This window comes from Phodopus roborovskii, unplaced genomic scaffold (assembly GCF_943737965.1).
Source record: "Phodopus roborovskii unplaced genomic scaffold, PHOROB, whole genome shotgun sequence".
NCBI classification, from domain to species: domain Eukaryota; kingdom Metazoa; phylum Chordata; class Mammalia; order Rodentia; family Cricetidae; genus Phodopus; species Phodopus roborovskii.
Genome location: NW_026126409.1, coordinates 10810225 through 10915667, shown reverse-complemented (window position 1 = coordinate 10915667; position 105443 = coordinate 10810225). Strand labels below are relative to the sequence as shown.

At 47.6% G+C, this 105443-nt stretch overlaps 4 protein-coding genes across 10 annotated transcripts; 2 read left to right on the top strand and 2 right to left on the bottom strand.

Moving 5' to 3' along the window:
• Positions 1-21913: 21913 nt before the first annotated feature.
• On the bottom strand, positions 21914-29314 carry Ing1 (inhibitor of growth family member 1). Of its 2 annotated transcripts, none has more exons than XM_051181988.1 (2): positions 29178-29314; positions 21914-23767 (listed from the first exon to the last, which is right to left on the bottom strand). In XM_051181988.1, the coding sequence occupies exon 2, from the start codon at positions 23619-23621 to the stop codon at positions 23067-23069; it is 555 nt and encodes a 184-aa protein (XP_051037945.1). In that variant the 5' UTR covers positions 23622-23767; positions 29178-29314; the 3' UTR covers positions 21914-23066. The 2 variants fall into 2 exon arrangements, with proteins under 2 accessions (XP_051037945.1, XP_051037944.1); XM_051181987.1 differs by lacking the exon at positions 29178-29314 and adding an exon at positions 28115-28261.
• Positions 29315-33619: 4305 nt separating this feature from the next.
• On the top strand, positions 33620-53864 carry Cars2 (cysteinyl-tRNA synthetase 2, mitochondrial). 3 transcript variants are annotated; one of them, XM_051181985.1, is made up of 15 exons: positions 33620-33813; positions 33991-34041; positions 35587-35704; positions 39230-39301; positions 39802-39907; positions 40685-40768; positions 44052-44181; positions 44780-44913; positions 47430-47497; positions 49120-49186; positions 49564-49702; positions 50224-50347; positions 51487-51585; positions 53220-53426; positions 53682-53864. In XM_051181985.1, the coding sequence occupies exons 1-15, from the start codon at positions 33635-33637 to the stop codon at positions 53751-53753; spliced, it is 1650 nt and encodes a 549-aa protein (XP_051037942.1). In that variant the 5' UTR covers positions 33620-33634; the 3' UTR covers positions 53754-53864. The 3 variants fall into 3 exon arrangements, with proteins under 3 accessions (XP_051037942.1, XP_051037941.1, XP_051037943.1); XM_051181984.1 differs by having other exon boundaries at positions 44049-44181; XM_051181986.1 differs by lacking the exon at positions 39230-39301 and having other exon boundaries at positions 44049-44181.
• Positions 53865-54460: 596 nt separating this feature from the next.
• On the bottom strand, positions 54461-68785 carry Naxd (NAD(P)HX dehydratase). Of its 4 annotated transcripts, none has more exons than XM_051181980.1 (10): positions 68660-68785; positions 64740-64890; positions 63090-63135; positions 62176-62264; positions 60766-60874; positions 57955-58005; positions 57766-57870; positions 56994-57114; positions 55834-55954; positions 54461-54883 (listed from the first exon to the last, which is right to left on the bottom strand). In XM_051181980.1, the coding sequence occupies exons 1-10, from the start codon at positions 68697-68699 to the stop codon at positions 54733-54735; spliced, it is 984 nt and encodes a 327-aa protein (XP_051037937.1). In that variant the 5' UTR covers positions 68700-68785; the 3' UTR covers positions 54461-54732. The 4 variants fall into 4 exon arrangements, with proteins under 4 accessions (XP_051037937.1, XP_051037936.1, XP_051037939.1 ...); XM_051181979.1 differs by having other exon boundaries at positions 68546-68714; XM_051181982.1 differs by lacking the exon at positions 68660-68785 and adding an exon at positions 68288-68364.
• A 10851-nt stretch (positions 68786-79636) lies between these two features.
• On the top strand, positions 79637-104906 carry Rab20 (RAB20, member RAS oncogene family). Its single transcript, XM_051181978.1, has 2 exons — positions 79637-79885; positions 103937-104906. Exons 1-2 carry the CDS (start codon positions 79714-79716, stop codon positions 104461-104463), a joined length of 699 nt encoding a protein of 232 aa, XP_051037935.1. The 5' UTR covers positions 79637-79713; the 3' UTR covers positions 104464-104906.
• The last annotated feature ends 537 nt before the right edge of the window (positions 104907-105443 follow it).

Genomic DNA, 105443 nt, shown 5'->3' with positions numbered 1-105443 from the left:
ATGAAGCCCGCCTGCATCGGCTTTGCCGAGTATAGGCGTCACAGAAGACAGTCAAGTTTTGGAGCCAGCTCAGGACAACTTGTGCTTCACATGTGAAAAAACCCACGTCACCTTGGGTCTAAAGTGCCACCAATCAGCCCCTGCCTGCAAGAAAGAGCCAGCATGTGTCCTGTGTTTTATCATGGGGTGGCTTATTAAGATGTCAAGGAAATACAGCCCTGCATGGAAACCACTCAGGAAGGATGGAAAGAAGAAGAGGTGGGAGGGAAGAGGGGCTGCTATTCTAGAGGAGCCAGAGGTGATGGGCCAGAGGAGCCCCTGGTCAGATTCCTGGGTGGCTGAGAGCACTGAGCTGGGCTTGGGCTCATCTGTGCTACTGGCATCAGCTATGGTTTCTGATGAATCAAATGTCACCTTCCAAAGCTGGGAAAATGGTACCAGTCCACCCATGAGCTGGCTGCCTGACCCCCAGCTGGCAGGTACCCTGGGGAAGTCTCTGGTTGCCCTGCATAGAGCAGTGTTGTTGGAAGGCCTGGACCTGAAATTCCAGTGCCAGTGAGAAGAGAAAACAATCGTAAACTACTGCATTACAGGAGTGAAACCATCTTGCCCGGTGGGTTCCTCTAGGCACAGAGCAGCGCATGACCATGGCTTGCAAAGCTGACCCTGGAGAAGGAGGCACATGAGCTGCCAGAGCATGTTGGGAGATCTATAGCTCACTTCAGCCACAGGTCGCCACATCTGTTTTTACTCAGAAACCAAGTCCTGTTTTTTCCAAGTCTGTTTCAGCACTGAGTTTTCTTTTACTGGCAAACCAGAATGGCGCCTTGTAAATTTGAAGGCAATGCTTTTTGTAACTTATTCCTTCTGAGGACATATTGGACAATGGAAAGCCTGTGTGTCTGCCTCCATGCATGCTACTCTAGTTCCCTGAGGCCTGGACGTGGTTTCCATGCTCCAGGAATAGAGCTCTAAGACCCTGCATTTCCCTTGCTTGGATAAATACCCAAGTGGAGGAAGAGTCCTGTGCACCCGACAGGGACAAAAAGGGAACCAAGACCTGCTCCACACAACTCCCCTCCCCTCTTTTAAGTTACTTTTCTATTGCTGTTATACAACACCATGGCCAAGGCAACTTAGAGAGGAACGTGTTTAATTTGGGCTTGTGGTTGGTTTCAGAGGGATAGAGTTCATGATGGCCTGGAGGAACGATGTGGCAGCAGGAACAGCTGGGAGCTCACATCTTCATCTGTAAGTGGGAGGCAGAGAGAGCAGAATGGCTCAAATCCAACAAGGCCACACCTCTTAATTCTTTGCAAACAGTTCCACCTACGAGGGACCAAATATACAAACACATGAACCTATAGGGAAGGCAACATTCTCACTCAAACCTACACACCCGCTCCCATTCTTTCTTTTCCTTCCTTCCTTCCTTCCTTCCTTCCTTCCTTCCTTCCTTCCTTCCTTCGTTTCTGTGACAAGGTTTTTGCTGTGTATCCTAAGCTGGCCTCACATTCACAGCAATCATGACATGTCACCTCCAGAGTACTAGAATTATAGGTGTACTACCACACCCAAAGGAGAATGCTTGGAACTGAACTTGGGTCCTCTGGAAGAGCAACAGGTGCTCTTAACCACTGAACCATCTTTCCATCCCCTTTAATTACATTTTTACCAACAGTTAGTGGTACTTTTCCATGGAGATGTTTCTGAGCTTTTATTTAGTCAACTTAATCAGTGTCATCAAACTTTCTTCTCTCAACAATTTATCTTTTTGCTTGTTTTTCGAGACAAGATTTTTCTGTGTAACATCCCTGGCTGTCCTGTAACTCACTCTGTAGACCAGGATGTCCTTGAATTCAAAGAGATCCACCTGTCTCTGCCTCCCGAGTGCTGGGTGGGATTCATGGTGTGCACCACCACCACCTGGCTCAATTTATCTTTTTATTACACTGTTCACACATACTCATAACAAAGTTGGGTGTACATTAACTTCTGAGCTGTTGTATACTGTTGGGACTCACTGGGAAGCTGGCCCTGGAAGCAGGGTTGGTCCCCACACTTCAAACTCAAACTCAAACATGTTTATGTCAAGTGTCCTCCAAGGCCCCATGTCTGAAGATGGATTCCCCAACTCCAACAGTTGGTGGGGAGGGATAGCAAAACAGCTTAAGAGTAAAGCAAATGCCTTTGAGAACAGCTGGAAGGTGATTTTTTTCCAATAGAGGATACAATTGTTTATCCTATGATATAAAACCTACAACTACTATGGAACTCAGTGTGGCAGTTCTGCCAGAAGTTGAGAATGGATCTACGTCAAGATACAGCTATACCACACTTGGGCATATTCCCAAAGGACTCTGCGATCTACTGTAGAAATATTTGCTTATCCATGGTCACTGCTGCTCTATTCATAACATCCAGAGATTGGAAACAGCCTATATGTCCATCAAATGATGGATAGGTAATAAAAATGTAGGATGTTTACATAATAGAACATCATTTAGCTGTTAAGTAAAATGGATTATTAATTTTAAAATTAAATGTACAGAGCTACAATCATCTAGACCCAGACAGACAAATATTGCATGCTTTCTCTTACATTTGGAGTTAGCTTTTTAATCTTTAGATATGTGTGTTTCAGTTGGGATAACCAGAGATCAGGAACCAGGGAGAGGGAGGATCTTCCAAGAAAGGGGAATGAGACTATGGGGTTTTAAAAGAATAAAGGGGAACTAGAATGGGAGGGGTGAGTGGGAAGAGGGTGGGAGAGGAAAATAAAGGGTGGAATACAGGGAGGGACAACTAATACTGAAGGCCTTTTGAAAAGTCATGTAGAAACAATGCTGTAGATGCTTCCCTAAATATATAAAAGGTATTTAACTGTAGTTACTATATAATGAGGGAGACAATGCCCCAGCTAGACATCATAAACTACCAACCAAAACACCCAGTACCAGGAATGGGTTATATTTGTTGAGTCATTGGATAAAGGAGTCCCATAGGCCCTCCCTCCAATCACAGATTATTGCCAAGGCTATTGGTTACTCTTCACAACATGATAGTAAGGCCCTACTGCTGAAGACAACACACACATGTGTCATCAAACATAGGGAAGTTGAATGAGTTCCCAACTAGCAGCTTTGCTCCTACTGCTTAGCACTCATAGATACTATCAGAGAAAAACTATCAATTACACCTGGCTATGTACCCTGCAATCTACACCAGTGACCACACTGCAAGATATTCTGGAATAGTAGTGGCATTGATGCTATGGGAGTAACCAACCACTTTCTGATTGCATTTGAGCCCACTCCATGACATGGAACCCATACCTGACACTGTTCAAGTGGCCCAAAAACTGAGAATAGATGGGCCCATGGGCCTTGGGGAGAAACCCACTGCTATTATTCTACTAAAGGAACACAGCAATAAGATAACTATTGATGACATATTTTTATACCCATTGGCCAGTGCCTCAGAGGAACTTTTTCTTGAGGGAGATGGCAATCGTCTTAGGATGACTATTGCTATGGCGAAACACTAATACCAAAAGCAATTTGGAGAGGTGTAACAAGAGTTCTAGTAGGTCTTAACAACAAAAGCCCAGAGTCAGATACAGAGGGAAATGCTGAGGGATCAGAGAGATGAAGAAGCAAAACCACAGCCACCTCACCTACTCAACCTCCCAGCCAAAAAGAGACTGAGATCCTGTCTCCTACCACCATCTCACTTCCTGTCTAGTCTGTACAGACCTGTATGGCAAGCTATTGGCTAGTTCTACCCTCTGATTGGCAGGCAAGCTTTATTTGTACAAACAAGTTATTACCACAGGGAGGAAAGGGTTTTATTTCACTCACAATTCTCTATAACAGCCAGCCATCATCAAAAGCAATGAGGGCAGGAACTCAAGCAGAGCAGGACCCTGGAGGCAGGAGCTGATGCAGAGGCCACAAATGGTGCTGCTTACTGGCTTGCTCCTCGTGGTTTGCTCAGCCTGCTTTGTTATAGAACCCAGTGTAGTTCTTGCCATTTGCTCTAGCTGCTTCACTGGTGGTAGGTCTTAAGTGTGCTTCTTCTTACATTTCCTTCTCCTAGAGCATAGTTGATATTTGCTATGTTTGTATATAGTCTAGTATCAAACCTAAATCTTTTTCTTTAGACTAAAAAGGGAATTATAGTGAGATATCTGCCCTACCTGCACCTGTAGCGCTGACCATGCCCATTTGGGCGTGGCCAAGGTGGGACATGAGGGCAGAGTGGGTTTTAGGTCTGGGGCTGGGACAGGTGGCTCTCTCTTGCTTCCATCTGGTCACAGAGAACCTGGGTGGATCCTTGAAGAGGGAACTTGTAGCAGTCACCTGCTTCTTGTGTAAGTGGCCTCTCCCCAAATAAAGTTCACTTAACCTGTACTGAGTCTAGTGAATCTTGATTCCCAAGAAATAACCCAGGGCCACCAGTCCAGGGATAGGACCACCTACCAGGGGCTGGGCCTGTCCACATCAATCACTAATTAGGAAATTACCCTACAGGCTTACCTATAGCTCAGTCTTTAAGGAGGCATTTTCTCAATTGAGGTTCCCTCCTCGCCGATGATTCTAGCTGGCGTCAAGTTGACATAAAACTTGCCAGCACACCCAGATACCCACAAACTGGTCAATGTGCAGAGAGTGAGAGAGCCCTGAATGGGTTGTCTTCATTAAACTCCTTCCCTCAAGATGGGGTTTTTGAGAAAGAGGAGGAGGAAAGATTGTAAGAGCCACAGGTGATGCCTGAACAGGTTCACATCAGGCAAAATCTCAGCTCTGAGAAAGCCAGGTAGACACAAAGCCCATCTCTACCAGGAGGCTATTTGCAATTGATTCCTGCTGAGAGGGAAAGTCAGTTCCCTTTAATGGAGGGACACACTTTGTGTATCAACACGCTCTAGAGCAGGCCCCACACCCTAGAGTAGTCAGTCAGTGCAAAATAGACCCCATACTTTTGTGTGTGCTTTGTTATTGTTACCATTTGGCATTCTCTGTCTTTTTGTTTTTTGCTTTGTTTTCTTGGGTTTGTTTGTTTGTTTACTTTGTTTTTTGAGGGAGGGGGAAGAATATGAGTTAGATGGGAAGGATCTGGGAGGGTTTGGAGGGATAAGAATATGATCAAAATATATTGTATGAAAAAAATATTAAATATAATATTAAAAATAACAAGAAGCCAGACGTTCAGCCATGGGAATCTCATCCACAGAGAGCTCAGTTAAGGACACCAGCTGTCTGTCTGTCCTGTTTCTGCCTCCTACAGTCAGTTTCTGCCCTTGATGAGCCTCAACTTGATGATGTCATCTGTGGCTGCCATTGCTCCTTGCTCCTTTACTTGGAAGCCTTCCTGAGGGGCCATGCTCACTCTACACTCTCCTGGTCAGGCACTCCACTCCAGCTGTCTGCCTCAGCATGCTCCTCCAGGCCATTCTGCTGGGCATCTGGAAGCCCTGATTTGATGGTGTGACCTTTTGTTTACTCTCAAGTGCTAGGTGCTATGAGGACCCAATTTGCTGTGTTGCTGTCTATCTCTTGCTTCTCCAGCTGCTACTTGCTATTTCTTCTTTTCCCTTTAGCTTGCTATATACTTAATAATCTCCTTCAGATTACTCAGTACAACTGTTGTAGGCTATTGTACACAACAAAGTTCACACAACACACGATGCAACAAGCCAGAATGTCTCTGGAAGTAAGAGTCCCCAAGACCTCATAAGAACCCCAGAGAAGAGCATGGAAGAGCTCTCCCACCCCAGAAGCCTCTCCTCTCATGCCCTCCAGTGTCCAGCACAGCCTAATGAGTGGTGGTGGGCTCTCCTCTGCCCACCTGAAACTCAAGACCACCTCATCAAGTGGCTCTGAACCCTGGACACCATTCCTGTGTCCCTACCATCTTCCAGAGTCTAACGCTAAGGGGTTCCGAACATTCCCAGCCTGAGGAACAGAATGGCAGCTGAGCAGGATAATACCATTACCTTCTAGCCCTGGGGCTGCCCTTCCAGTTGTAGGCTCAAGTCCTGAACTCCACACAGCCTTCTTCATCCCCAACTCACATGTTCTACCTTCATGGAAAGTTTGTGATTCCCTGGGGCTAGTGTGGCTTGGGTTTGCTAAGCTGCTTCTCATCTCTCAAGTGCAGAACTCAGGAACTTAAGCTAAAACCCCATATACTGTTCTCCTGATTTTTATGCCAGCTGCCAGGGATGGAGCCTAAGGCCTTGTACTCACTCAAGCCTCCTGCCATCGAGTTACCACCAGTACACCTGACTTGGATCTCCAGGTGTTGACAGCCTGCAGCTGACACTTAGTGTTTATTGCAAGCTCTCACAAGGAACAAGAAACATGTTCTAAAAATGAAATGCAGTTATGCGCCCTGGATGTGTGTAACCTAGAACATAACCTTCCTCAGAGGGGAAGTTCCTCACTAAATGGATTAACATCATCACTGCCAAGAGATGATGCAGGAAGAATCTAAGACCCACTCCTACCAGAACATGACCCACTGGTTCTCTATTACTAACCATGGGAAAGGTCACTAAATTCCTTCATCAGGAATTTCCTTCAGTGTGTTTTGAACATGCAATGTTTCTTCCTTCCTCATGGTGACACATACAAGCTGCTCACTCTTCCTCTTCTCCACGGAAGACACAAGCTTCAGCCATGCTCTGCTAGGGTCTACCAGGCGCTCCAGCTTGGCCAGGCCCAATCCTGTGCCGAAGCTGTGTGAAGGGAACATCAGATCACTGTATCTAAGTCCTGAGCTCAGGCCTTGTCCCATGCTTCACAGACCGAACCAGAAAGACTCTGGAAAAGCCACTGCCTTCAGACTCCTGCCCCACTCCCCATACTCCACATCTTTCAACTTCTTCCCTCTGAGGGTGACCCCTCCCTATGGACCCTGCATAGCTCAGGCTCCTTGCTGGCTTGGGGCATTTTGAACAGGAAATACTCTCCACACTCTGGGGTCTGACTCTTGAGCAGAGTTGTTGAGGACAGCCCAACAACAGGCAGTAAGCAAACACATAGTGTTTGTACAAAGGAACAAAACATGGTGTATACACACAATGGAATAGAACTCGGTGTATACACACAATGGCATATTATTTGGCTCTCAAAGAGGGAGGCAGTTCCGATACATGCTACAGCTTGAATGAAGTCCAAGGGGAAAGGGCTGCATTCATGTGAAATCCCTAGGGAAGTCACTTTCATAAACATTGGGAAGAGGCTGGAGATGGGGACCAAGCCTCAGCCTGGAGGATGACGATGCTGTAAGCAAGGTGTTAGGTGAGGTAACAATAAAACCCTGTGTATGTGGTCACTGTGACTCCTGATGGTCAGAACTGGTTTGTGGTTGTGCCTGACACTGCAGTTAGATTGAGCAAGTGTGCAGTGATTAGGTTTGAGGTAAAACTCAAAGACCTAATGAAGAATAACCAGCTCTTCCTCCTGCCAGTTTGGTCTCATTGTGCTGACAGCTTTAGCTGGCATCATGGACCAAGAAGAAGCAAGACAAAGACACACAGGAGGGAAATTCCTGCTTTTTCTGCAGATATAAAATTTACACTTAAATAAAAGGCCTTGTTGTGGGGAAATGATGGGAAAAGCAGCTTATTTATTTATTTTCAAAACAGGGTTTCTCTGTGTAGCCCTGGCTGTCCTGAAACTCACTCTGTAGACCAGGGTGGCCTTGATCTCAGAGATCTGTCTGCCTGTGCCTCCCATGTGCTGGGACTAAAGGTGTCCACCACCACCATGTGGCAAAACAAAACAGCTTCTATGTTAGATATATTTCTTCACATTTAAAATAATCTACAAAATGTAAGCTAAGTTGCTAACTTCTAAGAGGTCTTCCCACCCTCCAAGCAGTGGCTGCCCTCAGCTCAAGCACCTACTGGTACCATGGGTCTCAAGAACACTGACAAGTAAGTGCAAATGATGGACAGAGAGACAGACAGACCCAAGTAGCTCCATCCTGAGACCATACTCTTGTTATGCGGGTTTTCCAAAATCAGAGCTGCTTGGGGAAGAGGGGGCAGGGTGCTTCGGGTGATCAGTCCACAGACCCGATAATTAACCCCTGGATGGCTAGCCCCTCAAAAGTTTTTTGCTTGAATTGCCCTTGGCCTCTCTGAGTTAGCAAGATGAAGCAAAAGCCTTCCAGATCTCCCCATAGACACTGGTGGACCAGAAAATGTCACCAGCTGGGCCCCTTCCACTAAAATGACCCTGTCAAAGGTGCAGGGACTTCATCAGGCTCCTCTCTCATCTTTACACAAGCGCAGTCCAGTGTAGGAAGGGCCAGGGACTCCAGCAGGAGCACCACCACTGTGACAGCTGCTGACACTCTTGTACACGTGCCACCAAGTACTTCCTCTTACAAGGACATTGTTGCTCTCACCTGTGTCCCCACAACAGTAGAATAAGCCCTCACTCAGCACTGGAAAACCGCAGCCAGCAGAATTCAGGATTGTAGCATGCTTATGGCCGCAGTGGCTCTCAGGATGTTCCTAGCTCTATACCACCCCTCCACCATCTGAGCCAATCTCAAGTACTTTTGCATCCGACGGAGCATGCTCAGACTTGTGTCCCAGGAGGTCAGATCTGCTGCACTGAATATTTCACTGAAGTCCCCAGATTAGCCTTGAGACAAAGGCCTCAACTTCTGGAAAGAAACACAGATGTTGAACCGGCGGACAGGGGCAGATGCCCTTCATCACTGTTCAGTTGTAGCCAGCCCTGGTGTGGCTCTCCCACTCCTCCCCTACACTTCTGTCTTAGTGCTGAAAACAAAGTTTACTGTCTTTCACTTCAGAAGGAAGAAATCTGAGGGCTTTGCTGGGCGCGGGTTAAGGTGTCAGGCAGGGGTCAATGCCTGGATGTTAGGGAAATCCCCTTTCAGTCCTTCAGTTGCTCCAGGCTCCCGTCTTTCCTTGGTTTCCTAGCTCTTTGATGCATGAGTACTCTGAGTGGATTCTTAACCCATTTTGAAGTTGGAGAAATAACAGCCTTGTCCATGGTGCTTTTTGTGAGGCCTTCTGTTATGCTCTTGGCTCCATCTTGGAGATGGGCACTTCCAGAGAGGCAAGTGCCAAGTAAGGCCCAGGAGTCCACAATGCATCAGGCCTGGGACAGGTAGGACCTTTGTCTGACACTGGAAGGCTTCTTGGGCTCTGCCTCTCAACTTTTCATGTAGGTCACCTTCAAAACTGGTAGAGAACTGGGTGGTGGTGGTACACACCTTTAACCCCAGCACTTGGGAGGCAGAGGCAGTCAGATCTCTGGGTTCAAGGCCAGCCTGGTTTATAGAGTGATTTCCAGGACAGCCAGGGATATACAGAGAAACCCTGTCTTGAAAAACAAAAAACAATGACAAAAAACAAAACAAAACAAAAAATCCTGGCACTTTAGCAGACACCAGAAAAGGTGTCTTTTGCTTGTGGCTATGGTGTGTGTACAACATTCACTCTCTTAGTTTCACTATTAAGACACATTCTCCTTTTTTCCCATAAGTTCTCATATATGGAGAAAGTAGGCTTAAGAGTCCTATTATAGAGCCTTTGTCCTCTATCACCAGGCCTTGGCTAGAGGTGAGTCTGGGACCAATTACGGTGGACTCTCCCCTACACCCTTCCTGGGGAATTCCCTGGGTTGGCCCCTGATCCCCCTGCCCCTGTGTCCTGTCCCCATCGAGAGTGCTCTTAGAGCTCTGATACACCCCCACCCACACCCACCGAGGGCTTGACTTTCCATACAGGACCACCTGTAATTTCCACCTGCCTGATCTCTGACCCCCACCACCAGGCCCCTCCCAGAGATCCGCCTATCTCTGCAGGATCACTCTGAGTTCTTGCCAGCAGGATCCTTGACCCCATCACAGGGACTCTGCTAAAGAGGCCTCAGCTGGAGAGTGCCAGGCACAAGGAACATCCTGAGTCCCAGCCTTGGAGATCTTTGACACCCATCGCCAGGCCCCTGCCTGTGGAGAGACCTCCTAGAGAGCTTGGACCACCCAGAGCTACAAACATTGAACTTCTGACCCATCTAAGCCCACAGGGGAAGTACCATAGAGAGAGGGAGAGACCCCACCAACACCTACTGGAAGAAGCTATGGGAAGACGGCAATACAAGAAAACACCAAACAACAGAAAGACAAGCATGACACCACCAGAATCTAGGCACTCTACACCAACTAGAAGGGAACACAACAACATAGCAGAGGAAGCAGAAGGGAACGACTTAAAAATTACCATCATAAAAATGATAAAGGCCCTCAAAGAAGATGTAAGAAAATCCCTTAAAGAAATGGAAGAAAAAACAAATGAAAAGGTGGAAGAAATGAACAAATTTCTTAAGGAAAGTAAAGAAAGTACAGAAAGCCAAGAAAAAACAATTAAGCAGGTGAGGGAAACGGTTCAAGACTTGAAAGCTGAAATAGAGAAAATAAAGACAACAAAAACAGAAGGAATGCTGGAAATAGAAAAACTGGGCAAAAAATCAGGAACTACAGACAAAGCATAACCAACAGAATTCAAGAGATGGAAGAGAGAATCTCAGGTGCAGAAGATAAACAGAGGAAATAGATTCATCGACCAAAGAAAATTGTAAATCCAACAAATCCTTAACACAAAACATCCAAGAAATGTGGGACACTGTGAAAAGGCCAAACCTAAGAATAATAGGCATAGAGGAAGGTGAGGAAGCCCAGCTCAAAGGTGCAGAAAACATATTCAACAAAATCATCTAGGAAAACTTTCCTAATCTGAAGAAGGACATGCCCATGAGAGTACAAGAAGCATACCGAACCCCAAATAGGCTGGACTAAAGAAAAAAGACCCCTCAACATATAATAATCAAAACACCTAGCATACAGAACAAAGAAAGAATATATTAAGAGCAGTGAAAGAAAAAGGACAGGTAACATATAAAGGCAGACCTATCAAAATTACACCTGACTTCTCCATGGAAACCCTCAAGGCCAGAAGGTCCTAGATAGATGTTCTACAAGTACTAAAAGTCCATGGATGCCAGCCCAGGCTACTACACCCAGCAAAACTCTCAATCACTATAGATGGAGAAAACAAGATATTTAATGACAAAGCTAGATTTTCCCAATACATATCTGCAAATCCAGCCCTACAGAAAGTTTTGGAAGGAAAACTCCAACCCAAGGAAGGTAACTACGCCCACAAAGATGTAAGCAACAGATAATCTCACTACACCAGAAACCAAGGGTAAAGCAGGACAAATATATTCACAATACCACTGCCAACAACAAATCTAAAACAAACAAGCACCAACAATCAATGGTCCTTACTCACCCTCAACATTAATGGTCTTAACTCACCTATGAAAAGACAGAGGCTAACAGAATGGATACAAAGACAGAATCCATCCTTCTGCTGCATACAAGAAACACATGTAAGCTTTAAAGATAGACATTACCTCAGGGTAAAGGGTTGGGAAAAGACCTTCCAATCAAATGGACCCAAGAAGCAAGCAGGTGTGGCTATCCTAATATCTAACAAGTTAGACTTCAAACCAAAATTAATCAAAAGAGATGAAGATGGTCATTTCGTATTCATCGCAGGAGAAATCTATCAACACAAAGTCTCAATTCTGAATCTATGCCCCACATTCATAAAAGAAACGCCATTAAAACTCAAACCTCACACACTTATAGTGGGAGATTTCAACACACCACTCTCAACACTAGACAGGACCACCAATCAGAAACTCAAAAAAGAAAAGAACTAACAGAAGTTATGTCTCAACTGGGGTTAACAGACATCTATAGAACATTCCATCCAAAGACAAAAGAATATACCTTCTTCTCTGCTCCACATGGAACCTTCTCTAAAATCGACCACATACTAGGTGGCATAACAAACCTCAACAGATACAAGAGAATTGGAATAGTCCCCTGTATCTTAACAGACCACCATGCTTTAAAATTGGAAATCAACAACAAGACAAATCACAGAGACCCTACAAACTAATGGAAACTGAACAATGTGCAATTGCACCACACCTAGGTCAAAGAAGAAATAAAGAAAGAAATTAAGGACTTTCTAAAATTTAACAAGAATGAGGACAAAACATGCCTGAACTTATGGGACACCTTGAAAGCAGTGCTACGAGGGAAGTTTGTTGCACTAAGTGCCCATATGAAGAAAACAGAGGATAGTCACATTAGAGAATTAACAGCACAACTGAAAGCCTTAGAACAAAAAGAAGCAAACTCACCCCGGAGGGGCACATGCCAGGAAATAATCAATTTGAGGGCTGAAATCAACAAAATAGAAACCAGGAAAACAATACAAAAAAAAAAAAAAAAAAAAAAAAATCAATGCAACAAAGAGTTTGTTTTTTTGAGAAATCAACAAGATAGACAAACCTTTATCCAAATTAATGAAAAAGCAGGGAGAGAACATACAAATTAACAAAATCAGAAACGAAAAGGGGAACAACGGACACAGAGGAAATCCAGACAATTTTTAGGTCATACTTTGAAAACCTGTATTCCACAAAAATTGAAAATTCAAAGGAGATGGACAAATTTCTGGATAACTATCACTTAGCAAAATTAAGTCAAGAACAGACAAACAACTTAAATAGACCTATAACCCGCAATGAAAAAGAAGCAGTCATCGAAAGCCTTCCAACCAAAAAAAGCCCAGGGCCAGATGGCTTCAGTGCAGAATTCTACCAGAAATTCAAGGAAAAACTAATACCAATACTCCTCAAATTGTTCCACACAATAGAAACAGAAGGTTCATTGCCTTCTGTAGAAAGGCATTGCTTTCTTGTAGAAAGAAAGAGTTTTCTTTCTACAAGGCCACAATAACCTTGGTACTCAAGCCTCACAAAGACACAACTAAGAAAGAAAACTACAGACCAATATCCCTGATGAACATCGATGCAAAAATACTCAATAAAATACTGGCAAACTGAATCCAAGAATACATCAGAGAAATCATCCACCATGACCTAGTAGGCTTCATCCCTGGATTACAGGGATGGTCTAACATACAAAAATCTATCAACGTGATCCACCATATAAACAAACTGAAAAAGAAAAACCAAATGATCATCTCCCTAGATGCTGAAAAAGCCTTTGACAAAATTCAATACCCTTTCATGATACAGGTGTTGGAGATATCAGGGATAACAGGAACATACCTAAACATAATAAGAGCAATATACAGCAAACCAACAGCCAACATCAAACTGAATGGAGAGAAGCTTAAGACAAGGCTGCCCTCCCTCCCCATATCTCTTCAATATTGTACTTGAAGTTCTAGCTAAAACTATAAGACAACAAAAGGAGACCAAGAGGATCCACATTGGAAAGGAAGAAGTCAAACTGTCTCTATTTGCAGATGATATGATAGTTTACATAAGCGACCCAATAAACTCTACCAGGGAATTCCTACAGTTGATAAACACCTTCAGCAAACTAGCAGGATACAAGATAAACTCAAAAAAATCAGTAGCCCTACTTTATTCAGACAACAAAGAGGCTGAGAAAGAAATCAGAGAAACATCACCCTTTACAATAGCTACAAACAACATAAAGTATCTTGGAGTAACACTTACCAAACAAGTAAAAGACCTATATAATAAGAACTTTGTGACTCTAAAGAAAGAAATTAAAGAAGATACCAGAAAATGGAAAGATCTCCCATGCTCTTGGATAGGTAAGATAAATATAGTAAAAATGGCAATCTTGCCAAAAGCAATCTACAGATTCAATGCAATCCCCATTTAAAAACCCACCACAATTCTTTACTGACTTTGAAAGAATAATAATCAACTTTATATGGAAAAACAAAAGACCCAGGATAGCCAAAACAACCCTGTACAATAAAAGAATTTCAGGAGGCATCACCATCCCTGACGTTAAGCTCTACCACAGAGCTATAGTTCCGAAAACAGCCTGGTATTGGCACAAAAACAGACAGGTAGACTAATGAAATCAAATTGAAAATCCTGATATAAACCCACACACCTATGAACACCTGATTTTCAACAAAACAGCTAAAAGAATACAATGGGGCGAGGAAAGCATCTTCAACAAATGGTGCTGGCACAAATGGATGAGGGTGTGTAGAAGACTGCAGATAGACCCATGTCTGTCGCCATGCACAAAACTCACGTCCAAATGGATCAAAGACCTCAACATCAGTCCAGCCACACTGAATCTCTTAGAAGAGAAAGTAGGAGGTACCCTTGAACAATTTGGTATAGGAGACCGCTTCCTGAACATAACTCCAGGAACACAGACAGAGATCAACAATTAATAAATGGGACCTCTTCAAACTTAGAAGCTTCTGTAAGGCAAAGGACACAGTGGACAAGACCAAACGGCAGCCCACAGACTGGGAAAAGATTTTCACCAATCCTACATCTGACAAAGGGCTGATCTCCAAAATATATAAAGAACTCAAGAAACTAGTCAACAAAACACCAAATAACCCTATTAAAAAAATGGGGTACAGAACTAAAGAAAGAATTCTCAATAGAGGAAATCAAAAAGGATGAAAGACACTTAAAAAAGTGCTCAACATCCTTAGCTATCAGGGAAATGCAAATCAAAACAACTTTGAGATACCATCTTACCCCTGCCAGAATGGCTAAAATCAGAAACACCAATGACAACTTATGCTGGAGAGGATGTGGAGAAATGGGAACACTCCTCCACTGCTGGTGGGAGTGCAAACTCATACAGCCATTTTGGAGATCAGTATGGCGGTTCCTCAGGAAAATGGGAATTAGTTTACCACAGGACCCGGCAATCCCCTCTTAGGCATATATCCAAATGATCCACATCCATGCAACAAAGACATCTGTTCAACTATGTTCATAGCAGCATTATTTGTAATAGCAAGAACCTGGAAGCAACCTAGATGCCCCTCAACTGAAGAATAGATAAAGAAGATGTGACACAAGGGAATACTACTCTGCAGAAAAAAATAATGGAATCTTGAAATTCATAGGCAAGTGGATGGCACTTGAAAAAACCATCCTAAATGAGGTAACCCAGTCACAAAAAGAGGAACATAGTATGTACTCACTCATATATGGATTTTAGACCTAGATCAAAGGATCACCAGCCAATATTTCATACCACTAGAGGAACTAGGATACAAGGTGTATTCTAAGAGATTCATATAAAGTCCCTCACAGAACCAGGAAGGGACAAGTCCCCCAGAGCACAGGGGAAGTGGGGGGGGCAGCGAACAGAGAGAGAAGTAGGAGAAAACGAGGGGGAGGAAAGGAAAACACGTGCGACCAGGAAGATTGAGCCCAGTTAGGAATAGAAGACAGGAGAGAGAGAGAGAGAGAGAGAACACATAAAAGAGGGAGCCAATATTGGTTTGAAGATAAAATTGAACACAATGAAAGGTCAAGGGAACTACAAGACTGTCGTCAACTAACAATTAGAGCTTCCATGGAAAGGCTACCATAAATGCCCTTCCCGGATAGTGAGATCAACAACTAACTTATCCATGGAGCCCTCATCTAATGCCTTTTGGAAACAGGAGCAAACACCTATACATAAACACTGAGTTGAACTAGAATCCAGATGCAAAGGGAGAGGACAAGACCAGGTTGCAGAAACACATAGAGACAGCTGACCTGAACAAGGAGGAGCTAATGGGCCCCCAGACTGATACTGAGAATCCAGCATGGAACTGACTCAGGTCCCCCTGAACATGGGTCTCAGCCAGGACTGAGCAGTGTAAGGGACCTCAGACATTGGAACTAGGATGGATTCCTGGTGCACAAAAAGACCTTGCTAACACATCCCCCATGGAGGGATAACTGCCTTAACCTAGAGACAGGAGAGAAGTCCTAGTCCCTACTTCAAATGACTTGATAGATTTACATCACCCCACCTGGATAGCATTGCCCTACTTGTGGAATTGGGGTGGGGGATGGGAGGGGAGGGTGATCAGGGTGCATGTGAGGGGGCAGAGAGAGTAAGAGAGAGGGAAGAAGGGAGGGAGAGGGAACTGGGATCGACATGTAAAATAAATAAATAAATAAATAAATAAATAAATAAATAAATAAATGAGTCCTATTATAGCCAAATGTGGTGGCTCATGACTAGAATCCCAGCAACCAGGAGGCATAGACAACATAGAGGCCAGCCTGGGCTACACAGTAAATTCCAGACTAGCCAGAGCTACAATGAAAGACCCTGTCTCCAGAAAACAAAACAAGACATAATCTGCCAGATTTGCTCTGGCAGGTGGAGTGGCTGCATGTTTGTAATCCTGGCATTTGGAGGTGGAGGCAGAAGGATCCAGAGCTCAAGGTCATCCTTGGCTAGCACCACGGGCTATATGAAACACTACCTCAAAACCAAAACACAACAACCAGGCTGCAACAACAAAACAGGGACATCTTTTTCTTGGTCCTGAGCTGTTGCATACTATGCTTGTCAGCATCTGCTCTTTGTATTTATTTATCTATCAACACTTCTTGAGTCATCTGAGAGTAAGTTGGAGACTTGAAGCCACTCTCCCAGTGCCCATGGCGCACGTGGAGCTGCCCTTAGACCCAGCCTCTACCCAGCAGCACAGGTTGTCCTACTGGCACCCTTTGCACAGGGTGAGACTCTGAGCCAGGCACACAGTGTAATTAACTGTCCTATCCCATTGGTCTCCTGCAAGGCTGGAAAATGGTCAAAGGAGAGGTTTGAACACTGAGCACACCTGGGCTAGGCAGCTCCTGTGCCCCTGCTGCACTCAAAACAATGAATTTCCGCGGCTGCTTAGTCTTTTCCTGAGTTTTAAGACAGCATCAGAGTCCCGAGAGCTTGGAGGTGGTGGGTGTGTGTGTGGCACTCTCCATTATGCTGGTCATAAAGAATGAAGCCGAATTATGAGGGGCCCATGAGCCAATCTGAGGTCTCGGCCAGTGTCAGCCGAGGACAATGTGGGAACATCTTTGACAAGAGGCAAAGTTCATGTTGCCATCATTTTTCTAAAACTTTCCAATCTGACTTGTATAATTGGACAATTTACCCATGCCATAAATGTTTCTGTTCTCCTAGTGTAGTGGCTTCATGTGGTTTAAATTAAGGTACAACTGGGCTACTTCCCAGTTAATTCCATTAACAGATAGCTCATGTGAATAACCAACTTCCCGAGAGTTCCACAAGCCACAGGGAGGTGTTGAGTTACAGAATCAGAGTTCGAAAAAGGAAATTGCCTTGATGGCTTTTAGAATTTCAAAATAATGACTTGAACTTAAATGACTGTTTTTGGCATTCATTCAAATTGTATTTCCTGTACACACAGGTCCTAGGAAATAAAATAAATAAGTCAGCCATAATCCCTGGAAGACAGGGTCTAATGGTGGGAGGTGCTGATAAGATTTCCCTGAAATACAGCAGGCTGGACACCCTGGAAATCGTTCAGATCCACCTGAATACACAAAAATGCTTGTGTTTCAGAAACTCTCTCACCCTATAGTCTGGTAGTCTGGGCTGACTATTATGTTTGAATGAGAATAACTCCCATTGGCTCATATATCTTGATGCTAGGTCCTCAGTTGGTGGAACTGTTTGTGAAGGATTAGGTGTGGCCTTAATTGGAGGAGCAGCATCCCTGGGAGTGGGCTTTAAGGTGTTTGTTTTTTAAAAACTGGCCCCCAGCTTGGTCTACAGAGTGAGTTCCAGGACCACAGTTACACAAACAAATTGTCTGAAAAAACAAAACAAAAGCAAGCAAGCAAGCAAACAAACAAACAAAAAACCATCCCCAATCTCAGTGTCTTTCTTTCTGCCTGGTCTTTGTGGATCAAGTTGTAAGTCCCCAGCTATCACTCCAAAACTGTGCCGTTTGCTCGTCTGCTGCCACACTTCCCACCGTGATGGCCAGGGGCTCGCATTTTAAACTGTAAGCTCCAATAAGCTCTTTCCACAGCAATCGAAATCCTAAGACAGGTATTCATTTTACAAAGCATTAATATCCAATATATATATTAAAGAATTTAATAAATTAAGCACAAGTGAAGCCCCCAACAATCCAATCGATAAATGGAGAAGGGAGCTGAACCCAGTTACGGCACAAGCAGAAGTGGTTCATGACTTTATATTCCAACTCACCCCAGCCAATTCAGCTATCAAGAAATAAACTCCCCAGATGCTGATGAGTGGAGGGGCTGGGTGAAGAGCCCTTATACTCTGTTGGTGGGAGAATAGTTCAGTGTGGCCATTATGAAAGTCAGTTTCTCAACACACTAGAAATAGAGCCATTTTCCAACCCAGCTAGACCACTCCAGGTATCTGCCCTAAGGAATCTCAGCCAACATCTATCAGAGGTGCTGTGTGAGTATACATCCCTTTCCTTTCTGTGTGTGGTTGTTGGGATGGAATGAGTGAGGGACAAACACCTGCCAGGTAACTGCTTCCAGAGCCACACTACAAAGCACTCAAGAAAACCTTAAGTTCTATGTGTCCCCAAGTTTCTTCCATTTCCTCAGTTTAGTGAGAACGCCTAACAGCAACTACTTTATAGGACTGGTCACAACTCCTAGCCAGAGCAATTAACCCAAAAGCAGCACCAAAGCTGACCTCCATACCACCTGGAGCAAGGCAGTAGATGCTACAGAATAAACCCAGACCCCCAACCAGTCAGGTGTGGCCTTGCATGAATCAGTCTCTCACTCAAGACTGAAACCCACTCTCACTAGAAGCTGGTGTGGTATCGCACCCTGTAATCACAGCACTAGAGAAGTGTAGAAAAACTGATCAGGCTTTTGAGGCCAGCCCCAGCTACAGAGAGTTCCAGGTCCATCTCAAAAATTGAGTTCACAGCCAGCCTGGTCTACAGAGGGAGTTCCAGGACAGGCTCCAAAGCTACACAGAAAAACCCTGCCTCAAAAAACCAAAACCAAAAACAAACAAAAACACAAAAGTTGAACCCCAGCAGGACAGTGGTGGTGCATGCCTTTGATTCCAGCAGATGCAGGTGGATCTCTGTTTCGATCCAGAACAAGCCAGGGCTATGGAAAGAAACCCTGCCTCAAAAACAAAACAAAACAAAACAAAAAAACAAAAACAAACTCAAAAGCCCACCAATCTCTCCTTCCACCACGTAGATCTTCAGGAGTGAGCGAGCGAGCCAGGTTGCTGGGCTTGGAGGCAAGTGCCTAAATCTTCTGAGCCATTAGCCCACAGGATTCCTCCCTACCCCTACCTGTGTCAGGGTCTCTCTGTAGCCCTGTCTGGCCTATAACTAACTCACTGAGTAGACCAAACTAGCCTAGACCTCAGAGATCTGCCTGCCTCTGCCTACTGAGTGCTGAGATTAAAAGTGTGTAGCACATCTGACCACAAGGATTTTAATAAAATGCTACTCACCTGTTACTTCTTATGGTAACTTCTTTTACCCAATATTTTAAGTGGGGTAAGATGCTATCCCTATTTTTCTGAACAAAATCATGTAATACCAAACATGAGGCATTAAAAAGGAAAAACTGGACTCACTGCCATACATCCTGTAATCCCAGCAGGATGTGGGTTTAGCACCCTATTGTTAATGAGTTAAAAACTGAATATATTCTACAAACCCCTAGAGGCTATTTTTCCAGGCACAACAGACTACTTCTTTACTCCTCCCACTGTGTAGCTATCTGTCGCCTTCCTGAGTCCCTTCAACAAATTCAAGAGGTTTAGATTGAGCATGCCCCGTGCCTCAGGAAATCAGGCCCAGATCAGGTTTCCAGATGGAAAAACCCAGACCTCATCAACTCTCAAGCTACTTGGCCATGGGGATCCTAAGACTAAAGATGAATGGACAGTAAGTTAAGACAGGAATACAAACTCAGTGAGCTCATCCATTGGGCTGACTACATCAAAGAACTTCAAATTGGAGACTCAACATCACTCTGCCTAATAGAAGGCTGGGGATGGCCACAAACTACCCAACACTTCAGGATTATCAGCTATGAAACTCGACTTCAACTCAGCATCTACTTTCTTCAACATACAAACTGCATGCCAGCGACCAGTCTCAGCATCAGAACAGGCACAGTTCTACTCACACTGGGAAGGAGCCAACGTCCCTGTGGGGAGGGCCCTGTAACTAGGCACCATCCCTTCCTAGCAGTCCTTTGGCCTCTGCTGGCACCAGGCACAAAGTGGTGCAGACAGCCACGCACGAAAAATATCCATACACATGGAAAAACAACATAACCACAATACCAACAAAGGCACTGCATCGTATGGAGACTATCTTGGACCTATCTGAACTGTGTCCACAGTGAGTACAGAATACCTAGAAGTAGCCGTCCCAAGAGATGTGTCCTGCCTGGGTAGCAGAACATATTCCTCCATCTTATGCTGGCAACCCTAGATGCTGACACATCAAGGTGCTCGCCTGTGACTTTCTTACTGCCCACTGGGACTAAGCAGTGATTCAAGCCAGTCAAACACAGTACAAGTTGTCTGAAGTGGTACCATGGGCCACTCAGCATGCCTCACTACATTAGCACACTCTTACTGGAGCAGTCTCCCTTATTTCTCAAAACCACATCAACATGAAGCAGGTGTTGTGAAAGTGAAGAACGTGGAGCAGGAGGTTAAGCAGGGTTAGGAGCGAACCCCAGAAGGACAGATGAGGGCCACACATCCAGGTGCTCTGCTATCTCTCACCTACCTGACTGCAACACAGCATAAAGAAAACATGCCCCTTTCAATCTTAACTTTTCATTACTGGCTTATTTAAAAAAAGAGAAACCCCAAACAATTGTGAATTTTTACCACCACCACCCCAACCCCCCAAGTCAAGGTCTCACTGTGTAGCCCTGGCTGGACTAGAATTTGTTATATAGACCAGGCTAGCCTCAAACTCAGAGATGTCTGCCTGCTGCTCCATCGAATATTTTTTTTAAAGTATTTTTACTCTAGACAGAACATCCAAACATTACTGTTTTTTTTTAAATATTTATTTATTATGTATACAGTACTCTATCTGAATCTACAGGTCAGAAGACGGGAGCAGATCTTATTATAGATGGTTGTGAGCCACCATGTGGTTGCTGGGAATTGAACTCAGGACCTCTGGAATAGCAGTCAATGCTCTTAACCTCTGAGCCATCTCTCCAGCCCCGAATATTTTTTTTTTTTTTTTTTTTTAAAGTGTTCTATGTTTGCCTGCAGAGGCATAGGCTACCACCTATGTGTTTGGTCCTGTGGAAGTCAGAAGGAATTGGTTCCCCTAAGCCATGTGGGTACTGAGAATTAGAACCCAGTTTTCTATAAGAGCAAGTGCCTTCTATTTTTAATTCTCATCATCATTTATTAAACTCTGGTTCAGATTTATTATTTCTTGTTTTTCGCTCTGGTTGTCCTGGAACTCTCTCTGTAGACCAGGCTGGCCTCCAACTCATGGAGATCCACATCTGCCTCTGTCACCTGAGTGCTGGGATTAAAGGTGTGCACCAGCACTGCCCAGCTGATAGATTTATTCTTAAAGGTTCTAATACTCTGCTAGAAAGTAAATACTCAAACCCCAATGTACAAAGAGCCAAAGTTTAAGGCATTATGGGCTTTGACTCAGTGTTCACCAGTACCTCTACAATGGAAAGACAGGAAAGTGTAAGAAAAATTCTCACATCAGTGGTCAGCACACAGCAACCTGATGGACACTACCGACAACAGGAGGCACATCGACTCTACAGTGACCGCTGGGCCCAGAGCTCAAGCAAAGCACACAGCACGTAGGGATGGAGGTCTGGACTCTAGTAAGTGGGTAGTTAAGGACACGTGCCTCTGATGGGTGGTTGATGTCGGCTGTCAGCAGGCAATCTCTGCAAAGAAGTCAGTCTTGGTCCTACGCAAGCAGCCAGACAGCACATAAGGAAATAAGCATGGCTGTGTTCCAATGAGTTTTTATTACAGACACTCAAATCTGAATTTCATAGGACTTTCACGTATCATGAAATGTGATTTTTAAAACCACTGAGAAACACAGAGACCATTCTTAGCTCACAGGCCATACAAAACAGACAGTGGGGCTGGATCGAGTACACAGTCACTCTCTAACCTCTGCTCTAAATACTTTTTGACATTTATTTGCTGGCATGGACATAATGTCTATTTCCTTATTACGTGAGATCAATAATATACAATTTGCTTAAGGCTTTGTCTAAACTGCTGGTGTATAAATTTTTAAGACAAAAAAATTTAAAATGACTTATATGTTAAAATTAAATGCTAAAGAAACAAACTGGCCAAGTTCCATTTATTTCTTGACACAACATCTATACAGCTCACACACGCAGCAGGATGCATACCTTGGCTTCACAACAGCACCAGGCTGCACTTCCGGTTATAATACAGCAGGGGCAAGGTGGCTAGGAAATGTACATTTATACACTTCATATAAGTTAAAGGTGGCTACACTATGACCTAGGGTAGCAAAGGCAAGACTTGGACCCACTGCCTGGACCACTTATGTCTGACCTATTAAAAATGTACCCAGTCATTAAAAATGGCCAGTTGGGGAATAGGCCATGTATAAAATATGTCATGTAAAATTTACCCATTTACCTTTTTAAAAAATAATATTTAGACTTTAAACCTTTGACCAACTTGTCAGTGGATTTACATTATGGTAGCAAGAAGCACACTCGCTGTAGTTCAGCAACCTGGCTAATTTTTTTGTTTTTTTGTTTTTTTTTTTGTAAACCATATCATTTTTGTTAAAACAGCCAAATTAAATCTCTTCTTTATACATCTGTTAGGTTACTTCCAAGTCACTCCCCAACCCCAAAAACCAGTCTGACACTTGCTGACATGTTTAATCCAAACCTATATTTGTAGTTTCTAAAATGCTGATCTGTAGACTCAGTCTGGTTACAGGTACACCATGACGACACAGGCTGTTTCCGCCATCCCAAGGAGGGGATCCATTCCTAACATCCCCTAAAAATACGCATCTATCTGACCATCCTCAGACTTCAGAAAAGGCAGCAACATCATAAATATACCGGCGGGTTTTGTTCTGACTCATAAATGTCCACAAACTACCTGTTGTAAGCCCTTTCTTTCTTCGACTTTTCCAGGGCTTTGTCCATTGTTTTCTCGTTCTCCCCCCGACATTTGGGGCAGTACCACTTGCCCTTTGGTTTATGGTTGAGTCCCACACAAGAAAAGTGGAACCACTCGATGGGGCACTCGTCGTTGTCACAGCCGATCATCTCTCCATAGGAGACCTGATTGCACAGACAGTATGTGGGTTCGTTGGGGTCGATGGGGAGGTCTGCGGGAGAGGCTTCCCTCTCTGCTTTGGCCTTGGAGCGTTTCTTCTTCTTTGAGGTTTTTGCTTTCTTCTCCTTGGGCGTTCCTGAGGTGATGTCATCATGGTCGTGATTATTAGATGCGTTCTCTCGATTTTCATTGTTTCGCTGCCTCCGGGACCGCTTGTTATTCGGCTTGTCTGCCTGAGTGATTGTCTCACTCTTGGACTTGTCCTGGCCGGCCTTGCCACCACCAGTGCTGTCACTGATGTCCTGGTGTGCATCGAAGAGCTCCACATGACTGTCCACCTGCCTGGTGCGGTTCTCCACCAGCTCCACCATCTGACTTACTATCTGGATCTTCTCATCGCCCAGTTCCTGGCTTCGGATCAGGGCCCTCTGGATGCCATGCAGCACCCGCCTCTTCTGGGTGCCATCCGTCTCACGCTTGAACTTCTCATAGTAGTCATCCAATTCTTTCAGGATCTCTACAAACAAAAACATTCTGCATTACACACCACTAGGAACACTGGCAAAGAAACCCAACACCAACTAATAAGCTATCAATTTCTTGCTCACAATTTAAAAAAAAAAAAAAAAAAAAAAAAAAAGCCACAAGTGGCAGGACAGCAATGGCCAAGTTTCCCTGTGTAAAATTCTTGCTATGTTAAGCTATGGTTCCCACTTAACAAAGTTGAGAGGTGATGAATAAAGTTCAAGTTTACATCAAGTGCTTCAGCCTGAACTTCTTCCCTGATCAAGTATAATCTCACAATTTCAAATATCTTTGTATTGCTCTCCACCTTATCTGAGAAAGTCTCACTGAATGTGGAGCAGGGAATGAACCCAGCGATCCTCCTGTCTCCACCTCCCCAGCTGGTATCAAAGGCACTTTCTACCTCAACTCTGGGCATCTGAGATCAGTGTCTGGATGTTCCACAGAAAAGGCCTATAGACGTAGATGGTGAGCCCTACAGTGTAAAGACTGTATTATAATCTGTCCTCTATGGCCGCTCCAGCATGATGCTCTGTAGTACTGAAAACAAGAGAGCTTTGGTCACAAGACAGCCTTGCTTTAAAACAAAAGGGACAGATTTTACTTTGCAACTCACAATACTCCAATCTACTGCTTACAATAATTTAAAGACAACAGTCTCTCTAGTACTTCTGGCTGTCCTGGAACCTAAAGATCTGCCTGCCTCTGTCTCCAAATATTCAATAATACCTAATATTAAATTAAGCCTTCTTAGGAAGGCTAAAAATAAGTCTACATGCTTATAAAATGTTATCTGGCAAATTCAGTTAGACGATTTCCCAAGAAATAAAAACTGTCAAGTTATCTAATAGAAATCAGGGAACCCTGCTCAGTATAGTCCATAATCCCAGGACACTGCAGCAGAAACACAAGTGTGAGGCCTTGGGCTTTCATCTGGACCCTGTCTCAAAAACAGCTTTCCCTCAGCAGACAAGAGTCTCTGGAGACTTGGGTATTTTCATGATTTGACTTTGTGGTAACCCACTGCCACCGGCCAGGAGGGATTTCTGCTTGAGGTGTAATGGGCTTTAAATGAAGTTTGAAGACTGCCCTCATCCACTAGTTGCACACATGGAACCTACAAAGCTGCCAAAGCCTTACACAAATGCCAAGCCCATCTCATCTGTGTATGTGTGCTTATACCCAAGTGTGGTGACACTGTGTCACATTGGTAGAGACCCTTCTCCATGAACATCAAACCAGCCTGATTAAGGTTAATAACAAGAAAGTCAAGTAGGGCGTTGGTAGCGCATGCTTTAACCCCAGCACTCTGGAGGCAGAGGGAGATGGATCTCTGTGAGTTGAGGCCAGCCTGGTCTACAGAGCTAGTTCTAGGACAGCCTCCAAAATACAGAGAAACCCTGTCTCAAAAAAAAAAAAAAAAAAAAAAAGTCAGAGATGGTGGGCATCTGTAAGAGCTGTGTGTGTGTGGGGGGGGGGCTATAAAGTAGCTAGCTTCGCAGAAATGAACAAATAAAATCGTTGGACATTTTAAAAATAAAGTGATTAGAATAGTCTAATTACATACACAGAGAATTCCTAGAGGTATTTCCCTCAAACATAAGTGGGATCAGATTTTTCTTGAGACCCTTTTGCCATCTCTAAGGCAACCACTGGAAACGCTTTAACTAGGACACTTGGGTGGACATGCTGGAAGCCAGAGGAATATCTAGAAAATTACCACCCCCCACCTTACTATCTTCTCTCCTGACAGTAAATCTAGGAACTCAGCCAGAGGTGCCAGGCCAGTGTGGTTTTAACAGGACAGCCAGGACTACATATGCAGACCCTGTCTCAAAACAAAAACAAAAACCCTACAAGACCACAACATAGAGCTGACACTGAATTGTTTCTTGACAGGTAAAGGCTATGCTCAGGGTCTGGAGGTATTCCAGGAAGAACCACACAAGAGACCGCCCCCACAGTAGGATGAGATTCTAAACAGGTAAGTCAACTGATCTGACTTATCAAAGATAAACAAAAGATGCATTTTGGGGCACATATCTTTAATTCTAGAGGTAAAGACAAGCAAATGTACTGAGTTCCAGGTCACCAAATGTTTGTGTTATTTAATCAGGGGTTTTGTTTTGAGGCAATCTCAACCCAGCATGGGGTAATATGCTACACGACGACAGCCAGACAATTCTCAAAGATATTACTGGTATTTTGTAGATCAATTCTATCCATTGCTAAATTAAATTTAAATGACAGCTTCTGTCAGCTGTAGGTGAAGCTTGTGGAGAAAAACCCCATTACAAACTTAGCATGACATTACTGTAGTACCCACACAATAGCAGATTCTTAGTTACCCTAAGCAGAGTATTCAATCAATAAAACCACCGAAAACAACAAACAAGGACAACACCGCAGCTCAGGTTCCAACTGAGGCTGGATCACCATAAGGTACCAGCAAGGACAAAGGTGGTGAATAAATGAGACTGCAGTACCATCTAGCCTGTCCAGTAACTAAAAATCTAATAAGGTGATACTTGAGTTTTTTTAATAAGGCACTGACTGCTTCCAATATAACTGACTGCTATATTTTTTATAACATCTGAAAATAACTCGGGCAACAAATTCCATTTACAACTACCCATCAATCCATAATCCCTTCTTTCTGACGACCCGTCAAAAAGATCGATCTGCAAAGGCAGTTTCTCAGCAAGGGCTTATTCTACAGCCGGTCCGACACACCAGCCCCGGATCGGCAGGGCTCCAGGTAGACAGCGCCCAGACAGCAACCCGCAGTCCCGACGGAGGCTCTCCCCGTTCACTCACGCCTCCCGGAAATGCCAGAAATGGCCAGAGCTGCCCGCACGCCGCCAGCGCAGGGAAGGCCATCGCCTAGGCCTCCCGGGGGCCAGCGCCGCCATGGCCCCGCGGCCGTAAAGTGGCCGCGATCCCGCCAGCCTATGAAGCTCACGGAGCACGCTCCGCCCCGCCCCGGGGCCTCTGTGAATCGACAACGACGGGGGCGGAGACCTGGGAGGCAACCCAATCAAACCGCGGGAACCGCGAGGATGGCCCGCCCCCCGGCAGCGGAAACGGCCAATCCAGGGCCAGAGGACTGGCGACCTGAAGACATTCAAATCAACTCACCCCCTCCCTCCGCCCGGCCCTCTTCCACAGAGAGAATAGCAAGCAGCGGAAACAGAGATCGGAGCGCGTCCCCGAGCAAGGCCCGCCCCCCAGGCTGCCCGCCCCCCAATGACACAGCAGCACACTGATAAGGACATTCCACGGGGGACCGGAAGACCAATCACAGCGCCGCAGAGGCGGGACGTTCCGCAGTATGTTAATGACTCCCCTATAAACCGAGCTGCGAAGCTGTATTTCAGACAGAGCGCGCAGGGGCGCTTTCCCCGGCAGATCCCGGTGTGTGGGCCTGAGCGGCGGCTCTCCACCTCCCCCAACTCTTCCGTTTCCCTGCTGCGCAGTTCTGTAAACAAGAGTAAACTCCGAGCGGCCATGCACTTTCAAAACAAAGCCCCCTGACCTTGCAGCAAAGTTTCCCCAACAACCGACGGTACCCGGCGGGCACGCAGGCTCCACCTCCTTGCCACTCAGTGCAGCCCGGGTCTCCAGGACTGCAGGTCCCTCACCTGCCCCGCTGCTCTCGGGCCGCAGCCCAGCTCGTACCCACAGAACCCAGCACAGTCGTGCACCTGGTCGGCTGCGATCCTCCCTTCCACCCTCTTCCTCCCCCCAAGACACACCACGCCGGCGCCCCTCACGGTCGGCCCGCAACCGTGTCCAGAGCCAAGGGAGGGCCCAGGCGGGCAGGGCCCTGGCGATCGCGCGACCCCGAGTCGGGACTGCCCGGTACTTTATGTAACACTTGGATTCAGGACCGGGCGGGGGGCGGCGACTCTCCGGACCGGCACTCCGGTCCGCAGGAGCCCGGCCCGCAGCCGTCTGCTTCTCCAGCCCGGCGCCCGCGCCCTGCGGCCGCGGCGTCCGTATAGCACTCCACCCCGCGCGGCCGACCGCCCGCCCGCGCCCCCTCCCCGAGGACGCGGCCGAGCCCCGCGCCCCCTCCCCCGCAGCACCGCCTCATCACTTCACTACAAAGAGCGCTTTGGTCGCGCAGCCTTGCAGCCAGCCGTTCGCGCTCCTTCCTCCTCCATGTCCCGGAGCTTGGCATACAAGGACCTCAGCGTATCAAAGGCGCTCCAGACCTTTTGTTCCTAGCCTTGAGAGGACCCTACCGTGGGCTCCGGCTCCAGCAGGACCCGCCAGCCTCGTCTCCGGGACCCAGGGATGGACGCGGCCGCCCCCGCCCATCCATCACCCGCCGTACCTTGGTATTTGGCGTCGATCTCCCGCATCAGCGAGACGTTTCTCTGCAGGTCGAAAGGCAGTGACTCGATGGAGTCCAGGTAATCCTCCACATAGTTCACCAGGTGGATCTGCTCCCCGTTGGCAGGACTCAACATGGTTCACCCCGGAGGTCCCCGGCGACTCGGCGGCTTTCCGCTTCCTCCACCCCCCGCCCCCCTCAAACAGCACTGCAAAATGCAAAGCTCTCGCCCTCCCGCGCCCCCCCGCCACTTCGGCCGGGCCGGCCGGCGGCTACATCTGGCGCCCTCCGCGCCGCCTCCGGGGCCGCGGGGACCCCGGCGCCTGCAGGCGCGGGCCGCGGCTCTGGCGCACGCCCCGCCGGCCGTGCAGGCCCCCTCCCGGGCGGCGGGCGGCGCGGGGGGCCGTGCGTACGAGCGCGCACACACCCAAAGGGGGCCGGCCACCGCCGCCCACCCGCCACCAGCGTGGAGAGCGGAGAGAGCGGGGCCGGCAGCGGGAAGGGCGCGCTCCGCTGCCCGCCTCGCCGCACTTGTCCAACGTGGAAAACCCAAATACCAGTTTCAAACACTTGGGAAACATTCAGCCCCGCGCGCAGCGCGCATGCGCTCCGCCACCCCCCTTCCCGGAGGCGGCCCCGCCCCCACCGCATTCACGCCCCTCACCGTCCCGGGCCGGGGGGCGGCGGGCCGCGAGGCCAGCCCGCGCGAGGGCGTGGCCTGTCACCATCCCATCGCTGGGGGCCGGGGTCGCGGAGGGGACGGCGGCAGGGCCGGCGGGGCGGGGACGGCCGACACGCGAAACTTTACTAGGAGTTTGGCACTCGGTGGCGGACCTACTGGGCGGAGCCGCACGCCGGCCAGGAACGGCGCGGTGGTGGCCTGCTCCACTAATGACACTCCGGGGCCGGACGAGCCTCCAGACCGTGGCTCTCAAGCCCGGGATACACAGAAGGTGGCCACCGTCCTCCAGTCTCACTGCATTCCCCCGCCTCCCCGCACGGCATAAATAAGGCCCCGGACGGAACTGGCAACGGCAGCAGCCAATCCCCTTGCGGTTCTTACCTCTGCGGCCAATCTGGACGGGCAGGAGGTGTGGTGGGGCCGGCAACGCCTCCCGCACGCCTAGTACTAGAGCGCTGGCCTCCGCCAGGAGCACCGAGCGGGCGGGTCCGAGGGAGGCGGAAGTGGGCGCGCATGCGCACGGCCCTGGCGGCCGATGCGGACCCGCGCCCTCCCGATGCGCGGAGGGACCACCACTCCCAGCATTCTCGGCGGCTGCCCGCGCCTGCGCCCTGCGCCCCCGCCGTCCCTTTGTGTCGCCTCTCGGAGCTGAGTTTGGAATGGCCTGGAGACAAAGGGGCCCCCGAGGGGTGCTGTGTCGAGCTCGGAGGTCTGCGGGGGACGGGCTGGCGGGAGCAGCGCCCTGATCTCAGCCCTTCCCCAGCCGCGCCGCAGGCTGCCCGTCTCCGCACCTTACTGAGGACGCTGCGGACACCCTGGTGCAAGCCCTCAGGGTCGCGCAGCCTTCACGTCCCCATCCCGCCCTTCCCCCACAACCCCGGATTTAGGGCTTTCTGAAAAGCCCGGGCAGAACAAGTGGTTGCCTAGGCGACGGGCCCGGCGGTCCCGCCCCCTTCCGGCCTAGGCACCGCCCTGGGGCGGAGCCTGGCCTGTGGTCGCAAAATTCGCGCCTTTGCATGGCTGCGTTCTCCTCTGAGAGTCCTAGGTTCTGTCGCCCCCTGGGCGCCGCTGTGGCTTCGTGAGCGGAGCGCTGATGACTACTCTGCGCCTCGCCTGTTGAAGAGTCGCCGCGGAGCCAGGTCACCTCACTGTCTTCAACCATGCCGGGTTTGCTTGGTCTTGTGTTTCAGACACCGGGATTCATCCTCAGGCAGAACAGGACTCACCTCTTCAGACCTACAAGATGTAGTTTGAAAGGATTTGGAATGCCTCTTGAAACACCGTGACAATCCTAACCCCACTGGACATGTGTGGAAGTACACTTTGCAACCCCTTGACATCTACATTTCAACGTGGTGTATCTGTAACAGTATTGACCGGGGAGGGGTGTGCTCATCGCAGCGATCGGTCGTAGGAATATCACTGCAGCGAGAGACATTCAATTCAGCTGTTTTTCCTAGTTAGATCGTTCACATTGGGACGTAGCTGCCGGGCTGCATCTTGAATCACAGGGCGTGCATTTCAGCGGGCGAACGTTCGCTCGCTTGGATGTCCTGTGGTGGTTTTACTAACAGATCCAACTGTTTTCAGTCCTAGCCAAAAACAGAAGAACGGAGTTTCACTTAATTGGTAGAAGAAAATAATGGCCCACTAGTGTGCACAAAAGGCTAACAATATGGCTTGGAAACACGAGGAATAACGTGTGGAGAGGGTTACAGAATTGAGAATGAAAAGCGAGCCTTTTCCTCAGAGGTCATAGGTGCAGGGTAAAGGAATAATGGCAATTAAGAGACAGGGATTTTTATCTCAGCGTTCGTTGGGCTACGAATATGTATATTCGTATGTATCTAGGTTTAATAAAGATTAGGTATAACTGACCCTTTCCAAAGATAACCCAGCTGGAGTTTGACCTGGTTGTCTTTGAAAGTCACAATACTTTTACTCCATTCTGCTGCTCATTGAGTTCATAGACACACAAACCCAAAGGCATCTTGCTCCACCAGGATGATTTCCACAAGTACCTACCTACCCTGTGCTACTTACAATGTTTTGTGTTTTGAAAGTACTGACTATGTTAATTGGTTTCATTAAGTGGCTTTCTGAGCAAGCTCAGAAGACCAATAGATAAAATGTAGTTAACTGTAATCAAGCATTTAAAGTATACAGTGTGGAAAAACAAAGGCTGGGGAGATGGCTGAGTTAACCTGAGTTCAAACCCTGAATCCACATGGTGGAGAGATTGCTCCCACTCTGAAGAGTTGGTCCTCAGACCTCCAAGTGAGTTTTCTTATCCCTTGTTCCCTCTGTCACATACACACTAAATTAGTAAATGCAAATTTTAAGGATACCTCTTCCTGTAAAACAGAAGCCAGGGAAGCAATGAACATGAGCCCAGAGGGAGAGTCTGGCAAGAGCCTCCTGGAGTCTGGTTGGAGGTGTTCCCTGAGTGAGACTCCTGGGATAAAGGGCACCCTCCTGCTAAATGTCAGTTTCCCTTTCTCACTTCACCTAGCCCAAACTTGGCTCCCATTCCCAGCCCAAGTCTGTGGACATATGCAACTGTTTGATTTTATAAGGAACAAGCCTAGGGCGGTGAGATGGCTCAACCCTAAAAGGTGATTGCCATCAAGCCTGACAACTGAGTTCACTCCCTGTGACCCCTCATGGTAGAAGGAAACGCCCTCAAGCTGTCCTCAGACCTCCTCGCTTTTGCTGTGTCACACACACACATATACACATAAATGTGACTTTTTTAAGGGAGGTGACAAAAGGAACAGGATTCTCTGAGGTATATTCTGATAAATCGTCCTGGTTGTTTTTATTTCACCTTAACTCTGTGTGCTCGTAGAAGTTCATTACACATGGGGACTGTGCATTTAACTGTCAGTAGAGAGTGGGTAATTGTCATTTTCTTTTTTGAGACAGGCTAACATACTTCAGGATGGAGCAGACTGGTCCCAAACTCCTCAGCTTCAGCCTCCTAAGTGCTAGGATCACAGATGTGAGCTGCCAGGCACATCCCACAAACTTTTGAATGACTCTCTAAAGGCTTAACAAACAGCAGAGTTGCTGCCAGCTGAGGTGAAACACATGAGTGACTGCCTTCTAGCAGACAGAAAATACCATTATTGGGTTTGAAACCATGATTTCCTGTGGCCAATCCAAACATGCCAGCTGTCCAAATCATGGGAAGGTTTGGCTCTCAATATTCCTAGATGTGTTTTTTAAATGTCTGCTGTAGCTCTTTGAGTTCTGCATTCCAGCCTTTGGTTTCTGTTTTTGACAGACACATCTCATATCAGAGTAAAGGCTTTCTTTAGCAGGTGTTTTACTCCCTGCACAGGAAGAGTTTTTGAGGGACTTTCTTAGGTCATGCTCTTTGGTGAATTTGCAGTATATGTCAAGGAGGTCAAAAAGAGTTTACAGTTAGTACTCGGGGGGGGGGGGTCCCACATTTGTAATCACCAAACTCAGGGAGGCTGAAGCGGGAGGCATTTGAAGCCAAGTAGGCTAGTGAGATTTACATAGTGACAGCCTGGGCTACTGTGTGAAACCATATCAACAATTGGGGTAGATGGGTGGGTAAAGAGAATTGCACATTGCTATAGAAACGAGAAATGCACACACATGCAATGACATAATGACGTAAAGCAGGGTGCTGCAAGGAAGAATGCTATTCTAGGAGGACTCGGGACATTTGGGGACCATGACTGACTACCATGATGTATATAGAACACTGTCTACATTACAGTGCCAGTTTATTTAACTCCAAGCAGGCAGTGAGCGTCCAGAATCTTCAGGGAACACAAGTACTCCGGAACAACTGCTGAATCATGTGCCTTTCAAGAGAGCAGCAAAAAAGAAAAGAGTGAAACCCACAAGGCCGAAAGAGTTGAGGCTGCTTAGTACTGTAAGGGACTGAGCAAGCAAAGGTGATGTAACTCAGCACAGTTCTCAGGAGATGGTCCATAGAACTTTCTCGTCAGCTTTGATTTGTTTTTAAGGCAGGGTCTCATACTGATGAGACTGGTCTTGAACTCCTCGATGTTCCTGTCCTTCCCCCCCCCCCGCCCCCCATGAAAGCTTTGGTTACAGATGGACGTCACCAGTCTGGCTCTAAAAAGCTTTTAAACGATTTATCCTTATGTGTATGGGTACTTTGTCTGCATGTCTTTTGTGGACTATGTGTGTGCATTGCCTGCTGAGTCATTTCCTGGCGCTGTTCTCTCATCCTAAGCACACAGAACAATGTAAAGTACACACATACTGTGTCTACTGGTGTGCAGACATGTCTGTTTGTGGATGTAGTGTTGGTCTACATGTGCCGAGTGTGGCGAGGTGCAAATTTGCAGACATGCTGTGTGTATGTTGAGGTGCAGTGTGTGTTGAGGCACACATTGGTGATCGACACGATGAGTGCACGCTGGGGTGCATAGTGTTCCTGGAGTAGGAAGTGTGTGTGTTGGAGTGTGGGTTGAGATACAGGTCTTGTGCTCACTTGTGTGCGCACTCACTTGCGGTGCACGCTAGGTCTCAGCAGCAGACACAACGATGCACACCGGGATCAATCTACTCACAAGGACGAGCTGAGAGACCCGCGCTAAAAAGGGGAAGGACCCAGGGGTTCTGTTTCTACAGCCATCACGCCACTCTATTGCAACACATTGCTGGGTTCACCATCTTACTCCAGCCAGGGTGTTCTCTTCCGGGAGTAGGCGGAGCCCTGAAGAGACACAGGCGCGGCTTCTGGATCACTGGGCGGGACCTGGCCTTCGCGGGTGGGCGGGGCCTGGCCTGCGGCTTTTGCCTTCTGCCTGTTCTCAGGGTCTGTCCCGGACATGCTGCGGGCTCCTAGGTCTGGGCCGGGCATTCGGCTGCTCCGGGACGCGGTGGGTCTCGGGCGACGCGGGCGAGCATGGCAGAGACCACAAGGCCAGGACACCGGCGTGCAGGTGCACAACAGCCTCACAGGCAGGAAGGAGCCTTTGATCGTGGCCCGCACGGACGCTGTCTCCTGGTGCGTGCGCCGGCGGGGTGGGGCGTGGCGTGGTGTGAGAGTCTGCAGAGGCAAATCAACCCTGCAACCCGCCAGTGTGATCCTAGAGCAGTCACCTAAACACCATGCGTGTTTGTTATCGAGAGCTTAGGACTCTTCCCCAGATATCTCACGTGGTAAGTCTTAATATGTTCTCAGGTATAGCTGTGGACCGACTGTGTACGACCATGCACACCTTGGCCATGCTTGGTGAGTTTCCTGGATTTGAATTTTGTGACAAAATCAGAGGGTCATTTATTATGGAAAGGGTAAGTTGTTAGCTTGTTTTTTAATCTGCTAAGTGAACTGAGTAATGACAGCATTCTGGGAATTGTGAGACCTGAGAATGTCTAGTCTCGTTAGTAGCTTTTTGAGTTGTATACTCATTGCTCAGGTCTGGACATTCAGAGATTGGTGTGGAGGAATGCAAAGTGACCCATTTGCGAATTAGATATTTCTAAGGTTGGTCCAGGGACCTGAATCCAACCCTGAGGTGTTTTTGCCTGGCCTTGAATGGGTCACTTTCTTGCTAGAGTCCTGGTTCTTATTTTGAGTAGACACCGAAATGACAACAGCTCAGTGTTTGGAATCTTCATGATATATATGAAATTATATGAAGTGCCGCTTAACACAGCACCCAATGTGACTTGTTGTATGTCCTGGGATAGACAGTGGTAACTGTTGCACCACACTGGATGAAGTTCCTTCTGCGATTGTTGACATTCCCCATTTCCTAATATCTTGTTTGTTGTCTTGGACATTTTTACTTGGGTATTTTTAGAACTAAAACACAAGTGTGCAGGGCAGAGAACATCATCAGACGTCATCAAGTGCTTTTTCCTCTTTTGAGAAACAGTGGCTTAGAATACCACAAGTAGGCCAAGGCCAAGCTGGCTGTCCAGTGAGTCTCAAGGATCCACCTGTCTGCCTCCCTTGCACTGGGATAATATGGAGAATCCTAGTTCTAGAACATAAAACTGGTAAACCCTTGTCATTTGACTTTTTGTTGATGTTGTATTATAGGAGTTTTTACACTTTTAGATAGATGCAAACTCACTCAACAACAGCTCTAAACGTCAGACAACAATACCTTATCCCAGGCTAATGTGATTGCTTTGGTTGCTTCTTGAAGGACCCTTGTGGGCCTCCAGGTAGGACCCAGTTTGTAAAGAAGTACACAGTCTGGAAGTTACATAGTGGTGTGTTAAATTATAACATGTTCCTTTTCAAGAATAATGAGGATGGGGCAAAAATGGCTCACTGGATAAAAGCACCCCCTGTACAAGCATGATGACCTGAGTATGATCCCCAAGACTCACATGGTGAAAGGGGAGCACTGAGTCCCACAAACTGTCCACTGACCTCTGTCCACATTCGTGCTGCTGTAGTATGCACAACCACTCTGTATGCACACACACAAACACATCACATACACACCAATAATAATAAATAAAATTGGGGACTGGAGAGGTGACTTAGTGCTTAAGAGTACTTGTAGTTTGTAAAGGAACTAGGTTCAGTTTCCAGCACCCACATGGTGACTCACAACCATTTGTATCTCTAATTTCAGGGGCTCTGACACCCTCTTTTGACCTCCTTAGGCACCAAGTAAACATATGGTGAACATACATACATGCAGGCAAAATACATGTACATGAGCTAAAGCAAGTTAATCAAAAATGAAATAGTTTTAAGTTAAAAATAGAATAACAATGTTGATTCTGTGTCAAAGACAATCCAACAATTTTCTTTCAGCTCATACGTTAGATTTGATATTATCCGAAGGATCCTGACCAATGTGTTTGGATGCAATGTGGTCATGGCGATGAGCATTACAGATGTGGATGATAAAATAATCAGAAGAGCTAATGAGGTGAGCGTGGCAGCTTTATGGTGTTTGGCAACCTGGTGGCTGAGTGGCAGGCCTTTGCTGATTGTATTTTTGAGTATTCCTTTTTTTTTTTTTTTTCAGTTTGTTTATTTTTTATTTGCATTGGTGCAAGGGTGTCAGATCCCAGCAAGGTGTGTGCCAACACCACCTGGTGCATGCAGTGCTATATTATGAAAATCATACTTGGTGTCTCAGTGATCAAGCCAGAGTCACTCTTCTGATTCAGGGCACCAGCTTGCATGACTGGCTTTCTGGGAAGATGGTGGAATGTGCTGAAGGCCTGGCTCAGTGGCTCCCTGTGAAGGAGGGGATAGCTAACTTGCAATGATTCACATGATAAGTTGAGATATGATCTGGAATAGCAACACTAAGGTTTTTGTCACTTGCCCTGTGTAGTTTCTGTTATGGTGAGTGTCCCACTGTGTCATATGACCAGCCAGCTAGGGAATGAAATGTAACCACCTGACTTTGAGAGTAAGGTTTTCTCGAATAGAGTATCAAGGAGGGAGTAGCCCAACTAGATGTTTACACATATTGGAAAAGCTATAGACAATACTTTTCTATATGTATGTGCATATATGTGTTGTGTGTTTACTTTCTCTGGGCTGAACAAGCATTACTATTGGGAATCAGAGCAACTGTGGTCACCCTGTCATGGGACCCTCAGAGATCATTTCTACTACATTTCCCTCCCAGGGGAGGAGGAGGCCCTCATAGCTCAGAGACTGAGTGGGATTCATCGTTGATGGGGCCGGGCTTCACTGTTGCTTAGTTGCCTTTTGGTCACCCATGCTTCTTTTGGGAACCCCATAAACTCACTGGCTTACCATGGACTTGGATGGAATCCTTCCTTTGGTTCATACCTGCTCTGTGTTTCCTTCCATCTCCCCTATAAAAGTCACATGGCACTGTGTGTGTGTGTGAGCGTGCAAGCGTGCGATCTATGGTAGCCTGTGTGTATTATCCTAGGGCAGGCAATTTGGTGAGAATTAAGGTGTCTGTGCTCTTCTTCCTTTGTCCCTTCTTCCTTCCCCTTTCTTCCTGTCCCTGCCTCCCACTCTCTGACCGTCTCTGCTCTACCCTCTTTCCAAGAAAGACTGTAGCAGTTAGACACTGTTGTACTGAACATGAATAAATAGATGATGGAACCTACTACAGAGTCTTGAAATACATATAATAATTAATGGGAATTTGTTTTATGATAAAAAGATGGCATTTCTAAATCAGTAGGGTTGGGGGAGTTGGGTTATTCAGTCAATAGAGTTGACAGTTGGGTAGCCATCTAGAGTTCAAGTTCAAGTCATGTCTCATGGCCAACTTAAAGCAGATCAGAGATGAAATATAAGATGAATGGAGCCACAGATTCCTGGCAAAAATCCCAGGAGGTTTCTGTGACCTCCTTAGGGAAGGGTCTCTCAGTATGTTTCCTAGGGCAAATCCATTTATGTAGAAAGACTCAGAAGTAGAAAAGATGGAAAATATAAACGGAGTTTTCAGTGTTCTGGGAGTGGCCATACTGTGTGAAACCTGAAGAGGAGAAGCTGAAGAGATGACTCAGAAGTTAAGCACGGTGGCTACCCCTCTGGAGGACCATGGTTCAGTTCCCAGCACCCACATGGCAGCTTAAAACTGTCTATAATTCAGTTCCAGGTACTTGACAACCTCTTCTGGCCACCTTGGTATTGCATACATGTGGTACACTGACATGTATGAAGGCAAACATCCATACCCATAAAGAGAGCTAATGAAAGATGAAAGCTATCAGGATCAAAATAAAAATGAATCTCAACAGAAATAGATACATGCAAAAAGAGTACCACAATATGTAAAAACAGTTGCTAAAAATGAGCAGGAGAAAAGTCAATAAAAAATAGGTTTTGGGCATCTAGACATGTGGGGGATGTACTCCAATTTAGTAAGAATTTAAAAAGGTAAAAATTGAGCTGGATGTGGTGGCACATGACTTTAACCCTAGTACCTGGGAGGCAGAAGCAGGCAGTTCTCTGTGAGTTCCAGGACAGCCAGGACTATACAGAGAAAAAACCCTGTCTCTAAAAACAAAGCCATAAAACCAACCAAATAAAAACATACAGCTGAAGGCATTTAGGTAGTGTGTTGACAAGGTCTGAAAGTGTGTTCAGTGCCTTAAAACTGTTCCTGGAGAGGGAATGTGACTGCTGGGCGTGTGGACCCCATGTCTTCAGCAGTGACATCACCGTGTTTGTGTATCTCTACACACTGCATCATCCCAGTGGTCTAAGGAGGTGAGCATTCTGCTTAGTGAAGAAGAGGGCAGTAGACTCCTGGACCACCCTCTGTCTCCCTGAGGTAGTCCTCCATTGTTGTTTTTCCGGGGTGACTCCTGCTTTAAAGCCCTGAGCAGGACATTAGCTACCAGTTCCACACGCACCACTGAGAAACCTCAGAAATTCTTGATGTCTTAGAGCAGAAATGTCTTCTCATGAGAAAGGAGACTTGTTTCCTGAGGTGGGGTGGTGTGCTTTGGGCAGGTCAAGTAGGTTGTGGGTTCTTGTGCATGGTGTGCATGAAGCCTGCTTGTAACGAGTACGAGAATCATATACAGAATGACATCTCCCATCACCTGCTTGTTTTGTTTTGTTTGAAAGGGTGTCACTATATAGTCCTGGTTGAGGTGGAACTCACTATGTAGACTAGGCTAGTCCCAAAAGAGCTCTACCTGCCTCAGCCTACCCAGTGCACTATCCAACACCTACTTCTTTTAAATTTTAAATTTTTTAAAAATGTATTTTTTTGACAGTTTCATATATGCATTTGTGTGTGCATGTTTCTTCCCATTTGATGTTCCCTCATTTATTTTTATAACCCATAAATATGAGCATGCCCCAGCCATGTGGAAAAGTAACTTTCCCTTTTCCAGCAGCCATCAGTTGCCAGGAGCTCTTCACTGGGTGGAGCCTCATTTGCTCCTACCCCATCTGTACTGTGATTATTGACAAGAACTGTGCTTCTGGGCTAGAACATCAGTGTCTCTGCCGGGTCCCAGCCACCTCTGAGAATCCAGCAGTCAGGGTGTATGTGCCCAGATGTTCTGTGTGGCACCCTCCTGAACACTCAGGAGCTCAGCACAGCCCCAGCCTAAGGACATTGGTACCAGTTCCCTGAGTACTGTGTCATGTTACTTCAGACACTTCTCTAAGGCAGGCATTTCTTACCATTTCTTCCTGCTGTAGGTGAGGTGATGGGTGAGATGATGACTGTTGCACTCATTTGCAGAGGGGAGGAGAGTTAGTTTCTTATCATTTGGTAGAAATGGTACCCAGATTCTCTTCATCCCCAGCGGTCAGGGCCCATAAGTCGTTTAACTACTGAGCTTTAGGGTAGATTTAACATTTAAAATCAATGTTCCCTTCTTGGGGCTGAGCCCCAGTGGGGTATGTAGTCATGGACCTGTCTTCAGGGGTGGCCTGGTCTGCTGTGATGGGTCTGCATGCTCAGCTGCTGACATGATTGTCTGACCTTGTGCAGATGAATGTGTCGCCTGCCTCTCTTGCCAGTCTTTTTGAAGAAGAATTTAAACAAGACATGGCAGCCCTGAAGGTAAGCTGTGGTTTGCCCTGCTGTAAAGGGCAGTGGTAGCTGCCCCACATAATCCTGAACAATCCAGTGCTAGTGCCTGAAGACAGGCCTTGTGGTGTCAAGACTGAAGGAAAGGACTCAAATCTAGACCGCCCAAGTACACCCTATGATGGGCTTAGTTTGGGGAGCTGATCCCTGGGGCATCAGGATGAGCTGGATCCTTCTCCTATGGGTCCGAAGGAGCCCATGTGTATGAGTTAGGATGTTGCCAGAACATCCCTGCTTTATCTTATATTCCCAACAGAATCAGGCACATTTCTGGCACCTGGGTCTGGCTGCCCGTCTTCTTCTTCCCCTCCAGTAGTCTTCTGTTGAGAGTAGAAGGGAAACCACACAGGAAAATCCAGTTGGATCACTGGGGCGTCATGACTCAGTATGGCTGCCACTGTGTTGTGCTGAGCCTGCACATGGCCCCCTGAGCTTGGAAATCATCCATGGTGACTGCCGCTGCCTCTTTCTAGGTTCTGCCGCCAACAGTGTACTTAAGAGTCACTGAGAACATCCCGAAGATCATTGCTTTTATTGAAGGCATCATTGCTCATGGCCATGCTTACTCCACAGCCACAGGTAGCACGAAAGTTAAAACTAATGGTTGGGGGACCCTGGTGGAGTTCTGAGATGCAGATCATGCTGGGGCTGATGTGTGCTGACCCTTTGCTGGCTGTGGTGCGGAGCAAATCTGTCCAGTTCATTTTTAAATTTTTTTTGATTTGTATTTACTTGTGTGCATGCACATGGTGTATTGTTGCACATAGAGGCCAGAAAAGGGAGTGAGGTCCCTAGGAGCTGGAGTTACAGGCAATTGTGAGCTGCCCAGTGTGGGTGTTAGGCACTGTGGGTCCTCTACAAGAGCAGCAAGCACTCCTAACTACCCATCCATTCTCTTTTCAGATTTTATTTTATCATTTTTAATTGTGTATCGTGTGTGTGTCAGGGGGGTTGAGACATGAGTGCAGTACACAGGCCAGAGAGGAGCATCGGATCCCTTGGAGCTGGAGTTATAGCCATGTTGTGAGCTGCCTAGTGTGAGTGCTGGTGCTCTATAAGAGCTCTGGGTCCTACAGGAGTAGTCTAACTACCAAGCTCCTCTCCAAGCTCCTCAGGTTCTTGCTTCAGCTTTTTTTTTTACAACCATAGAACACAGGAAGCTAGTCCCGACCTGTACAGATGCTCACTGTATTTTTCAGTTTGGAGTGTGTGTGTTGTGATGTGGTTTACATATGCATGTGTGTACAGTCTTCTGTGCTGATACTGTAGCTGCTTGTTAGTTGTTAGGCTTTCACAGATGTGTCTGCTTCCCTCACATGGGGAAGTGCTGAACTCATAACTGTCTATGTTAAACAGGCAGTGTCTACTTTGATCTGCAAGCTCGAGGGGACAAGTACGGCAAGCTCATCAGTGTGGTTCCCAGTGCACCTGCAGAGCCAGGTGGGTGATGATGGGTGTGCTGAGGGCCTCAGCCTCTGAATGTGGGGTTCTGAGGTTGGATCTGGAGCAGGGGAGACATGGGCTGACTTGAGGGTCATTAGCCCTACCGTGGAGTTAATCCACTTCTATGAATAGACGAGACTAGCAGAAGATGGTTTGAATGCAAGTTCAGCATCCTGTGCCTCTGTCCTGCTCTGTACCCAGCTGCGCTATCTGCTCCCTCTCCTGCTAGAATTTTCTCTGCATGGGACAGCATGCATAGTGTGACCTATGCAGGTCTCTGGCTGCTTTGTGTTCTCGGGGCTTCTATAGAATTTCTCCTGTATTCCTCCCCCACATCTTCTGCCACTTTTCCAAAGAACTGTCCCTGTTTGCTCAGTGGGATTTGCTAGTTGTGTTACATGGCTTCTTACAGATTGGTAATTAATGTACAGGCGTAGTCAAACTCTGAGTGTCTGTGGATAGAGATTTGTGGATAACACATTTGATACCAACCTAATTTAAAATTTTTATTATTTATTTTTGAGACAGAGTTTTTCTGTAGCTCTGGCTATCCTGGGACTTGTTATGTAGATCTGGCTTCAGAGTGAGGTCAAGTACTGGGATTAAAGGTGTGTGTCACCATCCATATCTTAAGTCTAATTTGTTTTTTTTTTTTTTTTTTTTTTTTTTTTTTGAGACAGGGTTTCTCTGTATTGCTTTGGAGCCTGTCCTGGAATTAGCTCTGTAGACCATGCTGGCCTCGACCTCACAGAGACCTGCCTGCCACTGTCTTCCAAGTGCTGGGATTAAAGGCATGCACCACCAATGCCTGGCTTTAAATCTAATTTTTAATAGTCTTGTTTACTTGACTCTCAGAAATGGTTTGTTACTTTTCCCCAGTCCATAGCCTCCTGTTGTGGCCATTCACAGTGGAGCATTCTGGGATTCCCATACCGATGGGGATGGTTTGAGGCAGGCTTGGGTTGTGCCTTCCAGGAAGAGGACTTTGGGAGAGTTGCAAGTTCCTGCAGAAGCAAGCTAGTTTTATTGGCTTGTATTTGGCTTGAGGGACAAGGTCTCGTGTAGCCTAGGCTAACCTGGAACTTGTTGCTCAGCAGAAGGTGCCCTGGAACTCAGGCCCTGCTCTTACTCTCAAGTGTGGCCCAGCTTTTGATTTTATTTCCGCTGGCTTTGTGTTTTTCAGGGCCACTTGAGGTCCACAGTTCAACAGAGTGAAGGTACAGAATTCTCATTGGACCTCTTCCCCTGCACAGCCCCTATGCCCCTTCCCCCAGAGCAGTCTGAGGCATCAGTGCCTCCATCACCTTAGTCTGCAGGTCGTTAGCACACCCCTTGGTGTGGACAAATGTTTGAACAAATGCCACATGCCATGTTCCCACATGACAGTTCCCACACCATCCCTGAGACCATATGTGCTCCGTGCTTCTCCTGTATCTTGTTACCTCAACCCTGGAGCTTTTCACTGTGCATAGCTTTGTTTCTCCTGAATGTTGCAAAGTTGTACACATTCAGCCCAAGCCTTTCCAGGTCGGTTTTTCTCAGCAATAGACATTTGTGTTTTGCTTTTTGGAGACTGTCTTTCTTGATACAATGTAGCCCAAGGTGGCCTTGATCTGTATAATCTCCTCCTGCCTTAGCCTCCAGGGTACCAGGGTTAGAAGAATGCTTACCATGCCCAGCTAGTAACATAGTTGAAGCTCTGTAGGTCTTTGGTAGCTCTGCTCTCACTGATACTGAATAATGGATGTTCCATTGTCTGTGTGTCTAGTGTCTGCTTGCTAGAGTTTCTTAGTCCATCCACTTATTAAAGTCCATCTTGACTGCATTCATGTTTGAGCAGTTTAGGGATAAGAAGACTGCTGTGAGTTTCCACCTACAGGATTTCACCTGAATGTTTTCAGTATCTCTGGTAAGCACCAAGGAGTATAATGGCTGTGTCACATGGAAAACCTATTTGGTTTTGTGAGAAGTTGCCAGCATCCCCAGCAAGGAAGGGATAACTCTCCCCAGCCCCTCTGTACTCTCAGGGCAGCATTGTTGGAAGTCCCTGCCTTATTCACAATCACAGTGTAAATAAAGGTTTGAAACTGGGGACTAGTGCAGCAAAACAAAGGTACTGAGCCCTTGTGGTGCCATGACAGGCACCAACCACTCCTCTGTGTGTGTGTGTGTGTGTGTGTGTGGTGTGTGTGTGTGTGAGAGAGAGAGAGAGAGAGAGAGAGATTTCAGAGCAAGGGTTTTCATGGTATGCAAATTTTGAATTGTAGCAATAACAGGATTGGAACAGACCGAACTGGGCCATGCTTGGTGACTTCTGGGTTGAAGTCCTGTGGTCACCCCAGTGAAGAGAGGTGGCCCTGGCCCAAGTCAAGCTCTGGCTATTTGGGAGCAACCACTCCCTTAAGGCAGTGCTCGCCTCCTCTCCTCACCATCCCAAGTTTCTGCACGGCCCACATGTGGGTCCTGGATACTGTGGTTATCTCTAGGTATCCCGAGTCTTCTATACGAGTTCTGCATTCTTCCCTGCCATTATTCTGAAGAACCACCTCCCACCCCATCCCCATTTGCTAAGCAGGTTTGTCTCTGCTGTCCTGCTGAACTGTCTGTTCCTGCCAGCTTTGCTCCACATCAGTGTGTGGCAAACCCCTGTGATACCCGGCCTTCCCTGCCCATGTCAGTCCTATTTACTAGCCTGCGATTCTCAGTGGGTCCCACTGTGTGCTGTGCTCAGTACACATGTGGCATTGTGGGGCAGAGGTCCAGACTGATCTGTGACCTCATTTCTGTCCATGTAAGTAGGGACAGTAAATCCAGTGACAGCCACGAATGGGTAAATTGAATATGATTGGCATTTAAGAGGGGACTTAAACAGCTCAGCTCGCTCTTCCTCTCCTGACTTACCTTGTCCTCTATCCTGATGTCCCTCTAAATGCCACCTTTGCCCTCAGTAGGATTGCTGTCATTGTGGAAAATGTCACGTAGGAACCTAGTCACTCAAAGGTAGCGGAGCAGAACTGGCTATACGCTGGGTTCAGGTCCCTTGGCAGCAAGTGCCCTGGTGTTTGCAGGCCCGGCTGTGCCCTCTGTGACCTGACATCTTGGATACTGTGCCGCTGCTCTGCTTATTGACTTGGAGTCATTCACCCCACTGGGGAAGAGTAGAGCACATTGGGAAGAGGCATGAGGTTTGCATAGAGGGGACACACCATCATCTGGCTGGCACACAGGTGGCAAGTGATGCACTGAGGTTTCTCACTCTTCAATGCTCTGTCACCAGCAGTTGACTCTGATAAACGGCACGCCGGCGACTTTGCCCTGTGGAAGGCAGCCAAACCTCAGGAGGTATTCTGGACCTCGCCATGGGGAGACGGACGGCCTGGTTGGCATATTGAGTGCTCCACCATGGCCAGGTAAGACTCCAGCAATTCCTAAGCTTCGAGTGTTGAAGCCCAGTGTGACAGGGTGGCCTGGCAGAAGGCGAGAACAGTGGAGACTAGAGGGCAGCTACCGGGGCCGGGGATGCATGAAGAGGAGTGCCCAGCCCAGCCCAGGGCGTGCCCAGCCTTTTTGTGTAGTTTCCTGTTAGCAGAACAGGCTCCTGTCACACAGCAGCAGGTATACCTCAGATCTCAGAGCATGTAATGCAAGGGCCACATCAGGAAGGACCTTAGCTAGGCATGGCACCTCTGAAAAGGCATTTTGAGGACATGTATGTGCCCTGGCCAGCCCACCTCTCCAGAGTGCAGAATCTACCTCTGTCTCAGGAATAGCCCCTCCACCAGCTGGGAGAGTTCTACTACCCTTCCTATCCTCAGGCAACCCTGTGTTTCCCTGGGCTTCTGATGACAGCTCCCACAGTTGGTCCCCTCCCTCCCTGTAAGCCTGGTAGATCCAAGTGCAGCTGGGCAGAACCATGTTTTCATGGTGTGAGCAGTGCTTCAGGGAATGAGTGTGAGGTGTGAACCTGATGCTGAGGCTACTCATAGATGCTTGCACCCTGCCCTGCAGCGAGGTGTTTGGAAGCCAACTGGACATCCACACAGGCGGTGTAGACTTGGCCTTCCCACATCATGAAAACGAAATAGCGCAGAGTGAAGTCTTCCACCAGAGTCAGCAATGGGGAAATTACTTCCTGCACTCTGGTAAGCCTGGCTTGTTCTGTCAGCTCTGTAGATGGGCTTGATGAAATCATTGTTTGGGTTTCTGTAGAATCTTTTTTTCATGTATATATACAGTGTATCTCTACACTGATCATGTCCACACTCCAGTCCAGCCTACCACTGCTTTTTTTTTTTTTTTTTTTTTTTTTTTGGTAATTCTTTGAGTTCAGTTAGTGTTGACTGATCTTGTTGGCTTCATCTTGTGTCAGTCTTGTATTGGTAACCATGGCTGCAGCAAGCAAGCTCCTGAGTACAACAGCCACATTTTATCTAGAAGACATTTCACAGCAGCCGTCTCTGTCTTCTGCCTCTTGGATTCTTTCTAGGTTTTTTTTTTTTTTTTTAAATCTGAGATGTCCCTTGAGCCTGGAGGGTCTAGATCTCCTGTTAGGGCTGGGTATTCAACAGCCACGTACCTTTAGCACTTTGGCTGCCCTGACAGCTGTCCACTGCAGTAAACATAAGTATTTAGAAGGCCTTTTGATGTAGTGTTGCTTAGCCAAACAATAATAGTAGGCTCCCTGCTGAGGCCTGTGACTCCTGAGTCATTGGCTTTTGGCCAGGTTTACAGCACCTGTGGAGCAGGTCTCATGCCAAGTCAGAAAGTGCTCAGTTACTACATTGCTTAAGTACATTGAAGAGAATCTCAGAGGCACCAAAATGCATCCATGTTACAACAAAGGGAAGAAAACTCAGTACTTCCTCTTGGGTTAATTTGGTTGGTTGTTACATTGTTCTCTTAGAAGCAGGTTAAACAAACAGGCTGAATACACAGTAGAATTTCAGGCTGTCTTCAGTGACCTCAGGGTAAATTAATAACTTGGCTGTGATGCCCAGTAAAAAGTTCCATTGTCTTTGAATATACAAAGTATTTCCCTAAAATATTGCCACAAGTTACGGGCACAGCTTGCCTCCCAGGTTGATATTGTAGCATTTGGAGGTCACTGCTGGGGGATGCCATTAATGATTCTTCTTCCTCAGAGGACAGCACAGCACCTTGGCTCCCAGGTTGATATTGTAGCATTTGGAGGTCACTGCTGGGGGATGCTGCTAATGATTCTTCTTCCTCAGAGGTCAGCACAGCACCTGTTTGGGGGGAGTTCTCAGGGTCAGCACTTCCAGAGGGGCAGAGGCGGCGGGTGAATTCTCTGTGAGTGTGAGAGCAACTTAGTCTACATAGTGAGTTCAAGAGCAGCCAGGAGTACATAGAGAGACTTGTCTCAAAAATTCAGCTCCCTCCAACAACAGCAATGAAACCCACAGAATCCAGTGTTTGGCAGTGGCCGTGGCTCCCAGAAGCAGGTCAGAGGTGGAACTGAGCCTGACTCTGAACTTGGTGGCATCATGGTAATGGGTGGTAAGCAGGAAAATGCATGTGTTGAGTGTGCTGAAGGTCCCAAGGTCAGCAGTGCCCTTTCAAATGACTGCTAGGCAGATGAGGCAGAGGAAGGATGCAGGTTTGGCAGCAGTGGGATCATGGGATACTACACACAAGCATCTACAACATGGACATGTGCAAATGCAGTTCCATTGAGTTCTAGAATCTGGATGTTGTGGTGCCCTGTAGGGTGACATTAGTGATGCTGCTTACATCACCAAGAGAGGCTGGGCTGCTGGCCTGGTACATGCCCATACCCTGTGTTGTTGACATCCAATGCATTTTTTTTTTTTTTGCAGCTACTATCAATACAGCTAATTCAATGTATATGCAGCTAATATCAATGTATATGATGTATATATAAAACTAGCGGCTCACCGCTATGTTTCATCGGAGAGGGCACATTTTTAATAAATTCCCAGGAAAATCAATCTTGCAGCACCCTCTATGTGAAGGTGCATTTGAAAAAGAAGGAAAATCTGTCTGGAACAGCAAGACCCTCCTCTGGAGATGAGCATTGTTGAGACACACCCCAGTTAGAAGCTCCCTGAGTGGGTCTGGTTTTCCGCCTGTATTTCATGTACCTGTGGGAAGATAGCTATAAAAGAAAAACAGACAGCCATATCCCAAACCTGGGTGACCAATGACAGATGACCAGCCAGTTCATCAGTGTTTCTGAATAGGACAGGAATGCATGGGTGAGGAAGCAGGGCTGCCCATCCTACTCTGTTGGCTGGGGGGGGGGGGCTGAGTGGGCCTGTTATTGTGTACCACTGTGGTGCAGTCTTGTCCTGAAGGGCTGCACACATCACACACTGCAGGTGCAGGTTCCTATAGGTGTGAGTTACTGCCCTCTGTCCGGGGGACACAAGCCTCGTGGCTCCATGGGCCCAGCTATGTGCTGGATCAGGGCTATGGATAGAGAAGCTGATCCACTCTGGTGTCCTGTTAACTGTATAGGGGTCTGCCCAACTCAGGGTGACCAGGCCCTGCTATGGTGGGACTCACGGCGGGCCTAGAAGAGGCTGTAACTGTAGGGGATCTCCTCACCCAATTCAGGGTGACCTGAGGCGTGGTCTCCTCACTCAACTCAGAGTGAATGCTTTTATTTTTATTTCAGGGCATTTGCATGTGAAAGGCAAAGAAGAAAAAATGTCCAAATCCCTAAAAAACTACATCACCATTAAGGTAATGTTCGGCTGCGTGCTCTCCTCTGTGTGCAGTGGCTGATGGCTGCTGAAGTGGCGTGTGGCCCCCTCCGGGAGCCACTCTTTCTTGTCTCAAGGCCCTCGGCCCCTCCTCAGGCCAGCTGTTCTCTCCACTGCTTCCACTGTGGACCTGCCTTTCTTCCCACCTTCCCAGAATTGCATCTCTTTCTTCTTTTTGTAAATTTTTAAGAGATTTGATATTTTTATTTTGTGTATGCGAGTGTTCTTCTTTTTGTAAATTTTTAAGAGATTTGATATTTTTATTTTGTGTATGCGAGTGTTTTTCCTGTATGTTTGCCTGTGTGTGCATGCTTGCTGCCTGTGGAGGCCAGAAGAGGCCACTGGATCCGTATTGATCCCTGAGCCTTGGGTGCAGGAGTTATGTTGTAGATGGATGAGTTGGAACTGGGCTGCTTCTCTTATGGTCTCTGTCTACTGAAAGAGAAGTTTCCTCGATGAGTGGTAGAATTACACTTATCTGTGGCATAAGAACAAATATTTAGAGTGTAGTTAGGGATTGTGCTGATTTAGTAAGAGGTGGTTATAGGGTTCCCCTGTAAGATCCATGACTTCACTAGCCCTAGGCAGTTGGCTAGGTTTCCAGGACCAATGGGCCTAAGTTCAGTTCATTAGAGTTGTTGGTTACCTCCAAGGTATGGGTATCATTATTGCACCCATAGAGTTTAACAGCTCACAGGCATCACAGCTGGCTAGCACCATTGGTTGCTCCCCTGCTTTGGAAGTTTGCATAGACCAGTATGAAAGCTGGTCTTCAGGGAGGACCAGCATCGTCAGTGGGCAGGGAACAGTGCCATCACATGGGCTGGGTGGGGGCCCTCAACCCTCATCTCAGTCGAACCCTGAGTTTGGATGTCAGCTTGTTTTGACCTCGACTGAGCTGTCATTGTCTCTTCTCCAGTGAGGCCAGGTGAAATGTGCCCTCTCTTCTTGCTGTGCACACTGTCCCGGTCAGTCATTAGGCCTCTGCTAACAGCCAATGTTAGGTATGGGGCTCCAATGGCAGAGCTTGTTTCCCAGAACCCTGTTCACAGGAAGGTTGGGTATTCCCGTCAGCTCTCCCACAGGTATGAAAGTGACCATGGGATGTGATGAATGACAGAGCTGTCAGGGATTGATGGGGAATGGTCTTCTGTATATGTTTACCTTAGTGGTTGATGAATAAAACACTGTGGCCAATAGGGCAGCACAATAGGTGGGGGTCTAGGAGATGAGGATGATTCTGGAAAAGGTAGACACAGTGAGTCACCATGCTGGGCATAACCAGGTAAGCCACAGCCTCATGGCAATACATAGATTCATAGAAATGGGTTAATAATTAAGACAGAGCTAGCCAATTAGAAACCTCAGCCAACGACCATTAGCTTTATAATTAAGGTAGTGCCCATGTGTTTCTCTGGGGCTGAGAAGGACGGTGGGACCTGGCGGGCCAGAAAGCTCACATTACAGGGGACCAGTAGCGGTGAGGGTTGAGCACAAGAAGGCTTGGGTGAACACCCTGCATTTCATGCTGTCTGTACTTCCCCTGCATCGCCACACCCAGTGCTACAATCCTAAGTGACAGCTGCCTTCTTCTGTTTCTAGGACTTCCTGCAGACTTTCTCACCTGATGTATTCCGGCTTTTCTGCATGCGCACCAGCTATAGGTCAGGTGAGCTGGCTCTCACATGTCTGGGGAAGCAGAACTCGCTTGTGTCAAATCCATCCAAGCATGTGGTTGCTGGCTTGCCACAGGATTACTAGAGAAGTGAGCCTGGAGGGAACTCCACTGGGAAACACAAGCTCAGTGCCCAAGGCAAGGCTTGTCTTTCCAGAGCCCACGGCCTGTCTGCCCATGTATGCACATGTCACTGAAGTAAGCCCTGTTGTCCAGCAAGCTCCAGAACAGTTTTCACTGGAACCTGTTCAGGGCCAGGTCCCATATGCCCAGGGAGTCCTTTGACCACCGCAATGTCTTCTGGTCTCTCAGGTACCATGTGCTTCAGGGCACACTGGGCATTTCTTCATTGACCATCTCTTCCTTTGCAGCCATTGAATACAGTGACAGTACCCTGTTGGAAGCCAAGCACCTGCTGCTGGGGCTGACCTCGTTTGTGGAGGATGCTCGAGCCTATGTAAAAGGGCAGCTGACCTGTGGCCCTGTTGGGGAAGGTGTGCTGTGGGAGAGGTGAGCAGTTCATACCTACTCGGCATTGTCACAGAGCCCACCAGGAGTACCTGCGGAAGGCCACCTCCCTCCTGCCGGCTGTCAGCCCCTCAGGAGCTGGTATCTAGTCATCCCCATTTCTCTCTTCTCCTGAGCCCCGCACAGGCCATGTTCATCTAGAGCTGGACATGTTTCCACTGTGTTCCAGTGGCTCACAATAGCTACACTTGTTAGGGAGGGGCTGTCGCATCTATAATTGACTATTTATTACACAGTCACTCAAGTGGATCCTGTGCTCTCAACAAGTGGGTAGGTTCTCTTCACTCCACAACTTTTTTATTTAGCTAAGGTGGTGGTGCAGACTCTGTTGTAAAACAGTAAACATGGCTGGGAAGGGTACCAGAGTTAAAACATTTTTATTTCTTAGGGGAAGATGTTTGTGTATTCAGGGTTGGTGGCAGGCCAGCCTAGGGCACCAGAGGGCTTCTGGAGAGCCCCTTACCTGCCTCTTCATCATAGTTGATGTCTGTATTTCACTCCAGGCTGGCCAGCACCAAGAAGGCCGTGAAGGCTGCGCTAGCCAATGACTTTGACACACCGAGGGCAGTGAATACCATCCTGGATCTTGTGCACCATGCGAACAGAGAACTTAGGGCAGTTTCCAAGGTGACTTGAAGAATCCTACAGATGTGGGGTGAGGTGGGGAGCTAGTCCTAGGGAAGAAATGGGCACCAACTCCACCAACCATCTAGACTGGCTCCCGAAGCTGGCAGTGTCAGGGCAGCTCCCAGTAAACCCTCCCTCCTGAGAGACTTCACAGGCTCAGCCTGCCACACATTCATGTCTCTTCACTCAGTAGTAAACAGACCATGGGCAGCAGGTGGATCATCTCTCTACCCCTGATAAAAAAAGATGGTTGTGTCACATGGCTTCCTGGTGGCTTACAGGCACCTGGAGGGATCAGAGTTTGTTGAAACAGAAAGTCTGACTGGATATGTAGCTCAATGGTGAAGTGTGTGCCTTGCGTACACAAGGTCCTGAGTTCAATCCCCAGGACCCATCGCCTCCCCTCTCCATAAGGAAAACCCCCAAACAGTGGGAAGCTATGTTGGGACCTGGGCTCAGATGCCAACCAGCTGGGCTCAGGCTACCTGCTGAAGCTGGTGCAGGGCATCCAGCATTATGGGGATGGTACCAGGTGGCCATGTAGTTTTGGATTCTTGAGTGTCACTATCAGCACCAGAGTGTGTCTCGACAAGTGACTAGAGGCTCAGTGTCTACACAGGCACCACACAGTCCCAGCACCTTTCTTCTTAGTCCCCTGCATGGTCAGCCCCAAGGTGTTCAGGGTGACATTACACACACTGAAGGCAACCAGTGGGCCACGCCAGCCATACTCAGGAAAGCCGGCTGCGGGTGCTCCCAGAGTTCTAGAAGCCTGCCTCAGCCTTCACTTCCAGGGATCACTTCCTGTGAGTCCCACACTACCCAGCCACCTCTGGGGATTGCTCTAGGGAGAAGGAAAATACAGGCTGATAAGGGGACAGGTTAGCACCTGCCATTCCAAGAATGGCACTTGGCCCATATGGGTCTCTGAGTTAGTTGACAAACACCAGATTCTCCGGGATTCTCTTGTTTTCTGCTCCAAATCTGAGGCCCACAGTTCCCTCTATCATGCCCCAGGTACTGTATGCATGGCCATGCTTAACCCACAGGACTTAGATGTACAAGGTACTGCCATGGTGTGAAAGAGCCCACAGAAACCAAAGCAGAAACACTCTGACCTCACACCCATCCTCTTGTAGGAAGCTGGTGGCCCAAGAAGTCCCACTGTGATTGGTGCCATAATCTCCTACGTTGAGCAGTTTTTCGAGACTGTTGGGATTTCTCTGGCACATCGACAGGTACATCCATCTCTTTCAAATGCTTTGCTCTGAAACTACCTACATATTACACACTCCTTTGGAAAGTGTTCACTGAAGGGTGGCTAGTCCCTGACTTGCACACTGGGGGCACAGTTAGCTGACAGTCCATTGACCAGCTTGCAGCAGAGTAGCGGTCAGCCTCTGTCTACCAGTTGTTCTGATGCCCCAGAGTACAGGAAGGTGCAGGGGAGAACATTTTCCCCTGAGCCATATGAGATGGCAGTGGGCATGAGTGGGTCCCTCGTTCCCTACACTTGGCATCTCTCTGGCTGCAGGAGGCCCTCTGGCTTCCCCACCTGCCCAGCGGGTCCCTTCACTGGACAGGTTCAGTTGCTGGGATGATTCTGCCTTCCCAGACCTTCCTCGATGTGATGTAAGCCAGCTGTGTGGGAGGTCCCCTCTGACTGTAGTGTCCCTCAAAGGAATGCTAGGTTATCCCTTCCTGTGATGTTCAGCTGTACCAAATAGACAGGACAAGGCTACCAGGTCTTCCCACAGCCCTCTCCTCCCTTCTAAGTGGGGAGAGGTCTTGGTCCTATGAATCCAGCCTGGTTCACAAGGAACACACAAGTCTCCTATCTACTCAGTTCCAGTTCATCTAAGTACATGGCTTATGAGGCATGTTCCCTAGATGTATCCCATCATCCTCTGGATGTCACTGTACAATTTCCATGCAGGTCTGTCAGTGCATGGAGGTGAGGTGTGTGTGCACCCAATTACATACACATGATTACATCTAACTTGGCTACCACTACACCTCTCTGTGGATCCTGAAGCCAAGGGTCACTATCCACTCAGCCCATGTACCCTGTTCCCACCTGTGTGCACAGGTAGAAGTCCCAAGGAGCTGTTCAGGGCAGCTCTTCTCTGTAGGTGGCCCCATGCACGGGCATCACCGTGGGTGCTTAAGTCCCCATTCAGGTCCCTCTCTCCTCACTCACTTCACTCTGCTTATGCCAGCTTCAAGGCTGTTCTGGAAGGACAAGGCAAGGGCTCAGAATCACCCCCCTCCCCAAAGCATCTCCATGTGCCTGGCTGTAGTCAAGCCACACTTCTGTCAAGGTCACTCTCCAATAGTGGCAGTCCTGCCCAGGCTTCTGTAGCCACTCCTAGGGTCTCTTGCTGGCTTCCAGACAGGTGCTTTTTGCTCTAACGGGACCAGCCTTTAGATCCCTTAGCCAGTGTCTGCACAGCTGGACAGATCACGGGAGCTCAGTATGTGCACACATGCACATAGGGTGGGCCACTTGACATTTATGGGGGCTCAAATGCCTGACTATGGCAAAAAAAGGTCTGTCTTCATTCATGCTGAAGGCTGCTAGACTTTCCTAAGGTGATAGGATTCTGCTGATACTTGCCATATCCTAAAATTGTTATTAGAGGCCTAGATGGGTGTTACCATCTTAGCCTGAGCCAGTAAAAGCATGAAGTGTTTTTCAGGGCCAGCCCTGGTGCTGACTAGCTTCATCCACCTCCAAGATTCCATAGAAAGTTCCAGCATTAGGACATGGACCAAGCTCAGAATCTCGATGAGTGTGGTCTCCCAGGCCATGGACGGAGACCCTGCCTTGCCCGGCACTCATTTAACAGCATCTCACTTAAATGAGGCTCAGTGTGTTTCAGGAGACAGCAGCACGGCAACACTGCACTGCGTGGTAGATGAACTCGTGCGCTTCAGGCTGAAAGTCCGCCAGTATGCATTGGCTACACCTGGGGCTACCGGGGAGGCCCGGAGACAGCAGCTCCAGGAGAGGCAGCCCTTGCTACAGGCATGTGATGCATTGCGCCAGGACCTCGCCACCCATGGCATCAATGTTAAGGTTAGCAATACTGCAAAGACAGGGGACACCATTGTCACAAGAGACAGTAAGGCAGATAGTGGGCAGTCATCTGGTGTCTGAGAGATGGCAGATGTAGAGGGATGTGAGAGGATGTGTAGACTGGAAGAACTGCCCAACTCCACCCATGTAGCAAGAAGCTGGCCCTGTCAGGGTGTGGGTTATCCCACTCCTGGCATCCCACTGCCGTCTCTGACTTCACTTTCTGACTTGTCACCTTGTCACCTTCTCCTACAGGACAGAGGCAACACAACCTCCACATGGGAACTGCTGGATCCAAGAACAAAACACCAGAACCCCGGAAGTTGAGGATGAGACAGTGGCAGACCACATGCCACCACGTCATGGCACCTGCTCTTTTGTGCTGAAAACTTTATATTAAAGTTGCCAATTGTGGCTGTTTAGCCATCAGTAAAGTGAGCCTGTGTTGTCCACTGGCCTGTGTTCAGATCTGCCTGGACAGTTACTCAGGCAGTACCATGATGGCCACATTCTCAACATCTCTTCAGTTAAGTTCACAGCAGCTATCAGGAGACATTCTTGATCATGGCTAGTCAGCCCTCATGACCAAGGATTAGATGATACAAGGGGAGCCAAAGAGCTGACCCCCATTAACTAGGCAAGTTGTTGAGTTGCCAGAGCATTCTATTGAAGGAGGCTCAGCAGGTAGAGAGGAGGCCACAGTGGACAGCTGGTAAACAGACACAGGTGACAAACTAGTGACATTTTGGCACGCCCCACCATGCCCAAGTGCCAATGGCACCCAAGTCTCCTGTCCTTCCCACAGGCCTCTAAGAGACCTCTAGGTGCATGGTCACTGGTTACTCTGAACTTCTTCATTAAGTTAAGACCCAGTTGTGGAACAGATAACTACAGGGCTGAGGAGTGCCCGCAGGGTCTGTGAACCTTAGTTAAAAACCAAACCTGGCAGCCACCAGTCACCTGAAAACTGGAGCCCTGTGAGCGGGTGTCTAGTAAGGGAAGGGTACGAGAAGCCAGAGAACAGACTCCAAACATGCTGTCTCAGAGCGAGCCCAGATCCAGTTGAGCTGCTGGGAAAATCTTTACTCTCATTTTCTCCTCAGTTACTGCTGAGAAGCCAAGAAAACAACACAAGACCAGATTAATGTCATAACATCTCAACTCTATTTTAGTCAGGATGGACGGCTATGTCCTAAATTCTGTCAGCTAGTTTAGGCTAAGGTCCAGCCAGCACGGACCTGGTTCAGCTGGGCCCATGGCTTGGTACATGGAGGACACAGTGTGGGGTATCCTCAGTCTGCATGGCTCAGGTCAGGAAGAGCTTGCTGAAGGCAGGTCCTACCTCGGCGATCATGTCAGTAGTAGTCGTGGAACGCCCGTACTTCTGGAAGGCCTGATGATTACACTCCCTTGTGAGTGTGCAAGCACCCCAGGCAGCCACCAGTAGTGGGCTGGAGCTGTGAGACAAGGAGAATCAAAGGCCTCACTGTAGGCCACTGTGAAGAGCGCCGGGCTCTAACTTTTCACCCCATTTCTACCTTCAACTCCCAAATAGCAAGGTTTAGCCAGCTGAGCCCTGAGAAGTCAGCTTTACTGCAGCTGAGCCCTGGTGCACCCCAAACACCCTCATTTGTAACTGGCATATGACTCAGTGGCAGAGCACAGGCCTAGGAAGCACAGGTCCCATCCCTCAAGATGGGCAAGAACCCAGCAGAGGGAAGTAGTTTTTCCTGGTGTGAGAGGCGCTTGCTGGCGGTGTGGGCTTTAACAGTGCTCACTGGTTTTCTTAGAATGAGGCAGAATGTCTGAAGTTGGCACGCAGACCTGCTACTCCAATGCACACCCCATCTTGGGCTACGGGTCAGAGTAGAACCGCTCTCTGTACAATTGCCCTGCAGAGCTGAGCCAAGTTAAGTCCACCTGAAACCCCCTGTTTGCTGCATTAGTGTCAAGTGGGGCTCCTGAGTGTCAAGTGGGGCTCCTGAGGCTGGGCATCCTGTGCTTAGCATGGGTGGCCATGATGGTCCATAGAACAGGTCACATGTAGAGAATCTATGAGCTTAGCTAGCATCCTGCTGCTTCAGAAATCACACATCTTTGAAGACCAGTGTCCAGGAGAGCCATTCCTCCAGCCTGTCTGCTCTCTACTATCAGTTACTAGAAGCCATTGGCGAACTCCCCACAATGCTGTGCTTAATCAACCCCTCCGCAGTGCCAGGGCCCCATCCTCAACTGTAAAGTTGGGATCTAGTATGTGTGTAGAAGCTCTTGTGGACAGGTAAGTCTTGTCCCATGTGTCTGTCACGGACCACTAACAGTTCACCTGTGATACTAAAGGAATTGACACATGAGCTGCCGGAGAGCTGACAAGACTGACAATCAGCAGGACAAACGAGGTGTGACATACCCATGTGTTTTCTCTGGTCCAGCAAGGAGGGCCCAGTGCACCATGACACCCAGGGAGCCCGACAGGAGGTCCCCTTGCCCCCCACACCTGCGACCGCTGCCTTCCTGGCTGCACACAAGCACTGCACAGAACAGATATGAGCAGGAATCAGTACCAACACCATGAGCTGCCCCTCCCGCCTGTCCAAACTACAGAGGACGAGTCCCTGAGAAAAGCAGGGTGACTCGGGGTACACACTGAGCCCAGCCCAAATGCCATCTCAACGTAGGCCTCCAAAGACCCACCAGTAGCATTCCTGGGCACCCCACATGGCTACTCCCCTTAACCATTACATGCCTGTGCACAAACAGGGAACTGTTTCCTTAGCAAGTTTTGAGAACCCGCTGCATTTGAGTGTGCTGCATCAGGAGAGTGTCGTCACTACAGTCTGGCTGGCCTGAGACCATTCCATGCATTTCCTGTCTTGGCTGTGGGTTGGTATGCGTGGGTTCCCATGCATGACCATGTGCCCCTTGCTATTCTAAGGACTTTAAATTCAGGCTCCTGTCAATGACTCTACATCTCATTAACAGCTACTTCTACTGAACAACACTGTGTTGGCCTGGCCATCTCTGAAAGTGCAGAGTGGCAGACTTACTAGGAACACCCACACACTTCTCCCCGCCTCCATGCTGCTCTTGACTGAGCAGCCCTTAAGCTCATGCAGGAAGGCAACTGACATTTCCAGCTAATGTCATGCTGAGGTTTCCTTCACTTTCCAGTTATAATAAGACAAAACCCAACAAAAGATTCAAATGACTGTTAGTATGTGTGGGTGCCTTGGTGACAAGGAGGTAACAGGCCTAGGATGGTGGCCTAGGACTATGCATATACACACACACACACACACTTTTTTTTTTTTGGGTGTGTGTGCTCAAGTGTACTCCACACCTGGCTGGAAATGCTTCCAAGTCAGCCAAAGTACAAGGTCTATGACACTTGCTATGCCTGCAGTGAAGACCTAAACATGCCTTGTGTCACCACAGCCTCGTGTAAACCTTTAGGAGCAAACAGAAGGACTCTAATGAGGCTGTGGCTGGCAAGTTAAATGTGTATCAGCAGGTGTGAATCATCATGAGGCTTCCAGGCTCATGCCAGCATGGCCTCTGAGTGGCACTCACCCTGCTGACCATTGGAGATCAGGTCATGTTCTCCCTTCTGGACCACTGTGATGTTTCCCAGGGCCTGACTGAGCTTCAGTACAGCTCCACTGTGATTCTGGGTGTCCATAGGACTCCTGAGCTACAACACAGGACAACAAACACAGATAATCAACCCGACACACAGGGTTCACTGGTGGCAAGGTGAGTACCCATCCTGCCCATCAAGTCTCAGATGCTCACAGTCCACAAAAATCAAGGGCACTGGTTAAGGGCTGAGGAGTAAGAAGTGGCCAGGACATCACTGGTACCAAGCCCTCCAAGGGATGCTCATACCAATACTTACTCTAGAGCTAGTCTTCCTTTTGCTGGCTAGACCAGGTTTGCAGAAATAACACAAACCTGGATGATGATGATGATGTGCATGCCCCTACTCCACAGAGCACAGGCCTTTGAGACACATGCCATCAGGACTCATGGCTTCATTTTATTTCATTCTGTCCCCACATCCAGTGGAACAGAGGCTGTAGGTTTACAAACTAGAACTTCAGGACAGGAAGTGCCTTGGCCTGTGAGTAGAGCGGGCAGTCACTCAAGCCTATCACATCATCATTCATTCAATAAAATTTATAGAACCACAGAAGGCATGAAAAGCAAGTGTGGTAGAGCCCAGGGCAAACGTCTGCACGTCAGTCTCCCTGCAGAGACAGGCTCATGCCTTGAGATAAGCACAGCCCTGGAGCCCACTTCACCCCAGGTCAGGTCCCTTCTTTGCCAAAGTCCATGAACTCACCACAGCCTCCCAGAGCCTGCTGAACTCCACACGGTTGGGGGTGAGAATGGCCTTCTGGTAACCATGGATGAGGGCCGGCTGCTGAGCTATCAGCCACAGGCCATCCTGTGCAGAACAAGGATGCACCTTCACCGGTGGGCCTCAGAGACCCTGTGCTGACTGTGTGGGGAGGTGAGAGGCCACACTCACCGCGTCAATGACAACAGGGATGTCCCTGGCCTTGGTTGCTTCCAAAATACCCTGCCAGAAAAGCAGAGAAGGTGAACAATTTAGAGAATTTTGTAAAAAGGCCTTGTGCACACAGATAAGCACTGGAGAAGCCAGGGAACTTAAACACACAGCTCACCTCCTCAATGCGGTGAGGTGCTTAGTTTTAGTTGTTCCCCCAGGATGGCAGGGATGGGTGTAGTTTTACAACCTGGTGATCTTTGCTGTCTGAGATAGGTTCTGCCCATGTCTCCCAGAATTTTATCCTAGACCTTTTCCCCTAAATCTTGAGCATTGCTTCCAGGCCATAAAACCCATCCTCATGAGTGAAGTCACTTATACTTTCCAACAGCCTGAGTGACTTCTATACTATCTTAGGGCCAGGCCAATCCTGACACCTACAGGCATGTTTACCTCAGTCAAGTTCCCTAGACCCTAAATCTTGGGCACTATCTCCGAGTCAACAGCACCCACTTTTGTGAAAATAGCCAGAAGGACTTTGTAAAGAATCTCAGTGTAAACATGCCTTCAATTGTTATGCACTTGGGAGTGAGGTAATTGTTATCTGAATGCTTTCCCCAAGAGTCTTGGCACCACTTCCCACAATTAGGCTGCTCCCAGTTTCCTTCTTCCCTCATTCTGGTTCCCGGATGCTATAAAGCCTGCCTGCGGGGACTCTCCCACAGACAAGTGCATCACCTCTTGAGGAGGAAGGAGCTGGCAGTGCTTCTAGTAACAAGCAAGCACACAGTACACCCAGCTATACAGCAGCAGGGCAGACACAGCATGTGGCTCCTAGGCTAGCCCATGAGGACACATCTACCACTGCCAAATATCTAGCTCATGTTACACTTCCATACTTGAAGTCTGAGTTTTTGGGGGATTCTCCAAAGCAACGGTTATCCATGCCTTTAAATAGCAAGTGATCATAGTAATAGTGAACCATTTTCCCTGACAGGACTAATTCTCAATCCTATACTGAAAGCTTCAAGGTTTCCCACTTAAAAAGTACAGATACAGGGCTGGACAGATGGTTCTGCAGTCAATAGCAGTAGCTGTTCTTCCAGAAGACCCAAGTTAAATTCTCAGTACCCACACGGCAGCTTATAGCTGTCTGCAACTCTAGTTCCAGGGACCAACACCCTCATGCAGGCAAAACACCAATGCACATTAAAAAATGATCAACTAACACATTATGAGAAAACTACATATGGCAATTGAATGGACCAGTGAAACAGCTCATAGTAGAGGTGCCAAGCCTACCCTACAGGGTGGTAAGAGAGCTGACTCCTGGAAGGTGACCTCTGACCTCCACCCACATGCTGTGACATGTGCACATCCACACTCGCAGCATGTGCACACAAATATATTTTTAAGATTAAAAGAAAAAAAGTGATGGAGAAGCAAGTAGAAAACAAGGAGACTAAGTAAATAAATGTAACTGGAGCCTGACTCCCAGTCCTTGTCTCCTGAGTGTCCCAATCAGGCAACTGTTGCCATAGGGAACACAGTGAACAAAAGCAACTAGGGGAGGAAATGGTTTTTTTGGCCTACACTTCCATGTTATAATCTACCACTGAAGGGAACCATAGCGGGAACTCAAACTGGAGGAATCTGGAGGCAGGAGCTGATGTAGAGGCCATGGAAGAGTTCTGTTTACTGGCTTGCTCAGTCTACCTTCATATAGAACCTGAACCAACAGTTCAAGGATAGCCCCACCAGCCCAGGGACTTGGCCCTCCCCCATCAGTCACTAATTAAGGAAATGCCCTTCAGGCTTGTGCACAGCCTGGTCTTATGGAGGCAATTTCTCAATTCAGACTCCCTCCTCCCTGATGACTTTAGCTTGTATCAAGCTGAAAGAACTGTCAGCACACAGAGGAGTCTGCCAGGGTAGGAAAGGCACATTTTGTATAGCTCTAGCCCACCAGTGTGAGCACACAAAAGCCCCCTAAGCAAGAGCAGGGCACACGGGCCTCAGAGAAGCCCATTTCCTCTCCTGACAACACTCAGGCCTACTGGCTGAGACTCCAGCTTGACTGTTAACCCACAGGGTTCTGCCACTCAGATCTTAGGTTCATTTCTGATTTCATGCTATTTGACAGTGTGACAGACAACACGGTCTCTTCTAGTTTTCTAGTAGCAGCCCAAAGCTATGGTTTAAACACTGGAAAGTTTGTCACAGCGCAAGCCGTGTACCTCTCAGAAGGATGAGTTCCAGTACCCAGAAGCGAGCCCCATGAAGGTGTGTGAACATTTAAAATTATCACTCACAAGCGTGGCAGCACATGCCTTTATTCTGGTAAATGCAGTAGTCCTGAGGCCCCATCTACAGTTCAGACTACAGCTCAGAGGCCCAGATGGACCACCCCTAGTGCACCAAATTCCAGAACACTGCAATTCAGGAGGAAGAGCCTGACACACTGCAGAAGGAACTACAGATGTAACAACATACTGCCCAGTCACACAACAGCACACGACTCAACTCCTCTCAGGAAAATTCTGTAACCGAGAGCAGCAGAGACAGAAACCCCACACCAGCCTCTGCTCTCTGCAGCTGCTCTGGAGCTGAGCAAGAGACTCGTCCTGTCCCATCCAGCCTGCACTGCTCTGGAAGCCCCTCACCGATAATGGTGGCCTTACTTACTTCCCTGCCTCACAACACAACTCCACCCACATCCAAGATGAGGTCCAAGGACCAACAACACTGCAACTGAGACAGAAGAACAGAAGAAACGCTTGTGCCCCAATACTGTATCTGAGAGGCAGAGTGCAAAACAGGGACAGCACTTACCCTGACATTGTTGAGAATAAGGTCATCCCTACCTAGGCCAGGTCCCACGACAAGGGCATGCAGCCTGTGGAGCCATTTCTCCACCTCCTCAATAGCATCAGGACTGTCACTAAAAAAAGGAGAAAGACAGAATAGTTTTCTCAGGCTTTCATTTGCTTATTTTAAACCATGTGTGTGTGTGTGTGGCAGTGGGGATAGAACCCAGGACACTGAACATGCCTGGGAAGTGCCCTACACAAGTCTATGACCAAGCTCCAAACCATTTGGTTTTGAAAATAATTTAGGTTTGTGGTAAACTTGTAAAATAGTACTGAAGTTCCCACAGACCCCTTTCCCTAGCCACTGCAAGCATCTTACATATGCATATTCCAGAATATTGTAAGTTAGTGCTGGCTCAGCAACAGTGATTAAGTGCAGAGCCGAAGTCCCAACCTGTCCCTGTCTCAGGGTGCAGTCTGGACCCCACCCTGCACCTGACCTTTGTATCTCCTCAGCCTTCTCCGTGGACTGATTTATTTCTTATTTGTTTTGGTTTTTCAATCTCTGTGTAGTCCTGGCTATCCTGGAACTCGCTTTGTAGACTGGCATATGCCTGCCTGTCTCCTAATTGATGGGATTAAAGCATGTGCCGTCGCACCCAGCTTGGTTTAGTTTTTAAAGACTGCTTCTGCCCCTGCGTGTATGTGTGTGTACCACATGTGTACCTAGTACTGCAGGGTTCAGAAGAGGGCATCAGATCCCTTCAAACCAATGTTATGGATGGTTGTGAGCTGCCATATAGGTGCTTGGAATAGAACCTGGGTCCCCTGTAAGAGCAATGAGTGCTGTCAACTGCAGTCGCCTCTGCAGCCCCACTTATTTTTTATTACAGAAAAAGTGGGGCAAAAAGAAGGATCTTGTCTTGAGACCCTTCAGCTGAGTTTGGCGCTTGGTGGCACTGCCCAGGGCAACATGTGGGCCCTGTCTGTCATCACTGCAGCTCTGAGGAGCCCCTGAACAGGCTCTGCTGAATCACACAGAGCTCAAGCATCATGACCATGTGCCCTAGGCAACACTGCTCCACACACTACACAACACACCTGCTGCTCAGCATGCCCCAGGTTCTCCTCTAGCCCTCTCTGTCTTATGCTGATGCAGAATGCCTTATGGGCTTGCTCTGAATTTCTTTTTAATGGAGCTGGGGACCAAACTTCCACTTCACGAGCTACATCTTAAAACCTTTCAAGTTCTGTGTCATAGAGTTATTAGTTGTCCAAGCCCACTTCCAAAGCCTCTGACCTGAGCCTGAGCTGGGGTGAAAAGTGTGTACCACAAGCCCAGCTTCATTATACTTGTCTTACTCAGGGCACAGCAGACACACGCATGTTGAAAGCAATATTGCAGGTAAAGATACCCACAGTGCAAACTTACAGGACTGGGTGGACAATCAGCTCTGGGCTGTAGGATTTGATCACTGGTGCAGCCTCCCTGGCACAGAACACATGGGTCAAATCTGCACCCTGAGAAATAAAATCAGAGGTGGGTTCAGAGAAGGCCATGTTCAACAGGACCACAAGCAGCTATGCACTTCAGCTCTCTCATGACATATGTCTCATGACATATGTCTGACCGCCTCTGTTATTGAGTGTTTAGGTCCCCAAGCCCAACTACATATGACAGTAGAAGCCAGTGGCTTTGAGGAAAGCTAAGTGGCATAAGAAAATGCTTGGAAACACAACCAGACTTCTCTTCCTTCCTGGCTTGGGGGCAGAGCTGTGACACCAACTTTGCCTGGTCCAGTTCACCTACCCAACCTACCACTTTATACTACGCTTAGCTGGGTTAGATACATCAGCTGCGTACAACACATCCTAACACAGGCCTCCCAGGATCCTCTTAGTGAAGTAAGGTACAAGTCAAACCTCAGCTGTGAGTGGGTGTACAGTGCCCAAAGCTGTCATATTCTGCTGTGGGCAGTGCCACAGGTGTCATGTTCTACTGTGAATGAGCACACAGTGCCTGAAGCTGTCACATTCTGCTGTGAGTGGGTATAGAGTGCCCAAAGCTGTCATGTTCTACTCTATAAGGTGAATTTCCCCGAGATAAGGTCACTCATTGAACCTGAAGCTAGGCCGGTGGTCAGTAAACCTCCAGTCTCTGCCCTCAACAATGCTGGGTGTATAGGCATGGATGGCCATGCCAGTCTTTTTGTGGGTGCTTGAAATGTGAACTCAGGCTCCCATGGGTTTCATTTCAAGTGTTCTTACAGCGCATGGAGCCAGGTCCCTAAATAACTCAACCTTTAACCAGGGAAACCCCAATAAAAGACTCTGAGGTAAACCTACCACTTTCAGAGCTGAGATTCCTGCAAAATACGGTGCTCCTGTGTACCTAAAACAGAAATGCTGGAGTCAAGACTTCAATGAAATAAACACATTTGCCAATAATAGGTCACCAATACAAACAGATAAGAATAATATGTGAATAGATATAAACTATCCACAGCGATACTCTAGGACCCAAACAAACTCAACACCTAGGAGAAGCTTAGTAAACGTTCACCCATGAGTCAGAACTAGAAAAGCCTCACATGATTCCTATGCTCATTTCTCAACACTGGCTTGTGTGACTCTGTACCAGGCACAAGAAGAGCTAGAGAGCTGCAGGCTTTGGTCAGGGAGAAGGTGAAAGTGACCACAACTCAAGGCAGTCAGCAGAGAGATCAGTTCATCAGAGAAGGACCCTGACTTCTAGGAGTGACAGCAGCAGAAGCCATACAGGGTCACTGGAGCCACACCAGCCACTGCACCCTGCTGTGTGGTTCCCTACTTCCTGCCTATGCTCTGATGGCCCGTGACAACCTCTAGGCACAGCACACACGCTTGGAATAGCATTTACACAGAGTGACTGTGCTCGTGCCACTGGGATGTGTATGTCATCACCAGTAACTCCCTACCCCACTGTGAAACCAGGGACAACTGCTGAGCACACAGAACCTGGGCCCCTGCTCCACATATGACCTGCTCTTCCACAACAGTGTCAACAAATCACCAGAGAAAGGACCAGCAGGCACCACACGCTCTCACTTTCCCACAGACAGAGGTGCTTCACAAGACACTGCAGAGTGGACAGGGGCTGCTCAGGTCCACAGAAACTCCCAGTCCTCCACACAGCACCCTGGAAGCCACCAGGGAGAGAGGACAGTTGAGATGGTAACAGAGGTCAACAGATGAGAGGAATTGTAAGTCAGATTAAGGGAATATCCCGAAACCAAAATCCACATTCCCAGACCCACCCTGGAGAAGCAGCAGTTTCTGGAGCAGGCGGTTTGGTGAGCATGGTGTAAGGTACTTACAATGCAAACAGACTGGGTGCACATAAGGCATGGATCTCCTGCAAATTACCAAGCACACACTGTCACTGCTGCTAAGAGGCCTACTGTTAGCCAGTCGTCGCCACAGTACCTTCAGCATGGCTTACCTGCTGCCAGAGCATTTCTACTAATGAACCATAGGGAGGGTAGGAGAGTAAGCACACACCCCACAACATACACATCAAAATTACCGGCTAGGAGCTCTGCTGGAGATGGATGGTGGTGGTGCACGCCTTTAATCTCAGCACTCAGGAAGCTGAGGCAGGTGGATCTCTGTGAATTCAAGGCAGTCTGGTCTACAGGGCAAGTTCCAAGACAGGCTCCAAAGCCAGACAGAAAGACTGTCTACAATTCTGTCTAGATTTCTGCTGGAATTGTTTTGTTTTTCAAGACAAGGTTTCTCTGTGTAACAGCCCTAGCTGTCCTAGAACTAGCCTGACTAGACCAGGCTTTGGATCATATCAGACTGCATTTGCAAATGATTGCTGCACATGGGTATGTGGACAGAAGGACGGACAGACTGATGGAGGAGAGGAAGGTGAACAGATGGATGGCAGATGTAGACAGACAATAAGGAGGGGATAGCCTTTCTAAACATGACTGTCTTACAGCCAGCACTCACTCTTGACAGCCCCCGACGATGCCTATTCTTCCGTCCTGCCCTTTGTGTTTCTTCGAGGTTAGAGGAGGCACAATGTTTCTTACCAACTGAAAAAAATTCTCCATGTCCTTTGTCGAGTGTGCTGTATGGAGGGAGAATGCTCTTTGTAAAACTGCAAAAGAGAAAAAGGAAGCCATTAGAGACTTAAGAGTAAACCACCATCCAACATGCTTGCCAGGGCTGCCCACATAAACTCGCCTGTAGATGGAGGTTTCACCCTCAGCTTTGGGGAATGATGGTCATAAATGGTGGCAGCACAGCAGCACACTGCATGAAAGCTTTCTGTGACATACCAGACCCTGTGGGGACACTTCATCTTCCAGTTTTATCAGCCTAAAACTATGCATCACCACTTAACACAATGTCTTCTTTCATTTCAACCCTAACCTTTAAAACTTGTGAAGGCTCTTTCTCTTCACACCTGGAAGGCAAGTTCCCATTTGCAACTCTGCACAGGAGTCGTCTGACAGTCCCATTATTCCCAACTGCATCTCCATGCTCAGATACTATCTAGGATAGCTCTAAACACAGCACATCATAGATCAGGCTCAAGGTGGCACTGTGGAGCAACTGCTCCTTGTTGCCTTGTCTCATTACCTCCATTTTTTGAGAAGCTTCCTGTAGATGTGTGTTTTGTCTTAATTTCTACAACAGATCAGCTGTAGGGAAATGTGGGTATACTCCACAGAACTCTAAAAGATTTATGACCATGAGCTTTATGACCCTAAACTGAGCATGGCAAGAAGAGTTTGCATCTCTCATCTTCACCCTCTGAACATGGACTCTCCTACCTTAAACAAAGCAGCCCAGAAATGTGTCTAGCAGCTTTCCTTCTTGAACAATAACCTAAAACTGAGCATGCTCAGAAAAGTCACCGTAAACGAGGATGCACCAGCCCCTAAAGCCCTTTGTTACAGGAGCATTCTCCCCAAGTGGAATCTCCCTCTCTGTACTGAGGGAGGGTGCTGCTCTGAGAATAATTCCATGAGCCCTTTACCTGCTAGAAGGGATGGAGCTTTATTCAATCTTTCATCTCCTGGCTGTGCTTTGTGAGTCAGTGTTCACCAACATGTGAACTCAATGTGTTCCATTACTGCACTTTACCAAAATGCTGACACTTGAAGGCAAGGTAACTTGTTCTTTAGGCAGTTATTTATTCACTTGATTAACCAAAAGAATCAAATCTTTCTCAATTGTTCTCTAAAATCATTTGGGAGGGAAAAGTAAAATCTGTCATGTTCTGTTTTTAACGAGAACTATATGAATGCCAAGTAAAATCCAAACCACGGGGCTAGAGGGATGGTTCAGTGGTTAGAAGCACCTACTGCTCTTTCAGCAGACCTGGGCTGAACTTCCAGAAGCTGACAACTATCTGTAACTCCAGTTCTAGGGGATCTAACACCCTCACACAGATAAATATGTAGGCGATACACCAATGCATGTGCAACGCAAATAAATAAATAAACAAACAAACAAACAAACAAATAAATAGAGTCGATCTCTAACCACCACTCTGTCCCACTTGCCTGACTCTGGTCACTGACTTCTGCCACAAGTCCTCCAAAACAGCTGTATCCACCAAACTCTATTCCTACACTGTCTGGTGAGCTGACTAGAACACCTCAATTGTGGAGAGATAAAAAGCTGTAAGACAAGGACCAAATTAATCCAGGCTATTTTAGGGACTTTAATATTTACTTACTTTAACTTTGTGTGGCCTAATGCTCTTGCTAAGTAAACTCCCCCCATGGTATCACTAAGTCCACAGAACTACTGCCATGCTTAGCGTTTATGATCAACTTAACACAACCATGAGTCACATGGGAAGAGGAAGCCTCAACTGCAGGACAACATAGACCAGATTAGCCTGTGGCCAAGTCTGTGGGGACACTGTCTTGAGTTCTGATTGATGTAGGAGGGCACAGCTCACTGGAAAGAGTGACCCTCGCCTCCCAGGGGGTACTGGGTGGTGTAAGAAACTCAACACAGCCAGTGACCCACCTTCCTCCATGGTCTCTGCTTCAGCTCCTGCTCAACTTCCTTCCTGACTTTCCTTAGGGATAACTGTGACCTGGAAGCAGAAGCTGAAATAAACCCCTTCCTCCACACGTTGCTTTTGGTTGTAGTGTTTATCACAGGAACAGACAGCAAACTAGAAGTCTATACCAAAAACGTAGAGGATGCCAAAAGTACAAGAAGACATCTGAGACCAACACAGTTCTCCTGCTTTGCTATCACTGAAGAATGTGTTGCTTTCTGTCTTTTGTTCCATGACTATGAATCTGTTCTACAATAGGGCACATTAGGTTAACTTGTATTGATTGACAGTCACTTTACATAAAGACAGACAGCTCTGCTGGCAAAAGGCTGGAGGATGGGCCACTAAATTTCCCAACACTTTACACTACCGGATCAAGTTTTAGTTGGCTTACACCCTCTCCTAATGGACCTATCCACTGAAATATTAAAAAGCTACTTAAAATGTAAGAGCTACTTACATAAGTGATTTAGTTGAAAAGACAATCCAGGGTCTGGAAAAACAGGTAATGCCCGTTTGCATTTTGTTGGCGGTAAAGAAACTGCAACTGAAGATAGCTACCACCACTTTTGTGCCTCAAGTGCTTTAACGCTAAACTGGAGCATATAACCAGCAATTGTTACATTAAATGAGACTCACCCTAAGCACAGAAAGCTTTGAAGATCTAAAGCTCAGAGCTCTACCTAGTTTTTGGTAGAAGTTTAGCAAGTCAACCTAGTAATGAAACCTTGGATAAGTACAAAGAAACAAGCATACTAACCAGAGTGTCTGAATGTAAGGCAAGAAAAACCAAGGAAAAAGGTGTCTAAATAAAGGAGTGCTTGAAAGCCTTCTTACGGATCTGACTGCCACTACACACTTGGGAGGTACCACCTCTCCAGCGCATTCCCAACTACTTAAATTGAAAAACAAAGACCAAAATGTCTCCCACATTTAACTCTTGGCTGTGATCAACATGTTTGTATCTCATGGTCAAACCTTCCTCATGAACCCTACAACAAGCAGTAAACACCACTTCAGGTGCTTACTCCTGGGGAATGCTGGCTAAGTGACTTCTTCAGAGCTTCTATTTACTGTCTACACAAAGGTAGACAACAGCTAGCTGTCTCTGTCTCTTTCTGTCTCTCTTTGTCTCTCTCCCTCTCTCCACCCCTTGTAAGAAATGGGATGATGTACGGGGGATGTTAGAAAAGTAACTATACACAAACAAGGAACAAAAGCCACATAAGGAGATATGAGAGTCAGATGACCTATTTGCCTATTTGCGTGATCCATGAGTTCTTCCTCCATAGTCTGTCCTATCTCAACAGGGACCTCCGTCCTACTCCAATTGTTGGGACAGGGTGGTAGATGTGTCTGGCTGCTCTACAAAGGGAGTCCCAGACCAGCCAAAGTGTCTCAAGCCCCCAGAACACAATCCCCAATCGTAGGGCCCGGGAAAGAGGGCGAGCCACATCTTGACTCCACCCACCTCCTCCAAGAACTTGCAAGCCTTGAGCTAGGGCACCAGGTACCGGCAAATTAAGCCGGCCCACAACCCTGCTCACGGAAGGGTCGCGTCTCCCGCACGTCTAGCCTAGTCCTCCTCAGTCAGGCCCGCCGCACCGCACCGGCTCCCAGCGCTGGACGCGCACGCGCCTGGCTGAGTCCGCCCGGCAGGCAGGGCCACCCGCTCACCGCGGCGCCTGGCTCGGGTCCACCCGCCCACAGGGGTAGTCCCAGCCGGTACCTGCGTGTAGCGGCGGCCAGTGGAGCGCGATCGCGGCCGAGAGCAGCGCCACCACGGCCGCCGCAGCCCCACAAGCGCGAACGGCCATCCGCAGTACGCCGCTATCGATCTTACCTCGGCCGCAGGCGCCGATTGCCACACTGTGGACGCCCATGGCGACTCGGCGGACTTCCGGGTTCCCAGATGCCCCCGCGCGGTCGCCGGGCCGCCGCTATTGGCCCTTCTTCGGGGCTCCTGGCGTCTGTGAGTCCGTCCAGCCACTGCCATTGGCTTTGTCCCGGCGATCCCACCCCTCTTGCCCCGCACTCCACCGCGTCCTTGAGCTCCGGAAGCAGAGGGCTGGTCCCACCCCCAGAGTCAGCCGCCACCAATTAAATTTCTGGTCTCTGCTCAGACGATTGACAATCAAAACACCCAATCCGGCCTGGCCCCATATAAGTACTGAGGTAGGCTGCTTCGTGAAGAACCTGGGTGGTTTAGGGACCTCTCGCAGTAATTCTCTCACAGTAATTCTCTAGATAGTCATCCTTGTTGCTTGCATCCACAGTTTGGTTTTCTAATTGCTGGATAGAATTCTGGTATATGGACATATCAGAATATGTTTAACCACTCCCTGAAGGATGTCCGGGTTACTTTTAGTTTGTTTGCATAAGCAGGTGTAGCCATTCATGTGCATGAGTCTTCAGTTCTCTGGGATACGTGCCAAGGTTGCATATTCACAGCGCTCCAAAATTTCTCCTCAAAGCACATGAAATCATTGCCTTTCTCCAGTACAGCTCACACAATGATAGATGAGCGCTTGAGCAAACAGATGCACGAATAGATTAATGCATTCATGGATAGATAGATACATACATACATGGATGGATGGATACGTAGATGGTTGTGTGACTAGATGGGTGAGGGATGGATGGATAGATGGTTAAGTGGTGGGTGGATGCATGCATGCATATATGCAAGGATACATACATGTATACATACATGAATGACAGATGGTTGAGAGTAGATGCATGATGCATGTATAAATGTAAGGGTAAACATACACAAATACATGGATAATATATGCATAGGTGGGTGGATGGCTGCATGAATGAATGCATGGATGGTTATGTGGATGAGTGGGCAGACAGGTAGATGGCTGAACGAAATAAGACACAAAACAAATGATGGACTTTGAAGTGTTGTGGCATTGGCATGGTCTATGGGGATACTGCCAGGGAGCTTATGGTTCCTGGATCCTGAAATTTGTTCATCTGTTGTGGGCAAGAAGTCATGAAGGTTTAGAGAAATGAGCAGACCTATTCAGCAAAGGCTAACTTCCCAGAAGAACTGGGAATCTTACCTAATAGTAGCCAAGTCTAAGTAGTTTCTTCTTTTACACATGTGTGTAGTGTGTTTGCATCTGCATGTGTGGAGGCACATGTGTACATGTAGGCATGTATACACATGTGTGCAGAGGTCTGAGGTTGATGCCAACCTCAGAAATAGTTGACAGTTTCAGCTGGTCAGCCACTTGCTCCTGTGGTCCCTGTGTCCTCCTCCCTCATGCTGTGTTTACAAGCAGGCTCCTGTTACGAGTAGTTTTCCACCAGCCTGGTCATAGCCACACCAGCCCCAAATAACACAGAGATGCTGTATTAGATATAAAGCTGTTAGCTTGTTACTAGCTAGCATTTCTTATTGGCTAGTTCTGTCTTAAATATTAACCCATTTCTATCAATCTAAGTATTCCCATGTGGCATACTGGAGAGAGGATCCGGACCTCTGTTCTCTCAAGTTCTACATGTTGAGTCTCCTCCTACCTCTCCCCGAAACCTCCTTGTCTCCTAGTCCTGCCTATCTTGCTTTCCTATTGGCCAACAGTGCTTTATTCATTAACCGGTATTAGAAACATATTTACAGAATGACATCTCCCATCAGGCCCCCACACTCATCTGGCTCTTAAATGGTTTGGAAAATCCAGTTCCTAGTCCTGGTAAATGCTTTATCCATGGAACCACCCTTAATTTCACACTTAATTTAAATCTATGAATTGATACTTGTGCTGGCTGGATTCTGTCAACTTCACACAAACCTAGACATTTCTGGGAAGAAGGAATCTTAACTGAGTAGATGCCTCCATTGGATTGAACTGTAGTCAAGCCTGTGGGTATATTTTATTGATTAAAGAATGATATGGGAGGGCCCAGCCCATTGTGGGAGGTGCCATCCCTGGGCAGGTAATCCTAGATGGTATAAGATAGCAGGCTGAACAATTTATGGGAAACAAGTGCTTCTCCGAGGCTTCCAAATTTTGTTGCTTTATAAATGAGATCTTCAGTTGATCTTCAAAATCCATTCATACATTTGTTGAGAAAGTTCTCATTTCCCTCTCATCTTTTTTCCCCAGAGTTATAAAATCTAACTTGAATTTCCCATCGTGAAGGAGTGACATCCCATGGCAGGGTTCATAAGTCATGACCTTAGGCAAACTGTAAACCCAGTGGAGGTGAAGCATGAAGGCCTTCCTTATGCCCTTACTGCACCCTTGTTTTATGATAAAAAGTGTACACACAGATATGCACACAAATACACACATACATGCACACACACAAAATTCACACACGAACATTCATGCACTCACATGCACATGCGTGCACACTCACACATGTACACAGGAACACACACATACAGGCTCTCACTCTCAAGTGTGTATGCACATTCACACAACACACACACACATACACACAACAAGAACATGCATACACACACTTCTGGCATTTTCCATGTAATGCAGTGAACTCATTATGGAGGCTCTTAAATTCTGTTTACAGGTACAATGAAGTGTTTTAAGTGTGGGCACTCAAGGATTTCTGAGATGATGACAGACATTGCGGTTCCAACAATTTGGTTTCCTTTGCAAAAGTAAACAGCTGCATAAGGGCAAGTTCATGGTTACCATGCCACTTACCAAATGTCTGAGAAATTCTTATTTCCTGTTTAGACAAGCCTTGAGAAGGGTAATTGAGAAACCGGTCTGTGTGGCCTCTGGAGAAGGCTGAGGAGAGATACCACTCTGCCAAGCAAGGCCAGGGTTGGGGGGGCAGGCTTTAAATCACAGGTGACAAATGGTCCTATGCCCCACTGACTGCCGGGTCTTCACAGGTCACCCCTGCAGTAGAACTTCTGTCATTTCTTATCAGTTCTGATGTTTTCCATCAGGAGGAGGAGGACCGGGTTGTTGTCCCCATCACACCTGGCCAATTGTCAGAACTCTGCGCTAGAGTTTAAAACACCATTGCTTCTGATTGAACCCCAAAGCAACCATTGCAGTGGCATTGTGTTTCCCTGGTGGTATGTTCATGACCTTATCCCTGGCCCTATGATTGAGACCAGCCCAGCTCTTGGCTGGGCTAATCTTGACTCTCCTTTCTCTACTGGCCAGGCCACCCTGCTCAGTGATAAGCAGTAAGAACTGTAAGTCGCTTTGTCTTATTTCTGATGTTAATAAAAAATGCCTTTAAAGTTAAAATGAGCAGGTCATGGTGGCACATGCCTGTAATCCAGCACTTGAGAGGTACAGGCAAGAGGGTTCAGAGTTAGTATGAGGCTAGCCTGGGCTCCATGAGGCCCTATCTCAAAACTGCAAGACAAAATAAAAGTTTAAAATTGAACAGCAAGCATGAGGTTTATTTGTTTATTTTTGTTTTAATTCTCACTGTATGTGGATGTGTGTAAGTCAGTGCCATTGCTGGATGAGGCCAGAGGTATTAGATCCCCTAGAGCTGGAGTTACAGGCAGTGTGAGCTGCTGGATGTGGCTGCTGAAGTCAAACTCAGGTCCTCTGCAAGCACAGTGTACACTCCTACAGTCTAAGCCATTTCTCCAGCTTCTTTTTGATAAATACCTCTTTTACCGAGGTTGAAACATGGTCAAAAGAATGATTCATGGTGAACAATGTCTTGAACTGTGAGAGAGGCTCCAGGGTAAAAGGCAGAGGCCCTTTTACTCAGGTGCATGTTGTTCACAAGATTATTCTTGGTCGTGATTTCCTGCCTCCTGTGTTAAACATTTGTATTTGATTTAGAAGACATGTTTGTTCTTGGATGTCAGAACACAGCTACAGAACCCAGTCCAGTCAGCGTACCCTGAAGCTAGACATGGCCTCCTGCCTTGCTTTTGTGCTTTCCCAGATAGAATCTATATTACATGCCAGGCAATTGTGTTTAAATTGGTCTGTTCTGAGAAAGTTCTGGGAAAGGGCTGCTCTGTTATCATTTAGCAAGTGCTTACTGATGTTTATTTACATGATTTTCTAAACTCAGACAACCTTCCTTGATCAGTACTTTGTTGCATGTATGTATAAAAGTACACTCAGCTGAAGTAAGACTGTCTACAGCATTAGACTGGAGTTGCCTGATCTTTCAGGTCCCCAGATCCAGGTCCAGCGGACAAGATCTGTACAGGTCTAGCTCCTTGCCTCCATGACACAGGGGTGGAAGCCATTCCTACCCTCTTTTTCCCCAATCACCTGCCCAACTTCCAAGTGCGTTCCAGCCCAGGTGGCTGTAACTCAGCCACATGGTTCTGTGTGCAGCTCCAGAAAACATCTCCTAGGGGTATCTGATGGAGTCACCTGTGTGACCTTTGGGATCTCTTTGGATCCTGGGGAAGAGAAAGCTAAAAACTACTCATCTTACTGTGGGAGGGCTTGTGCAGGAAGGACAGAGGTGGTGGTGTCACCTCCACACTCACACCCGGGCTGGAGTCTTTGCATCAGTCTACAGAAGGCACTAACTACCACCAGTAGGGGGCATAAAAGGCCGGCCCGGAAATTACCCTATTTCTGATTACAACTCATTTGTGCTAACCTGGGTCTTTCACACACTCCGCACATTAGTAACATCTGCACCTGGTGGGGTGGGCCTTTAAAAAATACCACCATTTTTCCAGGTGTGTGGAAAGGCCTGAAAAGCCGGGTCATCAGAGAAGATGCACAAATAGCAAATGCATATAAAAGGGTACTTAGCCTGAGCCACTGAGACAATGGGAAAGCCCTGACATACCATCTGAGTGACCAGAACAAAAAGACCAGCACGCCCAACGAACGTTGGCAGGATGAGAAGTCAGAAGTCAGAGCTACTGGAGGTGGGACAAGTGTTGCCACAGCCAGCAGACCACAGCCTGAGTGTCCATCAGGATCAAGATAGGGGAGTCTACACTGAAGTGAAAGGGAAAAGCCACTCCAAGGTAACCTATGTTGATGAGTAACTCCTACTCTGCTGAAGGAGCCAGACTCAGGTCTGAGCATGTCAGCACGTCATCCCATGTTCATAAAAATTTGGGAAATTCAAATTATTCTGTAATGGCAGAGGTTCACGGTTGGTTGAGGTCATAGTTTTCAGTGCACATCCAAATACATGCCACATAGAGTTAAGAAACTATTTTACTGAATAACTGCTGTATAGCATTAGTAAAAAATAAAAGATTTAAAAGTTCTCTTGTAAGTGAAGGAAGCCGGCGTATAGTCTCTGTGTGCTGTGATTTCTCCAGTGCAGCATTCTAGAAAAATCAGAGCTATGGATCCTGGTGAGGGCAAGCTGAATGTACAGCTCATGTGCAGTGTTAGAGCCACAGAATTTCCTGTGGGTCTGTGATGCACTCTGATGGTTACTCTACAGTCACCCTGACTGGTCGGAGAGATTCCCAGGCGATTGGTAAAACACACCCCGTAGCCTGTGAGCCCGTGGAGAGCCTGTGAGTGGGTGAGTCTGAGCCTGTAGGCAAGGACGATCCAGAGCCAACTAGGTCGCCAGGGCTCTGACACAGTCAATGTTTCCATCTGCCCATGGATTCAAAATTCAATCAGGCTATTGGGAAGTGATGGAGCTTTGGGTGGTGGGGCCTGTGGATGAATGGGCTGCGTCTGACGGGTGGTTTTTAACCATGGCTCCCTCCTTTTACTTCCAGCAGCTTCATGGGGTGAGCTGCTGTGCTCTACAGTGCCCTTCCTCTGTGATGCTTCTGCCTTGCCATGGACTAAAAGAAACAGTCAATGAGACCACAAACTCAAAACACAAGCCCAAAGAGCTCCTCCTTTCTTTTAGTTGTTTGTGCCAGGTGCTTTGTCACAGTGATGAGAAACCAGTTAACACAGGTGGCCTTTTATTACACATTTGTCCAGACCCACAGAATGTACAAATGAAGATGAACCCTCCCCCATAAGCCAGACTTTAGTTAGTAATGTTGTATCAGCTGCACACAATGAGAATGAGTGTCATGTCACATCAGAGAGAGACATTACCAGCTTTTCATCATGGTGACAGAATACCTAGGAAAACTGAGGAAGATTATTCCAGCTCAGCCTCAGAGGTGGCAGTCCGTGGTCACTTGGCCCTTTACTGTGGCCTGGGCAGGGTGACACGTTGAGGTGGAGGAGCAAAGCAGGGCAGAGCTGCTCACCTCATGGGGAGGGAAAGGGATCAGACAAGGTGTATCCTTTTAGTTACCTGGAGATCTACTTCCTTCAGCTAGGCCCTGCCTCCCTATAATGTCAGGGTGTTGAGGCCATCAAGGGATTCACCCACTGATTAGTTCGGAGCCCTGTGAATGCAAAAACACACTCTCACCACTAAGGGATTAATGCAGACTACTCATGCCGAACATGAATGATGGTGTCCTAGGAACACAGACTTGGGGTGCTGGAAAGACATGTTTCACTATGGAAACGATTGTAAGAGATTTTATTACTTAAAGGGGAAGTCATAAATCCAGGCATTTACCAAACACATTGGTGAGGACCATGGAGCGGGGTGATGGTGGGCACAATAAATAGAGGGAAAGTCCTGTATCCAGCTCAAATGCCATCTGATAACATTCTTAGCTTTTGGGTTGGTGGAAGCTGGTAGCATGCTGAGACTACATTTCAAAAGTTTTGAAAGTCACAGGCTGTTAGATAAGACACAGGAGTAGCTTTCAAAGGGACTGAAATAGTCTAAGATAATCTGTATCTGGTCTGCAACATTTTAACTCTCCATGAGCAAGCAGCTCAGTCATTTGTCCTTGTAGAATCTGTGACAGGAGTGGCACTTTTTTTTTTCTTCTGCTGGGAACTCCAGTTCCCAGTTTACCCAGGATCTGGTCACCTCCAAAAGACGTGTTATCAGGGCACAGAATCCTTTGCACATTCTTGGTCTCACTGATAAAAGAAGTCTAAAAACAGAAACAAAAAGGGACTCAAGGACAACTGTCAGAGAGAGACTCGGAGAGACGGATGGTTCTGAGAATTAGCAGCCAGGTAGGTGTCAGAGTGGGGAGATGGAAGGGCGGACAGACAGAAAGCTGCAGTTATGACAGACAACAAGTGAAGGATGAAGCACACTTTTGTATGTCACAGACACGTTAAATGAGATGGTAGTGGGTCCTGGGTCTCAAGACAACAAAGGAGCAAATGTCCCTTAACATGGTCTGCTCTAACCACAGAACGGAGAGCTGTGTGTGGCTTAAGATAGCAGGAGTAACCAACACTGAGTATTGTTGTGGGATTATGGTCCAGTTTAGTTAGATTCAGGCAGGGAAGGGATAGCTAATTATAGTTCCAGGGACTTTGACCCTTTAGCTTTGCAAACAGCAGAGAGTCCTCCTCATCAGTTGAACTTTAACCTTATGCAGCTCATGGCTCTTGACCCCTCACTAAAAGGCCAGTGCTGGCTTCCCCCCCCCTTTTGACTCAGCCATCACAGCACTTGAAATTGACATCCTTTAAAAAAAACTGTGACTTTCTGTTTCCCAGGGTATGACTGAGAACCCGTTATGCCATTTGCTTCAGTGGAAGCTGTTGCATTGGTATTCCTGGGAAGATGGCTTCAGAGGGTTCTTACATCTCCATTCTCCCTGTCTACTTGCCTCAGTCATTACAAACTGGGAACTGAGATCCAACACTGGCATTTTGTGGGGAAATTTTTGTATAAACTTTAATAAGTTTCAGCCCAGTTTCCTAAAGGAAACTCAGGTTCTGAAGGATGTTCCTGGGTTTTCTTTTAAATGTTAAATGTCCCTCTAAACTTGTAGGTTTTTGAGGCATAGTGATGGAAAATATCCTTCTGTATATGCTTCTCTTATTGAATGATGAATGAAACACTGACTGGCCACTAGCCAGGCAGGAAGTATAGGGGGGGCTATAAGATGAGAATTCTGGGGAGGGGAAGCAGAGAGAGGCCACCAGGTGGAGACACCATGTAGCTGCCAAAGGAGTAACAGGTCTGGGCATTCTCCAGTAAGCCAAGACCACATGAAAATACATAGATTAATAGAAGTGGGTTAATAATTAAGAGAGAGTTAGCCAGTAAGAAGCCTGAGCCATTGGTCATCAGTTTAATAATTAATATGTCCCTGTGTGCTTATTTAGGGCTAATTGGCTGTGGGACCAGGCTGGAAAGAAATTCCAACCATAGCACAGTCTTACCACACAACGGAGGCTGGCCTTGAACTCATAATCTTCTTGCTTCATTTAGTTTGCCACGTGCTGATATTGTATGTGCTACTGTGCCTGGTTTGAACAAAATGTCTCTCTTGCTTCCTTCCTCCCCTCCCCAATACAGCAATTATTTGTCTTCGGTCTATGTTTCACATATTGTGGTGAGATAGTGTTTATGGTTTATTAAAGCTTGCCTGAGGATTCAGAAATCAAAGTCAGCCATGGGATAGAAGCCAGGCACACACCTTTAATCCCAGTAGCCAGAAACTAGGAGGTATTGTTCATCTTTAATCCTAGAACTCAGGATTAAGAGATAAACTGATCTTTCTGAGTCCAAGGCCACCCAGAGTGAATCAGTCTAAAGGAGGATTATAGCTCACACCTTTAATCCCAACATTAGGGAAGTACATATGACAGAAACAAGGTCTTAGAGGTTTTTCATTCTCCAGCCACACTGAGGAGAGCCAGCAGTTTGAGAATTGGTGAAGAGCTCATTCCTGTATCAGCCCTTTCTGCCTGAGCTAGAGGTGAGAGCTAGAGGCCTGATGCTTTGCTTTTCTGATCTTCAGCTTGAAGCTTGAACCCCAATATCAGTCTCTGGGTTTTTTATTTATTGGTGTTACACATATAGAAATAACATAAGCGATACACATTCTTGGTAGAAAATAAAAGCAAAACCACAGATTGGCCAACTCTTAATACACACCCACAAGGACAGTGATCAGCTCTTTTTCCATGTAACTGTTTTTTCCATGTACCTTGTCTTTTTTATTTTCAAGACAGGATTTCTCTGTGTAGCCCTAGCTGTCCTGGAACTCACTCTGTAAATCAGACTGTCCTTGAACTCAGAGAGCCACCTGCCTCTGCCTCCTGAGTACCAGAATTAAAAGAATGAGCCACTATGCCTGGCTTATTTTGTTTTTGTTTTTAAAATGTTTCTTGTTGCTATTTTGTGTTGTAAGTACATATCCACTAGGAAGTAACCCTTCTCAACAAATACACCGTGGAATTCAGAATGTTTCACCACTGATAAAGTTAGAAGAACCCTGGGCACCAGATGATCCTCAGGATGCTCTCTTGCTGAAGGGGTGGTGGAGCAGGGAGGTAGGGATGGGGACCCCTGGAATCTCCATACTTTTGGCCTTGGTTTAGGTATTTACACAGAACCCGCCCATTTCTATCCCTTGGCCTCTGGGCTTGCGTCCATCGTCCATCAGGTTATTGCCCCAGTCTGGCCCTGTAACTTTCAGGCAATAAACCCTCAACAAATTATAAGTACTTAAATTCCACAGGGAGGGCAGGGGAGAGGTGTGGCGGCTAGACGCAGCCTGATGCTCAGAGGAAGCGGGTTTCACATGCTGGTGAGCCTTCCATGCCCCACCACATTCCCAAAAGCGCTGGTCCTCAGCGCAGCGGGCAGGGTGCTCTAGGCTTTTCCTTCTCTTCTCAGTGGAATCTCACACGTGCAGAGGGAGAAACTCCCAACAGTGTCGTCGTCTCTCCTTTCAGAGAACAGGACCGCTGGGTTTTACCTGTCCCAGGTATAACTCCTCCCGCCTCCCTGCAGGCTAGAGCCACGGAAGGAAGGATTTTGAACTCATTTCAAGGGTTTTTCTCACTACAGGAGGGGGAAAAGTCTTTGCTAGCAGTCACTGAAAATGCAAAGTCAAGTTTTTCGGTTCTGAACAGCAACTGATCTCCATAGCTGCACTGAAAGTTTCTTTCAGAAGCAAAAAACAAACCCACCTAGCAGGCGTCTCCCGGTGTCCTCGCCCCGCTCCTTGTCCTCCCTCATCCAAGCACATTCCCAGCCGGGTAAACTTTCCAAGGTGCACCAAGGAGCGCTGGGCAGAGGTGGGGGGGGTGGGAGAAGCGAAAGAGAGGAGAGGGTGCCTGGGACCAGACACACTTTGCCCGCTGAGCCACGGGCACCAGCTCCTTGGCTGCTGCTCTGCGCCAACCCTGGCTGATGAGGAAGGCGAGTGTCGGCAGGAATGTTCTCTGGAACTTTCACCTTGGGCCCCAGGTCCTAGGCCTAGGCTCCAAACTTGGCAGAACACTAGCCTTCTAAGTGTGGGGGTTGAGCTGTGCTGTTTCCCTGATAGAGCGGGCGGGGTGGGGGTGCGGGGAGAACGTGAGGGGCGTGGCGTAGTCGGGGTGGGGGGAGGGAGTACAGGGGAGTGTGCGGGGCTGGACTGGAGATGGGCTTGGAGGAGGAGGGGTGGGAAGGAGTGGGGTCTGGGGACGCAAGGGGCCAGGGCTCTGTGACGAGGAAGGAAATGAAGGGGAATGGGGTTTGGGATTGCAGGGGCGCGGGAGGGAGCCTGAGTGAGGAGGAATGGGGAAGAGTGGGGTGGGGTGGGCGTAGGGCTGAGGTTTAGCAGGGTGACAGACCCAGAGAGTTTAGGAGAGGTGGGATGGGGAGGGACAGGGGCGTGGCAGAGCTAGTTGGGGAACTGGGGAAGGGGCTTGGAAAAAGAAGGCTGGGGGCGGAGCCCGGGGGCGTGGGCGTGGTGGCCGGGAATCCCACGTGGGGCGCAGGGTTGAGTTCACTCTAGCCTGGAGAGTCCTACCGCGCTTCCTCTTTGACATTTCAGCGCTCCCGACCTCAGATCGGAGCCACAAGAGTGCGGGGTCCCTGGGAGGGAGCTCGGGGTCCGCTGCCCCTGGTGTTCTGGGACCGAGGGGCACAGGAGCCACTTCAACTGTGACCATGCGGAAGCCGGACGGGAAGATCGTGCTGCTGGGGGATATGAACGTGGGTAAAACGTCTCTGCTTCATCGCTACATGGAGCGTCGCTTCCCGGACACGGTCAGCACCGTGGGTGGCGCCTTCTACCTGAAGCAGTGGCGCTCCTTCAACATCTCCTTATGGGACACTGCAGGTGAGGGCGGCGCCGCCGGGACAGGTTGCTTTCGGGGCTCCGCGGGCGGAGGAGTGATCTCCGGGCAGACGCGGGGTCTTCACCTCGGGCTGTGGCGTTCATTGTACCTCTGTCCCTACCTGTCCTGGCTTGCTGATTGGGAAAATCTTCAGTTCAGCCCACTCTGTGCGTCTTCGCGAAGATCCAGGTTATTCTGGAAGAGATCCCTGGTCCGCACGATTCCGCATTTTTGGTGCTTTAGTGTCCCCCTCAGGGTACCCTCCTTTGGTGTGTGCCAAGCAGCTTTGGGAGTTGAGCGGCGCTGCTAGTGGCCCCTTTATGAACGAGGAAACTGAGGCAGAGGGCGTTGGACAGGCCCACTGGATGTACGTCTACTGGGAAGTAGAGCTGGAATCGCCTGGCCTCTGCGACTCAGGGTTATTGACCCCCTGTTGGGTCCTGGCTAGCGCAAGTCATGTGGGTGGAATAGCTTCCTGTGCAGGCGTTTTTAAGATAGGTAGTGAATTATTTTTAGTGCGTGTACTGTTCGTTCATCTTCGCCTTGGGCTTTACAGATTAGTACTGGTTTGTTTTGTGTTTTCTTTTCCATGATAAATAAGGTGCTTTAAGGGAACAAACAAACCGGGAAATGACATAGTTTCATGGAGTGAAACTCTAAGTTCTGGTGTACTCAGAAGTGTTGCTCCTAACCCCTGCCTCCTCTTTTTGGGCACATCAGTCTGTTGTACACCTAATGCGTTCTTTGATGAAAACTGAATTAGTGATGTTCTCGGGCACCTGGTCATTCCTCCTGCTCTTCCCTGCTCCGTCCGTAGCTATCGTGGGGGAGCACACTGGTTCCTACTTTCCGTGTTTTGCCTTTGACTCTGGCCTTCCCTCCAGGTTGCAGGCGAAGCCTCTGATTTTCCTCAGGGGATCTGCCTCCCACTGAGTACCGGTGAGTGCTATCTCTGAGAATCAAGACCAGTCAATCCCTGGACTCCTTTCCCTGTTTTGGACAGAGCTCCTCCTCGTTGCTTGGTTTAACAAGCTTGCCTGCTGCCCTTGGTTATAGAGGGAGGAAGCAAAATTGGTCAGCTTCTTTCCACACCTCTTGATGTTTCTAGATTAGACATAGATGTTTGGCCACAGCATAGGGTTCCTGTGTCCCTTTAGGGCGGGAAGTAGCAGTTTTACTTTGGTGGGCGGAGCTACTTTCTCCATCAAGGCCAAGGATGTGATGCATCCGGAATCTTGGTCACCAGAGGATTTTGTAACACTGCTGATGTGGTATCCTGAGACTGGCTGGTTCCCTGCGTGGGGGTGGTAGCAACTCGATTCATTTCCCAGCCTCCCTGGCTGCTTTTGTGTTCCCTGGAACCCCAAGTGTGAAGTCAGATGGCACTGTAGCAATGCAGGGGTTGGCCAGGTCCCTTCTCCACATTCCTGACATCTGTGCACACACACTTGGGGGACCAAGGTACGGAGTCAACAGTGGCTCATGTCACCAACTTTGTGCCTACTTTTCTGGTGACTTCTGGACTGCCAGTCACCTGGAAGGAGCAGAGAAGAGGGGGTAGTTCTGTTCAGGATTCTGTATTGGGTGACTAGCGTAAAGTCCCTGCCCCTCTCTAGTTGATTTTCAGTATAATTTCTGTAACCAAAACTAGCTCACCAGCTCTCTAGCTCAGTGCTGCTTTTAGTGACAGGTAGGCGGGTGGTGGCAGCATACACCTGTGAGGACTTTGGGAGATGCTGTAATCAGAACCATGGCAGCTGGTCAGAGTTTTTGTGTTTGATTCTTGACTTTTCACTCAAAGCCAAAGCCTGAGTTTGGCACCTGGAGCTTGCTAGGTGCCAATGCTGGGTGTGGCTGAGAATGGGTTTGCTGGCTCATTAGTATAGAGTTTCAGAGGTAGCCAAATGGCAGGGAAATTGGGTACATACCTTGTCTGTCTGGGTCCAGGAGTCCTCCCATTGTGCTCTGATTCCTCACACACCTTTACCAAATGGTCTGGTAGAGAGAGGGGCACTCACCCTTTGTGGTATGATCTGGCCAGCACACAAAGCTGGAATGAGCAGGGCTCCCAACAGGGTGGTGGTGTTACCTGGCATTAGCAAATAGACACCAAGCATCATCCATGTGCTAAATTCTGTTTCTGGCCCAGACCTATGCACAGAGGCTAAATAGATACCATCTTGGGCTCATTCAGTTGTGCCTGCCTATAGAAGATCATCTCATGGGCTGTAGGCAGACTTTTCTTTCCTGCCCAACAGTTCCCAAGTAATACAGAAACTTAACATAAATTCTCTGCCGATAGCTCATGCTTATTACTAACTAGCTCTTAACCCATTTCTATTCATTTACATTCTGCCAAATGGTGTTACCTCTCATCTTGCACCTCCTGTTTCCTCTCCATGTCTCACTGTCAACTCTTCTGACTCTTCCATTCTTCTTCCCAGAGTTCTTAGTCTGGTTTTCCTACCCAATCCTATCCTGTCCAGCTATTGGCCAATCAGCTTCTTTATTAAACCAATCACAGTGTAATTTACACAATGTACAGATGGATTAATTATTCTCTAGCAGTGGGCTTGTTGACTGTTTACATGACCTCATGGTTGGGGGGAGGGTCATGGTACCCTAGCCTGCACATCCAGCTACTCCCTGACACCTGTATATGAATGTCTGCCTTTGGATGGGCTAGAGTTTATAGGCTAGGGAAGGAGGGCCCCATCAGTGAAACTATGGGGAAGTCCTCTGCTGAGTAAAGACTTTCCGGTACAAACCTTTTGGGGTAGAATACCCATACCCATTTGCTCTGTAAGAAAGCAACCTCATTGGTACCCTAGAATGAACTTTTGTGGAATCATGCCCTGGTTTGTCCTTGGGACCTGACGGGAAGAAGGAATTTTAGCAACAATAGGCTGGTCTTGAAGCTTCAGATTCCAGAAGAGGAGGAAATCAAGGAATGAGTTTCCGAACAATCTCAGATCTGTTTTGAAGGCAAAATGATAATATGAAAAAGTGGCTGGGGTGCCAGTACAGACCCCTATAGGGTGGACACTCCTTGTGTGTTTGCCATAGCTCTTTTCTGGCACAGCCACAAAGTCACACCTACCCCCTTACCCCCACCCCTGCTCAGTGCCTGGTCCTTGGAGATGATTTTGAGAAACCAACTCAGAGCCCTAGTTCAGAACTGGGTCCTGTTTCTCCATCCATGCTCAGTGTCAATATCATCCCCCTTGCCCTGGTGGTGGTACTGCTGCTGCTGCTAAGATCTTGGGATAGAGCAAATGGAATGCAGATGGGTGGGGAAGTGGAGTGAGAGCCTATCTGCAGTCTGCTGTTACTGGGTACTCTGGTCTTTGGGCCTTTGACATGCTAACAGAAGGTTGTCCTTCACACCCAAGGGCACAGCAGGCTTTCCTGACAGTGAGTGTCAGTACTCCCTGTGGTTTAGGCCACTGAGAAGGCCTCACACTATCACTTTTCCTTTCTGATGATAACACATTCCTATTCCTCTTCCACACTTGAATACAGGTGACACAGTCACACCTCCAGCATTTGCTTGGAAGGTCCTCAGCTTCATCACTGGGAAGACTTTGCCCCCACACAGCTACAGAGACACAAATCAGTTTCTTGAGACCATGTCCCTTTCCTCCAGGTCCCTCTAACACCTTCCAAGAGACTATCACCAGCAGAGACATTCATTGTCTTTCTTTCTACTGACCTCTGATCACATAGCTTCTGCTAAGGTTAGATAAGGCTTGCTTCCCTCTGCTTCCCCACTGGTGGACTTGCCACAGCCTATTTCCACAGCTATTCTAGGCAGACCAGGCCAATCACATTCTGCTTTACTGCCCACATGCCCCTGACCTCTGCTAGTGGCACATCTGAGCCACCTCACATGTCACAGTGGCATCACACCTCCTTCACTGGCTTCTGATTGTATTTTCCCCTTTGTTACAGTGTAACTTCTGACAAATGCTGTCATAGCTACTTTGGAATCTCCCAGACATCAGGCAGTGTGGCACCTTTTGTGATTCAGTCAATGTGATTTCCTCAGAGCCTGAAGCTTTTGTAATTTAAAAGTTCCATAACTGCTGAGCAGGTCATTCTGACTCACAGACTCAGAGGACTTTGTGGCTGTCATTGTTAACAGGTTCTCTCTCTCTAGTAAGTATGTACAGAAACAGAATCCACAGATTTCAGGAAGCAAGGAGCTCAATGTGCTTGCTTTTTCTTTTAGTTTTGAAAATTAGAGGTTTATCACATGCATTTTGTAGAATGCTCAGAGACTACTAAAATTAAAAAAAAAACTTATCTGCTTGTTACTCGTGTGTGTTCATGTATAGACAGGAACATGCATGTCTGAATGTGCATATGCACGTCAGAGGACAATTTTGCGAAGTTGTTTCTCTCCTTCCATCACAGCCTCTGGGGATGGAACTCAGCCTTGCATACTCACTGAATCATCTTGCTAACCTCAAATTATTAGAATTTTATTGAAACTCCTGGAAACTTTCCAAGTGGGGCATTTTCTTGAAAAGCTACTGGTCTAAATGGAATTAAATTAGCAGACAGGAAATACTGTTCTTCAGGGTGTTTTTGGGTCAGGACATGGTGTTATTTAACCTATGATTCTACTTGTATTGTCTAGAAGAAACATTGTGTCACAGTGTGTTAATGCTGTCACTGAACTTGTCTAGCTAAGGCACTGTTTTTGTATGTTGTGGCTCAGTTTTCTTCTTCAGTTAAAATTATTTTATGTGCATAGATATTTTGTCTGTGTGTACTCTGTGCACCATACCTATGTGGTGACGACAGAGGTCAGAAGAAGGTATTGGATCCTCTGGAACTGTAGTTACAGACATGGGTGCTAGGAATTGAACTCAAGCTCCTTGGAAGAGTAGCCAGTGCTTTTAGCTTTGAGCCATCTTTCCAGCCCCTTCCTTATTTAGCTTTAAGTTTTAATTTTCTCATCCATGTCCATAGGCATGAATCATCCCTTTCTGAGTAGCTTCCATTGGTATCTCCTGAATGGAGTTTGCCTAGATTGGGAGCTAATGATCATCTTTGAATGAATGAGCTGGATGGATGCTTGTGACAATGTGTGGGGGCACTATAGCTCGGTAGGATCATTTACCTTCCCCACTAAAGTCTTCCAAAGCAGATACAATGTCACAGGCTTCTCAGGGGAGGCCTCTTTCCCTTAGACTGTGCCTTATCAGTTTCCCTCTCTGCCTTTCAAGGGCCCTGGCAAGCTGCAGTAAGATTCTTATCCATGGGGAGTTTACAAGGTGAGGAAGTGGCTGAGCAGGCACCAGAGCCTGGTGAACTGCTATGCCTTTCCCTGGGTGGCATCATACTCAGGAGAGAGTGGAAGGGAGAGCTGCTCAGTATTTGTGTCCATGACCCCTATATGCTAGTACACATCACAGCACATTGTGTGATGAGCATGTCACATCTATGATCTGGAAGGGCATGACAGTATACTAAGGTGACAAACTAAAAGCCATCCCACCTTGAGGCTGCCTGTCACACAGCTAACTGGAGGAGTGTGTTAAAATATTCCTCAGCACTCTTCTCTCTCATCACATGCTCTTCCCAGTTGACCAGAATTTCTGAGTGTATGAAGTCTGCAGTGCCATGCTGGGCATGGCCATGGGGCAGGGTACCTCCTTATGCTGCAAAGGTCAGCCCTGCAGCCAACTCCTGGTGCATGGAGTCCTGGAGACAGAGTTCGGGACGTGGTGCTTGTAAACACCTGGCTTGGCAAGGGTGAGCCAGGGGAGAGACATAAAGTGCCATCCATGTCACAGCATACACCTCCATGCCTATCCCAAAGGCCAAGAGCAGTCAGGAGTGTCACAATGTATAGGGGTGGATAGTGATGTGCTTCAATAAAACAGCAGCTGAAGGAACAGCTATAGGACTTTGTAATTGCTTGGGTGGCCCAAGGGCGCACACCTCTCCTGGAATGACTGTTTCACTTAGTAGATACAGCTGTCTGTTACTCCCAGCTGCATTGCAGACTCAGGGCTAAACTCTGAGGGAGGAGCTTGGAGACCGCACAGTCTTGCCTAATTGCCCAGGGGGAACACAATTAACTGTAAAAGCTGTATGCTTTTCTCTAAGAAGGACTCTTTCCTCAAGTTAATGCTAGGTGCTCTAGTCAGGGCAACAAAGCAAGGGGCGGGGGAGCATTCACACAGGAAAGGAAGGGGAAAGGGCTAGAGTCTGCAGACACCAGGCTTTTGTGTACAGAGAGAAGTGTAATGGCTACAAAAGCCTGTTAAAGATGACAATCACAGTGAAGTTTCAGGATGCCAAGCTGATAAAATGAGCCCATGACTTCTCCAAGGCCTGGTTTTTATTGTAAATATGAGAGAGTTACAGCCAGAGGTGTATGGAAGAGTCCAGAGCAGGGGGAGAAAGTAGTGGTCTGAATATGGGCAGCAGAGTGAACTGGGCTATGAGAGGAGTGAGTTCAGAGAGAGAGAGGGAGAGAATGAGAATGGCTGAAATGGCAGGATTACACAGGAATGAGAACCTGGCAGAAGGGAAGCTCATAGGCTGGAGAGGTTTAGGGTAGGGTGGGGTAAGAAGAGTTGGGAGGAGTTGGGGAGGAGCCTCAGGTACTGAGTGAACCTGAGGGCCAGCATCTGTTTTGGTAAGCTTTTAGGCATCACAGTTAGCTGTTTCTCCCTAATTTCTTTTTGAATTGACACAAACCGATTTACAAAAGTGGGTGGTGTTTTTGTATGCCAACTATCTGAAAAATAAGTTAGGAAAGCAGTTGTTTTAGAATAGCATTAAAAATAAACAGATGTTGGAAATAGACTTAATTAAAGAGGCAAAAGAGCTGTGTGGCAGTTTGAATGTGATTGGCCCCCATAGTCTCACAGGGAGGGGCACTATTAGGAGGTGTGGCTTTGTTGGAGTGGATATGGCCTTGTTGGAGGAAATGTGTCACTGTGGGTCGGCTTTGAGGTTTCCTCTGCTCAGGATACCACCCAGTGTCTCAGTTGACTTCCTGTTGTTTGCAAGATGTAGGCCTCTCAGCTACTTCTCCAACACCATGTCTGCATGCACACTGCCATGTCCCACCATGATGACAACGGACTGAACCTCTGGACTGTAACAGAGAGCCACCCAAATTAAATGTTTCTTTATAAGAGTTGCCATGGTCATGGTGTCTCTTCACAGCAATAGAAACACTAAGACAGTTGTGACATAAATCTAAAATATTTATGACAGAAACTATTGTTAAATGTCTATTCCGAGAATGATCCATAGATTCAACTCTAATGCTGTTTTTTTTCCACAAAAGTAGAACAACAACAACAACAAAAATCCCCTCCCTCCAAATTCCTGTGGAACTCTGAAGATCCAGAATAGCCAAAGCAATCAGACCAAGAAGAACAGCACCGGGAACTTCATGCTACTTCACCTGAAAATATGCCACAAGTAGGAACGAACAAGCTTAAAAATAGGTGCCTTGGCTGACAGGACTTGGCAGGAGCCCAGAATAACTCACGCATTGGTGGTCAGTTGATTTTTTAACAAAGGGCCAGGACACAATAGGGAAAGGACAGGCTCCTCTTTAATAATGCCGGGAAACCCCGTGTCCCTGTGCGGGAACAGGAAATTGAACACTGCTCATTCCTTCCACGAAAGTCCACAGACATGGGACTAGGAACTGAGATGAAGACAAAAGGGAAAGCTACTTACTCTGTACTGTTCTGGGGGAGTGGTTTTTACTTTTCTATGGCCCTCGAGCAAAAACCGGCAGGGTCTGCACAGGTGGTTCTGTGAGTAGGGATACTTACTGGCTTTACAAGTATGAGGACCTGAGTTTGGATCCCCGGTACCCACATATCCTGCGTCCTTGCCTGTCACCCCAGTGCTGGGGGGAAAGTGGAGGTGGAGACATAAGGATGGGCTAGTTGGCTGCCAAGTTGACTGAAAAAGAGCAAACTCTGGGTTTGGTGTTTCAAAGGAGGAAGGTAGAGATGAATGGAGGAAGATGTCTGAGACCCTTCCCTGACAGCCACACATGCAAGGGTGCACCAAAGGCACAATACTGCACACATAAATAAAATAAATAAGCAGGGAAACGAGATCACATCAAACCAAAAAGCACAAGGAGGCGCCTTCCTGTGGAAGTTCTTTGCCAGGCAGGAGACCACGGCTGCGTTTGTTCTGTATCCACATCGGCTATAGTTCCAGACTGTTTGAGGACATGCTTCCATCTATCAGAGCTGGTGACCTATTGCTTACTTAGCCAGCCACGTTTTCTACAGAGAGTGCACAACACATTCCAAACTTCATTAATTTCAAATCTAATTAACTCTGGTTAGCTGTGGTGATACCATTTTTATGAAAGTCCTCTTACATTCAGAGGCTGGAACTTTCTTTCATTGGCCTGCACAGTCAGGTTAACAATATGCCTCAAGGTCACTTAAGACTTGACCTAATATCCTGTGTACTTCCCCTCCCTCCCTCCCTGCCTCCCTCACTCCCTCCCTCACTCCTTCCTTCCCTTTCTCCTTCCTTCCATTCTGTTTGAGATAGGATGTCACTGTGTAGACCATGCTAGCCTCTAATTCCTAGAGATCCACCTGCCTCTTGAACGCTGGGAATAAAGGCTTGCATTACCAAACCCCTGCCTAGCCTATGACCTTAACCTGCCTTTAAGAGAACAGTGTAACAACCAACCTTACCTGTCTTGCTTTTCCCATGCAGTTTTAATGTTTACAGCCTAAACTAATGCATAGCTTTAATTTTAAGTTATGTACTCTTCCATGCCCCTGACCCAGAGTAATGCGTGTGTGTGTGTGTGTGTGTGTGTGTGTGTGTGTGTGTGTGTGTGTGTATCTGTGTATCTGTGTCTCCGTGTCTCCACATGCGCTGTGGTGATTGTTGAAAACAACCAGTAGACTTTAAAGCAACCTCCCATAACAAATATACAACATAAATGTTGAAGGCAACATGGATCAACTTGATAACCATACTTTTGCAGTACTGTTGGTTATCTAAGCATCAGTTGGAGTCAGGTGGAGCCCATAACATAATCCCTTGTAAAACACTGTTAAAGATTTCTGTGACATAACCCTCACTCCTTTCCCATGAAATGCTTTTTTTTTTTTTAAAGTGTTTTCAATTGAAATAGAATGACATCACTTCCCCCTCCTTCCCTTCATGCCCTCCCACCTCCCATGTTCCCCCTTTCAAGTTTAGCTTCTTTTTCTTTGATTGTATTTGTTACTATATATGTATGTGTATGTATGCACAGATAAGTAAATACAACCCACTGAGTGTGTTGTTGTTTGAGGGTGTAGGGTTTCAGAGCTGGCCGCTCTGCATTGAACAACCAGTAAGGTGGTTCATCCCTGGGAGAGGCTACTTCTTCTCGCAGCAGTCAATAACTGCCTGTAGTTCTCTGAGAAATTTTCCTCCTTCCATGTCAGCATTCATATTGTTTATGCAGCCAGTTCTGGGAGAGACTTTTACAGAACAATTCCTGGTTTTCTGGCTCTTACAATCATTCTGTCCTCTATTCTGTGATGCTCCTTGAGGCATAGATGTGGGATTGTGGTGTAGATGTATTTGATGAGAGTGGGCTCCCATGGTCCATCCATCTCTGCATTGTGTCCAGCTGTGATTTTCTGTGATCATCTCCATCTGCTATAAGGAGAGCCTTCTTTAAATGAGGGGTTGTGGAATACTTTTCTGTGGGTATAAGGATAAACTTTAGAATGTAGTAAGGGATTAGGCTGGTGTATTGAAGTGGTAGTGGTAGATTCTTTTCTAATGTCCATGGCCTCACTAGCCCTGGGAAGTTGTCTAGGTGTCTAGTACCAGACACGATTTCCCTCCTGCTAGGTAGGCCATAAGTTCAGTGAGATAGCTGTTGGTTATGACCAAGGTTATGACCACCTTGTGTACCTTTAGGTTTACCTTACCATGCTGTAATAGCCATGGTTCATAGGTGTTAACAGCTAGACAGGACTGTTTTATTGCTTCTCTCTGTTGGCAGTTTGCATAATATTTTCTGGAGCCAAGGGAGCTAGACTTCAGGAAAGAGGCTCTCAGGTCAGATCCAGCTTGACTTATCCAAAAGTCCTATGTCCTAAGTGTGTGGTATCTTCAGCAATAGGGACCTAACCAAGGGGTACATACAACAATAGTTTGTATTGTTTGGGGAGTTAGTACTTGGACTACACTGGTTAATCATTTGAAAGGAGGGTTCTCATGTTACTGTTTATTTTGTTAGCCTCTGACTCCTATGACTCTTCCCCACCCCCCTCCCCAGGATTTCTCTGTGTAGCCCTGGATGTTCTGGAACTCACTCTGTAGACCAGGCTGGCCTTGAACACCAGAGATCCTACAGCTTCTGCCTCTCAAGTGCTGGGATTAAAGGCGTGTTCCACCATCACTTGGTTTAGCCTGTGATTCTTGTGGAGAGCATAGTCAACTCAACTTTCTTTTTTTACATTATATATATACTGCTTACATATATGTATATACTTACATGTATTGTATATAATTTTAGGTCAATATAAAATAACATGGTGCAATGTTTTCTGTTCAGTAAATACGGAACAAAGTCCTTTGTGAGGGACACACTGATGATACAGGGTGAGAAGTGGAAAATTCAACCTTAGGCTCACTCTTGGTCTAATCCACAGGGAAGTGCTGAGTTTTTGATTGCTAATGGGATTGCAGTGCATGTAGGTTTTTCTGAGTTATCTCAATTTACCAGAGTGAGCTAGCTGGCTAGTGTTTTGTCAGCTTGACACAAGCTGGAGTCATCTGGGGAGGGGGACTCTTGACTGAGAAATTGCCATCAGATTGGCCTGTAGGCATGTCTGTAGGGGCAGTTTCTTGATCAGTGATTGATGTGGAAGCGGTCAGGCCAATGGTGGTGGACCTGCTTACACAGGTGGCCCTGAGTCGTATAAGAAAGCAAGCTGAGAGACTGTGAGGAGTAGTGTTCCTCCATGGTCTGTGCCTCAGTTCCTGCCTCCAAGATCCTGACTTAAGCACCTGCCCTGCCTTCATGATGGACCATATGCTGTAGGCTGAGATAAACCCTTTCCTCCCTTGAGTCTGACAATTGTGATATAATAATACATATACCCAAATTTAGCATCGTAATTGGTTTAAAAATGCACAAACACATTTGTGCTGTTTTGCAATCATCATCGGCTCCAGATTCCCCCCCCCCCCCCCCGACACGGGAGGATGAATCTGGGGGTCTGGAGCCTATACTGAAGAGGAGGCACTGTCTACCAAGCTCCATCCTCCACACTCCTTGTCCCCTGGAAATTTTCAATCTTCTGAAAATGTACTTCTCCTTGCTACCTCCCATCCCCTTTCTCCTGCCTCTCTAGTGCAACCACTCTCTATTGCAAGGAATCTGTTTAAATTTTTACTTCTGCATTCATTGTTATGTTGTTACTTTTTTTTTTTTGGTTTTTCGAAACAGGGTTTGTTTCTCTGGCTTTTTGGAGGCTGTCCTGGAACTAGCTTTTCTAGACCAGGCTGGTCTCAAACTCACAGAGATCTGACTGCCTCTGCCTCCCCAGTGCTGGGATTAAAGCGTGCACCATCACCACCCAGATAATTTGTTACATTTTAACATGATGATCAGCTCTTATGAAATACTCAAAAATACTCAATTATGAATGATTTAAGAACATTTTTTTTCTGAAGAAAACTCTGACTCTTATGTGTTAAAATGATAATTTTTCTCCCAGGTATGTGCAGCTGGTTCTCTAACACCTTCAGAAAGACTTCCTCTCCTTGTCCTTTCTCTTCTTCTTGCTGTGTAGCCCAGGCTGGCCTCGAATTCTGAATCCCCCCAGCCTGATTGTTGGGATCAGATGCCCAGCCTAGGCATTTCCAAATTGCCCTGTCTGTGGATGGTGACTACACTTTGCTGGAGCCTTGCCAGAGCACACCCCTCCTGCTGCTTAAGTGACAGATGACTGAACTCCTGAACCTCTGTCAAGTCCCGTTTCCTGAGAAGGAGCTGAATGGGCTGCCTGTTCCCCACCATAGGTTTCTCAGAGGGCTTTGTAAACTGCTCTTCCATCCAGCAAAGATCTTAGCATCCTGGGACATCTGCAGAGTGATGTGCATCCCCCCCCCCAACGCTCTTCTGAATAATGCATTTCAAGAAAGCCCTTTTAGGCTTCTTCTCATGTGGTTCTTGTGGTCCAGTCTTGACTCTGAAGCAAGTTAAAATTGTCTGAGGTAGACTTTAGCTTCCTGCTTTAATAAGCAGACTTCATAAGTGATCTGATTTTTATTTGTTAATCTCCTTTGAGACTTGGTCGCCAGCAGGCCACACTGTGTCTATTGAAGGAAAAGGAGACCCGGAGGGAGGCTGTATGGGGCTTCTGTGAGTGCTTTTGTTTTCACAGCTTAGTCTGTTATGTAAGTGCATTTTCCCGGTTGTTGAGGAAGTTCTCCTTTCTTTGCATTATTTGGGGTTATTGGGTTACTCTCAGTAATTCTTGCTTCCTAAGACTTGTGATTTCAGCTCTAGTCACTCTCAGGCCAGACTTTAGTGTTTCCCCAGCACCTCGTCGTCAATGCCAGCTATGGCGTGAACTTGTGTGCTTTCTTTCTCAATGTCACCATTCAGATGACACCAATGAGTGGGACAGAGACACGATGGTGACGTTTGGCTCTGCCTCCCAGAGTTCTCTCTGTCACCCTTCTTTCTGTGATCACAGCTGTTAGAAGTAGCAGTGGGGTCCGGTGTTTCTGATCCATCCAGCTTAGCTCTTTACAGAGCAGGAAGCACAATCCTGTGAATGGAATTCTCGCTTCACCTGCAGTGTGTTTGGCACTTGTGTGTGCCTTGTCCCTGAGAGTGGCTCATCCTCACTTGTGTGTACCTTGCCTGCAAGGAAGCGGCATGTTCGGGAGGAGACATGCTTGTCATTCCTTAAGCTTTTCTGGCTTTTTAGGTTTGCCCAGTCCATTATTTCTTTTAGACTATGACATACCAACGTGCTTTTATTTTTATGTGTGTTGTGTGGTTGTGTGAGGTTGGTGTTTGTGTTCTCCGGAGCTGTTATCTACCTTAGTTTTTGAGGCAGGGTCTCTCCCTAAACCTGAAGCTCACCAGTTTGGCTAGGTGGACTGGCCATTGAGCCCCAGGGATCTGCCTCTCTCCATTCTCTGTGCCAGGCTTACAGAAGCACAATGCCATCCCTTGCTTTTTAGCTGGGTCCTAGGTGTTGCTTGTACATTGAGCAATTTACTGACAGGGTCATCCCCTAAGCCATGGCATCCTTTCCCTGACATCTGTTTCCCCAACATATATTAGAGTAGGGCCCGAGATTGACAGTGTGCATGGAGAAGCAGAGACCTGAACTCTGACCATCACCTGCCCTGCTGCCTATGTGGACAGTGGCTCTTGTGACTATGGCCTGGCTCTGTTTCGCATGCTCTTAGGCCCATGGTTCTATAGTTCAGGGCAGGACATCTGCCCCTCCCCCACACAGTCAGGGAGGCCTGCTTTGGCAGGTAGGTACTTAAGCCTTTCGTGGGCAGCCTTTTGGGGTTACACCTCTTCTTCCTGTGTTTGTCAGGAGTGATAAAGAACAAGACTTGGCTATTCATTTCTCACACAGTCAGAAGGGAGGGCAAAGGTTGTTCCTGTGCTGGTGGCCTTGGAATGGGTTTAAAGTTGAGAAACAAAGCCAGATGCTGGTGTCTCTTGGAATCTCTGTCCTCGAGTAAGTCTCGTGCTCAGGAAGTGAGTGGCTTTGCTGACTCGGTTCAGGGGTGGTATTGGGGTTTTGTGACGCAAGTCCAGTGTCATCTGATCCACTCTTATGGACTTCTCCTTGTCCACTAAAGTTTGTGATTGGCCTGTCTTGATTTTGAAGGTGGGACGGGGATGGGTAGGCTGGGAAGGGAGGAGAATGCCTCTTGACCCTCTGACCCTTGTACATTGTGGGGACACCAAGAAAAAGGAACTGATTTTTTGATTGGTTCAGGGTTTCTGATTTCCTGGTGAGGGTTTGGGGTGGCGGCCTCCAGTCTGGGCCTGAGTCGCCCAGGGCTGCTTTGTCGAGGCTTAAATACGCTGTGGCTTACCACAATAGAAACTTTCTCTCTGTCTGAAGTTCAGGTACCGGTGGCTGGCTTCACTCCAGGGCAGAGACCAGCTATCCCCTTCATCTGGGTGGTCCTCACAGTCCTGTTCCCCAGACTTGGCTGTACCTCTGAGTGTCTGACTCTGTGCCTTCCCCTCTCCCATGGCCATGGCTCACATACTGCTGAGCACTGGGTACCCCCCCCCCCAGTGTGACCTTATCTTAGCTAGTCACCTCTGTTTCCAGATAAGGTCACAGACGCAGGGTGGGGATGAGGCCTTGGGTTGTCTTTTTTGGGGCACAGCTGAACCCATGTTAGTGACTATGGAGTAAATTTACCTGTTTTTGAGCATGAGCTGTGTTCTGCCCCTGGCGTTCTGCTCACCTTTCAAGAAGGAAGTGAAAGTCGGAACTCTGTGTCAGGGTTCTAAGGGGCCATAGTTCCTTCATTGCCACTTCCCATCTGGAGCTGAGAACAATGTATAACCAGATGGCCCCAGTCCCCCTTGACGACCTCCAGCTTCCCACCAGAATGCCTGTGCCCAGGGCTTCCTGATTACCCAGGAAGCCTTAGTCCTTGCTAAGTGGAAGAGCTGGGGTGTGAGACACTGGGGCAGGCAGGGATGATAGGTTCCAGACTGGGATTGCTGATATCTGTGGCTTGGCTTGTGATCAAGAAGAGGGAAAAGATACAGGCTTGATTGGCATCAGACTGGGGTCTGTGAAGGTCAGTAAGACTGACCATGTAGGTGCTGTTTTCCTGTTTCACAGTCTCCTTACTGTGATGATGGAATGTTTACTGAGAGTGGACAGGGTGCAGGTGGCCAGGTGGCCTCTACCTCGGAGAAGCTGATTACATCTGTGTTGCTTAAACAGTCACGTGTGAACTGAGTGAGCAGCAGCAATATTGCATAGTGCAAAATGCACACCCAATATAGAAATGGTAGCCCAGATAAAGGACACTGTGCTTTCTGTGGACTGTATGTTCAAGTGAATATATAGCTATGTTAGGTAAATAAAATACAATATTAAGATAAACATTACCTTTATTTAGTTTTTTTAGTGTGTGTATATACATGTATATTCATGCATGTGCATACCCATGCATGTGTACATGGAGGCCAGAGGTCAACCTTATACCTTCCTCTGGATGTGATTGACCTGGTATTTGACTCTCACTAACATGGAACTTGCTGAATCGGCTAGGCTGCCGGTGACCTCTGAAATGTCCCTGTCCTTCCCATGGCATTCTGGCTTTTATATTTGAGTTCTGAGGATCTGAAGTGGGGCTTGGGTTTGAACAGTAAGCCCTTCCCTGGCTGAGCCATCCTCAGCCCAACCCTTTTCAACTTTCTAACTGTGGCTATCTGAAACTGTTTCACAGGGGAATGGTATTCTTCTTTTGATACAACTATTGCCTATGAAACACAAACACGAGACTCAGCGCCCAAGTGGAGTTTATTGATAGAGGAGAGAGAAAGGGGGTAGCTGGTGGCCAACCAAAAGCAGGGGAGAGAGAGAGAGAAAGAGCAAGAGGGAGCGAGAAGGAGCAAGAGGGAGGCGCACTTGGCACGCTTGCTTTAAAAGGGAAACTTGCTCATGCGTCACTGAGTCCCCTGGCAGCCAGGTAAAGCTTGAGCAGCCAGGTAAGTCATGACGCAGATAAGACATGGCCATGAGCGTCCTGCCCATCACCAGACTGCTGGTTCCCAACAAATGGCTCATTTATTTATTTATTTTGAAGAGTACCGGTCATCATCCAGCAATTAAAAATAAGAGGAGTCATGGAAAACCTATTTGTAAACTGGGTGTGATGTCCCATGCCTTTAATTCCACCACCAAGGAGGTAGAAGCAGGTGGCTCTCTGTGAGCTCCAGGCCAGCCTGGTCTATAGAGTGAATTCTAGGACAGTGAGGACTGTTACACACAGAAACCCTGTCTAGAAAAACCAAACAACCAAAACCAAAACAAACAACACAACCTTTTGTAGCATGCCTGGTCCCATGACCAACCATGGCGGTGGGGTGGGGACGGGACAAGCAAGTGGTAATTATCCAGGCTTGAGGGGTGGAGGACCCTGGAGATGGGACAGACCGAGAGATGTCTGCAAGCATTTTGGACATAGTTTTATGGACAGATGGCTGGCTGGAGGGATCCTGCTGGGGGAGGGGAGGGTTAAGCTGTAAAGAGTTAATTGGGGAAAGTGGGAGCTAGGCTGGAAAGGGACAATGGAGGGGACTTTGGATGCAGGGCCAGAGATGTTGCCATTGGCCTTGGAGTGGGGGCTCACTGGGGAGGCCAGTACATTGGTATTTGAGAGTGAGTTGACTGTGGGAGTTGTGTTACCATCACCAAGGTCATCCTGGTCTTGGTTTGGGACTCAGAGTCCGATCAGGACAATGCATCTGGTTACCAGGGAAGGCGCTCTGGGGTGGGCCAGTGTTGAGCTGAGGCAGGGTGAGCCAGGGCTGCCTTCCAGCCTGGAAACCTGCTGATCAGGTTCTGGTGAGGTGGCCTGAAGGGCTGGTTTTGATGGTTTGCTATCTGGGCAGGCAGTACTGAGACAGGGTCACCCGTGTGACCCACAGGACTCAGCCTGTTCCCCAGGGATTCAGATTTATGTGCTCCTACAGGGAATCGAGGGCTGCTGTTTCTGCCAGGCACTTCAGTGTTCTGATACTTAGCCCCAGGTGATAGCCACCACCCAGATGACAGCAGGAAATGGAAAGCTGGGATTCTTGCTTCAGGTGGCTTGGAGGGTGCAGGGCTCTGAAGATAACTGTGACAGATGTCAACAGATAACTGGAATCAAACCGCAGGCTCTCTTTTCCTCTCAGCTGTGGAGATCTGGTGGTCTGAGTAAAGTGTAGGGCAGTGGTTCTCAACCTTCCTAACGCCTCAGCCCTTTAATACAGTTCCTCATGTTGTGTGATTCCCAGCCATTTCTGTTGCTACTGTTTTGAAATTTTGCTACTGTTATGAATCATACTATAAATATCTGATATGCAGGTCATTCTAACCCCAGAGCGGTCATGACCCACATCATGCTGATGGAGAGGCTTCTTGACCAGTGACTGAGTTACTCCAGGGTCACAGAACTTTCTTTTCTGTGCATCTCCTCTGTGGACACTTGTAATTAGGGTCCTTGGGATAATTCTGAAAACTTTCTGGACCCTAACTTTATTTTCCGGGAAGGAAACATTTCCTGTGTGTGGGTCCTAGGGATGGACATGGGAAGTGTCTTTGGATCCACCGTGGAGAGAATTCCTTTTCTCATGGGACATATGTTTAAGGTAGGAAGGGAAGAGGAAGTCACTTAAGAATCAGCAAAACTGCCAGGCAGTGGTGGCACATGCCTTTAATCCCAGCACTTGGGAGGCAGAGGCAGGCAGATCTCTGTGAGTTCGAGGCCAGCCTGGTCTACATACAGAGTGAATTCCAGGACAGGCTCCAAAGCTACAAAGAGAAACCCTGTCTAAAAACAAAACAAAACAATAACAATAACAAAAAAAAAAAAAACCCAGCAAAACACCTGAGATTTTTTTTTTTTTTTAGATTCCTTCAGTCTCCATCACCCCCCAAACCCTTCAGTTATGAAGGATGTTCCCAGCTTTGAGGCTGCCTGCCGATTCCCCACCTCTCCATTGTGGGCCCTCCCTCGTATTGAACTCTGGCAGGCAGAACCAGTGTTGGACAAGTTGCCAGTCTGTGTGGCCTCTCATACTTTGAAGGCTGAGGGGAGTCTGTGTGTGTGCCGCAGGGGATTTCCACGGGCTCAGCCAGCAGGTCAGGAAGGGACTGACAATGGGGAAGTGGTTAGTGGAGGTCTGTCTTAGTCACTGTTGTGTTGCTGCAAAGAGACAACTCCTACAAAAGAAAGCAATTAATTGGGGGGAGACTAAGACTTGCTTACAGTCTCAGAGGTTTGGTCCATTATCGTCATGGCAGGGAGCATGACAGCATGCAGTTATGCATGGTGCTGGAGCAGTAACTTGAGAGCTTTATATACATCCTGATCCACAGGGAGAGGGAGAGGGAGAGGGAGCAGACACTGGGTCTGGAATGGGCTTCTGAAACCTGAGAGCTCACACCTCAGTGATACACACTTCCTCCAACCAGGCCACAAGTCCTAATCCTTCTAATCTTTCCAAACAGTGTCCCCTCCCGGTGACTCAGCGTTCAGATATGTGAGGCTGTGAGGGCCATTCTCATTCAAACCACCACGGGGCAGAATTTGAAAAGTCTCTTGTCAGGCCTCTTCCTGGGTGCATGGTCATGTGGGGCATCAGACCAGACATGTGCAGGTCCTGGTGAGGTGTCATGGACTTGTCACCCTTGAGACTTCGGCTCTCTGAGGCTGTGCATCTGTGTGTGTGCTGAGCATGGACCTTGATGGGTGGTCTAGAGATGGCATATCCAAAAAGCTGGCTGCTGAGACCACGCTGTCCCTGGGGAACTTCAGCGCTTAAATGCGCCCTTTTCCCTGAGGGTATAGGTCCTAAGAAGACAAAATATCACGCTAGTAGGTTAGGCCCTTTCCCTAGTCCCTCAGGGAAAGCACAGTGGGTTGAGTCCCAAAGAGGATGTCTGGATTTCTGCCTGGGCCAACACACTCTGGGAACCTTCTAGGAGCTTCCTGAGCCAGAATACTAAGTTGCAGAAGTTCTCAGTGTGTTAGTCTCATCTGAGACATTGTCAGAGGAATAGCCAGACATCGTTGGACAGAAACCCTGGCCTGTGGCATGTCTGAGTTGGCACAGGATGTCATCAATGGTTCTGCCTAGTTTTGGAGACAGAATCTCTCTACATAGTCCTGGGTGTTCTGAACTCATTTGGTAGAGGAGTCTGGCCTTGAACTCATAGAGATCTGTGTGCCTCAGCCTCCTGAGTGCTAGCATTTAAGGTGTGCACCACCATACCCATTGTCATTGTTCCCTTAGGAAAACCCTGGTGCATGGAAGAGTTTCAGATAAAGTCTGTTGGTGGCCCTGTTCCGAACACTGTCTATACTGTCTGTAGTGGAGGCAGTGGGCAGCAGCCATGAGCAGGGCCCCAGGCAGCCCATCCCATGAACCTAGGGAGACATGTGGCATGTGGCCCCCTTTTTCCTTATTTCATGAGGATTTCAGTTTTTGTTTTTTGTTTTTGAGACTGCCCTGGAGAGCTGTGCCTTCCATGGACTGAATGGACTGACCAGTCCATCAGATACTTAAAAAAAAAAAAAAAAAAACAGGTTGTAGATCTGGGGTGTCCAAGGTAGTTTGTGGCTGGCTGTAAATGTTGGCTAAAGTTCACTGAACTTTGTGAAGTAGAGCTAAAATAATCTTTCCAGTAGCATTTGTGGGTTGAACTTGGTATCACTGAGAAAATCTTAACTTCATTAAAAATAACTAATGTATATGGGGAAGCACATCACAGCTTGCCCAGGCTGAGCCATGGGGTCTCAGGTCTCTGTGACCCCGTTCTTGGCTCCGACCTTTGTCCTCGTCCCCCACTCTGCTTCAGTGCCCCCCCCCCATCACACTATTCACACCATCACAGGGGTTTTCTTCCAGCTCCCGTCCAATGGGCTGTGGGGCTGCCTGTGGCAGAGCTCCACTGAACAGATTCCCTCTTTATCTGGGCTTGCGTGGAATTTGTAATACTCATCCAGGTGCCATTTAAAAAATAATGCGTTTATTTTCTATGATTTTTTTTTTTTTTTTTTGTAATGGGACCCAGACTAGTGACCTCATGTCTGTGCACATTGCATAGAAAGTGTATGTCTGGCTGCACATTGCATCTGTCTTCTGATCCGTGTGGATCTAGGGTTGGAATATCAGTATCTTTTAAAAGTGTGCCACCCTCCTACCCACCACTCAGTGAGAATTTGTGAGCAGGGCTGTTCATGATTTCTACCAGACATACCAACCCATTCGCGATATGGATCATGGAAATAAAAACCACAGACATTTGGATTCAATGGCTGTTTGGCTTTGGGGAAACTGGGAAATGTAGTAGCAAGTGACTGGACTGTTTTCAGAGCCCCAGCAGCTGAGCGGGGTCACTGCAGGCCATTTACTTCCATATTCCATAGGTTTGCCTCTGGGCCATTTTAACCATGGTGTAACAGCCAATGCATGAATTTCCAGGATTAGGGAGAAGGTCAGTCTCAAGAATTAGGGAGCCAGCAGGGCATGGGTCAGATGCCTGTGTGACCAGCAAGCCTGAGAAACTGTCTGCAGGAGAAACTAGAGCAGGACTGAGTGTGCATTTGATCTGAGTGTGCACTTGATGAGGGTGGGTGGGAGGAATCAGACTCATGACTTATTGACCACATGCTAGGCTCAGTGCTAAGTTGTTCACAAGGGTGAATTCATTGTTGTTTTCTCAACCACCACTCAACAGGTGCTACTGTATTTTAACAATGGGGAAACTTATGCTAAGAGGCTTGCCAGACTCCCAGGGACTTTCTGTGTATGTTTTGGAACTCCTAGGAAGTCATGCTGGCTGCCAATGCCAGTGTTCCAGAAGGAGCCACAACACACTGCCTGTAGTTACTTGGCGTTAACTCAGTTCTCAGGGAAGCCAAGCACCTTGGTGAAGAACCCAGTGTCGGAAGGAGGTAGGCACAAGGAGAATGGCATGCCCATGTGTTACCAGGGGGAGGGTCTCAGGACATGTTCAAACCTGCCTGACATGTCCAGTTCCCAGACACATACAGTGTTACATATGAAGACAGACTGAGTTTGGAAAAATCAGTGCAGGAGGAAAGTCCTCTTGACATCCAATTTTTCTGCCCATCTCAACGCCTGGGATCCTCCCCTCCCCAGTCCCTGCTATATTCAGCTTGTTGTAGACAGTGCCCATATTCGTGCAGCCTGTGAGTCCCATTAGCAGCTTGAAGAGCTACAGATTTTTTGTTTGTTTTTTGTTTTTTTAAGAGAGGGTTTCTCAGTGTTAACATCTCTGGCTGTTCTGCACTTTCCTTTGTAGACCAGACTGGCCTTGCTCATAGAGATCCACCTGTCTCTGCCTCCTGACTACTGGGATTAAAGGTGTGAGCCCAGCTGAGCTACAGATTTGAGCATAAAGACTAGCTGGGAAGTTCTTCAGCTGGTGTAAGTTCTGCATCAGATTAATGGTGGCCATAATATGGCAAGCGCCATTCACTGGTGTCCGCTCTGCTTCATTCGGGGTTTTTTGTTCCACATCTCCTTTTCCTTCAGTGTTTGTGACCTCTGTTTTTGTATAATTACTAATTACTTTTCAAAAGCCAAATCCTACATTTTTCAGGACAGAGTCTTGCAGTGTAGCCTAGGTTAGCCTGTAACTTGCAAACCACCCGTTCTGGCCTTCTGAGTGCTGGGATTGCAGGCGTGTGCCAATATACCAAGCTTCAAATCAGTTTATCTGGGACAGAAAGCTATTTGGGGCGTGGGTGTTAATACAGTTCTTTCTTTGTCCTTAGTGAACTATGTCACAGAGACTTGAAAAAAATTCTTCTAGGGCTTGTGGAATGTCCCCACTCTGTGTCCTTGTGGTCATGCTCTTGTGAAATCTGGGTGACTGAACAGATAAAACATTCTCACTGTTGAAAACCTCATGACATGGGAAGGTTGTGCTCTGAGATGCCTGGTGTGTGAGTGTGTGTGTGTGTTTGTTTGTTTGTTTGGGCATATTGTATATATGTGTGTGTTTATGTGTACGTGTATGCATGTGTGTGTTAGAGGAAGCATTTCTCTTTTGTAGGCAAAGGTATGTCTTGTCAGTGTTGCAAACTCTGTAGTGGGACAAAAGCCACATATTCAAAGGGTAGCACTGTTTGGCTGGACGTAAGCACTCTGTCTGAATGTGTCTGTTTCAGAAGACTGAAGATGGGGTGGAGGTTGCTGCTGAAAATGGTGGTTGGAAGCTGGCCCAGGACACCTTCATTATGTATTCATGGAACCTTCCACTCAAACAAAGGTCTAAACCCTTCAGCACTTCGGTGGGATAAGCCTCAGATACCAGGTTAAAATTCATTATCCACAGACAAAGCTCCCAGCTACACTTCCTTGTTTAAAGATTATTATTAACCTTGGTGAAGCAGTGTTGGGAGGCAGAGGCAGCTGGATCTCCATGAGTTCAAAGGCAGCCTGGTCTGCATAGCAATTCCAGACAAGCCCAGGGATGAGAGATACCAAGTAAGGCTCTGTCTAAAAACAAAAACCAAACATACAGTCGGACCATGTTTTTACTGATAAATGTCTGAGTTTCTTTTCCTGTGTGATAGAATACTCTGACAAAAGCAACTCAAGGGAGGCTGGGTTACTACAGCTCACAGCTCAAGGTGTGGTCTGTCTTGGTGGGGAGTCAACAGAAGCTGGGCTTGTGGTTGGGAACAGCTCCTCCCTATTTACACAGTCCAGGATCCCAGCCAGGGAGTGGCCCCACCATAATGGCTGTGTTTCCCCATCTCCATTAATATAAAATTTATGTATGCAGGCATGCCCAGAGGTCCACCTCCTAGGTGACTCTAGATTCTGTCAGGTCGACAGCACAAACCGTCCAGTAACGAGATCCATCGGTGGGTGGGTGGAATATCCGTTGTGACTTTTGAGGTGGCTATGGTTGTGGTGGTATTTGCTACAGATGCCTGTAGGATGGAAGACATCCTGTGTGAGCCTCAGCAACACTTCTGCAGCTCACTGCTGGTCTTGGTGACAGCCAGTGGGAGTGCAGTGCCACCGTGTGCAGTGGCTTTCCCTGCCTGCCTGCATAGCTGCTTCCTAAGCCCAGTGCCCCCATGTCACAGCAGATATCCTGCAGATGTGAGAACACTCCTGAGCTGTGGATGGGTGGGATCCTCACCCACATGAGTACAAGCCATCGAGTTCCCTATGGATTCGATGTGACTGGTGACATCTCAGAGTGTGACACGGACTGTTAGAGACCCGCGGTGGTACTGTGGCTCCATGGCAGGGGCTTACGTAGCATTCTCAGTATCACACACACACCAAGACCCGTGTGGGCAGTATTGTGGTTTTAATTTGATGTGTATAGATGTTTTCTACCTGCATGTATGCCTGTGCACCACTTGTGCAGAGGACAAGAGAGGGCATCAGATCCCCAGGAACTGGAGTTACAGACTGTTGTGAACCATCACGTGGGTGCTGGGAATTGAACCCAGGTCCTCTGGAAGAGCAGCCAGTGCTCTTGGACAATGAAGTATCTCATGTCCTGACAGCCTCATGTTTAAGCTGTTTTCTTCGTGTGTGTGTGTGTGTGTGTGTGTGTGTGTGTGTGTGTGTGTGTGTGTGTGTGTGTGACCATGCTCACACAGAGGCTGGAATAGGGCAGTGTTCTAATCTATATCACTGTCCATCTTAGTCCTTTGACATAGGGTCTTTCACTGAATCTTCACATCAATTCTCCTGTCTTCTTCCCTACCTCAGGGCTAGGTTTACGGGTATGCATGTGACCATGTCTGGCTTTTTTTTTTTTTTTTTTTTTTTTTTGAGACAGGGTCTTAATGCTAGCCTGGAACTCCCAGAGTTCAGGCATCTCAGCAGACAAAAGACAGTTCGTATTTCTTCCTGCTTATATCCTGTTTGTTTCCTCCCAGCTACCTCACTTTCTGTCTGTCTCTATAGACCTCCAGACATCTATGGTTAGCTCAGACAGACTTTTATTTGTACAAGCAAGGTATCACCACAATGTTGTGTGGTTAGATGGTGTGAGAACTGCTGGGGTGTCTGGGGTGGAGAGCCCAGTTTTAACAGGGCCCTGCTCAGTCTCCCTGGCCAGCTTTAGCAAGGCATGGAGCCCTGATTGGTCACTTGGGCCAGCTTTATCTAGCCATTAGTGTCTCAGTTCTCTGCTCTGGGATCCTAAATCCTTTGGGGCAGTGTGGGGAGTCTGCCCATAGTGTTGTGGAGGTTGCATCCTGAGTTGAATAACTGTCTTTCTCTGTTTGCTTCCTGCCAGGAAGGGAGCAGTTCCATGGCCTGGGCTCCATGTACTGCCGTGGGGCAGCTGCTGTCATCCTAACATATGATGTGAACCACCCTCAGAGCCTGTTGGAGCTGGAGGACAGGTTTCTGGGCCTGACAGAGACAGCCAACAACGACTGCTTGTTTGCCATTGTGGGAAACAAAGTGGACCTGGCCATGGAGCGGACCACAGAGGGCGGGGACAAAGGAGAGGCCTCTGGGAAGGCGGGTAGCTGTGTCTCCTCCAAGATATCCAGGCAGGTGCAGCCAGAGGATGCCATGGCCCTTTACAGGAAGATCCTGAAGCACAAGATGCTAGATGAGCAAGAGATGCCAGCTGCCGAGCAGATGTGCTTTGAGACCAGCGCCAAAACAGGGTACAATGTGGACCTCCTGTTTGAGACCTTGTTTGACCTGGTGGTGCCTATGATCGCCCAGCAGAGGGCTGAGGAGCCATCCCAGATTGTGGATATAGCCAGCTGCAAAACACCCAGACGGACTGGATCTGGGTGCTGCACCTGATGGCAGAGGTCTCCCGCGCGTGTGTGTGCCAGCTCTGGGCTCAGAAGTTTCACAGAACACTGTGTATAGATGGCATGGGGTGGAAATGAACACCAGCTGCTAGAACAAGCCAAGATACCCAGCTACCTCTGGGTATCAGGAGGTAGTACTGAAACCCTCTGCAGAGCCAGCCTGGTACCACCTTGTCTGCTGCCCCGTGCATATCAGCCACCATCATGGGGCTTGCAGCCTGGGGACCTGCCGTGGACTGGGCTTGACTTTCATGGTCATTGGTCACTACATCCTGCACTGTCTGTTGTCTGTGATGTCCTGTTTGATACCTGTACCTGATGGCATTATGATGCCGATTCTCCATGTTTAATTTATAAGAAATCAGGAATGCCTGTTTTTATACCGGGTGAGACTGGGTGGGCTACATGTTATTAAAAAGGAGTTGAGGAAAAGCCTTGTTATCATGAGTGTTTAGTTTTATTTGAACCCCAGGAAGATTCCTTGATTCTGGGGGTGGGGGCGGTGGCTATGAACCTGTCATTAAACTGTGTCAGTGAGTCTCTCTCTTTAAAGTTTTGTTCAGTCTTTACACATTCTAGGATATTTGGCTGAGCCTTTTACTAAGCTGTCCGGATGGCTTGAACTACAGTCGTGGCTACACTCAGAGCGTTGATCCTCACCTGGTCTGGAGTCCCCTCCAACCCCCCTCACATTCCAAGTCAAAATCCCTTTGTGGTTTTCCTGTGGGTGGTGTGGTGCCTGCTCTGTAAGACACTGGTGGGCAAATGTGGGAGACAATAGCGCCTGTGTTCTTAGAAATCTCACTGAGAGCGAGCTGGCAGGAACTGGGGCTCCATGAGGCCAGCCTGTTGTCAGATCCCATGGGCGGGTTTTGCTAATTAATGCTGCTGGAAACCTGTGTCTTGGTTGGTCAGGCTGTTGCAGCTTGAGTGGCCTTACCCGAAAAGCCTGCATCTTTCAGCTGAAAG

Coding starts and splice junctions, on each gene's coding strand:
- Rab20 (XM_051181978.1), top strand. CDS start 79,714: ATGCGGAAGCCGGACGGGAAGATCGTGCTGCTGGGGGATATGAACGTG. Junction 79,886..103,936: donor CTCCTTATGGGACACTGCAG/GTGAGGGCGGCG, acceptor GCTTCCTGCCAG/GAAGGGAGCAGTTCCATGGC.
- Cars2 (XM_051181984.1), top strand. CDS start 33,635: ATGCTGCGGGCTCCTAGGTCTGGGCCGGGCATTCGGCTGCTCCGGGAC. Junction 44,914..47,429: donor AAATTACTTCCTGCACTCTG/GTAAGCCTGGCT, acceptor TTTTTATTTCAG/GGCATTTGCATGTGAAAGGC. Junction 49,187..49,563: donor GCGCACCAGCTATAGGTCAG/GTGAGCTGGCTC, acceptor CTTCCTTTGCAG/CCATTGAATACAGTGACAGT.
- Naxd (XM_051181979.1), bottom strand. CDS start 68,699: ATGGGCGTCCACAGTGTGGCAATCGGCGCCTGCGGCCGAGGTAAGATC. Junction 63,136..64,739: donor ATCGTCGGGGGCTGTCAAGA/GTGAGTGCTGGC, acceptor TTTCTGTTTTAG/GTACACAGGAGCACCGTATT. Junction 55,955..56,993: donor GATCTCCAATGGTCAGCAGG/GTGAGTGCCACT, acceptor TGTTCTGTGCAG/TGCTTGTGTGCAGCCAGGAA.
- Ing1 (XM_051181987.1), bottom strand. CDS start 28,250: ATGTTGAGTCCTGCCAACGGGGAGCAGATCCACCTGGTGAACTATGTG. Junction 23,768..28,114: donor GATCGACGCCAAATACCAAG/GTACGGCGGGTG, acceptor TTTTGTTTGTAG/AGATCCTGAAAGAATTGGAT.